The sequence below is a fragment of the Chiloscyllium plagiosum genome, unplaced genomic scaffold (genome assembly GCF_037043375.1).
Source record: "Chiloscyllium plagiosum isolate Xiang-an unplaced genomic scaffold, Cpla_swu_hap1 HiC_scaffold_15, whole genome shotgun sequence".
NCBI lineage: Eukaryota > Metazoa > Chordata > Chondrichthyes > Orectolobiformes > Hemiscylliidae > Chiloscyllium > Chiloscyllium plagiosum.
Genome location: NW_028270153.1, coordinates 69,779,879 through 69,908,330, shown reverse-complemented (window position 1 = coordinate 69,908,330; position 128,452 = coordinate 69,779,879). Strand labels below are relative to the sequence as shown.

Below are 128,452 nucleotides of genomic sequence, written 5' to 3'. Positions count from 1 at the left end.
CTCACAAACTTTATTGAGTTCTTTGAGAAGGTGACCAAACAGGTCGATTAGGGTAAAGCGGTTCTTGTGTATATAGAGATCAGTAAAGCATTTAATAAGGTTATCCATGGTAGGCTATTGCACAAAATATGGAGACATGGGATTGAGGGTGATTTAGAGTCATAGAGATGTACAGCATGGAAACAAACCCTTCGATCCAACCCGTCCATGCCGACCAGATATCCCAACCCAATCTAGTTGCACCTGCCAGCACCCGGCCCACTTCCCTCCAAACCCTCCCTATTCATAATACTCATCCAATGCCTTTTAAATGTTGCAATTGTACCAGCCTCCACCACTTCCTTTGGCAGCTCATTTCATACACATACCACCCTCTGTGTGAAAACGTTGCCCCTTACGTCTCTTTTATATATATTTCCCCTCTCACCCTAAACCTATGTCCTCTAGTTCTAGAGTCTAGTCTCTAGACTCCCCCACCCCAGGGAAAAGACTTTGTCTATTTATCCTATCCGTGCCCCTCATAATTTTGTAAACCTCCATAAGGTCACCCCTCAGCCTCTGACGCTCCAGGGAAAACAGTCCCAGCCTGTTCAGCCTCTCCCCATAGCTCAATTCCTCCAACCCTGGCAACAACCTTGGAAATCTTTTCTGAACCCTTTCAAGTTTCACAACATCTTTCTGATAGGAAGGAGACCAGAATTGCACGCAGTATTACAACAGTGGCCTAACCAGTGACCTGTACAGCCACAATATGACCTCCCAACTCCTGTACTCGATACTCTGACCAATAAAGGAAAGCATAGCAAACGCCTTCTTCACTATCCTATCTACCTGCGACTCCACTTCCAAGGAGCTATGAACCTGCACTCCAAAGTCTCTTTGTTCAACAACACTCCCCAGGACCTTATAAATCCTGCTAAGATTTGCTTTCCCAAAATGCAGCACCTCACATTTATCTGAATTCAACTCCATTTGCCACTCATCAGCCGGTCTGATCAAGATCCTGTTGTAATCTGAGGTAACCTTCTTCGCTGTCCACTACACCTCCAATTTTGCCTAGTATGGAGGGAAGGTCTTATGAGGAAAGGCTGAGGGACTTGTGGCTGTTTTCGTTAGAGAGAAGAAGACTGAAAGGTGACTTAATTGAGACTTACAAGATGATCAGAGGTTTAATTTGGGTAGACAGTGAGAGCCTTTTTCTTCAGATGGTGATGGAGAGTACATAGGTTTGAATTGACGGGTGACAGATATAGGACAGATGTCAGAGGTAGGTTCTTTACTCAGAGTAGTAAGGGCATGGAAAGCCCTGTCTGCAACATTAGTAGACTCACCACCTTTAAGGGCATTTAAATGGTCATTGGATAGACATATGGGTGATATATGGAATAGTATAGGCTAGTTGGGCTTCAGATTGGATTTGTAGGACAGTGTAACATTAATGTAATGTAATGTACAGTACATTATAGCCTGTACTGCGCTATAATGCTGTATATCGCAGGATGGTGATGGTGTCTGACATTATCTGTAATGCATGACTCTATGCGTCTGACTGAGTCAAGCTGTTGCTTAAAGACTGCACAAGACAGTTTTCCCAATTTTGGTATTAGCTCCCAGAATTGTGGCATGGAGGCACAGTGGTTAGCATTGCTGTTTCCCAGTGCCAGGGACCCAGATTACATTCCAGTGGTTAGCACTGCTGCTTCACAGTGCTAGGGACCCAGATTAGATTCCAGCCTTGGGTTCCTATGTGGACATTGCCTGTTTTTCCTGTCTCTGTATGGTATTCCTCTGGCTGCTATAGTTTCCTCCCACAGTCCAACCTTGCGCACTTTAGGTTGATTGGCCATTGGAAATTGCCCCATGGTATCCAGGGATGTGCAGGTTAGGTGGTACATATGGGTTTACGAGCCTGGGGTGAGTCTATGTGCGATGCTCTTTGGAGGATTAGTGCAGACTCAATAAGCCGAGTGGTATCTGTCTGCACTGTGGTTATTCTATGATTCTATTTTAGTAATAATGACTGTGTAGAGTCAACAGGGCTGTTTTTTGCTGTTGTCATATCTGGTGTCTAGGTTGATGCGAGGTTGTCTGTCCGGTTTAATTTCTTGCTTGTGACTTCCTAGGGATTCCTAGGGCTTGCTAGGCCATTTCCAAAGGAAGTTGAGAGCCAACCATATTGCTGGGTCTGGAGTCACATATAGGCCAGATCTGGTGAGGAAGGAAGGTTTTCATCTGTAAAGGACATTTAGTGAACTAGATGGGTTTGCTTTTTTTGCCCTAACAATGGTTTCATGGTCTCCAGTCGATTAATGATTCAAATTTCATTTTCTGCTATGGCAGGATTTGAACCTGGGTCCCCAGACTATTAGTTGGGCAGGATTAAAAATCTCATGATAATACAATGAGGCCTCTTCTTGTGATGGCCCATCAAAGTGATGTTTGCTGCTGAATACAGACCATGGTAAGAAGTTGTGCCTGAGGGAAGGCTGTTGTACTGGCTCTGATTAATCAGGAGAATATCCTGCACTTTGTGCCTGCCATGGGTGTATTTGGAAGAATTTACTGCCTGGCCATAGCAAGAACATACTGCGACTATCAATTCCCAGCATGGGATTCAAATCGAGAATTTTTAGTTTAAAAGTGGGATCTGAACCTAGATCATCACACCATTAACCTGGATTACTAGACCAGTAACCACACCATTATACCGCCACATCCCTACCCTGCTAGTAACACTAAATCTATGACCTTTGATTGCTGACCCACTTGCCAATGGAAACAGTTTCTCTCTGCTGACCAACAAAAACTCCCTTGTCTTCAATATCTGTTAAATCCTTCATTAACCTTTCCTATTCTAAAGAAAGCAATCCTAGCCTCGACAGTCTCTCCCTAAGACTAAAATCCTTCATCCCAATACATGATGTCTTCAACCTGAAGACACTAGCATTTCTTGACCGTTTTTTGTAGTCAGTCCATTTGTGCGAGACCATTGTTCACCTCATTGAAACCAGCTGTCTTTCAGGTCAATATCTTAATTGTTGATTTTTCTTTGTTCCTTTCCATAACCACTTTAAACCTGATTACATTATGATCACCAATATTCTGAAACACATTCCACGTGCCTCACTTCAAACCCTAGGACCAGACGCAACACCTTCGGATTAGAAGTAGACTAATTAAGAATGTTCTCTTGTACATATTTAGCAAAGAGCTTTGTCTTTACCTTTTAAAGTGATTTTGTTTGATAGTTTTACATTTCAGTCATTAAATTCTGCTAGTATTCCTTCACAACCATTTACCAGTTTTATTGAAGTTTGTTCATGAATTTGCAACTCCGTCTCATTACATAAAGTCTCAATCAACATTTAGCCCTAGTCCAAAATCAGTGAAACTGGTTATCTGATCAGATTACTTACGGTGTGGAAACAGGCCCTTCGGCGCAACAAGTCCACACCAACCCTCCGAAGCGCAACCCACCCAGACCCATTCCCCTACACCTAACATTACGGGCAATTTAGCATAGCCAATTCACCTAACCTGCACATTTTTGGACTGTAGGAGGAAACCGGAGCACCCGGAGGAAACCCACGCAGACACGGGGAGAATGTGCAAACTCCACACAGTCAGTCGCGTGAGGTGGGAATTGAACCTGGGTCTCTGGTGCTATGAGGCAGCAGTGCTAACCACTGTGCCACCGTGCCGCCCACAACAGTTATTTCATTGCAATTTGTATAAGCTTAATGTACACCAATTCACTGCTGTGTTTGCATATTGACATTTTGACAGTGACTGCATATCAAAAGTATTTAATAGCTTGTGCACTATAACTCCTGTCATCGGCCAGAGATGTGGTTGTATATTCAGTCGGCAGTGCAGCCCTGAGACATATGTGACTTCTCCTGAGACCTGTCTGGAGGCAAGAGTGAAATTGCGTCTACACATGTGCAAGAAATACTCCGAGTACTAAGGCACCTCGTATGTAAAATATTATGTGGTGGTTAGGGAGATCAACCCTGGTTCACTGGAGAGTGCTGGAGAGCATCCAGGAGCAACATCAGGCATACCTACAAATGAAGAGTCAATCTGGTGAAGCCACCAAACAGGACTACTTGTATGTCAAACAGCATAAACAGCTGTGTGATCCCATTACAAATGGATCAGCTACGCAGTCCTCCATATCTAGTCATGAATGGTTGTAGACAAATAAACAACTCATTGGAAGATAAGGCTCCACAAATGTCCCCATCCTCAATGAACAACGAACCAAGAAAATTTATAGCTTAGGAACAGGCCCTTCGGCCCTGCAAGCCCAAACCAATCCTAATCCACTGTCTAAACCTGTCGTTCAATTCCTAAGCACCTGTATCCTTCTGCTCTCCAACTACTCATGCATCTGTCCAGACGCATCTTAAATGTATCTACCGTGCCTGCCTCTACCACCTCTGCTGGCAACGCGTTCCAGGCACCTACCACCCTCTTTGTAAAGTACTTGCTGTGTGTATCCACCTTAAACTTTTCACCTCTCATCTTGAAAGGGTGACCTCTCATTATTGAATCCTTCACTCTGGGAAAAAGCTTGTCTCTATCCACCCTGTCTATATCCTTCATGATTTTTTAAACCTCAATCAGGTCCTCCCTCAATCTCCTTTTTTCTAATGAAAACAATCCTAACCTACTCAACCTCTCCTCATAGCCTAGCACCTTCCATATCAGGCAATATCCTCGTAAACCTTCTCTGCACCCTCTCCAAAGCGTCCACATCCTTTTGGTAATGTGGCAACCAGAACTGTACACAGTATTCTAAATGCGGCTGAACCAACATTGTGTACAATTTTAACATGACCCGCCAACTCTTATACTCAATACCCTGTCCGATGAAGGCAAGCATACCATATATCTTCTTGATCACTCTATCCACCTGTGCAGCCACCCTCAGGGTACAATGGACCTGAACTCCCAGATCTCTCTGCTTATCAACTTTCCTCAAGGCTCTTCTGTTTACTGTATAATTCATTCTAGAATTAGACTTCCCAAAATGCATCACTTCACATTTGCCTGGATTGAACTCCATCTGCCACTTCTCTGCCCAATTCTCCAGTCTATCTATATTCTCCTGTATTCTTTGACAGTCCCCTATCCTTTTTGCTACTCCATCAATCTTCGTGTCATCTGCAAACTTACTGATCAGACCAACACTGCCCTCTTCCAGATCATTTCTGTATATTACAAACAACAGTGGCCCCAGCACTGACCCCTGTGGAACACCAGCGGTTACCTTTCTCCATTTTGAGAAATTTCCTTCAACTACTACACTCTGTCTCCTGTTGCTCAACCAGTTCTTTATCCACCTAGCTAGAACATCCTGCAAACTATGTGACTTCACTTTCTCCATTATTTTACCATGGGGAACCTTATCAAACACCTTACTAAACTCCATGTATATGACAGTAAACAGCCCTTCCTTCATCTATCAACTTGGTCACTTCCTCAAAGAACTCTATTTTTGGTAAGGCATGATCTCCCGCGCACAAAAGCATGTTGCCTCTCACTGATAAGCCCATTCTTTACTAAATATAAATAGATTTTATCCCTCAGTACCTTCTCCAGAAACTGTCCCACCACTGACGTCAGGCTCACTGGTCTGTAGTTACCCAGAATATCCCTACTACCCTTCTTGTACAGGGTGACAAAATGAGCAACCCTCCAGTCCTCCAGCACTTCATCTGTATTTAAGGATGCTACAAAGATACCTGTCAGAGAACAGAGAACATAGAACATAGAAGAATACAGCGCAGTACAGGCCCTTTGGCCCTCGATGTTGCGCCGATCCAAGCCCACCTAACCTATACTAACCCACTATCCTCCATATACCTATCCAATGCCCGCTTAAATGCCCATAAAGAGGGAGAGTCCACCACTGCTACTGGCAGGGCATTCCATGAACTTACGACTCGCTGAGTGAAGAACCTACCCCTAACTTCAGTCCTATATCTACCCCCCCTTAATTTAAAGCTATGCCCCCTTGTAATACCCGACTCCATACGCGGGAAAAGGTTCACACTGTCAACCCTATCTAACCCCCTAATCATCTTGTACACCTCAATCAAGTCACCCCTAAACCTTCTTTTCTCTAATGAAAACAGCCCCAAGTGTCTCAGTCTTTCCTCATACGATCTTCCTTCCATACCAGGCAACATCCTGGTAAACCTCCTCTGCACCCGTTCCAGTGCCTCCACATCCTTCCTATAGTATGGCGACCAAAACTGCACACAATATTCCAGATGCGGCCGCACCAGAGTCTTATACAACTGCATCATGACCTCAGGACTCCGGAACTCAATTCCTCTACCAATAAAAGCCAGTACGCCATATGCCTTCCTCACCGCACTATTTACCTGGGTGGCAACTTTCAGAGATCTGTGTACATGGACACCAAGATCCCTCTGCTCATCCACACTACCAAGTATCCGACCATTAGCCCAGTACCCCATCTTTTTGTTATTCTTCCCAAAGTGAATCACCTCACACTTAGCTACATTGAATTCCATTTGCCACCTTTCTGCCCAGCTCTGCAGCTTCTCTATATCCTGCTGTAACCTGCCACATCCTTCCTCACTGTCAACAACTCCTCCAACTTTCGTATCATCCGCAAACTTGCTCACCCAACCTTCTAACCCCTCTTCCAGGTCATTTATAAAAATGACAAACAGCAATGGTCCCAAAACAGATCCTTGCGGAACACCGCTAGTGACGGCACTCCATGAAGAAACTTTGCCATCAACTACTACCCTCTATCTTCTTCCATCCAGCCAATTCCTAATCCAAACCTCCAACTCACCCTCAATGCCATATCTCCGTATTTTCTGCAGTAGCCTACCATGGGGAACCTTATCAAACGCCTTACTAAAATCCATATATACCACATCTACCGCTTTCCCCTCATCAACCTCCTTCGTCACCTTTTCAAAGAATTCAATAAGGTTTGTGAGGCACAACCTGCCCTTCACAAAACCATGCTGACTATCCTTGATCACATTATTCCTATCCAGATGTGCATAAATCCTATTCCTTACAATTCTCTCTAAGACTTTGCCCACAACAGAAGTGAGACTCACCGGCCTATAGTTACTAGGGTTATCCCTACTCCCCTTTTTGAACAAGGGAACCACATTCGCTATCCTCCAGTCTTCTGGCACTACTCCTGTAGACAAAGAGGACATAAAAATCAAGGCCAATGGCTCTGCAATCTCCTCCCTTGCTTCCCAGAGAATCCTAGGATAAATGCCATCAGGCCCAGGGGATTTATCTATTTTCACCTTTTCCAGGATTTCCAACACCTCCTCTCTACATACCTCAAAGCCATCCATTCTACTTATTTGTGACTCAGTATTCACATCGACGACAATACTGAAGAAAAGTATTCATTCAGTGTCTCCCCAATCTCTTCCGCCTCCACACGCAACTTCCCACTACTATCCTTGACTGGACCTATTCCTACCCTAGTCATTCTTTTATTCCTAACATACCTATAGAAAGCCTTAGGGTTTTCCCTAATCCTACCGACTAAGGACCTTTCATGTCCCCTCCTTGCTGCTCTAAGCTCTCTCTTCAGGTCCTTCCTGGCTACCCTATAACTCTCAATCGCCCCAATTGAACCTTCACGTCTCATCTTGAGATAGGCCGCCCTCTTCCATTTAACAAGGGATTCCAATTCCTTATTAAACCATGGCTCCCTCGCACGACCCTTTCCTCCCTGCCTGACAGGTACATAATTATCAAGGACACTCAATAGTCGCTCCTTGAACAAGCTCCACATATCATTTACACTCTTGCCTTGGAGTCTACTTTTCCAAGCCACACATCCTAAGTCATGCCTCACCGCATCATAATTTCCCTGACCCCAGCTATAACTCTTGCCCTGTAGTACACACTTATCCCTCTCCATCACGAGAGTAAAAATCACCGAATTATGGTCACTATCCCCAAAGTGCTCACCTACCTCTAATTCTAACACCTGGCCTGGTTCGTTACCCAGAACCAAATCCAGTATGGCCTCACCTCTTGTTGGCCTGTCTACATATTGTGTCAGGAAACTCTCCTGCACACATTGAACAAACACTGACCCATCTAACGAACTTGAGCTATAGCTTTCCCAATCAATATCAGGAAAGTTAAAGTCCCCCATAACAACCACCCTATTACTGTCACTCATCTCCTGAATCACCTTCCCTATCCTTTCTTCAATGATTCTAGGACTATTAGGAGGCCTGTAAAAGACTCCTAACAGGGTGACCTCACCTTTCCTATTCCTAACCTCAGCCCAAACTACCTCAGATGGCAAGTCCTCATCCATCATCCTTTCCACAGCTGTAATACTATCTTTGACAAGCAATGCCACACCTCCCCCTCTTTTACCCCCACCTCTGACCCTACTAAAACATTTAAATCCTGGAACCTGCAACAGCCAATCCTGTCCCTGTTCTAGCCATGTCTCCGTAATAGCCACAACATCGAAGTCCCAGGTACCAACCCACGCTGCAAGTTCACCTACCTTATTTCGTATACTTCTTGCATTGAAGTATACACACTTCAAGCCACTTTCCTGTTTACAGGCACCCTCCTTTGAAATTGATGCCATGTTCCTAACCTCCCTACACTCCAGGCCCTGCACCCTGAAGCTACAATCTGGGTTCCCATGCCCCTGCAGAGTTAGTTTAACCCCCCCCCCAAGAGCACTAGCAAACCTCCCCCCAAGGATACTGGTGCCCCTCAGGTTCAGGTGTAGACCATCCTGTTTATAGAGGTCCCACCGTCCCCAGAAAGAACCCCAGTTATCCAAAAACCGGAATCCCTCCCTCCTGCACCATCCCTGTAGCCACGCATTTAAGTGTTCTCTTTCCCTATTCCTCGAATCTCTATCACGTGGCACGGGTAACAAACCAGAGACAACAACTCTGTTCGTTCTAACTCTGAGCTTCCAACCTAGCTCCCTGAAAGCCTGTCTAACATCCTCGGCACTCCTCCTACCTATGTCGTTGGTGCCAATAGCTCCAGCTATTTCCTCTCTCGCCTCCCTCAGCAACCTGGGATAGATCCCATCTGATCCTGGGGATTTGTCCATCTCTAGTACATCTTCCCTACTTATGTCAACGTGATCCAGATTATTTAAACTTCTACCTCTAATCTCAACATTCATCATGTCCCTCTCCTCAGTGAACACTGATACAAAATAATCATTCAGAATCTCACCCATTCCTCTCAAGTTTAACACACAGCCTTCCTTTAGTGGATCGATCCTTTCTCTAGTTACCCACTTCTTATATAAGAATAAAAAGCCTTTGGGATTCTCCTTAATCCTGCTCGCTAAAGCTATTTCAAGACGCCTTTTAGCCCGCTTGATTCTTCGTTTAAGACTGGTCATACTCTCCCGATATTCCTCCAGGGCCTGTTCTCTTCTTACCTGCCTGGACCTTATGTACGCTTCCCTTTTCCTCTTGGCTAGTCGTATGATTTCTCCTGTCATCAACGGTTCACAGATCTTGCCCTTCCTATCCTTTGCTATCAGCTGTCCCGGAAGAAAAAATTCCACAAATATCCCCATCCTCAATGATGGGGGATCCCAGCACATCCATGCACCAATCTTCAGCCAGAAACATTGAGTGGATGATTCAACTTGGCCTCCACCAGTGGTCCCCAGCATCACAGATACCAGTATTCAGCCAATTTGATTCCATCCACGTGATTTCACTAATAGCTGATGGCACTGGATACTGCAAAGACGATGGACCATGCCAACATTCTAACAGTAGTACTGAAGACTTCAGTTCCAGAACTTGCCACTCCTCTAGCCAAGCTCTTCCAGTACAGTTACAACACTGGCATTTATCAACAATGTGAAAGATTACTCAGCTATGTCCTATACATAAAAAGCAGGAAAAATCCAACCTAGCCAGTTACTGCCCTATCTGTCTACTCTTGATCAGCAGTAAACTGATAGAAGGCATCATCAACAGAGCTGATAATGTGTTGCTGGAAAAGCGCAGCAGGTCAGGCAGCATCCAAGGAGCAGGAGAATCGACGTTTCGGGCATGAGCCCTTCTTCAGGAATGAGGAAAGTGTGTCCAGCAGGCTAAGATAAAAGGTAGGGAGGAGGGACTTGGGGGAGGGGCGTTGGAAATGCGATAGGTGGAAGGAGGTCAAGGTGAGGGTGATAGGCCGGAGTCGGGTGGGGGTGGAGAGGTCAGGAAGAAGATTGCAGGCATCATCAACAGTGCTATCAAGAGCAGTTTTTTATTCCCATGTGTATATGATATATGAGTATCACTAGATTGTGCAATAGGCAATAAATGCTCTTTGTATAGATGACAGTGGGCCTTCACTCACTTGAAGACCAGACCAGGATGATGGATTTCCTTCCCTAAAGGACATTAGTGAAGTAAATTGATTTTTACAACAGAAATTTCATGGTCATCAAGGGTTTAGCTTTTAATTACACACTTTTGATTTATTGAATTCAAATTTTATTATCTTCCATTGTGGGATTCGGACTCATGTCTCCTGGCGTTTGGGAATTACTGAGGCAATGACATTCCCCTCAACCAGGGCCTCTCCTTGCAGAGGAATAACCTGTTCACCAATAAAAACAGCCACTGGCACAAGGTACATTAGTAAGCAAGACTGAACTCAGTGATGAATGAAGGAAAATATGACCACCCCACTCCTTGGCCACTTCACTCATATGATCTTGTGATTGTTCTGTACCTATCTGACAACTCAAATGTGGGGATGTGCACCTCTGCATGCAAATACCACAAAACACCAGCGAGGGATAACATGACATTGTAACATTGTTACTTCCTGCAAATACTTTTAGAAATGATTTTTCATGGGCTGAGAAGGTGTTGGAGAGGTGCCTTAAATCGCTGCAGTCCCTGTTTGTATACACACATGCAGACACACACATGCAGACACTCTGTGCCACAAAACATGCTGTAAAATTACTTTTTTCACTGATTGAACAGCAAACATCTCCAATCTCCAATTATACTTAACACTGTGTGGGTGATGCAGTGGTAGTGTCCCTACCCCCTGAACTGGGAGGCCCAGGTTCAAGTCCCATCTGTTCCAGAGGTGTGTAATAACATCTCTGATGATTGTTTAGAAATATTGGTCAAAGAAAATCCAAAATACTGGGTGGGTTCGGCTGATATAATTTGACCCTTCTCTTCTCTTTCCTGGGAGTTTCTTTGGGGTTAATGGCTATTTAAGGTGCTAACCAGCTGCTTGTTGTTTAAAGACCTGCACAGCTGAACCCTATTGTCTCCCTATAAATGTCGATGAAGGAGAGGCTGGCCTTGTTTGGAAGGCTTCCCTTTTGTTCCTGATTCCAATGGCAGGATTAGCTCCCTCACAGTTGTCTTTGCATGAAGTGCTGGTTGTGCATGAGCATCCTGTGAGTGAGGAGCAGGCGTGGGCTCTGTGTTACCAGGGCTGCCGAGCTCTACAACAGGAGCAGCAGAATCTGGCCAGTAATTTGCTGGTGAACAGGAAACAGCCTCAATTTAGAGAAGTGAATGACTTGACCCTGGGTGATGATGGGACTGTTGTGTGTGTCTCAACCAGCACTGGTAATTCTGGTGGGTGTGTTGAGGGGAGCAAAACTACCCTGTCTATTCAGTAGATAGCTAGGTGTCTGTGTGGACCTGCCTTGCTGCTTTTTAAACTTTTTTTAAAAATATGCAACAAAGGAGTTGCAAGGTCTACTGTCTGTATGGTGAAATGTTTAGTTCCCTCTTGGGCTTGGGAGTGGCTCTTGTTAGTTAGACTAGTAACTGTTCCCCATTCTATTTCACCATTGAGAAGGTGGTACTGTCACCTTGTTGAGCTGTGTTGTCAATGTGGTGCAGATATTGTATGGTTCTGCTGGTAAGCTGTTCCAGGATTTTCATCCTGTGATGAAGGAGCAGTCTGAATTTAAGCTGCTTGACTCTGTTCTGTGCTCTGGAGCATGTAGGTGATGGTGTCCCCCATTCACCTTGCCTCTTGATAGGAGTCTGATTCTGGGGTCACATGGGTACTGTGGTCAGTGCTGCTGCCTCAGTGTCAGGGACTTCGGGTTTGATTCTACCCTCTGACTCTGTCTGTTTGGAGTTTGCATGTCCTGTGTCTGTGTGGGTTTCCTAAGTCTGGGGGTGTGCAGGTTAGGGTGGATTGGCCATGCTAAATTGTCCATAGGGTCCAGGGATGTGCAGGTTAGGGTGGATCAGACATAGGAAATGTAGGGGTAGAGGATCGATCTGGGTGGGTGTGGACTTGATGGGTGGAATGGTCTGCTTCAACATTGTGGGGATTCTGATTCTGGGTTTCAGCTATTTCAAATGATTAAACTATTGAATTGGGTCTCTGAGGAGGTAGGTTGTATGTTTTATCTCTAGTAGTCTGAATCTTTTTGAATTTCACCCTGTGTAGATGAGTGGTGTTCATCTCACTCGCTGCTATGTAATGAGAAATATTTCAGACTGCTGAGATCCTTATTGGTCTTAGATTAAAATCTAGTTTCTGTAAGTTTAACAGCATGTTATAAATGGTAATCCCGCTATTTGTGCACAAAATTCCTGTAGCAGGGTCTGGGGTCCTCCAACTATTCTACTTATGTGGACTGAAACTTCCTTCGAAGACAGCATTCATTTTAGTGCCTTTCTGCTCCTATCAATAAAGCCAAGGATCCGACGTGCATTATCAATGGCCTGTTCATCCTAATCTGTCAATGTGTGTGTGTATATGTATCCTCACATCGCTGTTCCCAAAACATTCAAAGTTGTGCATGAGTTTATACATTGTCAATTCACTCCTCTTAAAAATATGCAACACCTGGCACCTCTTGAATCTCGCCATCTGTATCTGTCTATCACTGATCTGTATGTCCCTATTTCCAAGTTCTGTCATCTGCCAGTTTGAAATATTATACATCCGAATCCATAGTGTGACCACTGTATGGTAAATGTATTGGCTACAGAAGGATTTTTTGCCATGACATCATCTTTGTTATTTTGCTAATTTTGTGTACACTTTTTCACTAACCTTGAATTTCCCATTTTGTTAGCAAGTCTTTGTAGTACATCCCTTGTCAACCCAAGCTTTCATTTTCCCTTCTATCTACCCTAGCAATTTTTTTGCATTATTTCATTCTTTGATTCACTTTCACCTGAATATCTTATATTTGGGGATTAATTGTTGGTACTTCAATCTGAGTCATCTAGACTCCATGTTTGCTTGGGCTCTCATCATAGATGCTGCCTGACTTGCTGTGATCGCCAGCGGTTTTTTTGTTTCCAATAATTTAAATACTTGTCTCTATCCAACCCTCACCCCATTACCCTGCTCTTGTTTGGAGTTTCTTCTTTTCTGTTTGGAAAATACATGATCTATTTTCCTTGCAGTCAAGTTAGACATCCTCCCATTTCCTGATAGTTAGCATTGATTGATCAATGGCCAAGGTTTTGTCTATTCCAATGTCCTTTCCTGATTCCATTTGCTTGACTAACTCTGACATCTCACTAAGGTTTATCAATATCCTTGGATCTAGAGCTTTTTGTTCCTTCAGATGAATCATTGATGAATCTGTGTCAACTTGTGGAGTCTGTACAGATCCTTGAAGAACTGCACAGGAATTGGGGACATGACTGTTGAATATGTAGTTTGATGCCTGAAGGTTTCATTAAAACAATCAAGGTGTCTGCTTTAATGTTTTGACAAAAAGTGGAGATTTAACTATAGCAGGGACCAACAAGTGTGATGGATTGTGTTGCTGTTGAATGGAGCCCATTTGGTCAGAAGATGGCTTCAATTTTCTATCTATCTAGATCCTGATAGTAGAGTACTAGATTAATTAGCAAAACAGTTGGGTGTTTTCTATCCTCAAGGTAGATAATTTGTTCTGTCAATTTTGATTTGGTTTAGCTTTGGATTTGTAAGCTCTAAGTAACACTATTACATCCTACAGGATGTAATATATCAATATTCCTTAAACTCCAGGAGACCCTGGATTACAAAAATGCTAGGTGTGCAATCCTTCACAATTATCTCTTCAGGATAATATCCCAGTGAAGCCACTTTGCTCCATTTCAACTGACTCTATCTTTCCTATAATCGGTGACCCGAAGCTGCAATAAATACTTACTCTTTACTCTCCATGTTTTTCAATGCAGGGGATTTTGTTTAGTATAATGAGTTTGCTTAATGGCCAAACTTACCCATTCCTAAATGGTTCAACCACCCAGGCTTCAATACTCTCCCCATTTCTATTTTGGATTTACCCTCAGTTGGCTATTTCTCCTGTACTCACTGCATTAAGAATTTGCTATCATTCTCTGGTCTGTAGCTCCACACATTGAAAACATTGGAGTGCTGTGCAGTATAGAACCACATCGATAATGTCACTTCAGAAGAAGGTTCCCTACAGTGTGGAAAGAGGCCATTTGGCCCAACAAGTCCATACTGACCCTCCAAAGAGTAACCCATCCAGACCCATTCCCCGAACCAATATTTATCCCGACCATTGCATCTAACCTACGTGTCCCCGAACACTAGAGCAATTTAGCACGGCCAATTCAAATTGCCTGTAGTGTTAGGTGGATTAGTCAGGGGTAAATGTAGGGGAATGGGTCTGGGTGGGTTGCTCTTCAGTGGGTCGGTGTGGACTCTGTTGGGCCGAAGGGCCTGTTTCCACACGAGGTAATCTAATCTAATTCACATGACCTGCACATCTTTGGATTGTGGGAGGAAACCGGAGCACCTGGAGGAAACCCACAGATACTGGAAGAATGTGCAAACTCCACACAGACAGTCACCCGAGGTGTGAATCTAACCTGGGACCCTGGTGCTGTGAGGCAGCAGTGCTAACCACTGAGCCACCTGATGATCTTGAGTCCTTGTTTTCTTGTCTTCCTTTCTATCCTTTAGATAGCTGCTGCTTATGTTTGGAAATTGGGGTTGTTGGATGTTGTTATTATTAGTTGACGATCACATACATGAAGTTTGAGCAAATGCTTAAGAGCATGATCAATTCCACTTTGATTTCTATATTTTTTCAATTGGATTTGAAGCTATTTGGTTAACTGACAAGTTGGTGCATAAGTTGTACATGCAAGTGTAGTTTTTATATCTTGAATGAAAATGTTTACTGGAAAGCCAGTGATAATTGGCTCAGGCAAAACTTTTTGGATTGATATTTTTAAAATAAGGGCTAATCAAATTCTAACTTTTGCAATGGAATAATTTTTAAAACGGTTAGTGATAGAATCCCTACAGTGTGGAAGCAGGCAATTCAGCCTAACAGTTCCACACTGAAAAGCATCCCACACAACACCACCCTCTACCCTATCCCTGTAACCCTGCATTTCCCATGGATAACCTATCTAACTGAAAATCCTTGGATACTATGGACAATTTGGTATGGCCAAGCCACCTAACCTGCACACCTTTTGGATTGTGGGAGGAAACCCATGGAGACACGGGGAGAACATGTAAACTCTACACAGACAATTGTCTGAGGGTAGAATTGAACCTGGGTCAATGGCATTGTGAGGCAGCAGTGTAAACCACCTATGGTGACCTATGATTGATCTATATTAAATCATAAGACCTCATGTAAAGTATGTACAATATTACATTACACTTTTTACAGGAAGGATATTAAGGCTACAGTAACAGGATATAGCAAAGGAGGTTAAATAGGCCAGGCCTGCATCCTCTGGTGTGTAGAAGAGTCAGGTGACTTATCGAAACATAAGATCCTGAGAGGACTTGGGTGGATATCAAAAGGCTGAATCCTCTCTCGGGTGAACCTTAAAGTAGGGGCCATAATTTGCAAGTAAAGGGTCGTCATTTAAAACCAGTTAAGACAAAATCTTCAAAAAAAGTTTCCTTTCGAATTCCTTTTCTCAAAGCAATGGATGCAGAACTTTTACATCTCTTTAAAGCCAATGTGGATTCTTGATTTAGCAAAGGAGGTGAAAGATTATCAGGGAGATGTACGATTGATGTTAAAACCTGATCAGCCATAATCTTAATGGCGGAACAGGCTTAATGGACGAGTTTTCCTCCTCTTTCCTTGTTCCTATTTTCCCAAGGATGCCGTCCAGTCTGAGAGAATGCAAATAGGAATAACGCCTCAACTGATTATAGCTTTTTCTACCAAAACCTGGAGATGTGATCAAAGTGCTTTAAATATGATGGGAAGTGAGGGACAGGGTAGATAGCAGTTTGTTGGTAACTGCGGCAATAGGTACAAACTTGAATCTTGGCTTTAAACAGGAGGGGAGGCAAAACTGCCTCAGATTGAGATTGTGTGAATTACTTTTAATGTTGACGCTGAGAGAGAAATTGTCATCAACATCAAGACTCAATTGGATAAGAGTTTAGGGGGGGAAAAGGAGACCAAATGCAGTATGAGAACAGTAGGTAATATCAGTAGTGTTGAGCGTGAGGTGGGTGGATAATGGTATCTATTGAAATTGAATCCTTGCTGTGTCAATTTCTCTGGAGATTTTAAGCAATGACACAGACTCTATATGGCTTGATTCTAAAAGTATCTCTTAATTTCCAGATGACCTGAGGAAGACATGCACAGAAGAGCAGGTAACTCATCCATTTGCTTTTAGAGGAGGTTGGAATGAGACTGTTAACTACAATAGATTATTGAAAGGACCAAACACTGAGCTCTTGGTGCTATGAATTTAATGATAACTGAATAGGTGCCATTCTTTGAAGGGAATGTAGGATTTTTGTTGAGATTTTAGATTAGATTCCTTAGTGTGGAAACAGGCCTTTTGGCCCAACTAGTCCACACCGACCCACTGAAGAGTAACCGACCCAGAACCATTTCCCTCCTAACACTAACGGGCAATTTAGCATGGCCAATTCGCCTGACCTGCACATCTTTGGATTATGGGAGGAAACCCACACAGACACAGGGAGAATGTGCAAAGTCCACAGACAGTCACCCGAGACTGGAATCGAACCTGGGACCCTGGTGCTGTGAGGCAACAGTACTAACCACCGAGCCATTGTGGGATTGATGTTAGAGAGCCGCTGTGGGATTGATATTAGAGATTGCATCCATTTCTAAGTGAAATGTCATGATCTTTACCGTGTAGCTAAATCTGTATCTTGGTTTATTCTGTGGTTTTTCAAAAAGATCAAATTGTCAAGTTTGCCAAAGTATCCATGAGAATGGGATCAGAGCTTTAATGCAGAAAGGTATGCTAAAGAATTTAATCCATCAAAAATTGGAAACAATGTTACTTTGAGTATTTGATTTTGATTTATTATTGTCACGTACAGTGAAAAATGTTTGTTTTGTCTGCAGTACAGGTGGATTACTGCATACAAAGTGCATTAGGATAACGGAACAGAGCGTGGGATACAATATTACAGCTGCAGGGAAGGTGCGCAAAGAGCAAGATCAATGTTTAAATTTAGTGTTTGAGAGATCCATTCAGAAGCTGTTCTTGAATCTGCTGCTGTGTGCTTAAACTTTTACGTCTTCTGGCAGCCTAGACACGTTATTGAGCAGGTCTTTTCCCTTCTACACATGCCATACCATTCGAGTCAAAGTTATCTACATCTGATATTTTAAGTGATATTCTGCCAGCCTTACCTCAGTTGACAGGTTGACAGTTCTGTTATGTACTTTCGATCACTAAGATTGATTAATCTCTGTTCTGAAGAAACAAATTAATATCCACTTGGAAAGATATGGGTTAATTATGGATAGTCAGTATGACTTTGCCAGAAGGAGGTCATGCCCAACAAATTTGAGAATTTTTTGAAAATGTGCTCAAGTGTGTGAATGAGAAGTTCAGTTGATATTTTTTTTTTGATTTTAGCAAGCTTTTGACAAGGCCTACACCTGAAACTAAGTCATCTATGGTGACCTATGATTCTTCTGTAGAAGGCACAGTGGCTCAGTGGTTAGCACCGCTGCCTCACAGCACCTAGGACCCAGCTTCAATTCCAGTCTCTGGAATGGGTTTGGGTGTGGACTTGTTGGGCCAAAGGGCCTGTTTCCATACTGTAGGGAATCTAATCTAATCTAATACACACGAAATAGTAAGAAATTTGGTGAGACTGATTAGAAACTTGGCGTATCAATAGGACAGAAAGGAGTGTGGTAAAAGGCTGTTTGAGTGACTGGAGGCTAGTGTTCAACAGTGTACCACTGAGACTCTTTATTGTTTGATATAAACACACGAGATAGAGATGAAATGGGGGTGGAGAGTGAATGTTAAGCAAGTTTGCAGATGACAAGACCAGTAGAGTGCTTAATAGTGAAGATGAAGGTTGTGGGTTACAGTAGATATGGATGGGTTGGTCAGATGGGCGGAGCAATAGCAGATGGTGTTTAACTCTGTGTAGAGACGCACTTTGGAAGAAGAATAAGATGAGGGAGTATCTAATGAATGGCAGGATACTGGGTAGCTTAGAGGAACAGAGGAATCTTGATCTAATTATTCTTAGATCCTGGAAGCCAGCAGAGAATGTGAATAGGATAATTAAGGTATAAGGTTTTCATCAGTCAGGGTATAGTCTATAAGAACCCCAAGGAGGTAATGGTGGAGTTGGACGGAGTATTGGTCAGGCCACAACTGGAGTACTGAGCAGTTTTGGTTACCTCAGTACAGGAAGGATATGATTGCACTAAAGGGGTACAGAGGAGGTTCACTAAGATGTTGCCTGAGACAGAGAAATTGAGCTATAAGGAGAGACTGGTAGGCTTAGATTGTTTCTTTACAGCCTGAGGGGGACCTGATTGAGATGTACAAGATTGAGGAGTATTGACATGGGTGAATAGAGAGCAGCTGTTCCTCTTGGTTGAGGGGTCAATCGGGAGGCATACCTTTAGGGTATGGGGCAGGAGATTGAGGGGATGAGAAGGAATTTTTTCGCGCAGCAAATAGTGGGAATCTGGAATGCACTGTCTGGGAAGGTAATGGAGGCCAGAAACCTTGTAACCTTTCTTAATAGTTATCGTGATAGTTGTGTTGGTGCAGAGTCAATGGGCTGAAGGGCCTTTTCTGAGTTTTGTGAATCTAGAATTTTTGTATCTTTGCCAGCAGAGATTGTCACAATCATCCAATTAGTCTACTGTGTTTGTGTGTGTTCCAACCTCCCAGTTTCACTATTACAGTTTCCCACTTGTAAGATTTTAATTCCATGCATATGAAACCTTCAATACAGTGTTGCTATACCCCTCCAGTGCGCAACTAGCGGGTGTCCCTTCTGTGCGTGTCACTGCCTCAGCCTTACTAGTACATCTAGAACTCTTTCTACAACAGTCAGTCCATTGATCTAAAAAACGTTTCTTTCTTTATGAAAATTTTCAAAGCAAAATATGTTTGAAATAGCCTAAACCAAGGAATGGAGAAGGGAAAGTATGGAAATTAAGCAAGTGTATTTATGGTGCTGCAAATACAATAGAACCTTGATTATCTGAACGAGACAGGCGGGGAGTATTTTGTTCAGATAATTGATTGTTCGGATAATGAGAAACTAGCAGTAACTTGATCTGGTTATCGAACATTTCTCGGTTATCTGGCAATGCACGCCATAATGCCATTTAACCGATGACTGAATGCTGAGATGCCTAATGCCATTTTTATGGACCTTGAGATCTTGGTTGGATAATCCAAAGTTCGGATAATTGATGTTTAGCTAATTGGGGTTCCACTGTATATTGGATTTCTTAATTAATTCAATTGCTTTCAGTTTAAAGCCAATCCAGTAATGTGGTTTCAGAAAAACTGTAGGGACATTTATGATGCATATTGATTTTCTGTGGGCAGATTTTATGCAATTTGTGATGTAATAGATAAAACAAAGGGGATTTTATTTGGAAGTCTGGCTTGGAGGCCTTTGAAGTGTATGGGATTAAGCACAATACAATACAGTTTAATACAACACAGGAACAGATTCTTTGGCCCACCAAATCTGTGGCGATTCTATTCCGATCTGCTACTTATTGTCCATTCACAATTTCTATCTCTCTGCCTTCTGTTCATGTCTGTCAAGACATATCTTAAATGTTTGCTAATGTGCTTGCTTCCGTCACTTCCATTGGCAGTGTGCTCCAGACACCATGACCCTCTGGGTAAAAACAATTTCCTTGCACTTCACCCCTAAACATTTCCCTCCCCTCCCCTCCCCTTACCTTGAGCTTGTGCCCTCTTGTAGTTCACCTTTCCACTCCAGGTGGTGGTGGTGGAGGGAGGGCGTGGGAGCCTCTGACTAAACGGTCCAGACCAGGCAACTTCCTGGCAAATCTTCTGTGCACCCTGTCTGAAGTATCTGCATTTTTCTGGTCGTGTGGTAACCAGAACTCCATGCAATGTTGCAAATGTGGCCTAACTACAAATTTGTACAGTTGTAACATAACTCACCAATGTTCATACTTGATGCTTCAGGCAGTGAAGGTAAGTGTATTGTATGCCGCCTTGACCACTTTATCCATCTGTGTGGCCACTTTCAGGGATGTGCAGAGTAACTCTAAATCAACAGTTTGTGTGCTAAGTATTAATTGTATCTGAACAAATCGTACTGGGTTACCACAGATGATATTTGCATTCAGGGACCACTAAAGTTTGATAGGATTAAACTGAATCCACTCTGAATGCACAATGTCAGATGTGACATGATTAGATTAGATTAGATTAGATTAGATTAGATTACTTACAGTATGGAAACAGGCCCTTCGGCCCAACAAGTCCACACCGCCCTGCCGAAGCGCAACCCACCCATACATTTACCCCTTACCTAACACTACGGGCAATTTAGCATGGCCAATTCACCTGACCTGCACATCTTTGTGACTGTGGGAGGAAACCGGAACACCCGGAGGAAAGCCACACAGACACGGGGAGAACGTGCAAACTCCACACAGTCAGTCGCCTGAGGCGGGAATTGAACCCGGGTCTCTGGCGCTGTGAGGCAGCAGTGCTAACCACTGTGCCACCGTGCCGCCCACCATCTTTGAACTGAATACTATGACGCATCATGCGTCTATTGAGGAAGTCTCAAGACTGAATAAAACATTCGAGAGATGAGCGCAAACACTGCTGGAGAAACTCGGCAGCTCTGGCAGCATCTGTTATTTTTTTTTTTAAAAAAAAGTTTGAATTCCATGATCCCATTTCAAAACCATTTGTTACTGTTTGTTTCAGATCACCAGAATCCACAGTTCTTTGTTTTAGTGAAGCTTTCAAGAGATTAACTTTGGGAAAGTGTACCCTTAAGTTTCCAGCCTCGAGTGTCCCAGGTGATAGTGTGGGCGGCATGGTGGCACAGTGGTTAGCACTGCTGCCTCAGTGCCAGAGACCCGGGTTCAATTCCCGCCTCAGGCGACTGACTATGTGGAGTTTGCACATTCTCCCCGTGTCTGCGTGGGTTTCCTCCGGGTGCTCCGGTTTCCTCCCACAGTCCAAAAATGTGCAGGTCAGGTGAATTGGCTATGCTAAATTGTCCGTAGTGTTAGGTAAGGGGTAAAATGTAGGGGTATGGGTGGGTTGTGCTTCGGCGGGTCGGTGTGGACTTGTTGGGCTGAAGGGCCTGTTTCCACACTGTAATGTAATCTAAAACCCACACAATGCTTTCGAGTAATTTTCAAGATGGCGATCACTTTCTTGATGGGCAAGAAGAATGAATTCCCATTTTCCTGGGAAACGAACCAATAAAATGGGCAGTTAGAAGGAGCTTAGCTGCTACAACCTGCTACCAGGGTGCTGGTAGAAACTATAGATTTAGGGGTGTATTGCTCCAATATTCTAGAAGAAATCCAGTGCAAGGGGAAAACAAAAAAGTTTGCCCAGGGAATGCTGCATGGGTAACCACTCTCTCTTGGACCATATTCATTCAACAAAGAATGTTCCTGAGCAAAGTTAGAGGGTTAACCTTGCTATCATAAAGGAATTTTTAGAAAGAAAAGACCTTTCCAGTGTAACAGGGGTTAGCACAAGCCACCGGTTATCAGATTGTAGCAAGCATCTTTTCTCAAGAAACAATAAATTATTGGAGATTCTCAGATATCCGATGGTATGAGGGGTCGTGATGACATGAAAAATCCACTTTTGAAGGTTTTATGGTGAAACATGTTCTACTTTTCTTTAACAAAATGATCATGGAAGGTTGATGGTATAATGTGGTCCAAAAATAATTGTTACTGTGATGAGGTTGACACAGAACATGGAAAAATTGGTTTTAGTCAAAAACTGTTTGCCTATCTTAAAATTGGACTTAAAGAAAAGAGGGTAATCTGTTAATACAGTAGGTTAAGTACATGGGGAACCAGCTTCTGGTGTGTGGAAGGAGCAATTAAATAAATTCTAGCTACAAAGAGGTGTCTTGTTTGCATTTTCACCAGTTGGCTTGGATCCATGTTGACGTGGTCCATCCATGTTGACGTGGTCCATCCATGTTGACGTCCATCCATGTTGACGTGGTCCATCCATGTTGACGTGTCGACATTAAGATTTCTCATGACAACATTCCGTTTTAAACCACTGAGATACCTGTGAACAATTCTCACAAATGATGTCAATCTCTACCAGTGACATTAGTGATGAAGTTTGCAAAATCATAATGCTCAGCCAACTGCGGCTTTAGTTCCGATGTGAAGAGTGCTTCTCATGTAGAAATGAACTGTGTAGATGAAGGCTGTCTCCTGTGGTGGGAGAAAGTGAGGACTGCAGATGTTTCCTGTGGTGTTTGAGTCATTGTTTCAATAAAGTTCAGATTGTTAAAGGAGCCACAAGAGCCTATATGAAAACAGGAGCAAGAAGCTGTTTTGAAAGATATTAATGAGTTGTTGAAATGCTGTTATGTGCCTCGGAATGAGAAATGGTCCAATCTCTTCACCGCCTTTGTTCCATGACCAACAATACAACTGTGGACAACCAAAAGAGAATGCTGGAAAATCTCAGCAGGTCTGGCAGTATCTGTAAGAGAAAAAGCTGTCGTTTCAAGTCTAACTGACCCTTTATCAAAGCTAAAAATAGGAGAAATAGGGAGGTATTTATACGAGGCTGAGAAGGTGAGTCCTGGCTCTCGAAGCAAAGGTAGCAATAAAGAGATGATAATGACAGTGCATAGAGAGATTTATAGGGGGATTAGGGGCTGTGAATGACCAAGGCTGAAGCCAGTGCTATGTGACAAATTATGGGGGGGATGGGTGAAGCAGAGGCAAAATGGAAAAGAGGGGAGAAGGATAGCAAAGGGGGAAGAGGAGAGGAAAAAAGATGAGAGTGGGGAGTGAGAGAAAGAGACAATCAAGAAATAAGAGGTACAGAACAGTGAAAAATATATACACAGGAAAAAAAAAGAAATAAAATTAGAGCAGAATGAAAAGAGGTGTCAAGATTGGATAATCATTTTGAGGTTGTTGAATCCAATGTTGAATCGCACCGGCTTCAGCCTTGGTCACTCACAGCCCCTAATCTCCCTATAATCTCTCTATGCACTGTCATTATCACCTCTATATTGCTATCTTTGCTTCTGGAGCCATGACTCACCCCCTCTCAGCCTTGTATAAATACCTCCCTATTTCTCCCCTTTTTTTTTAGCTTTGACAAAGGGTCAGTTAGACTCGAAACGTCAGCTCTTTTTTCTCCTTACAGATGCTGCCAGACCTGCTGAGATTTTCCAGCATTTTCTCTTTTGGTTTCAGATTCCAGCATCTGCAGTAATTTGCCTTAATACAACTGTGGGAATGTCTTCGTGTGGAGTTTTGAGGTGGGAGTATTTAGAGGAAACGGTGACTTGATTAAAATGTACAAGACTGTAAGGGTGGATGTTTCCTCTTGGACAACCTCAAATAGGGATCTCGTATAGAAATAAGAGATTGTTCATTTAAAACCAAATGAGGGAAATTTCTGAAAGGGTTGTGAATCTTTAGACCTTTGTTTTAATCATTCTTGGGATGTAGGTGCTGCTTGCTAGGTCAGCACTTATTGCCTAGAGGGGGCACATTGTAGGTCTGGAGTCACATAGGCTAGGCCAGGTAGGGACAGCAGCTTCTTTCCCAAAAAGGCATTAGTGAACCAGATGGGTTCTTTCTGACCATTGACAATGGTTATTAATTACAGATTTTTACTGAATTCAAATTCCATCACCTACTGTGGTTGGATTTGGACCTGGTCCCCAGAACAATCCCTAGGTCTCTGGATTAATGGTCTCGTGACAAGATCACTAGGCCTCCCAATGCTTTCCCAAAACTCCCTTTCTGAAAGGTGAAAATAGAACCTTTGAATATTTTTAAGGCAGTACTAAAGATTCTTCTCAAGAGGCTGAAAGGTTATCAGGGGTAGGTGGGAATATAGATTTGAGATTAAAGTCAGATCAGCCACATCTGTGCCTCTAGTTCAGCAGAAGTGACAGCATTTGAAACATGATATTTTGGTCACTCTCATCCAGCCCATACAGTCAATGTAACAACTGTCCTGTGTAGGTCCCATGCTGGCATTTGGGGCTGTCTTTTGTTGTGTGTTGAAGGCTTTGTCCCCTGACTGGCTCTCCTGTGATCAACTGACAATGACTTGGAGGTCTTGTTGAAATATTGGCCTTCATTACTAGAGGGATTGAATTTAAGAGCAGAGAGGTTCTGCTGCAATTGTACAAGGTGTTGGTGAGGCCGCACCTGGAGTGTTGTGTGCAGGTCTGGTCTCCTTACTTGAGGAAGAATAAACTGGTTTTGGAGGGGGTGCAGAGGAGGGTCACCAGGTTGGATTCCTGAGCCGAGGGGGTTACCCTGTGAGGAGAGATTGAGGTGCTTGGGATTGCATTCCATTCTGGTCGCCTTAAGACAGGGAAGGTGTGGAGCAGGTGCAGAAGAGGTTTACCAGGATGCTGCCTGGATTAGAGGGTATGAGCTAGAAGGACAGGTTGGAAAATTTAGGGTTGCTTTTTCTGGAGTTGCGGAGGCTGATGGGACTTGATAGAAGTCTAAAATTGAGGCCGAGTTGACGGTCAAAATGATCATTATAAGGAAGTGCTTTGTGTTGTCCCATAATAATCTATGCTGAAGCTTCAACCAGTAACTATGTTTATTAATAACTTTAAAAGTAGGAAGCATTTATCTATGTTCCAAACAAAAATAAAGTTGTTGGCAAAGCTCAGCAGGTCTGCCAGTGTCTGAAGACGAATCAAAGTTAACTTTTCAGATGTAGCGAGTCTTCCTCCGAACTGAAGGTAACTTGGAAGGTGTTGATATATACGCAGGAGATGGGGTTTTTGGTGGGGGCAGGGTGGTGGTGAGGAGTAAGCATCAGTTTGAGAATTTCCACTTTGCAGACTCTAGCTGCCTCCCCTTTACTGTGCAATCCCTCTACATGTCCATCCTCCTCCAGGATGGTCTCCAGGGCTGCCTGCTGCTTTCTGGAGCAAAGGTCACTCGCCACCACTCCTGACCCCTCACCCAGTCTGGATGGGTTCATCCTCACCCTCAACAACATCTCTTTTAACTCCTCTCACTCTCACTTCTGATCAGAGGGGTGGCCATATGCCCCTGTGATGCCTGTCTTTTTGTGCCGTATGTGACGCATTCCTCGTTCCGGTCCAATTCTGGCCACCTCCAGCTACTCTTCCCCTGATGTTTTAATCACTGCTGCTTCCCCTCCTATCCAGAATTGGAAAAGTTCACAGATTTTGCTTCTACTTTCCACCCTTCCTTCACTGGTCTATTTCTGATTCCTCCCTGCCTGCATTTGGCATCTGTTTCCATTTTTGGGATTGCCTGGTCACTAAGATCCTCTATACACCCACTGACTCTCTCAGCTACCTGGGCTATATATCCTGGTTCCTGTAAAGACTCCATTTTTATTCTCCCAGTTCCTCCATCTAAGCCTCATATGTCCTGATAAGGCCAACTTCAACAAGGGAGGCTCCAAAATGTCTACCACCTTCCTCAACCAAGGTTTCCCCAGCATCGTTGTCGACAAGGCCCTTAGCTGGGTCTGAGCTAACTTCTGCCCTCACTCCCCCTCTACCTTCCCGCAATCACAATAGGGTTCCCCTTGTCCTTACCTACCATCCCACCAGCATCTGCATCCACAAGATCAGCCACCACTGATGCCACCACCAGATACACATTCCCCTTCCCTCCTTTGTCCACCTTCTGCAGGGGCTGTTCCCTCTGGGACACCCTGGTGTACTCTTCCTTCACTCCAAACACTTGCTATGTCCTGATGTTTGATTTTGTTTCCTCAGGAGCTATGGTTGCAATTGAAGTCTTCACAATCCCTCCCTTTTTGTTCTGTGATGTTTGACAGATGATAAAAAGAAAATCAGGTTGTCGAATTTGTCTTGCCAGTAGTATTTCTAACTCACTTTATCAGGATTTAAACTGGATTGCTTTTTTGTTTGAGAAGAGATGATAATTCCTTTCCTTTTCAAGATGGTTGTCAACTTTTCTGTTGGATTTCCACTTCTTTTGAAGTGAATTCCACCTGCAATATCTCCTCCATGTCTTTATCATCTAAATATAGAGGTTTTCAGGGCAGGAGATGGCCACTCAGCCCATCAAATCTGTGCTGGTTTATTGAAAGGGTAGTCATTATGTCATTACATCATTACATCCACATCTCTGCAACCTTCCAAGTTCCTAACTCTGAAGTACTTGTCCAATTACTTTTTCTAAAAAAGAAAATCAGCTTCCATCAACTCTTCAGGCAGATCGTTCCAAATCCTAACAATCAAGTGAACAGTTTGGCAAAACTTTTAATGGGAAGACTGACAATGTTTGTCAATGACTGACTGACTGTATTATTGTTCAATTGCTCGAGGGAAGAGTTTGACCATGTCCCATGATATAGGAACAAAAACATTGTTCATTCCTGATTGTCCAGGAGGTGGTGGAGATGAGTGCCCACCTTAGACAATTGCATCCTTTGTGGTGTGGTTAGAACCACAGCGCTGTTATGGAGAAGGTTTTTGACCCATCAGTGAAGGAATGGTGATATATTTCCAAGTCAGAATAGTGTGTGGGGTTGGAGGGGGAAACTTGCAATTGGTATTCTTGTCTATCTGCTGCCGTTGTCCATCTATATTGTAGAGTTAGCAGGATTGGAAGGAGCTGGGTACTTTTGAAGGAGCTTCTGCAATTGCTACAGTACATCTTATAGATGGTGCACACCCCTTCAATTATGTTGGTGATGAAGGGTGTAAATGACTAAAGTATGATGGACTAATTCCCCCACTGTCCTGGATGTGGTACCATTCAAGCAGGCTGCTTTGTCCTGGATGGTGTCAACTTCTGGAGTGTTGTTAGAGGGGTACCCATTCAGACATATATGGAGTATTCCATCTCACTCCTGACCTATCCTGTAGATGGTGGACAGGCTTTGGGGAGTCGGGAAGTAAGATACTTGCCACATATTCTCGTCCTCTGAGCTGTTGTCTAAGTCTCTCATGGAACACCTGAGGTCAGATTTTCACCTTTTCTGTTGTCAGGAGAATAGCTGTAACTTTTTCAACCTTTCCTCATGGCAGAGGTCCCTCATTCCTGGTTAATATCCCAGTAATTCCTAAATCTTTACATCTTCCCTGAAGTAATTTTCTAGTATTGTGCACCTGGGCTTAGCCAATCATTTCTCAGGCTTTAACATGATCCAGCTTAAGCTCTACCTATAAGGATGAATGCAGTTCCTCCCTGATTCCATGTGTTTCCAGCTTAAGCTGCTTCTGTGTCATTTTATTGAATGCTTTCTGCCGGGTCAATGCTTGCTTTAATATCGTTATCAACTTTGTTACTTCTTCATCTTTGGGTACTGCAGCTCAATGAGAAGCACTGCTGCCTCAGTGTCAGGAACTCTGATTCGATTCCAGCCGTGGGTGACTGTCTATCTGTGTGGAGTTTGCACATTCTCCATGTACCCTGTGTGGGTTTCCTCAGGGTGCACTGGTTTATTCCTACAGTTCCAAAGATATACAGGTTAGGTGGATTAGCTATGGGAAAATTGCCCATATTGTCTAGGGATGTGCAGGCTAGGTGGATTAACAATGGGAATAATGTGGGGGAGGGGTCTAGATGGGATGCTCTTCAGGGGGTCAGTGTGGACTCAATGGACTGTTGCTACACTGTAGGGATTCTGATTCTATCTAATGATTGACTTTAGATTCCTCTTCTTTCTTGCCCCCCCCCCCCACCCCAAATACTGATTAAGGTGATTATCTATGATATTTCTGTAGTCTGATTTGTAAGTTTAATTTTAAAATGATTGCAATAGATTCCACAATTCTCTAAAATGCCTGTTTTAGGTTTGATGTGTTTTCCATATATTCAATGGAGGCAGGTTTATACTGCATCTAGTTTAACTCCAGCTCGAATGCACAGCACTAGGAATGGAAATGGTTCCATGTGAGCAGCAATTCACACTTCACCTTGACCATAATTAACAAAGTCCAACTGTAATTTGAAGCAATCACATTAAACTGACCAGTGTGTTATGGACCAGGCCAGACCCTATCAAATCATTTCAAGGAAGTAGCCTGGATCCTAACATTGCTAGTTGTTTTAAGCAGGTGTAGAGTGGATATTCCAGGAGGGATGCAGCTGGCCCAACCACTCTGTTTAAACAAAACAGAATCTATTTACAAGATAACTGAATGAAACGCAAACCGAACAGAATACCGAATAACTTATCCTATCTGAAAACCCAACAGATCATCCCCCACTTAATGATGCTGTTCCAAATACTTGCAACAATCCCCACAGAACACCTCTTGGCACAAAAGATAAAATCAAACACAGGGTCTTACAGGAGAGCAGTCAGTACAAGTCCAGACCTGCTGCTTTAGGTACAGCAGCATTTCCCACACTCCTGCTAAAAGCTGAGCTGGGAGAACTGGCCACTCCCCTTTCATTGTACAGGTTCTCTTGACTTAAAAGCCTCCAACCTGAGGCAGTATGTGTTAGCTATTATCAAATTGGCGGTAAAACCCTTCAACCTCCAGACTTTTCAGAGTCTGTCATTTACAACCTCCCTGGACAAAAAAGCCAAGGACAGCATAACCTTGTTAAAGGAGCAGCTTTGACCTAGTGAACCTTAATATCCACTTATCCCTTTGTAGGTGCAAACTTTGTAAACACCTTGCAAGAAGGCCTTCGTTGCTAATTAACTTTCTGTAGAGTTGACCATTGAAATTGGACTCATGAATAGCTCTTGGACAATTTTATTATTGATCAGCTGTTGAATAGTTTACACTGAGCCTGTGAATCCCAATAGGGTACAAGTTCAATGGGCTCATTTAAAAACTTGAGGTTTATCCTTGCCTAATACTAGAGTAGGTCAGGTGGAGTGGGAGGGACAGCACTCTGAAAGCTTCTGATTTCAAATCTGTTGGACTGTAACCTGATGTCGGTGGATAAGGTTGGAAGTCCCACCAGGTCCAACACCAGCACCTCCATGTAATAGTGGAATGGAAGAGCTCTGTCGAAGCCTGGTGAATGAGGGAAGAATGTGGTAACCAAATCACTTTCATTCCTGAAGAAGGGCTTATGCCCGAAACATCGATTCTCCTGTTCCCTGGATGCTGTCTGACCTGCTGCGCTTTTCCAGCAACACATTTTCAGCTCTGATCTCCAGCATCTGCAGCCCTCACTTTCTCCTCAAATCACTTTTATTAACTGATCATGCCTAACAGCCTGATTCTTATAAAATCAAACAGGCTGTTTTATTGCACATTGATGTGATAGCGTTATAGAAATCTTGACTTCATTCCATGTTTTATTAAGTTATATTAAATGCACTTCCTACTTTTAACGAGCTATGAATCAACAACATTAATGTAACTTAATTAATTTAGGTTGTGCTGAGTCTCAATCAGCTTTCAATTCTTGTTATGAAGTTACAATATTTCTCCATAGTCCAAACTGATTGGGATGCTTCTTGTTTAATTGCCTAAGGATTTAAAACCAAGCCTGTGCTTTTGTTTCAGGTTGTCAGTTCCCTTGGAGTGGTGATATACAAGGCCCTGGATTGGAGCCTGAGTGAGGATGAAGAACGTGTTCTCAGTCTCCCTTTAGAGCAGTTGATAAAGCAAATGGTGTTGAGAACAGACAATCAGCCTCCAGGCACTATCACGGCTACACTTAGGGTAACTTGCTACATGAACAGTGTTGTAGTGGATCTGTGTGGAGTTATTGCCTTCACTGAAATACTTGGGCCAAACTTTGGAGGAAGGGAAAACTTCCAAACATCTGGAATTGATGTAATGACAGCAATGCATTTTGATTTTGTCCAATTTAATCTCCTGCTCTTTGTAAAGGATGATGTCCATTTCTGTTAAGTGTCAAGTCCTTAGATCTGTGTAGTGCCAGGATCAGGAAGATTACAGCAAATGCAGCATATAATGGATGAGAAATAGTGAGTAGCTCAGGTTTTTGACTTCTCAACAGAACTTGGAAGAAGTTAGAAATGTAACAGTCGGAAGGGAGAGAGAAGAACAGAAGGGGGAAGGTCTGTGATAAGTTGGACTGCAGGAGAGACTGAATGACAACAGGTTTTATGATGCAAGACCAAAACGGTTGATGTCAGGAAAAGTAAAGATCTGAAAGATGTGGCTAGAGGAGGTGTGAATAGTAAGATTTCATGCTCTGAAATCTCTGAACTCAACTCAACCTTTTGCAGCGTTCCATTGAAAGCTCAAGGGACAGCCCTGAGTTCAACAACTTTAGATCATAGTCCCTACTTCCATAAATGGGTCATGGATAGGGTGAATAGCAAATATATTTTTCCCAGGGTACGAGTCCAAGCTAGAAGGATTAGGTTCAAGGTGAGAGGGGAAAGATTTGAAAGGGACCTAAGGGACAACCTTTTCAGAGGGTAGTGCATGTATGGAATGAGCTGCCAGAGGAAGTGGTGGAGGCTGGTACAATTACAACATTTAAAAGGCATTTAGATGGGTGTATGAATAGCAAGAGTTTAGACTGAGTTGGGCCAAATGCTGGCAAGTGTGATTAGATTAATTTAGGATATCTGGTTGGCATGCACAGGTTGGATTGAAAGGTCTGTTTCCATGCTAAACCATCTCGGACTCCCCAGGGTTCATTGAGTTGGCCTGTTGGCTTTCCAGAACTTGCTGTTTTTCAATCTCCTTCCTCCAGGTTCTTTTTACTAATTCACAATAGGCATTGGGTGATTCTGAACTAATTATAAAGTCTTTTAGTTACTGGTTAAAGGCAACAACAGCTTAAACTAGTGTGAGAAAATAACTGGCTTGATCTGGGTATTTTTATTGCGGAGTGAGGGAGACTTGCACTTCCCCCTCCTGCAGTCCAAAGGTTTCTGGGTCATACACACCCACACTGTTCAGCTGCCCAGAAAACCAAGATGGCATCGACAACTGGTCACAATAGAAACCTCTCTCTGCTCACTATTCTGCTCCTGAGGTGACATGCTCACCCTCCTCATTGCAGTAGTGTACACATCACACATAGGTTCAGAGTCATCCCTACAGTGTGGAAACAGGCCCTTTGGTCCAACCAGTCCACACTGACCCTCCAATGTATTCCCCTTCCTTATTATTCTACATTTACCCCTGATTAATGCACCGAATACTATGGGCAATTTAGCACGGCCAGTTCCCCTGACCTGCACATGGCCACTTTCAGAATGTTGTGTACAATTCTGTTCGCCCTTCTATAGGAAGGATGTTATAAAACGTGAAAGGGTTCAGAAAAGATTGACAAGGATTGTCAGGTTTGGGGTCCTTGAGTTATAAGGATAGGCTGGGGTTCTTTTCCCTGGAGTGTTGGAGGCTGAGGGGTGACCTTATCGAGGTTCATAAAATGATAAGGTGTATGGATATGGCAAGTAGCCCGAGTCTTTTGCTGAGGATGGAGTCCAAAACTAGAGAGCATAGGTTTAAGGTGAGCGGGGAAAGATTTAGAAGGGACCTGAGGGGTAACCTTTTTCAGGCAGAGGGTGGTACGTGTATGGAACAACATGGCAGAGAAAGTGATGGTGGCTGATACAATGACAACATTTTAAAAGGCTCCTGTATGGATATGTGAATAGGATGGGTATGGGCCAAATGCTGGGAAATGGGACTCTGTCAGATTGGGATGTCTGGTCGGCGTGGAGAGTAGGACTGAAGGGTCTGTTTCCATGATGTATGTCTGAGTGGCCTCAGTCTGGGTGGGAATTGCGTGAGTTCCTTGCTCTGGTAGGTTACTGTGGAGGCTGTACGCTGTTTGCTGAGGAAATCTGAGAATGCAGCAGGAGCAGTTGGAAAAGGATCCGAGTGTTCTGGTACTTCACGGATCCAGCATGTGGAGCCTTCTCCTCCACCTCAGGCAGAAGCTCGGCCCATCAGGGCAGCATGGTGGCTCAGTGGCTAGCACTGCCACCTCACAGCGCCAGGGACCTGGGTTTGATCCCCATCTTGGGCGACTGTCTGTCTGTGTGGAGTTTGCACATTTTCCCAATGTCTGCACAGATTTCTTCCCAGTGCTCTGGTTTCCTCCCACAATGCAAAGATATGCTGGCCAGGTGAATTGGCCATGCTGAATTTCCCATAATGCACCTAACACTAGTCAAGGGTAAATATAGGGTAGGGAAATGTGTCCGAGTGGGTTGCTCTTCGGAGGGTCAGTGTGGACTTGTTGGGCCAAAGGGCCTGTTTCCATACTGTAGGGAATCTAACCATCAATCAGTGCCCTAGTTCCTCCGATTTCTGTCTCCCTTTTGTACTGAAAAGCAACACCAGGCTCTTTGGCCCTGTCACAGGTTTGTGGACAGAGAAGAGTGAATATTGCATATTCCAGTCAGAGGCTCCATGAAGAATATGGAGAAAAACTCCAGGATGAAACTTGACCTGCTGGCTTTTGGGTGGGCTATTTCCCAGAGGTTCAGAGATTCTGCTCCATGAAGTGTTTGTGGTGTTTCCAGACAATGAACTCCTCAGTTGACAGTGAAACATCCAGAATTGAAATGGTCTGTTCAGTGGCTGTAACTGAGACCTACTACAGCCACTGAACAAACACCATTTCAATTCCAGATCTGTTACAGGTTTAGGTAAAGGTCATGTGAATACTGCCACCCTTGGTCGGAAGACTAATCACCAGAGGGAAACCCCCCTGTCTGACAACAGAGGGGTCTGGCTGCACCGTGTTCATAGTGCATGTCAAAACTAGCCTTTGGTCCCAACTTCCCCTTGGCATTCCAACTAAAATCCAGCAGCGAGTCACCAGTGAATGTCTGACTGAGCTCCAAACTAAGTCCAGACAGGTAAAAGTTGTGGTTTCACCTTTGTCCCCAATCTCCAAGATGGAGGAGTCCAGGCAGCAACAGCTAATTGACCGTTCACCATTACTGCAAGAGCCACAAAGCACTAAGTGAGCCCTTGTGATGGAGTCCGAACTGGTATGGAAATTGTTGAGGTGCTGGAAGTGGACCTAGGAAGAAGAGGGAGGCCTCTAACATGACACTGGGAAAGACTCATTTTTCCTGTCAGGATCAAGTGAGTCACCATCAGTCATGATCAAACAGGACACCAAGCGATGGCCCTGACTGGAGACTGGTGTTCCTGACTCAGGATGGCTCTTCATATTTGTGATGATTTTTGCAGTTGAGAGGGAAGGAAGTGACTTCATTCCAGCATGGGATTCCTGGTCACCACGTGTGATTTACAATGGGTTTTACAATGGGTTTTACAATCCTTGACCTCAGGATGGGATGGAGCACGTTTGTGTCTTCACCATGTTCACACAGACCATTCCCACCCAAGACCAAAAGCCCACACCTTTTGTCAAAGCATTAGTGTGTGGTTGGTTTCATAGAATCCCTACATTATGGAAGCAGGCCATTCAGCCCATTGAGTCCACACTGCTGCTCTGAAGAAGGTTGTGAACTAAAACTGATAAGTCTTCACACTTTGCTTATAAATGTTTGGTTATACTGGTGATAGTGAAAAAGAATGGAAATCAGTGGTTTTGGTGGAAACGTTGCTCAGTTGTGTGTAATAGTGCTTTGAAGTAAAAAAAAATAACCATTACTGCTGAAAGTGAATCTTGCCTTGCTCTGATTTCAGCTCTGTGAAAGCCAGCTCCAGGATCCTTTGATGGCTGCAGCTGAATATCGAGCTGTGTGTAAGGCTCTATTTGATGAGACTGTGAAATTACAGAGCTACTTGGACTGTATCAGAAGTGCGAAGGTGGGAAGTCAACTTTCAAAACAAATTTATCCTTTTGTGTATAACCCTGATGGATCGCCTGAGAGGCTTTCCAACAGTGTACATTCAGACAATGAACTAGAAAAGGGGTTAGCAGGGTTAGCTAAAAGTCTACTTGAAGGGGAGAGGAAGTGAGGCATTCTTGGGACGTGGGGGTTGTCACTAGCCTGGCCAGCATTTGCTGCTCTTGAGGTGGTGGTGGTGAACTGCCACCCTGAATTGCTGCACTCTGTGCCTTCAAGGGAATTCCAGGATTTTGATCCAGCAACAGGAAAGAAAAGACAATGTTTCCAAGTCAGGATGGTGAGTGGGTTGGAGGGGACTTGCAGGTGGAAGTGGTCTATGTATCTGCTGCCCTTGTCCTTCTAGATGGGAATGGTCATGTGTTTAGAAGATGCTGTCTGAGGATTTTTGGAGAATTTCTGCAGTGCAGCTTGTAGGTAGTACACACTGCTGTATCTGAGCCTCATTTTAAGAATGTACTGGTATTACTCTTTGTCAGTGCAATCCATCTCCTTTTCCTTGTAATCATGGATTCATACAGTGTGAAAGAGGGCCCATCAAGTCAATACCACCTTGATACACTGCTATCTACATGAGCCCCACTTTCTCACACTAGGCCCAAAGCCTTGAATATTGTGACATTTCAAGTGCTTATCCAAGTATTTTTTACAAGTTGAGGCTTTCTGCCTCAACTACCTTCCCAGGCAGTGCATTCCAGGCCCCCATCTCACACTGAATAAAGAAGGATTTTTTCCTCCCATCAGACTCCTGCCTTTCACCTTAAAATTATGCTTCCTTGTTATTGACTCTTTGCCTAAAGGAGTACAGTTGCTTTCTATTCAAACTGTACCTTCTGCTCATAACTTTGTGCCCCTCTGAGATTCACCATCCCACCCACTCCAGCCCCCCACCATTTCTGCTGGCAGCTCATTCCATATGCTACCACCCTTTTTTTAAAAAAAAAGTTGTTCCTTGGTATCCCTTTTATTGTCCACCCCTTCCCCTCATTTCCCCCCTCCTCCCACCTCCAACCTTAAACTGATGCCCTCTAGTCCTTGATTTTCCAACCCTGGGAGAAAGACTGAGTCCATTCACCCTCTCCATGCCTTTCGTGATCCTGTACGTCTCTAAGAGTGCCTTCCCCCACCTCTGTCTCCTACGCTCTAAAGAAAGAAGTCCTAGTTTGTCCAACCTCTTGCTATGACTCAGGCCATTGAGTCCAGGCAACATCCTTGTAAATTTCTTCTGCACTTTTTTCCAGTTTAATAACCTCCTTCCCATAACAAGGTGAGCAAAACTGAACAGAGTGCTCCAAGTGCAGCCTCACCGATGTCCTGTACCAACTGCAACATATCTTCCCAAATTCTATACTTAGTGCCCTGACTGACAAAGGCCAATGTGCCAATAGCCTCCTTCACTATCCTGTCCACCTGGGACTCCATTTTCAGAGAACTGTGCACCTGAACTCCAAGATCCCTCTGTTCCACAACACTCCTTAAGGCCCAACCATTCACTGTGAAACCCCTATCTTGATTTGACTTTCTAAAATGCAAGACCTCACACTTGTCGATATTAAACTCCATTTGTCACTTCTCAGCCCAATCCCTCAGCTGATTAAGGTCCTGCTGCAATTTCTGTTAATCTTCCTCACTGTCCACGATAACTCCTATTTAGTGTCATCAGCAAACTTACTAATCATGCCTTGTACATTCTCATCTGAAAAATGTGTTGCTGGAAAAGCACAACAGGTCAGGCAGCATCAAAGGAGCAGGAGCATCGATGCTTCGGGCATAAGCCCTTCAGGGATTCCTGAATAAGGGCTTATGCCCGAAATGTCGATTCTCCTGCTTGTTTGATGCTGCCTGACTTGCGCTTTTCCAGCAACACATTTTTCAGCTCTGATCTCCAGCATCTGCAGTCCTCACTTTCTCCCTGTACATTCTCATCCAAATCATTAATCATAGACAACAGTCAACAATGGGATCAAACAGTAATGAGCCCAGCACTGATCCCTGAGGCACTCCACTAGTCTAACCTTCCAGAGCAGCCTGCTGTGGAACCTTATCAAAGGCCTTACTGAAATCCATATAGATTACGACCACTGCCCTGCCCTAGTCAGCCTTCCTGGTCACTTCAAAGAACTTGAACAAATTTGTGAGGCATGATCTCCATGCACAAAGCCATGCCAACTACTCCTGATCAAACCCTGTCTTTCCAAATGCATGTATATTGTGTATCTCAATCTTAAGGAACCTATCTACAACAGATGTTGGGCTTACTGACCTATATTCCCAGGATTTTCTTTGCAGGCCTGAATAAGGGCACAATTATATTCAGCTTTTTGGGACCTCACCCATGGCTAACGGTGATGCAAAAATATCAGCCACTGCCCCCTCCCTTTGTTCTCTAGCCTCTTGCAGTGTTCTTGGATATATCTGGTCAGGTCAGGGGATATATAAAGTAGGATCTATTCTAATACGTCCAACACCACCTCTCCTGTGATATGGACTGTCCCCAAGATATCACTACTAACTTCTCCAAATCTTCATTTCTTTCTCCATGATAAACACAGGAAAAATACTCAGAGGATCTTGTCCATCTCCTGCAGGTGACATCCTGGTGAATCTCCTCTCCAGTGCAATCGCGTCTTTCATATAGTGCAGTGGCTGGAACTGTCCTTCCCAAACATTCCTGGTCTCCATGCAGCCATATTTCTGCCATGGTGATGAGATCATATTAAAGTTCCTCCATTTTGTGCCTTTTGGTCGTCATCTGTGAACGCTGTCTTCAGTTACGGTGCCTTAGCTTTGAGCACCTGGGGTCTGTGCACTTGCCCTTGTCGTGTCCCCTTAGTCACAGCCCATCAACGTGAGAATGACCCACTTATTCCTACTGATTTCTGTCTGTTAGCCAATCATTGATCCATGCCTTGGAATCATCACCTCACCAGTTTCCAAAACTGAATACTGATTAGTGAGGACGCCACAGTGGGCTCCTACACTACCTGCCTGGTTTTCACCCATTCCTCCTCTCCCTGTCTGCTTTCTAATCGGAGGTGTGACCGCACCCCTATTTGTGCTATCACTAATCCTCTGCCTCACAGATACACAAACTGCTGCTCAGGTTTCAAACCCCAGGGCTCTGGTTTTTGCAGTTGGTGATCCTTCCTGCAGACGTGACCTGTCCATGACTCCTGACTTAGTGCAGCACTCAGCCCTTCTACCGTCCTGTAACTCCTAAAAACAATTTCTGTTCATATTTAATTTGAATAAAAATGACCAGCATCATCAAGAGTCTTAAACCAAGTATCCAAACTTTCACTTTAAAGATTGTAAATATTGACTGATCAAACTCTCGTACTGGTGGATCGGTTATATTCCCCAGTAAGATGAGGGCATTTATGAAATCTGAAATTGGGTGGTATATCCTTTTTTAGATTACATTACAGTATGGAAACAGGCCCTTCGGCCCAACAAGTCCACACCGACCCGCCGAAGCGCAACCCACCCATACCCCTACATTTACCCCTATACCTAACACTACGGGCAATTTAGCATGGCCAATTCACCTGACCTGCACATCTTTGGACTGTGGGAGGAAACCGGAGCACCCGGAGGAAACCCACGCAGACACGGGGAGAACATGCAAACTCCACACAGTCAGTCGCCTGAGTTGGGAATTGAACCCGGGTCTCTGGTGCTGCGAGATCCTTGTTCACATCTGGACTGATAAATTCGATAGGTTCAATTCTACAATGTGCCTTGGTGGGATCCATATAAATTGCACTTGTTCAGTGATATTACCATTGCATCACACTTCTCTTCTGCTGGCTTTGGGCTTGGACACTCGCTAAGTATTTTGCATTTTTAACATCTGTGTATGCATATGCTATTTTATTCTAAATTGCTATAAAATCTTTGATTTATTACACAAATCAACATTGAACTTCCCTAGTGATTGTTCATCTATGTTGGGAAAACTTTCATTCTCCTCGTGATGTACAGAATTGTTTCTGTTTAGTGACCTTCTTTTCCAACTTCCAGCTTTGATTTTGTAAATGTTAATCATTCCTGTACACCTTATTCAGCTTTCATGAATGTTTAATGTGATTGTGGCGTTAGGCTAATTGGCAAATCCAGTGAAGATTTGTCACTTTATGCATTAATTCTAGCAGGCTCTGGAAAAGCTGTTGGATCGTGAACCATCAAAAGATACAAGCTCTGAGATTGTTGACTGGGTAAGATTTTACATTTGTACACCAACAACAACTCTCTTCCCTCCAGATTCAATATTTTGTTAACTTCTCCTTGTAGCCTATCAGGATGTTAGTTTTCCCTGGTCAGTTTGTCACAGCAGCACCAATACCTCAGTCAGATTTTATAGTTGGGGTATAAAACTGGTTACATCTTCAGTGTTGTATTTGAGGGAGTGCTGCACTGCCGCAGATGCTAACCTTTGATCCTAACTACACTAAAATTTAAACATTGCATTGTGTACTTGAGGAACAGGAATTTCTCTGCACACCCTACAATCACATGTACCTGAACTCAAAAAAAAAAAAAAATAAAATCCTCGCTGGTCATTTCACAAAGCACTGAACAGTTGTTGAGATTTTCCTCCAAGTTTGTGAATTGCAGAAGTTTGAGAATATCAGCACAGGTGTCTGTGTCTTTTTTAGTTTTAAAAACAGATTGGAAAAAATTGCTTGGCTCATTCCTTTTACCTAATGGCTGCTTTCTACTGGCTCTCAATCTGACTGAATTAATCTTGATGTCTGAGCTAGGGTCCCCTCTTTCTTCCCCATTCTGCACATTATAGTTTCCTTTTTCTTCGTCCAGTTGAACATCAGGCCAAGAATGAATACCTCTCTTGTTGCTCCCATACACATATCTTGTCAAAGAAGTCTTGGTGCACTTGTTTTCAAAACCCTTCACTCCAAATGTACAGCAGCATTGCTATATGTGAATATTAAATCTGATCACGTAGTGTTTTTGTACAGAACCTACTGATTAAAGGCTCCACAAAATCTGAGTTTTCATTAATTTCAAGCATGTTTGCTTTAAATTAAGATTTGGATCAATTACAATAACAAAACCTTAAACTGTACAATAGATGTGCTGTTGCAATGACATTGTAACTGAAAGTACAAGTGATAGATCCTCCAAGCTACAAAATTCCATGCAAGGACTGCCACAAACACTACATAGGACAAACAGGAAGAAAGTTAGCCACCAGGATACACGAACACCAGCTAACCACAAAAAGACACGACCCCCTCTCCCTCGTAGCCCTACACATGGAGGGAAAAAACCCACCATTTTGACTGGGACAACACATCTATCCTGGGACAGGCTAAGCAAAGTTGAAACTTTATTGCTGGAACAGCACAGCAGGTCAGGCAGCATCCAGGGAACAGGAGATTCGACGTTTCGGGCACAGGCCCTTCTTCAGGAATGAGCAGAGAGTGTTCAGCAGGAGAAGATAAAAGGTAGGGAGGAGGGACTTGGAGGAGGGGAGTTGGAAATGTGATAGGTGGAAAGAGGTCAAGGTGAGGGTGATAGGTCGGAGTAGGGTGGAGGCGGAGAGGTCAAGAAGAAGACTGCAGGTCAGGAAGGCGGTGCCGGGCTGGAAGGATCCGGCTGAGACAAGGTGGGGGGAGGGGGGATGAAGAAACTGGTGAAGTCCAAGTTCATCCCCTGCGGTTGGAGGGTTCCCAGTCGGAAGATAAGACGCTCCTCCTCCGACCGTCGGGTTGTTGTGGTTTGGCGGTGGATGAGTCCAATGACCTGCATATCCTCGGTGGAGTGGGAGGGGGAGTTGAAATGCTGTGCCACAGGTTGGTTGGGTTGGTTCGTCCGGGTGGCCCAGAGGTGCTCCCTGAATCGCTCCGCAAGTAGGCGGCCTGTCTCCCCAATATAGAGGAGGCCACACCGGCTGCAGCGGATGCAGTAGATCTACTGCATCCGCTGCAGCCGGTGTGGCCTCCTCTATATTGGGGAGACAGGCCGCCTACTTGCGGAGCGATTCAGGGAGCACCTCTGGGCCACCCGGACGAACCAACCCAACCAACCTGTGGCACAGCATTTCAACTCCCCCTCCCACTCCACCGAGGATATGCAGGTCATTGGACTCATCCACCGCCAAACCACAACAACCCGACGGTCGGAGGAGGAGCGTCTTATCTTCCGACTGGGAACCCTCCAACCGCAGGGGATGAACTTGGACTTCACCAGTTTCTTCATCCCCCCTCCCCCCACCTTGTCTCAGCCGGATCCTTCCAGCCCGGCACCGCCTTCCTGACCTGCAGTCTTCTTCTTGACCTCTCCGCCTCCACCCTACTCCGACCTATCACCCTCACCTTGACCTCTTTCCACCTATCACATTTCCAACTCCCCTCCTCCAAGTCCCTCCTCCCTACCTTTTATCTTCTCCTGCTGAACACTCTCTGCTCATTCCTGAAGAAGGGCCTGTGCCCGAAACGTCGAATCTCCTGTTCCCTGGATGCTGCCTGACCTGCTGTGCTGTTCCAGCAATAAAGTTTCAACTTTGATCTCCAGCATCTGCAGACCTCACTTTCTCCCACAGGCTAAGCAAAGACATGCCAGAGAATTCCTAGAGGCCTGGCACTCCAACCACAGCGCCATAAACACATAGATCTAGATGCCATCTATCAACCCCTCAGAAAATGAACAGGAAATGACATCACCACAAACCCCAGGAACCCCATCCAGGAGAAAGATATAAATAGAAAGCAGGAGACAACAGCTTCTCTTCACTTGGAGGTCGCCACTGATGATGTTACCTAGCCAGGTAATGAAACATCTGGATATCAACCTACAGCTCAGTGAGCAAACCTACACCCTAGATCCTCCAAGGTTAGGGTGAGACTGTAAATTAAACAGATTTAATACCAAAATACTTTACATCAGATAACTAGAGCATAAGTCTGGATTAATACCTTTGCTCATTTCTCTGACTCCTGTTGTTCTAATATTTATGCTTGCATTGTATTACACATTAACCCATGCAGTGAAGTTTGAGTTTTTTGTGTGTGCTCCTAATGGAATCTGTAGTGTGCACTGCTTTCCTTTTACCTCTAGAATCGCATTTGGTTCCAGTTGATGAAGGAAGTGCGAAGTGGTGTGAGGTTAAGGAATATCTGTGAGCGGCGTTACAATCCTCTTCCAATAAAGTTCCAACTGTCTCCATTTGATGAAATGCTGGATGACATTAAGTACAAGCGATATATCCTCCACAAGGTGAGCTTTTCACTAAGGGTGCAAGAGAATTGTCGAAAATAATGATCCAGCTTTTTATGATACTCAATGGAAAATAACCATTTGCATTACTAGTGCTGAAAATGATTGTCTGACTAGCAAATGGGGGTTAGATATGTTCAGATCAAATTCAATTCATTGAAAATCAGCGCATGTCATTTGTCAAATTTTCCTCACTACCATTTTTCTGCAACTTTGGTTTTCCTAGGCAGTCTATTAGTTATAGTATGGCCTCTTGTGATATAAGGGATGTTATCCAGTTGAGTAACATTGACATTTGTTATCTATACAAACTGGCTAATATTATTTCAATGTTTTCTGCTTCCAGCAATCATCTATACCCATTGTTTCCTAAGTCTGCATTCATCAGGCAAAGTGCAAGATTTATCTGAATTTTAATATATAAATGTCTACATTCTTAATTCCCTTATGGGTCATGGGTGTCACTGGCTGGCTGGCCAGTATTTATTGCCCATCCCTAGTTGCCTTTGAGAAGGAGCTAATGAGTTGGTCTAGATTCTTGAATTTATTTATGATCAAATGGCTTGGCTACTGTAACAGGATGTTAGCAGTTTCAAAATGTCTCCACTCCAGTCACTGATGTACAATAAAATACAAGCAGGATTTGGCCATAGCCCATTGAGCTGTAACATCACAGAAGGGATTGTTGTGGTCTAGTGGTAGTGTCCCTACCTCTGAGGCTGGAGGCCTAGGTTCAAGTCCCATCTGCTTCAGAGGGGAGTCATAACACCTCTGAACAGGTTAATTAGAAAATAGAACATAGCAGCACAATAAGAATGTGTTTGCAATGTGACCTATCATTGTCACGAACCAAATCTCCAAGTGTTTTAGCAGTTGACCAGAGATCCTCATGAAACAGCAGGAATCACCACAGTAACTGTCTATTATCCTTACTTTGTTTGCTATCACTCAGCTCATTTCCTAAGAGCGTCAAACTGACCGATGCAGTCAGACAGGAAATGTTCAGTATTATAGTTCTTCAGCATCGCCCTGATCTCTGGGAATTCAGACACAGGACTATGGTTTTTGGCAAGAGGTAATGAAGGGTCACTTGGACCAGGTTGAGGTGGTCTTTGCCAAGATACAGTGGTATCTTGTGGTCTGGATTGGGAACAGGTCACTTAACTTATGTTCACGTGCAACTGATTTTTTTTTAAAAAAAGTTATAATTGCGGAAGGTATTCAATTGGGCAACCCTTTTCCTTTATGCTTCATCAATTGGGATAGTCATCCATGTACACTCTACTGCATTTTCCACTTCAAATTTATAGGTCAGCTTTTTAATGGGCATTTATCTGATACATGTGCAGCCATTATCATCCATGAATGGAATTTTAAGAGCAGTTTCTGTTTTTGCCTGAACATTAATTTAAATGGATGGATTGGTGGGTCTGGCTGTAGATTTTTAAAATTGCTTTAAGCTGATCATTCCTCTCCTGTCTCTATCTTCCCCCTCTCTTTTTTTTTTTTTTTGTTTTTGCATTGCCTGTGTGAGCCTATGCTTGTAAACTGTTCCTGTACTTGAGTTACAAAGGTGATTTTTGTGATGGTAAAAATGGTGTGTAGTAGCAACTCTAAATAAAAATGCCTCCAGTTCCTTCTTTTTGACTCCGTACTCATTGCTAGTACTGCTCCAGTTGGACAATAGGATTTTCATCCCCATCCAATGTATTTGCCAGGTTTGTAAGTAGCCTGGGAGAAATTAGACTTTGGACAATGTTGTCTCTAAAATGCTCCGAACATTATTTCCACATCTGACCTCTCTTGTAGCATTCAGAAATGTTATACCGTTTCAGTTTAGTGTTGACTAAATATTCTTTGTGCTTTTAATAAAAACTGTATTTTTGTTTCAGAAGAGTGAAATAGGCCTTTTTAAAATATCTGGCTGCAAGAATCAAGACTCTCCTAAAGTCAACTTTGCCTGTTCTCATTTTCAGGTCAACAACAACGAACCCAGAACTGCAGCTGATGTCTCTGTGGATTTCAGTCTCTTGAGGTCCTTGCTGAAACCTGTAAGGATGGTTTGGCTGCATTCTGCTCTAACCACAAAACGGGTCCTGACCTCAATTGTCAGCCTCTAGTATTTGACAAGGAGGTGGATTTTGATCTGTTGCTGTGTAATGATCCAAATTTGCAGAAGAGTTGTGTAGAGGAAGTAATCCTTCTGTGCCCCCACCCCATTTGGGTAGCATTTGAACTGCATAGTGGTATCGGCCAGCTTGGAAATGCAACACCTGCATACCTGGGCAATTCCTTGTCTTGTGTTTGCATATTGAAGTTTCAGCTATTGACCATTAGGCTTCAATATGCTGTAGTTTGTTTTGAGTCAATTTGAAATGTATCTTAGTTTTAATGTTACAGACATTGACTTGCCTAGACTTTCCTTGCAAGTAATAGCACTTTCTGTGAAACAGTTGCAAAAGTGTACACCAAAACCTTTCCCAAATGGAAGATGGAGTAAAACTCCAATTGCTCAGAATCAATGGGAAATGTATTGAGGTAACCGGAGTCCAGCTGTGTGCACTGAAAGTCTGCCTGATTGCATATTCAAATTGCTGCTCTTTGTCTCCCTCATTGCTTCTAAATTTAGGCAGCTGAGAGAAAACTTAGAGACTTGCCAGTTTCCACCCCATCTCTGCATGCGATGCTGATGAGGGAGATAGAGTCAGCTGTTAAAAAGCTGCAACCAGTATCTTCAGAGCCAGGTAAGTTGTACTAAGCATGAGTGCATGGGTCTGAAACTCTTGTCTATTGCAACACTCCTTGTAAATCTTCTGGTTAAAACTGAATAAAAGAAATACTGTGGATGCTGGAAATCTAAAGCAAACACAATGCTGCAGATCTAGCAGCATCTATGGAGAGAGAAACAGTCAATGATTTTGAGTTGTGCTACAACTTTTTTAGAAAGTCACATCAGACTCCATATTAACTCTGTTTCTCTCCCTGCCAATGCTGCCAGACCTCCAGGGTTTTGCTAACATTTTGTGAAGACTTTTGCTGCTGTTTGTTTCATAGCATCAAGAGCTTTTGAAGGGATATGCTTGGGTAGTGGATTTGCGACTTGAAATGAAGCCTGCAAGCAAAAGAAATTAGCCATGGTTAGCCTTGCTTCAGGTTAGGTCTTCTCAAACAATTGACCAGGATACAAAAATAGAAGTTGCTGGAAAAGCTCAGCAGGTCTGGCAGCATCTGTGAGGGGAAAATCAGGAGTTAACGTTTCAGGTCTGAGGAAGGGTCACTGGAGCCGAAACATTAACTCCTGAGTTTTTTTCACCGGTGCTGCCAGGCCTGCTGAGCTATGCTAACAATTTCTGTTTTAGTTTGATTTACATCATCTCTGGTTCTTTAGGATTTTAATCAACCATTATATCTACTTCGGTCCATATGAAATGTTTGCTAGCAAACTGAAACTTTTTAATACTAATGGTTTTAATCACCTTGTAGTCAGACTTAATCAGAGGTTTCTATTTCCTCGTGATGGACTGAATGCTGACTAAAGCTTTGATAAGCCCACCGATTTCAAAGCTTTGGAAATGGTTCTCCACAGTACACCTTGACCCTGTTTCAGTAGAGCACACAGTCAAGAGATGGTTGTTCCAAAACTTATTACAGCATAATGCCCAAACTCTTGGTTTGTGCTGGAGTGTTATGGATTAAAGGTCAATTCTAACTAATACTATTTGAGGAGGTTCAAATAATGTGTTGTGTCCATATCTAATAAGTGTTGAGCTGGTAAGTGGCATGTAACAATCTCCAACTGAAGAGAATGTTACCACCTCCCCTTGACGTTCAGCATTCAGGGCTGAAGACGCACACCCCACCTCACCACGTTTCTCTCCACCCCAAACACACACCCCCCCCCCCCCCCCCCCCCACACCCCCCCACCAAAGAAAACCCTGAATATCCTGGAAATTACCATTGACCAATGTAACAGGACCAGCCAAACGGGAAGTATTCCATCAAGAATGTGATGGAATACTTCCCGTTTGCCTGGATAAGGGAAGCTCCATTCTCACAATCCAAGCTGCTTGGACACTCCCCATTCATCACTATCACCGTTCACCCTGTGCTATTGACATTCAGTACTGTGCCATACACAAGACAAACTGCAGCTTGTTAAAATCCTTTCAACAGTATCTTCCAAACCTGGCAGCACCTGCTGCCATAGTTGAGGGTCATTCCTGATGAAGGACTAATATTCCTCAGATGCTGCCTGACATGCTTTTCTCCAGCATCATGCTTTTGGATTCTGACTTTCTAGCATCTGTAGTCCTCACTTCCTCAGAACCCCTGAAGGAACCTTGCGATTATATCATGATGTTCCCTATTGGGCATAAATAGTATAGAGTGGATGGAGTTAGAGAAGCTGTGCAAGAGACTTGTAGAAGCAGCCATCGAGAATTATTTCAATACTCTCAAATAGAGATTAGAGTCTAGTATAGCTTAGACTGTGCCGGAGTATTTATACAATCCGCACTATTTTAAAGAAACCTCATTTCTGGACACTTGTTGACCTTGTCTTTTCCTCGCCAATCTGACTCTTGAACCCAAGCATCCATGGACATAAAACTGCACAACAACAGACTATTTCCCATGAGAAAATAAACACATGACTGTCTCTCTCCAAGCCACACTTTATCCTGAGTTGGAATGATATGGATGTCCTGTCACTGTTGCTGGGTGAAAATCTTGACATTCCCTTCCTAAAAGCAAAGCATTTAGGGTGCACCTGTAATATGGTGGAACTTCGCAATTAAAGTGGCTCACCATCCTCACCTCAAACAACTGCTGACTACCTTACATCAGATCTAATAGACTACTTGTAAAACATTATTAAATTTTAATTTTAATAAAATTTGTTTCCTTGCACAACTTCCAGCATAAAGTACAAGCAATTAAATGAGGCAACACTTGAAACTTGAGCACTGGTAATGGCTTAGGAAATACTGGAATCGTGGTTTGGCTGGTATTGAACTATACAAGTTATGCCAGCTTCATGTTTTCATGACCTTTATGGATGGTTCTTGACATCGGCTGACTGCGCACCAACTGTTGCCAAACCAGACCTCCCAAAGCATGTGAACAAACTGGATTTCTGGTGATCGGTTGGATGAAATGGTTAGAGTATGTGTTAAATACAACACTTTTTTTTTGTTTGAAACTTCTAACATGTCCCCTTTCCTCAGCAGAAGGCTTAGTGCAGGCTGGGATATCAGCATGTGAGAAACCCCAAAGCAAGCACCGAGAGAGAACACCAGAATTTGCATATTTGGAGGCTAAGGTATGATCTCGAAATGTAGTTCTGGGATCAACCACCGTGTCGGGTTGTTGCTTTGTGCTTGGGGCTTTCATGTACACATTCACTGCAAATGCTTGAATTGAAGAATTGATGGTTGAACTTGGTTGTCACTTGGTGAGATGACTGAGCAATTGTACATAACCAATGACTGTCATTCTGCTCACTTCACCTAATGGGTCAGCATTTAGACCACAGTGCATTGTAATTGAACCAATTTCTTGAACAGAAGTTAAGATTCCACACTGACCAGTGGGTGAGAACAAGGATTCAACAATATTAAGAAAGGATATACACAGAACCAAGAATTAGGAAGTATTATACCTTAGGCTTTATTCTTCAGAAAAAGATTGAATTGCACATCCGGAAGGAAGACATGGACATGTATGTTGCAATTATTTCAGTGAGTGAATTGTGCTGTTTTAAATAGATATCCTGAAATACTTTGCACAGCTTGATATGCAAGTAAAATGCAATGATAGCACTACAATTGCTGACGCCAGAACTGAAATAATATTGACTGAAGGTTGGATCCAAAATCATGTGCTATTGGCAGATACAATAGTCAGTGTCTGTATTTAAGATTCTATTTTACATTGATAGGAATGTAAATCAAAGAAGCAGCCTAGAGTTTAGGGGACCTGGGAGTGGACAGAACCAGTGAGACACTGAGACTTGAAACTGGTGATGCTTGTGTGTTTGCCTTTGTTCCAGTTGAAATCAATTTTATGTGACTATGATCGAACACGTGTTTAAGTTTGAAAATAGTGAAAAGCAAACAGAAGTTCTGCAATTCCACTTGAGTTTTGATCTGGCGGAGGGAGGATATCTTCAGTCTGGAAGAAACCAATTTATTGCAGTTCGATGGGGAATAAGTATGTTCCTGATATACCTGATGCTGTTCTGATATCCACAGTTACATAGGACTGTAGGAAGAATAGAGTAGGAGGACCATGTGAGACTATAATCTGGACCGACTAAGCTGAGGAGGACCAATCACAGGCAGATCGACGCTGCATTGCTTTTTTTATATAGAATGAAAGAGCTCACATTTCCATCAGGGCTCCTTCAGAAATGCAGGCCTGTTTTTTTTTTTCATTCTGACAGGTCCCTCTCCATACAGAGCAACGTGGGGGGAAAAGCAAATTGTGGCCCTTTTGCTGTCAGTTGTTTTGATGTTTAGAGGCTCAGTGTGACAGCCAGCCACTCTGACAACTCCTGTCAACCAGTAAATCTAGAAGGTTCAAGAAAGGACACTAGGTGGGTGGGGTAGCAGGTAAATTATTCCCGGTTGGTCGAGAGGTTTTTAATGAAGATTGGGTCCTGGGGGAGCAGGGGCATTGGATGAGGAGTTGGGAGTAGGTAGGTGATGGTTGTAGTTGAGGGTGTGGTGTAAATTGGGGGTCACTTTTTTAATAGCTACTCAGGAGTTTGAAGACTGATTTAATTGTCTAATTTTTCCTAAGTAACTAAGTCCCTAACTACAGCAGAACCCTCTGAATTCTCTGATTTTAAATAACTTTTGGAGGCTCTGTGTAGAGGGATTTCCCAGCAGAATCTTCAATTCCCAAGCAATTCCTTCAGCGATGGGATTCCACAGGATCCCCATGAACAATTGCCCTCCGATTGCCCTCTGTCTGGCTCACAGAAAATGAGATCAGTATTTTCTGTATTTGAATGTAAATTGAGTTTATAGGAATTGTAGAGAGGAAGAGTTACTTTTTTTTCCTGAGGATAAGGTTTGAGTGTACTCTTGGCAAAAGCAGTCTCTATTGTGCCATATAGACATCCAAAATCCCATGCTGGATCACACCCATGAAAGGTCATAAACAGCAGTCTGATCCACTGAAGTCGCGCACACCACCAGGATAACTATATCAGCATCGGGCATTTGCTATTGACTTTTATTCAATGCATTTTTCATAGTACATACTGATTTACATGTGAAAAATAAACCAAAGAACAGCAGATGCTGCTAATCTGAAACAAAAACAAATGGCTGGAGAAACTCAGCAGGTCTGGCAACATCTGTGGAGAGAAAACAGTTCATGTTTTGGGTCCAGTGGCCCTTCACTGTTCTGAAGAATGGATTCAAAAAGTTAACTGTTTTCTCTCCACAGCTGCTGCCAGACTTGCTGAGTTTCTCCAGCCATGTCTGCTTCTGTCTCGGTTTGTGGTTAACTCCACATCTCCAGAGTAGAGGAGGCCACTGCTGACTCGCGTATCCGAAAGGGGAAAGCTGATACTAACTCTGGTGCAGTAGTGTGGCTGACTTTTTTTTCCCCCCCCATTTTGAAGCCAATTTCCTGAAACCACCTGAAAACATTGACAGTGCAGGTAGGGAAAAATTGTTATTCATAGTCGAGCAACAGTCTTTCACAATAACGTTGACATCTTGGTGCAGCTCTAAATAGTTACCCTCCAGCTATTTTTGTTTTGCGTATACTTAGGACAAACTGAATTTTCTTCCTCTTTTAGTTTCTCTTGGCAGACCAGATTTTGTGGTTAGTTTTCTCAATGTTGATTTTGGTTTTGTCTGTTTCCAGGCAGATCTCTTGGCCTCGGAGCAGACGTGCAATGCGAATGGGCAGGAAGTGCCATTGTCAGAGACCGCCTACAGGAGACCAAGTAGGAGTAAGCTTCAGTTTTGTGTTGACAGGGTCTGGGGGAGAAGGCACGCCCAATCCCTGTTGAAGAGATTTGAAAAGATGCTACGTGAATGCACCAACCTATAGGATTCTGGGCCGGAGCGTCCAGCTGCCTGATATAGCGCATCATCCTGTCCCTCGGGGGGCCATGTCTTTCCCCCCCCCCCCACCTCCCCCAATCATGACGTTCTCGCATGGCCCTCCCTGTCATGAGCTCGAAGGGAGTGAGGCCAGTGGAGTGGCCTGGCGTGGCCTGGCGTGGCCCTTAAGCGCACCAGTATGCAGGGCAGAACGTCCACCCAGCCCTGCCCTGTTTCGGCGATCGCCGCTTTGAGGGTCCGGTTCATGCGCCCAACCATCCCGGAGCCCTGGGGATGGAACGGGACGTGAAAGCACTGTCTGATGCCTAGGAGGCGGCAGGCCAGTTTCATTGCGTGTCTGGTGAAGTGCGTGCCCTGGTCCGAGTCAATCTGGAGGGGGACCCCCCAGCGCAGGAAGATGTCGAAGGCCAGCACTCTGGCCACGGTGGCGGATGTACAGTCCCGTGTAGGGAAGGCTTCTACCCAGCGTGTGAAATGGTCAACGATCATTAGTGGGCGGCACAGTGGTTAGCACTGCTGCCTCGCAGCGCCAGAGATCCGGGTTCAATTCCCGACTCAGGCGACTGACTGTGTGGAGTTTGCACGTTCTCCCCGTGTCTGCGTGGGTTTCCTCCGGGTGCTCCGGTTTCCTCCCACAGTCCAAAGATGTGCAGGTCAGGTGAATTGGCCATGCTAAATTGCCCGTAGTGTTAGGTAAGGGGTAAATGTAGGGGTATGGGTGGGTTGCACTTCGGCGGGGCGGTGTGGACTTGTTGGGCCGAAGGGCCTGTTTCCACACTGAGTAATCTAATCTAATCACCAGGCAATACTACTTGCCACGGCTGGAGGGTAGGGGGCCTGTGAAATCAACCTGGAGGTTCTCCCAGGGCCCCTTGGGCGCCAGGGGAATGCGGAGGGGCCGCCCCGGGTTGTGCTGGGCGCAGACAACGCATCGGCGGCAGTGTTTGGCCAAGTTGCGGCCGAGGCCGGGCCACCACCAGTCGGTCTGGAGCCTAGCAAGCATTCCGTCGTGGCCCGCGTGGTCTGGCTCGTGGTGTAGTTGTATCAAGGTCGTTCTGATGGCGGTGGGGGCCACGTCCCTGCCGCCGTGCCGCCACACCCCATTGGGGTCGCGGGCTGCGCCCTGCACAACTCGGGGCGGCCAACAATCGGTAACGTTTATTGATACAGTAACACCGGCGGAGACCAACCGAGGTCCGAATCTCGGCTGTTCTGCTGTTCCCGCGCGCTGCTACACATTATATACCTTTCTTTGTCAGGATGTGAGGATTTTGAGTATGAATGGGATGATAGTTCCCCATCATCACTGGAGTAGCTGCAAATGGTGGGTTTCCTGCTGTCCCAGGAGAGTTGCAGTGTACACACAATAGGGTGCTAATTGGATTATGTAAACGGGTCCGGGTACTATCTGCTTGTCTCTCTCTGTGAGGGCTGGGGGCTAGCACCCCCCTTTGTTCCCTTGGGGTGCTGGTGTGTATTGGTCTGTCCGTACCTGTCTGGTGGATGCCTGTCCTTTGTGTCAGGATGGTTCTGTATTGATGAATATGGGTGTGTTTCAGTCAGTCTCTTGATTTGATTAGGAGATGGGTTTCCATATTAATTAGCTCCGGAGTTTCGTTCTATGAGTCATGGTTAGTGTCTGGCCTAGTGTGGATTTGATCTGTCCTCTGGCTCCCATCTCCCGGTCACGTGGGCGGACCGGCAGCTGCTGAGTTCTGTGGGTTTAAGCTGCGGCTGCCGTTTAAAACACAAAATGAATTCCTATAGTTTTACCGATGTAGGCATAATCCCGTGGCAAATGCGGGGTGGCTCTGATGCCCACTTGCAACAGTATGGAAACAGGCCCTTCGGCTCCAAAAGTCCATACTCTCCCTTTAAAGAGTAATGCATCCATACACATTCCCCTTCTCTATATTTACCCCTGACTAATGCACATTGTTATGGACAATCTAGTATGGCCAATTCACCTGACCTGCACATGTTTTTGATTGATTGTGGGAGGAAACCAGAGCATCTGGAGGAAAAACATGCCGACACGGGGAGAATATGCAAACTTGGCACAGTTGCCCGAGGTGGGAATTGAACCCAGGTCCCTGGCACTGAGGCAGCTGTGCTAACTGCTGAGCCACTATACCACCCCAAGAAATAAGGGTTCGTCTTGTATTTGAACCCAGGGCCTCTCCCATATCTTCAGTGTAGAATTCCCAAAGCAATAACCATACCCCTAGATCCATGAGCCACTAATTTAGATGGGTCAGGTTTTTGTCCAATGTGGGCAGGATGGTTTCCTGATGCAGTATGTAGACGAGCCAAAAAGGGTCAAGACCATGTTTGTATTTGGTACTGAGCAATGAACCTGGCCAGGTGTTAGATTTGGAGGGAGGTGATCACTTTGACAGTGACCACAATTCTGTTATGTTTACTTTAGTGCTGGAAAGGATAGGTACATACTGCAGGGCAAAAGTTATTACTGGGGGGGAAAGGCAATTAGGCAAGATTTGGGATGCATAGGATGAGGAAGGAAACTGCAGCGGATGGGCATGATTGAAATGTAGAGCTTATTTGAGGAACAGTTACTGTGCCTCCTTGATAAGTATGTACCTGATAGGCTGGGAGGAAGTGGTCGAGCGAGGGAGCTGTGGTTTACTAGAGAAGTTGAATCTCTTGTCAAGAGGAAGAAGGAGGCTTACATTAGATGAGATGAAAGGCTCGGTTGAGGTGCTTGCGTGTTAAAAGTTAGCCAGGAAGGACCTTAAGAGCCACAAGGGGACATGAGAAGTCGTTGGCAGATAGGATCAAGAAAAACCCTAAGGCTTTCTATAGGTGTGTCAGGAATAAAAGAATGACTAGGGCTAATCAAGCATAGTAGTGGGAAGTTTTGTGTGGAGTCAGATGAGATAGGGGAAGCGCTAAATAAACTTTTTGACGGTACTCTCACTGGGAAAAAGATTATGTTGGTGAGGAGAATACTGAGATAAAGGTGGTTAGACTAAATGGGATTGACCTCTGCAAGGAGGAGGCATTAGCAATTCTGGAAAATGTGAAAATAGGCAAATCCCCTGGGCTAGGTGGGATTTATCCCAGGATTCTCTGGGAAACCAGTGAGGAGATTGCTGAGCCTTTAGCTTTGATATTTATTCCTGTAGACAGTGACAATATAGTGCCAGAAGTTTGGAGGATAGTAAACATTGCTCCCTTGTTCAAGAAGGGGAGTAGAGACAACCCTAGTAATTATAGACCAGTGAGTCTTACTTTGGTTGTGGGTAAAGTGTTGGAAAAGGTTAGAGGATTTATAATCATCTAGAAAGGAATGTTGATTAGGGATAGGCAACACTGTTTTGTGAAGAGTAGGCCGTGCCTCGCAAACCTTGCTGAGTTCTTTGAGATGGTGACCAAACGGCTGAGGATAAAGCAGTTGATGTGGTGCATATGGATTTTAGTAAGATTCCCCACAGTAGGCTATTGCACAAAATAGAGGCATGGGATTGAGGGTGATTTAGTGGTTTGGATCAGAAATTGGCTAACTGAAAGAAGACAGAGGGTGATGGTTGATAGGAAATGTTTATCCTGGAGTTCAGTTACTAGTGGGGTACCGCAAGGATCTGTTTTGGGTCCACTGCTGTTTTTCATTTTTATAAATGACATGGATGAGGGTGTAAAAGGATTGGTTAGTATACTTCTGGGTGACCCTCAGGTCAATAAAGTTGTGGATAGTGCTGAAGGATGTTGCAGGTTAGAGTGACATAGGTAAGCTGCAGAGCTGGGCTCAGGTGGGAAATGGAGTTTAATGTGGAAAAGTAAGGTGATTCACTTTGAAAGAGCAACAAGAATGTAGAGTACTGGGATAATGGGAAGATTCTTGGTAGTGTGGGTGAGCAAAGAGATCTGTGTACATAAATTCCTGAAATTTTCCACCCAGGTTGATAGGGTTGTTAAGAAGGCATATGGTGTATTAGCTTTTATTGGTAGAGGGATTGAGTTTCGGAGCCACAAGGTCATGCTGCAGCTGTGCTGCAATCACACTTAAGAGTATTGCGTCAGTTCTGGTCACCGCATTATAAGAAGGAAGTGGAAGACTTTGGTTCAGAGGAGATTTACCAGGATGTTGTCTGGTATGGAGGGAGGGTCTAATGAGGAAAGGCTAAGGGACCTGAGGCTGCGTTTGGTAGAGCGCAGGTGGTTGAGAGGTGACTTAAGAGGCAGACAAGATGATCAGAGTATTAGATCGGATGGACCGTGAGAGCCTTTTTCCTTGGATGGTGATGGCTAGCATGAGGGGATGTAGCTTTAAAATGGGGGGTGATAGATATAGGACAGATGTTAGAGGTAGTTTCTTTACTCAGGGGTGTGAAACACACTGCCTGCAATCATAGTAGACTTGTCAACTTTAAGGGCATCTAAATGGTCATTGGATAGATATATGGATGAAAATGGAATAGTGTGGGTTAGATAGGCTTCAGGTTGGCACAGCATTGAGGGCCGTAGGGCCTGTACTGTGCTGTAACGTTCTACGTATTTCAATGTTTTTCCCACTTGCGCATCCAATATTATTCTATCTTGCTCTAACTTTGAATACATCAATTGCAATATTATGATCATTTTTTGTAAATGAAAACATCCCAGACTCTTCAACATTAAGTTCAGAATTAGTTTAGTTGTCTATTCTGCCCTCAAAGCTTGCATAAACTTCCTGTGGAATACTGGCCAGAAATAGATCAAATACATCACACTTATATATAAAACTCTGATCTGACAGTAACTGAATACAGACTCATTACTTGCCCCTGGGAATTTGCCTTTCCCCTGGATATATGTTCTTCTTTTTCATTCAGATGAGGTAATTCTACAATGTGCAAAAGACACAGATGCCCTTTTCTTGTAACTGTTATTGTACTTGTACTCCTGAGGGAGAAACAGTTGAGTGGGTGCTGGGAAAGTACAGCAGGTCAGGCAACATCGGAGGAGCAGGAGAATTGTCTCTTCGGGCATTGATTCCTGATGAAGGGCTTGTGTCTGAAACTGATTCTCCTACCCCTCGCATCTGCAGTCCTCACTTTCCCCTTGAATGAGGAACATAATGGATTGCCTATTCCATTCATATCCTTTCTGCTGTTGCAATTGTTGGGAATTTGGATATTGACCTGGGTTTAGCTGTCTGTCAGTATGTCTCAACATTTCAATTAATTGGTTGTATCTGTGACAGATGGCATTCCTGAAATGAAGACTTCTAGATTTATGAAAAGATGCTCTTCCTTATTTTGTAGGCCTGCCTCCAGAAGAGATGTCAACAAAGCCTATATCTTGGATGGATGCAACCAGCCTCACATGGGGCTCTAAGGACAAATATAAATTCCAAATTCCTACACTGATGAGCAAGGCTTTGTGCATGGGTTATGAATACGTGGAAATTGTAAGTTGCTGCCAACAGTAATATGTTTCCCAACAACTCTAAATAAATGCGTTTATTAGATTTGGAGTCTCCTCCTGGGATTGGTGAATCTCATGTTATGTATTGTCAACATCTTTAACAGAAGTGCACATTGCACCAATCGCAAACAGCAGAGGAGAGACGTGCATATATTGGGTTTCCTTTTGTTCCTGAAGCTTGTTTTAATTTGGTGCCTTAAGTATCTCCTGGGCCCTATCAATGAGCTGGCATTTGAATGATTCAAAGGGAATGTACATACAGCATAAAAGTGATCATTTTTGGTCTGTGATTAACTCTCTGGAAAGTAGCTCTGAAATAGAATGTTGAGGAAGTGATCTGATGAAAGATTTGAGCTAAAATGAGCCATTCCAACTTGGAAACATTCAAGATTATTGGAGGGTGCTCTGAATGAATGGGGAATTATGCCACCCAAAATTTTCAAGCAGCCTGGACATTTCTATGAAGCAACACCCTTAAGAGAAAGTGTAGTAAGAGGTGGTGAGGGGAGGAGTGTAGGGTGTGTAAATGGTGGGAGAAATGGGTGTAAATCTTGTATTCATAAGATGTGGATGTTGTTAGGCAACATCTATTGCCTGTCCCTAGTTGCCCTTGAAGGTGGCTAACCCTCCTCTTGGATCACTGCAGTGCATGTGGACGAGATTCCTGAATATTTGCAAGTGTATAGTAAAATAGGGCCAAGTCAGCATGGCTTCAAGAAGGGGAGGTCATGCCTGACAAATCTTAGAATTCTTTGAGGAAATAATGGGCAGTTTAGATCTAGGAGAGCCAATGGACCTGGACTTCAAGAAGTTCTTTTGACAAGGTGCCACACAGAAGGCTACTGAGTAAGGCAAGGGCCCATGCTGGTAGAGGCAAGATGCTAGCCTGGATAGAAATTTGGCTGTCTGGCAGGAAACAGAGGGTGGGGATAAAGGGTCCTTCTCAGGATGGCAGCCAGTGACAGGTGTTCCGCAAGGCTCAGTGCTGGGACTGCATATTTTCACTTCGTATACTAATGATCTAGACAAAGGAACTGAGGTCGTTCTGGCTAAGTCTGCAGGTGACACAGGGACAGGAGGCATTGAGGTGAGGAGGCTGCAGAAGGATTTGGAAAGGTTGGGACAGTGGGCAAAGAAGTGGCAGATGGAGTACAATGTGGGAAAGTGTGAGGCTATGCAATTTGGTAGGAAGAATAGAAGTATGGACTGTTTCCAAAATGGGGAGAAAATTCAGCAATGTGAAGTGCAAAGGCACATAGGAATTCTAGTCCAGGAATCTCTCGAGGTATACTTGCAGGTTGAGTCAGCAGTTAGGAAGGCAAATGCAATGTTGGCATTTATTTTGAAAGGACTTGAATATAAATGCAGGGATGTATTTCTGAGGCTCTATAAAGCTCTGGTTAGTGCACATTTTGGAGTATTGTGCGCAGTTTTGGGCCCCATCTATAAGGAAGGATGTATTAGCCCTGGGGCATGTTCAGAGCAAGTTCATGAGAATGGTCAGGAATGAAAAGCTTAATGTATGAGGAATGTTTCAGGATTCTGGCTTTCTCCTTGATGAATTTGAGAGGGATGGGATCTAATTGAAACATAATTCTGAATGGCCTGGACAGTCAATGTTGGGAAGATGTTTCCATTGGTAGGGGAGACTAAGACCTGAGGGCACAGTCTTAGAACCAAAGGGAAGACCTTTTAGAACAGATCAGGAGAAACGACTTCAGCCAGAGAGTGGTGAGTCTGTGGAATTCACTGCCACAGAAGGCTGTGGAAGCCAGGCCATTGATTATACTTATGGCAGAGACAGGTTCTTGAGGATCAAGGGTTATGGGATGAAAATGGGAGAATAGGGTTGAGAAACTTAGCTGCCACAATTGAATGGTGGAGTAGACTCGATGGGCTGAATGGCCTAATTTCTGTTCCTACATCTTACGTGCTGTAGATAGACCATTAGTGAGGGAATTCCAGGATTTTGATTTGCTAACACTGAAGGAACGGCAATATATTTTCAAATCAGGATGGAGTGGAACTTGCAGGGGGTGGGGTGTTCCCATGTATCTGCTGCCCATGTCCTTCTGGATGGAAGTACTCATGGGTTTGGAAGGTGCTGTCGAAGTGGTGCACTTCAGAGCTGCCCCATGTAGAAAACACACACTACTGCGATTGAACATTGGTGGTGGAGGGAGTTGATTGTGAATGCGGTGCCAATCAGGCAGGCAGTTTTGTTCTGGATGGTATTGAGCTGCTTGTGTTGTTAGAGTTGCACCCATCCAGGCAAGTGGGGAATATTACAACATACTCCTGAGTTGTGCCTTATAGATGGTGGATAGGCTTGAAGAGTCAGGTGGGGAATTACTTGCTGTGGTATTCCTAGCCTCTGACTTGTGGTTGTAACCACTATTTCAACGGTCCCATTTCTGCAGATTGGTAACCCCAGGATGTTTTGGTGGAGGATTCGGTAATACTAAATGATATTGAATGTCAAAGGGTGATGGTCAGGTTATCAATTATTGGAGATGATCATTGCCTGGCATTTGTGTGGCACAGATGATAGTTGCTGCTTGTCAGCCTAGGCCTGGATATTGTCCAGATCTTATTGCACTTCAACATGGACTGCTTCAGTCATAATAGTGCTGAACGTTATGTAATCAGTGAACATCCCCCACTTCTCTCTCTTTTATGATGGAGATAAGGGCATTAAGGCAGCTGATGATGGTTAGACCGAGCACACTACCCTGAGGGACACCCTCTCGGAAATGTCTGGGCGCTGAGGTGAATGACATCCACAAACCACAACCATCTTCCTTTGGACCAGGTACAACTTCAACCTGCAGACAGCTTGCCCCTGACTCTGACTCCAGTTTTGCTCAGGCTGTTTGCTGCCAACCTCAATCAATTGTGGCCTTTTTGTCAAAGACTGTTACTTTTGCGCCTCCTCTGGAAATCCGCTCTTTCGGCTACGTTTTGAACCAAGGCTGTAATGAGGTCAGGAACCGAGTGGCCCTGGCAGAACCCAAACTGGGTGTCAGTGAGCAGGTTATTGCTGCTTGACAGCACAGTTCATGACACCTTCCATCACTTTATTATTGATGGTCAAGAGTAGACTAATGGTGCTGTAATTGTCTGGGTTGGATTTGTCCTACTTTTTGTGTACACAACATACCCAAAGGTAATTTTCGTGGCAATTTTCCCCGTTTGTTGGTGGATACCAATGTTGTAATTGTCCTGGAAGAGCTTGACTAGGGGTGTGACAGGATCTGGAGCACACTCCTTCAGGATGATTGCCAGATTGTTAGTAGTGCCTGTAGCATTAGCAATATCCAGTGTCTCCAACTATTTCGTGATATCACGTGGAGTGAACCAAATTGACTAAAAACTGCTGTCTGTAATGTTGGGAACTACTGGAGAGGCAGAGATGGATCATCCACTTGATACTTTTGGCTGAAGATTGCTGTAAATGCTTCAGCTTTATCACTTATACTGTTGAATTCTTCCGTCATTGAGGATGGGGATATTTGTGGACACCCCTTCCAGTGAGTTAGTTAACTGTCCACCACCATTCGTAACTGGATCTGGCAGGGTTGCGAGATTGCTTCGCTGTGTTTATCACCTTGCTGCTTATGCTGTTTGGCATGCAAGTAGTCCTGTTTGGTAGCTTCATCAGGTTGACACTTAATTGCTAGGAATGCTTGGTGGTGCTCCTAGCATGCCCTCCTGCCCCCTCCATTGAGCCAGAGTTGATCCCCTGGCTTGATAATAATGGTTTACTGGGGGATATACCAGGCCATCATGTTGTAGATTGTGCTGGAGTACAATTCTGCTGTTGATGGCCTACAAAACCTTATAGGTGCCCAGACCTGAGTTGGTGCCTTAATTCAATAAACTAATGACCCTTGCTTTTGTGCAGACCATTTATTCTTTTGGCCGATCTCGAACCAAGAGACCCCTCTTGAGGAGTCATGTATCTAGTATCATATAATATGATACGATATATACTATATATAATAAATCCTTTTGATATTGTTGATATCCTCACTCGATCAGTTAAGTCTGTTCCATTTTGCACTGTGATAGTGCCATACAACACAATGGAGGGTATTCTCAGTGTGAAGGTGTGACTTTGTCTCCCCTGTTATAGACCAGGCAGGGCCCCCTCAAAACATTCCAAGACAGTAGCCTGGACCCATCTTTGCTAGTTGCTTTAAGCAGCTGTAAAGTGGACATTCCAGGAGAGAATCCGCTCTTAGTTTTAAACAAAACTGAATTTATTTACAAGATTACAGAATGAAACAAAAGAACAGAATAACTTAACCTCTCCAAAACTTCAACGCACTATCCCAACTTAACAATACTGTCCCAAAGATTTGCAACAATCCCTCTAAACACCCCTCAGCACAAAAGGTAAAGTCACGGATTACAGGATAGATGTCAGAGAAAGCGAGTACCAGCCTGGGCCTGCTGCTTTTTCCACACTCCTGCTAAAAACCAAACCAAGCCAGAGAAAAGCTGAGCTGGGAGAACTGACTGCTCCCCTTTCATTGTACAAGTGTTCTTTCTTGAAAAGGTGAAAGCCCTTTGCCTGCAGCAGTATCTGTTAGCTGTAATCAAATTGGTCCTAAAACCTTACAGCCCCAGACTTGTTGGAGTCTGTCACTTATGACTTCTCTGAAAATAAAAAGGCCAAGGAAAGCATAACCTTGTTAATTGAGCAGCAGCTTCACACCCCAAGGACTCTGGTCACTTGTTAATACTGTCACAGACAGATGCAGACAGACTGGTAAGGATGAGGTCAAGTATGCTTTCCCTTTTGTTCATTCCATCACCACTTGCTGCAGACTCCATCTAGCACCCATTTCCTTTAGGACCTGATCAGCTCAATCAGTCATGCTGCAGTGTCACGTTTGGTGATGATCATTGAAGTCCCCCACCTAGAGTACATTTCGTGTTCTTGCCATCCTCCGTGCTTCCTCCAAGTCGTCCTCAATATGGAAGAGTACTGACTTATCAGCTGAGGGAGGATGGTATGTGGTAATCAGGAGATTCCCTTGCCCATGAGACTTCATGGGGTCTGGTGTCAATGTTGAGGACTCCAAGGGCAACTCCTTCTTGGCTATATACCACTGCCACCACCTCTGCTAGGTCTGTTCTGCAAGTGGGACAGGGCATATCCAGGGATGGTGATAGTAATGACTTGGACATTGTCAGGCTGTTGCGTGGCTAGTCTGAGACACTGCTGTCCCATTGTTGGGGGCTCGGAAGGATTTTACAGAATCAACAGAGCTATGTTTGCCATTATTGATCCCAGTGTCTAGACTGATACCAGATGGTCTATCTGGTTTTATTCCTTCTGAGATTTTTCAGCAGTTTGAACCTGGCACAGTGGCTCAGTGGTTAGCACTGCTGCCTCCCAGCACCTGGGACCTGGGTTTGAAACGTGTATATTCTAAACCTTTGCAACAGTTTATCCGCCATATGACAAGTATTCAGAAAATGGTGTAGAGTTTTAAAAGGCAATCAAAGTCCACAAATTAAATAGATTGGAGGTGTATCTCAGCTTCTTCATATTCCATATTTAGGTCCTTATCTCAGGAAGAAATCACAGCTCCAACCATATATGATGACGTTTTACAATATGCTGAAATAAAATCTAATTTCTTCTTTGAAGTTTAATCATTTGATTTCTCTCTACTTATGTTTGGCATCCGTTGTAAGCCGATTCAGTTTCATGTCTTGTTGGTATGTAGACTGCACTAATGTACCCCTCCTGTCACTGAAACATAAAACACTCAGCAAGTTTTGTCATAAATAGGTTTGCATTTTCTTCATCTGCTTGAATTTTGTTCCCAGTGACCAATGCGTGCTAATCGCAAATTGATTCCCAGTGACAGGGATAGCTTTAATGTGTCTTGAAATTGAAAGTTTCATAAGGAATGCTAAATTTGACCAGGGTGGAATTCAAAGTACCCGTTTCCTCCCTTGTCTGCACAAGTTAGATGCTGACCTCTCAGTAAGGATGGTCGTGGGGGAAGTTCTAAAACGATTGTTCATCCATATGTTTGTAGCATCTCAGCTTCAATTTAAAGAAAGATGATAACTATGTGGCAGTAGGATAGCATTCCCATTCGAAAACCACAGCTGAGCAGTATGGACTGCTTTTTAGCCCTTTACATACTCAAATCAGGCAACATCTGTCCTCAGTTAACAGCCAACACGTGACATATTTGCCGACTTGTTTCTGGCCTGAGTGGTTGTGACTTTTATCTTCTGACCCTATACAGGAGGAATTTCATTATGCTTCATCACTTTACATCAAAGAACTTGTGTGCAGTTGTCAGATCATAACGAAAAGAGAAGTGGGAAATCGCAGGATGGTGAAAGACAAAGTGAGTATCGGTGCAATTATTCCTGCTCTCTACTATCTGGCAGAACCCAATATTTGTTGGGCTTCATCAGTCTCTATTAGAAAAAATTCAGGTGCTCAAGAATTTTGAGCAATCTAGAATATCCATGGTGCTCTTTGAGCCCATAGCTTCTGAAATGTCTAGAAGACAGTATTTGAACACAGACTCCATAGCTTCTAGAATTTTAGTAGGAGAATAGGGAAATGAGGCTCCAGTTTGACTATATTTGTACAGAATACATATTTCAATATATGACTGAACTCTTGGGAGACTTGTGTGAAAATGATCATGGTTAATAGTTTTGATTTTCCTCCTTAGTTTTTTTTCTTCCCTTTTGTTCCAATGGAGCAGACAAATGTGTCCAATTTATGGCAAACAGAACTGGAAACTTCACATTTCTGGGTGGTTTAAAGAGAATTGGATCTCTGAAAGAACGTGTCCCAATGTGTAGGCAAAAGATGGACTGAGCCACTCTTGAGTGACTTGCACATATTGCAGTGTTGAAACAGCATGATGACATTTTCCACTGATTCTTAGATGTTAAAAATCACATTGGGTCATAGTCCAACAGGTTTATTTGAAACTGCAAGCTTTCAAAGCCCCTGTTCCTTCCTCAGGCAACTGAGGAACTTCCGAAAGCTTGCGCTTTTGAATAAACCCGTTGGATTACAACCTAGTGTTGCGTGATTTTAGACTTCATCCACCGCAGTCCAACACGGACACTGCCACATCTCAGCTATTATTTAGAGAGGGTAAGTCCAGAGCTGCCTGAAACTGGCAACACAAGGTAATAAAGAAGGCATAAAGCATACTTGCCTTCATTGGTTCGGGCACGGAGTACAAAAGTTGGCAAGTCAATTTACATCTCTGTAAAACTTTAGTCAGGCCACATTTTGTGTGAAGTTCAGGTCACCACAGATGAAGAATGTGAAGGCTTTGGAGAGGGTGAAAGCAGTTTATCAGGATGTTGCCTGGATTGGAGTGTAAACTGGGGGGAGGTTCGGTTAACTTGGAATGCTTTTGCACTCGGACGGACACATGAACAGGCAGGGAATAGAAGAATATAGACCATATGCAGGCAGGTGGGATTAGTTTAGAATGGCACCCTGGCCAGCACAGACCTGTTGTGTCAAAGGGCCTGTTCCTGTGCTCTACTGTTTGATCTATTTTGTGGCATTTGCATTGAAGTGCATTTCAGCTGAGGCTTTCAATGAATGCTTATTGCCAAAGGGAGCATGTTGAGTGAGGATGGGATTACACTCCATTGCGAATCCTTACAGTTTGAATGTACTTCTGGTTTTTCTATGTGGCTTTGCAGTGTTTCTACCAGCATCCCCAGCTAGGAGTGAGGATGCCTGTACAGGGGTGGGCCTGACAATAAACCATCTTCTCCCTTTTAGTCTCTGATCAAGAAGATACACATCAATGGCCCTTGACATTTTCCACTTTTTAAATCCATTTCCAGAGGTCCCAGGCAGAAAAGACCACTAAAACCTTCAAATGACACATCCTGGTTCTACTTGTCTTGTCAATCTCAAAAATAGAGTTCCAGTACACTCATCTCCCTCATATTTTCTCTTTTGGTTCCTAGTTGTTCCCTCTGGGATTCAGTTGATATTTTTGATACTACACATTGTTGTACATTGTTAATTTTGGGAACTATGTGCTGATTTTGACAAGTCAGGTTAGCAAATGTTTGCAGTATACGAAGCCTCATGAGGTAGAGACAGTGTACTTTGTGTTGGCCAAATATTGAAACGTTCATTCTTCCTGGTCTCCATGATGCACGCCACACCTTTCAGGCAACGGGATGCATCATCAGTATCCGAGGTCATTTCCTGTTTCTTCAGAGTATCCTGTGTTTCCAGATCTGAAAGTGACTAACGATGAAAACATTTGCTTTCCAGTTCTGCTTCTCTTGCCAAATGGAGCTTTTTTTCGTCTGGGCTCTCGTTTGTCACTTCTGTAAAAAGGTAATTATATTCAAGTGTCTTTTTCAGGGTCTAGCAAGTAATCCCATTCAAGTGGAACAAGACAAAAACCATTTTAAAGATCATAGTTCTTTGATCCCATTTATCTGAATATTTTATATAATTTATTGCCAAACTTGGTTAAAAATTTATCCTTCTCCATATTGGAAAATAAGCTGCAATGTAAAACTGGGTAGTGATTGAACAGCTGATCTTTGATGAAATAATGAATTCATTGCGTACGTAGAAAGGACAGTTATTAATGTTGCAGCTCTGTGCAGGAGATATGGGTAAGGTGGATGGGGTTGGTCACTGGTGGAGTTCCATCATTAGCGATTTGTTTGGGTTAGTTATTTTCATCATCTTTGATAACTGCCTCAGTGAAAACATTGGGAGGATAATCTTGTAGCTGGCTGATGACTTGGAAAAATGTGAAATCTGTGATAATAAATTGTAAAGCAGAGATGTTTGCAGCTGGATCATTTAAGATGGCGGGTATCTTTCAATGTAAAAAGCTTGGAATTTTGGGTTGGAGTAATTGCAGGCATACATTTGCCATGAAGCACCGGTTCAAAGACGTTAGAGGGGGAAGACTTCCTGGAAATCCTATCGGAAAGATGTTGTGAAACTTGAAAGGGTTCAGAAAAGATCTACAAGGATGTTGCCAGGGTTGGAGGATTTGAGCTATAGGCAGAGGCTGAACAGGCTGGGGCTGTTTTCCCTGGAACGTTGGAGGCTGAGGGGTGACCTTCTAGAGGTTTACAAAATTGAGGGAAATGGATAGGGTAAATAGGCAAAGTCTTTTCCCTAGGGTGGGGGAGTCCAGAACTAGAGGGCATAGGTTTAGGGTGAGAGGGGAAAGATAGAAAAGGGACCTGAGGGGCAACCTTTTCACACAGAGGGTGGTACGGGTATGGAATGAGTTGCCAGAGGAAGTGGTGGAGGCTGGTACAATTGCAACATTTAAGAGGCATTTGGATGGGTATATGAATAGGAAGGGTTTTGAGGGATATGGGCTGGGTGCTGGCAGGTGGGACTAGATTGGGTTGGGATATCTGGTTGGCATGGATGGGTTGGACCGAAGGGTCTGTTTCCGTGCTGTACAGCTCTGGCTCTATGAAAGCTTCACCTCCCCTCTGTCTGGATGACTTTTATTTTCAGGGGATGGGTGGGGCTGCAAGTGGTTTGACAGCACTGACCCCCAACAGCAAGGTAAACTTATCCAGTCGAATTGATTGCTAGCTTAGAAATTAGTTCAACTCTAATTTCAGATAATGTCAAGGAACTTGATCAGTGTTCCTAGCTATAGACTGGGTTCTTTACAATGAACTGTACTCTTCCTTATCAGGTTTCAGTCCAACACTATTACCTTGGGATGCATTATTGTAGCAGCGATAAACCATCACATTAGCACAGCGAAACCTAACTTAACAATTCGGGGACATTTTTATCAGTTGTGGGGTTTTCAGGCATTTAAATATCAGGCTGTAACTCTCCAGTACTTGTGAATATAGAGAGTACAATTCCATTCTGGTTGATGTCATGGTGGTGGGTGCTCAATCAAGAGTACAGTAATTGAAGATCATCATCATTGTGTAAATTTAAATTAGAATTGTCCAATGTTCAGATCCATCTTCAGAAAGAAAAATGCATCAAGTAGGTCAGGAAGATAATGCACTCAATTGAGTTTAATTTCTGAGGTTGAGGTCTTTGTCTCAAGTTTTCTTTACCATAGAGGAGGCTTCTTGTTCATGTCAACTTTGTGGAATCATAGGCTATTGGCTGTCCTCACTACTGTGCCAATTTTACTTAACTCCGGCCTCATGACATTTATCTTTTTGTTCTGTAGCCCACCATCCAACAAGACCTGGTTGATTTACCCCAGGCCTCGGAGCTGTTTTTCTGCCAGCTGCGCATAGCCCTCAACCCTCCAATCTCCAATCTAACTCCCTTCTCTTTTGATGCTTTGTGATCAATCCACCATAACTGACTGGAATAGAGAATTCCAGACATGCACTCTCCTCTGAGTGAAGAAATTCCTCTTTCTCAGTTTTAAACGAATGTCCCCTTATTCTGTAGCTATCTCACCTTTGTTTGAGACTTTCCCACTTGTGGAAACCTTTTCCTAACACCCACCCTGTTGAGCCCCCTCAAAATCATATAGTTTTCAATAAGATCCCCACACCCCCACTCTCTCTTTTCCTAAGCTCTAACCAATAAAGGCCTAACACATTGAGCTATCACATTCTCAAGTGTTACAGTTTTTACATTTAAAAAAATGACATTTCTGCTCAGACAATGTATTAAAGGTGTGAAGTGAGTCAGTCTGTATCCCAATCTTGAGTCAGAATAGTTCTATTTCCAAAGTAGGAATTTATAAAATATTAATGAACTGAAATCTGCAGCCCATTCTAAAAGATGAAAGACTTAACAGCAATCTAGGTGTGGACTTGTTGGACCAAAATGCCCTGTTTCCACGCTGTAGGGACTCTCTGATACACTGATTATACAATTCGACAGGACTGTGGTGCCAGCAATGTGCAGGTGTGGCTGGTCCTGAAAGCACAGCTCTTTGCCCAGTATTAGTGACAGTGCCCAGTGAGTGAGAGCCCACTTCACCCACACCCATCTTTGAGCCTCACGTTTACCCCTCTCATCGTATTTATTTCACACCAACTTGCATGTGGCTGAAGGACTAATTCAGAGGTTAGTATCTTTGTGGTTCTGCTTTCTAATTTAGCTCCAAGCAACTTGTAACTCCTTTGGAGAATCTCTTTCCTTGTCCTTTCTATATCATGGTACCTACATGGGCCAGGACAATTGGATCCTTTTCCCTGCCCTCAATTCCTATCCAATCCAGAAGAGATGACCTGAACCTTGACAACACATCCTTTGGGACCCTCCAGTTTTGCTAAAGACAACAGTATCTATTTCCCAAATGATGCTATCCTCTGTTACTGCAATATACTCTTTTTCTACTCCCTGTCCCCCACTGAATGGCACTTGTACCACTGTGCTGTGGCGAGTTTGCTCATCCACCCTGCACTTTTGCTCTTTCCCACACTGGGAACAGGAACCTTGTACTTATTCAATAAGGATAATGGATGAGGTTACTCCAAAGCAGAGTTCTGGATCCCCAAACATTCCTCAACCCATAGTCTCAGCCTCTTCTACCTGACCTTGAACCAAATTTGATGTAACTAACCTAAAAGGTATACTGGTCTCCCAAGAACTCTTTCCTGCTGTATCACTGTACTCACATCTCAGACTCCAGCTCGTCCCCTCTGAGCTGAAGTTCCTTGGCCAGCCAATACTTGCTGCAGATGTGATCAGCGTCCACCAGCTCCCACATAATGCAGCTGCAACATACTGCTTGTCCAGCCATCTCTGTCATTATTAAATATTTATTAAAAGTGACTGTTGTCTTCAGCTGTAATAAGGTTTCCTTGATTTAAACAACTTGACCAAGCAGAAATGTAGAAGAAATATCCAGCTAACAAGGGCTTGTTTTCCTGTGACTCTCTGCCACTGCCAAGTAGTCATGTTTTGGAGATGCCGGTGTTGGACTGGGGTGGACAAAGTTAAAAATCTCAACACCAGGTTATAGTCCAACAGGTTTAATTGGAAGCACTAGCTTTCGGAGCATCGCTCCTTCATCAGGTGGTTGTGGAGGACACCATTGTAAGGCACAGAATTGATAGCAAAAGTTTACAGTGTGATGTAACTGAAATTATACGTTGAAAAAACCCTTGATTGTCTGTTGAATCTTTCATCTGTGTGAATACCATGATAGTTTCATATGTAAATCACAAAACTTTTGTTTTACAATTGTGTCCTCCAACCACATGATGAAGGAGCGTTGCTCCGAAAGCTTATGTGCTTCCATTAAACCTGTTGGACTATAACCTGGTGTTGTGATTTTTAACTTAGTACTGCCAAGTATAAGCCCATTGAGGCGGCTGTCCGCTACCAGTTTATAACCTTCCAGAGCCTTCCACTGTCACCCTCTTGGTGAGATTAGATTAACATTTTATTGTTGGATAAATTTAGTGACTTTGTTTTACAGGGGCTGTGGAGCCAAGAGATTCTAGATCTCCTCCTCCACTCTTTTGTATGATATGTTTTCTGAATGCAGATTATTCCCCCTTGCCCCCCGCCCATGTTCACCACCACCCTACTTAATGTACGTACGTGAGCTGAGATATTATTCAATAGAGGTTTTGTCTTTCCCAGCCCTAAAGCCTTAGTGTTAAATGACCGTAATAATTTAACACTAACACTTATCAGTTAATGGATCTGATCTATAGGCTTCAGCTTCCCTGTTTAGTAATTCTAGTAACTACTTTCTTTCTTTTCTACAGATAAATATGTTCCGAGTGCTTTATGACGGTAAGAACACAAGCATTCGTGTCATTTAGTGTTACTGGATTGATGGAAATCCATTCTGAAGGCAAGAACTAATTGTCTTCCCACCACAGTGATGGGTTTCCCACCACTCCACTGAATTGTGGCTGTAATTCTGAAAAGCAGGAATGATTTCAAACCCAAGAACTCTTCTTATTTCTAATCGACAGGAGAATTGTGAACACAGCCCAGTCCATCTCCCAGACAAATCTTCCATCGGTTGACTCCATCTGTACTACTTGCTGGGTCTTGGGAAGATTGCCAATGTCCAAGACCCCTCCCACCCCAGTTATAATCTCTGCCCACCTCTTCCATCGGGCAGAAGACACAGAACTTAAGCACACAGACCAACAGATTCAAGAACAGCTTCTTCTCTGCTGTTGTTAGACTGCTGAATGGCCTCTTCAAATTTTTAAATGTAATGGTCTCGCGCTTTATGCACCGTCTCTGCAGCCGTAACATTATACACCTTGCTCTGTTTCCTAGTGCACTTTGTGAAATGATCTGCCTGTCCTGCAAACAAAACCAAACTTCTTTTTTTCCACTGTACCTAGGTAAATATGACAATAATAGGAACATGAAAAATTGGAAAAAGCACTTGACCAGAGAGATGGTGATCTGCAGCATTTCCCAGAAATACTTGCTAAGATGGGCTAGTGAATCAAATGTTTCAGTTCTGAGCTGTTGCTGTTGTAGGGGAGGTAACTGTTGAGATTAGAATTCCAGCAAAGATCAGTCAATGTGCAGCGTAGATACCTGTGTTAAACTGTACTTTACATTCCCAAAGGTTCACCTTCCTTTCCCATTACTCACCAATCAGAGGCTGAATAGGCTGACTTTTTCTCTCTGGAGTGTTAGGAGATGGAGGTTTATAAAATCATGAGGGACATAGATAAGGTGAACAGCAAGGTCTTCCTCCAAACCTAGGGGGTATAGGTTAAGGGTGAGAGGAGAAAGATTTAAAAGGGACCTGAGGGGCAACATTTTCATGCAGAGGGTGGTGTGTGTGTATATATATGGAATGAGCTGTCAGAAAGTGGTGGAGATGGGCACAATTAGAACATTTTAAAAGTCATGTGGACAGGCACACAGGTAGGAAACGTTCAGGAGGATGTGGCCAAATGCATGCAAATGGAACTACAAGCCATTGTGCTATAACACGACACTGGTGTTCCTCTACAGCCTTGCTATGGAAAACTGCTACAGAAAATCACACTGTAGAAAGCGTTAATAGAAAGTCATTACACCCATTCAGTAGAAAGTTCACGTTATGCAAACAATGTCCACAATTCGTCAATCATGTTATAACCATTTCATGCTGAAGAAGTGCAAATTACAACAGAATGAGCTGTAGTTAGTTTAGGAAACTTGGCTGGCCTGGAAGAGTTGGGCCGAAGGGCCTGTTTGAGCTGTATGACTGTATTTCAAAATGATCTTGACCTTGTTGACTTCACCAATTACATTGATTTCCAACCTCCCATTACTCTGAAAGCTATGCTGCTGTCTAGCTGTGTATCCTTTGCTCTGTAACTCCCTACAATCCCCCACCCCACAGTAGGTTTCATCTCACGCAATTTAAACTGTCCGTAAATGCCACCCATGCAATCCCTCAGTCCTTCTGGTCTGTATTTTGGTTCCCTGACCTTTACAAAACTTCAACTATTTGTTTCAGTCCAGCCCCTCCAACTCCCTCATTCCCCTGGGGAAATACTCCTATTTCAAGGACAGTGAATGCATTTTCTGTTCATACTGTACATATGAATAAAGGATGAGCATGATTTTTTTGCTGTTTAATAAGGTTGGGACTGGTGATTGTGACCTCCAAGTCTACTTTCCCATCTTCCCACCCCAGCTCCACACTTTGCCCCCTACCCTGGCTCCCTTCTCTTTCTGCACACCCACCCCAACGTGACCAATGACCTCCATGTTGTTCAAGAATCCACCTCTGCCTTCAGATATTCAGTTATCCTGGCTCTTTTCAGCACCACCCTCTCTCATTGCAGTTCATCAAAAATTGGTGTTTGGAACAATGAGGGGTCCAGTTTGTCCAGCTTTTTCTCAGAAGAGTGTGACTGGTTGGACCGAAGGGTCTTTTTCTGTACTGTATGACCCAACCCAGGTATCACTTAAATCAGTAGTCTCTGAGCTGCTTCTGTTTATCTCTCTTTTTTTTAAATAGTTAGAACAAAACAATGCACAGAATTCCAGTTGTACTCCCTTTGATGCCCTGGGCAAGTGCAACAAACCATCTCACGTAGAACAGTATAGCACAGGCCCTTTGGCCCTCAGTGTGTTGATCATGATGCCAAATTTAATGAATCCGTTCTTCCTGCCCTTGGTCCATATCCCTCCATTCCTTGCATATTCATATGCTTATCTTTAACCCTTAAATGCCTTTCTTCTATCTCCCTCCACCACATTCCAGACTGCTACCACTGTGTACAAAAAAAACTTGTCCCTAACATCTCTTCTTTTTGAATTTCCTCCACCCCACCCCCCTCCCCTTTAAATGCATGCCCCTAGTTTTAGACATTTCTACTCTGGGAAAAGATTCTGACTGTAAAGCCTATTTATGCATCTCATAATTTTTATAGACTTTTATCAATCTCCCCTCAGCCTCTGTTCTTCCAGAGAAGGCAACACTGCTTTTTCTGGCCTCTCCTTTTAGCTCATACCCTCTAATCCATGCAGCATTCTGGCAAAACTCTTCTGCACCTTCTCCAAATCTCTCCTGTAATGTGGAGACCAGAATTAAACACAATACAGAAAGAGGAACCTCAATTATCTGAAGGACCCAGGTGGGGAGGATTTTGTTCAGTTAATCGAATGCCAGATAAAATTGTTTAGCTGAGCATCGGGAACTTGCGACCTTGCCAGACAATCTGATATTTGGATAATTGAATGCCGGATGGTTGAGGTTCCTCTATACCCTAAGTGTGGCTGAAACGAAGTCTTGTACAGCTGCAACATGACATCCTGTCTCTTGTACTCCATTCCCTGACCAATAAAGGCAAACATGGCATATGCCTTCTTTATCACCCTATCTACTTAAGTGACCGCTTTCAGGGAGCTATGGACTTGAGCCCCAAGAGCCCTTTGTGCATCAATACTGTTCACTGCCCTGCCATTAATTGTAACTTTAACATTTGATCTCTCAAAGTGCCACACCTCCCACTTATGAAGAGAGATCAGAGTTTACATTTCCGGTCCAGTGACCCTCCGAATGGACCTGCAACGTTAACTCTGATTTCTCTTCACAGATGCTGCCAGACCCTGCTGAACTTTCCCAAAAATTTGTTTTTGTTTCTATTTACTGCAAAGTCCTACAGTTTTTACTTAGCACCTTACGGTACTTGGATTAAACTCTATTTGCCATTTCTCCACCCATATCTGCAACTGATTTATATCCCACAGTATCCTTTGAAAACCTTTAACACTATCCACAATTCCACCGATCTGTGTCATCTGCAAATTTACTAACCCACCCATTTGCATTTTCAAGTGTAATTTATATGTATCACAAACAAAAGGTCCCAATATGGATCCCTGTGGAACTCCATTAGTCTTGGACCTCCTGCCAGAAAAGCACTCTTCCACCACTACTCTCTGCTTTGCACGGACAATCCAATTCTGAACTCCAGTGCAAAGTCACTGTGGATCCCATACATCTTAATTTTCTGGATGAATCTGCCAGTCATTTTATAGTTTGCCTGGGATTTGAAGTGGATTTTATTCCTCTATCTTTGCCAAGGTAACTGAAGGTAAGTGCATCTGAACCAACTCAAAGTCTCCAACTTGAATATAGTGTTGACAACTGTCTCTCCGTATCAGAGACCCCAGAAACATTGAAAGTTGAAACTTCTGAGCAGTTGACTTGTGTAGTCATTCAGTCAACATTTTGGAGAGGTCATGCTCATATCATGCTCTCTAACTGTTTAAAGAAGGTCATTTTTTTCTATCTAGACCCTGCAAGTATAACCTCATCAGATTTACTTCCATACCAAGGGACAGCATTACTTTGGTTCAGCAGCACAATAATTCAATGTATGAGCTAGTACTGTAAAATAGAGGCTTACGACATGGAGTATTTGTTGGGTCAAGGGCAGCTGTGAATGAGCTCTTATTTTGTTTTTATCTTTGTTTCCTCAGCCATCAAAACCTTAAGGTGTAGGAGCGGAAGTAGGCCATTTAGCCCATAGTCTGCTTTGTCATTCAATGAGACCATGGCTGACCTGATCATCCACAACTGTGTTCCTGCCTTTTTCCCTACAACCCTTGACTCTGTTTCTGATCAAACATTTGTCTATCTGAGGTTTTAATTACCCAGTCTCAACAGTGCTCGATGCTAAAGAATTTCACAGCTTCACTATCCTGAGAAGAAATTCCTCCTCTGTCTTAAATGTGGAACCTCATGTTCTGAGATGCTGTCTGAAGGTCCTGGACTCTCCCACAAAGGGAAAAGACCTTTCTGCATTAATCTTGTCAAGTTTCCTAAGAACCTTGTATGTCTTATTCTTCTAAACTGAGTACATGCCCAACCGACTCAACTTCTCATAACAGTCATAGAGATGTACAGCATGGAAACAGTCCCTTCAGTCCAACCCGTCCATGCTGACCATGATATCCCAATCCAGTCTAGTCCCACCTGCCAGCACCTGGCCCATATCCCTCCAATCCCTTCCTGTTCATGTACCCATCCTAATGCCTTTTAAATGTTGCAGTTGTACTAGCTCCCACCACTTCCTCTGGCAGCTCATTCTATACATGTACCACCCTCTGTGTGAAAAGGTTACCCCTGAGGTCTCTTTATATCCTTCCCCTCTCGCCCTAAACCTATGCCGTCTAGTTCTGGACTCTTTTCCCCCCCCCCCCCCCAATGCCAGAAAAAAGATTTTGTCTATTATCCTATTCATGCCCCTCATGATTTTATAGACCTCTACAAGGTCACCCCTCAGCCTCCGAAGCTCCAGGGAAAACAGCGCCAGCCTGTTCAACCTCTCCTTTATAGCTCAAATCCTCCAACTTTGGCAGCATCCTTGTAAATGTCTTCTGAACCCTTTCAAGTTCCACAGCATCTTTCCGATAGGAAGGAGACCAGAATTGCACTCCATATTCCAACAGCGGCCTAACCAATGTCCTGTACAGCCACGACATGACCTCCCAACTCCTGTACTCCGTACTCTGACCAATAAAGGAAAGCATACCAAACGCCACATTCACTGTCCTGGTAATGATCCTGTAACCTAACCCTGGAGCTGCTTGTCTTCATTGCTTGGATAGGCATGTCTCAGTCTTTGGCAAATTTCATGGAACATAAAATAGAGGCTTGGCTGAGAGCCCAGATGTCTATTTGTTAGTTGAAATTGCTGCACTCGAGGGAATGTTTGCTCGATAGATCCCTTCTGTCATGGAATGTTTGCTTAACCAAAAGGGAGGCATCAAGGGCGAAAAGATTCTGCAATTTATACTTTGGAGTCGAGATTACAGGGCCTCTCCTTATAGCTCTCATCCATAATCCAAGTAGCATTCTTGTAAACATCTTCTGCACCTTTCCAAAGCCTCCATATTCTTAATGTGGTGACCAAAATTGAATGCAGTACTCTAAATGTGGCTTTATCAAAGTCTTAAAGCTGCAACATGACATCCTAACTCTTGCACTCAATTCCCTGACCAACAAAGGCAAGCATGGCATATGCTGCCTTACCATTGTACTTGCATTGACTCTTTCAGGGAGCTATGGACTTGAACTCCAAGATTCATCTGTACATGAATACTGTACAGAATCCTGCCATTAACTTTGTTTCCTTAACATTTGATCTTCCAAAGTGCAGCATCTCCCCTACGTGGATTAATAACTGTCATTTCTCTGTCCATATCTGCAACTGATCTATATCCCTCTGTATCCTTAACTTCTACACTATCCACAATTCCTTTCTATCATCTGCAAACTTACTAACCTACCCATTTACATTTTTTGTCCAAGTCATTTATAGATATCTCCCATACAGTAGAGTTTCCAGTACAGATTCCTGTGGAATACATCAGTCATTGACCTCCAGCCTGAACAGCACAGTTATACCACTACCCTCCCCATTCTATGGGCAAGCCAATTCTGAACCCGCATGCCCAAGTCACAAATTTTAATCTTCTGAATGAGCCTTCCATGAGGGACTTTGACAAAAGCCTTACTAAAATCCATGTCGACAATATCCACTGCTCTGCTCTCATCGATCACATTCGTCACCATCTCAAAATTCAATTGCATTAGTAAGATATGACCTGCCCTGTGCTGCATGAAGCCATGGTGGCTATCTCTAATCTGGCCATGTTTTTCCAAATGCGTGTAAATCTTATCTCTAAGAATTCTCTCAACTTCCCAACTACTGATGGGAAATTCACTGGTCTCTAGTTTCCTGGATTATCCCTACTTCCTTTCTTGAGCAGAGGGAACAACATAGAACAATATAGCGCAGAACAGGACTTTTGGCCCTCGAGGTTGCGCCGACCCGTGAACTATTCTCAGCTCGTCCCCCTACACTATCCCATCATCCATGTGCTTATCTAAGGATTGTTTAAATCTCCCTAATGTGGCAGAGTTAACTACATTGGCGGGTAGGGCATTCCACACCCTACCACTGTCTGAGTAAAGAAGCTGCCTCTGACATTTGTCTTAAATCTATCACCCCTCAATTTGTAGTTCTGCCCCCTCATACAAGCTGACGTCATCATCCTAGGATGTATGTTAGTTACTTTCCAGTCCTCTGGCACCCCTCCAGTGGCTAATGAGGGTGCAAAGATCTTGGTCAAAGCCCCAGCAATCTCCCCTCTTGCCTCTGTCTATAACCTGGGGGTAGATGCTATAAGGAACTGGGGACTTAGATGCTCTTCAAGACATCCAACACCACTTTGTTCTTGGTCTCCAAGTGCCCTAGTAATCTCACTATCCTCCACATCCTTTTCCTGGGTGAATACTGATGCAAAGTACTCAGGATCTCACCCATGTCCTCTGTGTCCAAGCACAAGTTCCCTCCTTTATCCTTGAGTGGTTCTACCTTGTCCCTAATTATGCTTTTGATTTGAATGTGTAGATATAGAAATCCTTGGGCCCAAAAGAGAGAATGCTGTAAAATCTCAGCAGGTCTGGCAGCATCTGTAAGGAGAGAAAAACGCTGACATTTCAAATCTAACTGACCCTTTGTCAAAGTTTTGACAAAGGGTCAGTTAGACTTGAAACATCAGTGCTTTTCTCACCTTACAGATGCTGCCAGACCTGCTGAGATTTTCCAGCATTTTTCTCTTGGTTTCAGATTCCAGCATCTGCAGTAATTTGCTTTTACAGAAATGCTTGGGATTGTCTTCAACCCTACTTGCCAAGGACACCTCATGGCCCCTGCTTGCTCTCCTAATTCCTGCCTGCGTACTTTCCTCCTTTTCCTCACGTGTGCCCTGTCCAACTTTAGCTTCCTAAACCTGGCACATGCTGCTTTTCTCCTTTTTTTAGACTGAATTCACAACCACCCTCGTTACCCAAGGGATTCTTACCTTGCCATTAGTGTCCTTTCTCCTGACTGGAACATACGAGTTTCAAACTCTCAGCAGGTCCTTAAACAATTCCCACGTGCCAAATATGGACTTGCCTGATAATAGTTCCTGCCAATTAATGTTCCTTAGCTCCTATCTAAAATGATGTAATTTGCCCTCCCCCAGTTTCCTATCTTCCTGCAAGGCCATAGCTTATCATTATTCTGAGCTATGGAGGGAGATGAGGAAGTGGGGTTTGTTATGTCCGGGTTAACGTGAAGGGTGTTGTAAGGCTGGTGCACAGGTGTCTGCTCCATGGGAAGCAGGAAATGGCTCTTTCTTTTCAAAATGAGACACAAGCAGCATGAGTGGGCGGAGTCACAGGGTTTAGTTTTGTTTTCAGTTGTTAAAGTTGGGGGTTTTGGAGTTGAAGCTTCTAGGTGTATATCTCTCTTGTTGGAAAACACCGAGTTCTCTTAATCTAACAGTAAAGAAAATATGTTGATCCTTTACCTGGACTGGAGGAGCCTGCAAATGAGGGAAACCTGTTTTGCTGAACTGTCCTTTGCCGAGAGGGAGTTAATGGGATGATGCCACATTGGAACAATATAGTTTAATAATGTTTTAAATATTCTGGTGGAGTTAAAGTTGTGCCAAATTATTTTGTTAGTTTTACATCAGTTAAAATACAAATGTGTTTTGCCTAAAGCCTATTAGTTTGAACAACCAAATCCAGGCCATATCCTTGACCTGTTTTGAGGGGGTTTGGTCTTGTCCATTAGTGTGTTCAGCAACGTTTTTCACACCATCTCGAATTTGAACATGGTCGTCTTGGCTCAGAGGTAGGGTCACTATAACTGTACCACTAGTCCCCTTAACTGTACAGTGAAGATACTGGGAGAACAGGCATGGAATGCACGATGGTCAATGGAGGTGAGTGGAGGGGTATAGCTCAGCAGGAAAAGTATGAGGGAATGGGGTGGGTGAGTGCACTAGCATAAGTTGGCATGGGGAGGATGCGGCAGTTGTGATGGTCCAAACCTACAAGTTTTTTAGCTTACCTCTCTGACCATGGCCCAGGGCACGACTCACCCTGGTACCCAACAACTCCTGTGGCCTTTACCTTTCTGTGAGAGATGGGTCTGACTCCAGAGCACTCCATTCCCTCCAAGGGCTAAACCCGAAAGAAAATTCTCACTTCCCAGGCTTTTCTTTTTCCTGAGGTAGGTGAGTTGAGCTGGGAAATTTCCTAACTCCTCCTATCCACCTTGATGACAGGGCTGGTGCGATGTTCCTTCAAGCCTCTCATATTCACACAACATAGAACATTACAGCACAGTACAGGTCCTTTGGCCCTCTGCAATGACCTGTGGAGCCAATCTGAAGCCCATCTAACCTATGCTATTCTATTTTTGTCCATGTGTCTATCCAATGACCATTTAAATGCCTTTAAAGTTGGGAAGTCTATTACTGTTGCAGAGGCAGTGTTTCACACCCCTACTACTGAGTAAAGAAACTACCTCTGGCATCTGTCCTATATCTATCACCCCTCAATGTAATGCTATGCCCCCTCGTGCTATCCACTTCCATCTGAGGAAAAAGGCTCTCACTGTCCACTTTATCTAATCCTCTGATCTTATGTCTCAAGTCACCTCTCAACCTTCTATCGCTAATGAAAACTGTCTCAAGTCCTTCACACTTTCCTCATAAGACCTTCTGTCCACACCAGGCAACATCCTAATAAATCTCCTCTGAACCCTTTCTAAAGCTTCTACATCCTTCCTATAATACAGTGACGAGAACTGTACGCAATACTCAGTGTGGCTGCACCAGAGTATTATACAGCTGCAACATGACCTCATGGTTCTGAAACTTTAATCCCTCTACTAATAAAAGTTAACACACCGTATGCCGCCTTAACAATCCTATCTACCTGGGTGGCAACTTTCAGGATCTATGTACGTGGACACCAAGATCTCTCTGCTCATCTGCACTACCAAGAATCTTACCATGAATCCAGTACTCTGCATTTCTGTCGCTCCTTCCAAAGTGAATCACCTCTCACTCATTTTTGCGCATTCAACAGACTATTTGCCACCTCTCCACCCAGCTCTGCAGCTTATCTATGTCTCTCTGTAACCTACAACATCCTTCAGCACTATTCACAACTCTACCGACCTTATTGTCATCCACAAATTTACTAACCCATCCTTCTACGCCCTCATCCAAGTCATTTATAAAAATGACAAACAGCAGTGGACGCAAAACAGATTCTTGTGGTACACCACTAGTAACTGAACTCCAGGATGAATATTTCCCTTCCACCACCACCCTCTGTTTTCTTTCGGCTAGCCAATTTCTGATCCAAACCACTAAATCACTCTCAATCCCATGCCTCTGTATTTTGCGCAATATCCTAGTGTGGGGAGCCTTATCAAAAGCCTTACTGAAATCCATATACACTACATCAACCACTTTACCCTCATCCACCTGTTTGGTCACCTTCTCAAAGAACTCAGCGTTTGTGAGGCACGACCTACTGTTCACAAAACAACAATTTTGACCATCTGTAATCAACTTCATCCTTTCTAGATAAGTCCTCTTTCTTAAACCTTTTCCAACACTTTACCCACAACCAAAGTAAGGCTCACTGCTCTCTAATTACCAGGGTTATCTCTACTCCCCTTCTTGAACATTTGCTATCCTCCAATCTTCTGGCATTATTCCTGTGGACTATGATGACAAAGATCAAAACCAAAGGCTCTGCAATCTCCTCTCTGGCTTCCCAGAGCATCCTGTGATAAACCCCATACAGCCCAAGGAATGTATCCACTTTCACACTTTCCAGAATTGTTAGCACTATCTCTTTGTGAACGTCGATCCCATCTTGTCTAGTAGCATGTAATTTCTGTATTCTCCTTGACAAATTTCTTTTTCTCGAGTGAATACTAACAAAAAATATTCATTTAGCACTTCCCCTATCTCCTCTGACTCCATGCACAACTTCACTGTATTGTGCTTGATTGGCCCTGACCTTACTCTAGTCATTCTTTTATTCCTGATATACCAATAGAAAGGTTTACAGTTTTCCTTGATCCTATCCACCAATGACTTAAGTCCCCTCTTGGTTCCTCTTAACTCTTTCTTTAGGTCCTCCTGGCTAACTTGTAACACTCGAGCGCCCTAACGTGAGCCTTCACATCTCGCCCTAACGTAAGCCACCACCGCCTTGTCAAGAGATTCAACTTCCTTAGTAAACCATGGCTCCCTCGCTCGACCACTTCCTCCCTGCCTGACAGGTACAGACTGAGCAAGGATATGCAGTAAGCCATTCCTTGAATAAGCTCCACATTTCAATTGTGCCCATCCCCTAAAGTTTCCTTCCCCATCCTACGCATCCTCAATCTTGCCTAATCGCATCGTGATTGCCTTTCCCCCAGCTATAACTCTTACCCTGCGGTATATACCTATCCTTTTCCATCACTAAAGTGAACATAACTAAATGTGGTCATTATCACAAAGTGCTCACCTACCTCCAAATCTAACCCCTGGCCAAATCTAACCTGTAGACCTTGTCCCTTGTTGGCCTGTCTACACACTGTGCCAGGAAACCCTCTTGCACACATTGAACAATAACTTACCCATCTATAGTATTCCCAGTCAATATCTGGTAAGTTAAAGTTCCACGTAACAACCTTGTCACTCTTGCTCCTATCAAGAATCATCCTTGCTATCCTCTCCTCTACATCTCTGGAACTATTGAGATGCCTGTAGAAATTTCACAACAGGGTGACCTCCTTTCTTGTTTCTAACCTCATCCCATATTACCTCAGTAGATGAGTCCTCAAACGTCCTTTCTGCCACCGTAATACTGCCCTTGACTAACAATGCCACACCACTCCCTTTTTTTGCCATCTTCTCTGTTCTTACTGAGACATCCAAATCCTGGAACCTGCAACAACTATTCCTGTCCCTGTTTTATCCATGTCTCTGAAATGGCCACAACAAAGTCCCAGGTACCAACCCATGCTATAAGTTTCACACACCTTATTCCAGATGCTCCTGGCGTTGAAGTAGACACACTTCAAACCAACTTCTTGCTTGTGGATGCCTTCTTGCCTGATGTCACTACTCTCAATCTCCTGTATAGTGGTACTACAATTAGGTTCCCATCCCCCTGCTGTGTTAGTTTGAACTCTCCTGAATAGCATTAGCAAATTCCCCCTGCCCTGCCCCCCTCTTTTCCACCTCCCTGTCCCCACCCCCCAGGGATATTGGTACCCTTCAGGTTCAGGTGAAGACTGTCCTGTGTTTGTTGAGTTGCCACCTACCCCAATTATCCAGGAATCCAAAACCTTTCCTCCTGCACTATCCATGAATGCCAATTTGGCATCCTCTGTTAGCCCTGTCCCAAGTATCTTGCAAAGACTGGGTGAAAATAGGGAATAGGTGTTAGCTATGAACATGCACTGCCAATCATTGGGTGGGTATTTTCCAGATGTCAAGCCACGTCCTTGTGAGCACCCTCCTATGAACTGCAAGCCTCTGGTTGTGGCCACAGTGGAGGCTGGAGTCCAGGCTGAGCGCTGCCGATGTGGATGGAAAAAGGTACAACTATGGCAATCCAAGTAAGTCTTGTTCTCAACCTAAGGGGGTATTCCTTGGAAGTATAACATTGAATAGTATGCTCAATTGGATTGTCCTTTCTGACCTTCAGATTTGATATCGCAAAGATTTGGTTGATCAGCGCGCTAGTGTAGAAAAGAAACACCTTAAGTTTTTAATTGTCCTGTTAATTATGGCTCTTACTGTAAATGAAATATTAGCCAAGGAGATTTTGGTGCTTTGTCACTTTTTTATTCACAAATATTTGAATTGCAGTCCTTGCGATACTCAATCTTTTTCACAAACTGATGAGAAATGGTATGGCTATTCCTCAGGAATAAGTGGCTGCATTGCAAGGTCACAATAGACTGTTCCTTTGCACTGCAGAGTCTCCTTGTACAAAAAAGGTGATGTGTAAGGGCCAGCTGAATCATCATAGTCACCAGTTGTCGATCCCCCAAACCAATCTTGCACAATACACATGTTGGCAGCTCCACAGTGCTCCCTCCCACTGTCTGAGCAAGTAGATATCAGAGAGCATGCTCTGGATGTGGGCCAAAGAAAAGTGTCCGATTCTGCTGGCATTTGAAGGGTGGAAGAGTTGCTTTAACAAGGCCATGTAGGGTACTTCCTGAGATTTTTCTTAGCAATACATTTTGGGGAGTGGATAGAATAATTTGTCTCAAACTGACACTTTGTAAAGGTTTTGAGTCGTCTGTCCTGTCTGTTGAAGTTTAGCTGAATATCATAAACATCACCTTGCAGTGCAGTTACCTCAACCCGTATTTGTGGATTCAGGACATCTTTAGCAATTGTGTAGTAAAACATAGATCAACATGTCAATAATTATGGTCGTATGATTTCATAACTTAAGATTTTTAATTTAAAATAAACATCTTCCCTGACATCTGTGGTAAGCTTATCCCAGCATGCAGACTAATTAAATTTAATTACTAAGCTGAAGATGAGGTTTCCATAAATCTCCATTATTTCCTGTTGACTAAGCTGGTGGTAATAGCATAGCAGAATGGAAAGATACAGGACTAATAAAGTCTCAAATTGCACTCAATTTGTCATTATTTGAAAAGTGCTGCAATTTATGCATTGAAAGCTGCCAACTATCTCCGATTTTAAAATCAATGTTGCTGCCACACGTAGGTTTGAAGGTGATCTGAGTAAGGGTTGCCAAGTAACAACAAACCACAGCCAGATCACTGAAGCAGTTTTAGGTCCCTTATCAGAGGAAGGATAGACTGGCGTTAGAGGCAGTTCAGAGAAGATTCACTTGGCTGATCCTGGATATGGAAGGGACTGTTTTTTGAGGAGAGACTGAGTAGGTTTGGCCAGTACTCGTTGGAATTTAAAGGAATAAGGACAGCAGGAATGTGAAAGCAGCCCTTCTGGCTCAAGAAGGGGCACCACCACTGTATCAGAAGACTTATTTGTGTAATGACTTCATAGTGATAGGTAGGGAACGATAATGATTGAAATTAATTTTCAGTTTGAAGAAAGATGGAGTGGGTCTAAGATTTATTTTCAACAAATATGAATAAGGACAATTATGAAGGAATAGAAGCAGAGCAGGTTAAAGTGAATTGGTAAATTCTGTTAAAGGACAGATCAGTAGGGGTACAATGGCAGACATTAAGGAAATATTTCAGAATACATGGAACAGAAATACCAAAAAATAAAAATTCTAAGAGATGGACCCAGTATCCATGATTAACTAGAAAGGTTCAGGTATCAAACTAGAAGGAAAAGCATAAAATTGTGCAAAGGTAGATGGAAGGTCAGAAGAGTGGATTAAATACAAAAAACAAAGAATGACCAAAACAGGATTAGAAGCAAATATTAGTATGAGTGCTCGCCAGAAATATACCAGCAGATAGTAAGAGTTTCTATTAATATTTAATGGGTTAATAGTCACCTGGTCCTAGACAGGTTGAGTCAGGAGAAGTGATATTGGAAAATAAAGATAACCAAATGAATTGGACAGATTTTGCATCAATCTTCACTATACAGGATACAAGTAACTTCCCAGAAGTAATGACAGATCAAAATGGAAGGAAGGGAGCAACTCTGGAAGATCACAATCATTACAGAATTGGTATTGAATAGTAATTGAATTGTAAAGAGTAAATTAGATTGGGAAAATGTTAAAAGCTCTTACTAAAGACTATAACAGGGCACTTGGATATGCTCAAGGTGTTCAGGCAGAGTCAACATGGTTTTGTGAAAGGAAATCATGTTTGACCAATTGTTATGAAGTTGTAGGTGTACTGTACCTTTTGAGAGAGTGAAAGCTGACAAGGACTTAACCACAGTGTGCTGAAAAATGTTAAAATGTAACATTTGGCTGTGAAACAAATAGATGAGCTGAGTTGTTATGGTACACAACAAATTCTAATTTGACCAGTTTAAATTATGGCCCAAGTTACCAGAATCCAATCAAATTTGAATTTTACTGTTTTGATTACCTCAAACCAATGAGGCGATCTGATGCTTTGGGATGTAAAAATTGGGCATTTTGACAGTTGACCAGAACAGCAAAGAACACAGACAGCCTGTACACTCACTCTCTGAAAGGTACATGTTCATGTGAAATCTATGCAGCAGAAGAACGAAGAAAAGACCCTGAAAAATCTACAGAGGAAGACAGACAGTTGGCTGGTTTTGAAAATTTGTTTGTTTAAAACTTAATCAGGGCGTGTTTATCAGATCAGTCTAGTTTTGTAGAGTGGAAGGTAGATAAATCATTAAGACAAAGGAGGTTTATACTGTAGAAAGTGTTTTAATTTTTTTTCTTGGAGCTAAAAAATTGTTAATTTTTTTTTAGTAGAATTTGGGCAGTTCTGTCACTCCTACTTTAACAGATTGAGGTGATGTGAGTTTTTCAGCGTATCTGGTTTAGATTAGCAGAAGAGATTATCCCGTGTCGTAACACAATTTATTGCAGTTCATTGAAGATGTGGATAAAGGGGAACTGGCAGATGTACTAAGATCTTCAGAAGGCATTTGATAACATGCCACAGGGTTATTGCAGAAAGAAAAAGCCCTCAATATAAGGAACAATGTGTTGGTATGGAAAGACGTTATGAATGGTGTACCATAGGGATCAGTGTTGGGAACTTAACTGTTTACATTAAAAGACTTGGACAAAGTGAAGGCAGGAGCACAAAATTTACTGACAAGACAAAAATGTTCAGAAGAGGACTTGAGGACTAAAAAACATAAATAGGCTAAGTATTGGACAAAGATGCAACCAATATTGAAAGATGCAAAATTGTCCACTTTAGAAGGTAGAATAAATGGTGAGAGATTGCAGAGCTCTGACACAGGGATAAGAGTATGTTCTAGTCCAAAAGCCATAAAAGGTTGGTATGCAAGTAATTAGGAAAGCGAATAGAATGTTATCAATTGTGCAGAGTTACATTTGGATTATGATGTCCAGTAGTTGATCTTATTTAAGGATGCAAATGTAAAAGCAGTTCAGAGAAGCGTAACCAGACTGCTGCCCAGAGTGGGAATGTTGGAGGAGGCAGTCCTCCTATCAAGAAAGGTGGGACAAGTTTGGCTTGTATCTGTTGGAGTTAAGAGCAAGAGGTGACTTGATGGAGACCCTAGATCCTGAGGAGTCTTGACAGGGTGGGTGGTAGAATCTAGAACAAGGGTTTTAAAAATAAGGCATTGCCCATTTAAAACAAATGAGGCAAAAAGGAATTCCAAGCATTGCTAGTCTGCAAACCTTATTCCTGAAAAATGTGGAGGTAGTCCTTGATGGCTTTTTTTTTAAGGCAGAAGTAGATTTTTTTTTTGGTATGAAGCAAGGGGGTGAAAGGTTACCAGGATAAGTGAGAATGTGGTTTTGAGGTTACAAACAAGTCAGTTGTCTCATTCAACAGCAAAGCAGGCTTGATGGGTTGAATGGTCTACTCCTGTTTCTTTTTCATATAAAAGCAATAAGTACAACTACATTTTGGTCGGTAGACATTAGAGAACTGGCACAGTTACATGTGCTGCCTTTGCAAACTTACTGTCTCCACCCACAGACTGAGCCAATATCCTGTGAACATTGATTTTAGTACATTTTGTACATTTGTCATGAGTGCATGTTAAATTAGCAAAGGCACCAATAAATTTGCAGATGACACTAAAGTTGAGTGCAGAATGATGTAGATTAGAGGGACATCAATAAGCTGCAAAGCTGGGCTGAGAGGTGACAAATAGTCTACTGTGGAAAATTGAGGTGATTCTTGATAGTGTGGGTGAGCAGAGAGATCTGTGTCCATGTACATAAATCCCTGAAAGCTGTCACCCAGATTGATAGGGTTTTAAGAAGGCATACAGTGTGTTAGCTTTTATTGGGAGAGGGATTGAGCTTCGGAGCCGTGATGTCATGTTGCAGCTGTAAGAAACTCTGGTGCGGCCGCACTTGGAGGTATTGCGTACAGTTCTGGTCACTGCATTATAGGAAGAAAGTGGAAGCTTTGGGAAGGGTGCAGAGGGGATTTACCAGGATGTTGTCTGGTGTGGAGGGAAGGTCTTATGAGGAAAGGCTGAGGAACTTGAGGCTGTTTCTGTTAGAGAGTAGAAGGATAAGAAGTGCTTTAATAGAGGCATACAAGATCAGAGGATTAGATCGGGTGAACAGGGTGATCCTTTTTCCTCGGATGAGGAGACATAGCTTTAAATTGAGGGGTGATAGATATCAGACAGATGTCAGAGGTAGGTTCCTTACTGAGTAGTATGGACATGGATTGCCCTGCCTGCAACGGTAGTAGGCTCCACGTTTAAGAGCATTGAAAGGGGCATTGGATAAACACATGGACGAGAATGGAATAGTGTCGGTTAGATGGGCTTCGGATTGCTTCCACGGGTCGATGCAACATCGAGGGCCGAAGGGCCTGTACTGCACTGTAATGTTCTATTACCCCTTTCAGAAACATTGTGGGTGGCACGGTGGTTAGCACTGCTGCCTCACAGCACCCGAGACCCGGGTTCAATTTCCGCCTCAGGTGACTGACTGACTGTGTGCAGTTTGCACATTCTCCCCGTGTCTGTGTGGGTTTCCTCCGGGTGCTCTGGTTTCCTCCCACAGTCCAAAGATGTGCAGGTTAGGTGAATTGGCCATGCTAAATTGCCCGTAGTGTTAGGTAAAGAGATAAATGTATGGGTTACGCTTGGTGGGTCGGTGTGGACTTGTTGGGCCGAAGGGCCTGTTTCCACACTGTAATCTAATCTAATCTGTAATCTAATCTAATCTAATTACCCTAAACCACAGACTAGTGTTGAGTTGAGATTTGAAAAGAGCGTTCATTTTGGGCCATTCATATGGCTGCTCCAAGGACGTCTAGGGAGCAATCACTTATGTCAGGGACTCTTTCTGTAGCTGAAAATGTGTTGCTGGAAAAGCGCAGCAGGTCAGGCAGCATCCAAGGAACAAGAGAATCGATGTTTCGGGCATAAGCCCTTCAGGAATGAGGAAAGTGTGTCCAGCAGGCTAAGATAAAAGGTGGGGAGGAGGGACTTGGGGGAGGGGCTTTGGAAATGCGATAGGTGGAAGGAGGTCAAGGTGAGGGTGATAGGCCGGAGTGGGGTGGGGGTGGAGAGGTCAGGAAGATGATTACAGGTTAGGAAGGCGGTGCTGAGTTCGAGGGATTTGACTGAGACAAGGTGGGGGGAGGGGAAATGAGGAAACTGGAGAAATCCGAGTTTATCCCTTGTGGTTGGAGGGTTCCCAGGCAGAAGATGAGGCGCTCTTCCTCCAACCGTCGTGTTGCTATGGTCTGGCGATGGAGGAGTCCAAGGACCTGCATGTCCTTGGTGGAGTGGGAGGGGGAGTTAGTGTTGGGCTATGGGGTGGTTGGGTTGGTTGGTCCGGGTGTCCCAGAGGTGTTCTCTGAAACGTTCCGCAAGTAGGCGGCCTGTCTCCCCAATATAGAAGAGGCCACATCGGGTGCAGCGGATGCAATAGATGATGTGTGTGGAGGTGCAGGTGAATTTGTGGCAGATATGGAAGTGTCCCTTGGGGCCTTGGAGGGAGGTGAGGGGGGAGGTGTGGGCGCAAGTCTTGCATTTCTTGCGGTTGCAGGGGAAGGTGCCAGGAGTGGAGGTTGGGTTGGTGGGGGGTGTGGACCTGACGAGGGAGTCACTGAGGGGGTGGTCTTTTCGGAACGCTGATAGGGGAGGGGAGGGAAATATATCCTTGGTGGTGGGGTCCGTTTGGAGGTGGTGGAAATGGCGGCGGATGATACGATGTATATGGAGGTTGGTGGGGTGGTCGGTGAGGACCAGTGGGGTTCTTTCTGTACTCTCTTTCTGTAGTCCAGGTTAAGGATTTCCCAGAACTGTACATGAAAACTTAAAGGCATCCTGAGCTAGATGAAGAGTACAAATACAAGACATTTCTTTAAGAACACCAATCCGTTTCTACTTCTAGAAGATGATCACGTTGTTTTTGTCTGTCTTGTTTTTGGTTTCCTGTCCTAATTTCCACATGAAGTTCTGATGATCATTTCATTCACACTCTTCCCATTCTCTGGATTTAAAACTTTTTCCAGACAAGACATTGGCCTCAGGGACACAATGTGAACTTGAATAGAATTACCTCTGCGATGCAATTGATGTCACTGACGAGTGGCTAACCGTTTGCTTTTGTGTAGATGGAAAGTTGAGATTGAGAGCGATGAAGCAGAAAGCTTGGCTGGTCAACGTCCGAGAGCACTCAGTTGTTGAACTGAGGGAGAAAACTGATTTGAACCCAATAAATGAGGTAAGCACTAAATCTAAAATTAATTTTGGCTCAGATTGATGGAGAGGGAATTTCAAGGATAATGTCTACTGTTTTGAGAAGTGAATGAATAAGTCTCAACAGTTGAGAAGTTTGCAAGTTCTTTTGTTTTAAAAAAAAAACAAATTTGAGAAATGTGTAGGTGGAATGGAACTGGATGGAAATTGGATTAACAAATGTGTATTGTATGACATGCTTTCAAACCAGGGATTCTTTGGAGTGTGCAGGGGAGAAAATGGCAATTCAAAGAATTTCATAGAATCATAGAATTCCTACAGTACATTCGGTCCATTGAGTCTGCACTGACCCTCTGAAGAGCATCCCCGTAATGCTGCATATCCCATAGCTAATTAACACAGCCTACACATCCTTAAACACTTCAGGGTAATTTAGCATGGCCAATCCACCTAACCTATACATAGTCAGACTGTGGGAGGAAACTGACGTACCCAGAGAAAACTCCCACAGTTGTGGGAGAACACAAACTCCACCCACAGTCACACTCCCCACCAACCTCTTAACCACACCTGGCACCTTTCCCTGCAGCCACAGGAGGTGTAAAGCATGCCCTCTCACCTCCCCTCTTACCTCCGTCCAAGGGCCCATTCCAAGTCTGGTAGAGATTCCCCTGCATTTCCTCTAACCTGATTTATTGCGTACATTACTCTCTATGTAGTCTCCACTACATCAGAGACTGAGTGCAAACTTGGGGACTGGTTCAGGGAGCATCTATATGGGCCATGTGTTCCCATCAACTCCACCTTCCAGTTGCCAGTCATTTCTCCCCCTCCCCCTCCCCCTCCCCCTCCCCCTCCCCCTCCCCCTCCCCCTCCCCCTCCCCCTCCCCCTCCCCCTCCCCCTCCCCCTCCCCCTCCCCCTCCCCCTCCCCCTCCCCCCATCCTGGGCTGCCTTCACTGTCGAAATGAGGGTGCACACAAACTGGAAGAAGAACACCTTATCTTCTGTCTTAGGGGCTTACAACCATATAGCCTCAACGTAGAATTAATCAGCTTCCAAATCCCCCACCGCTCCCCACCTTATCACAGGCTCAGCCATCTCTCTCCACCCTGCCTCTTTGACCTAAGCTAACCTGTTCATCTTCCTTCCCATCTATCCATTCCATTTTTCCCACTGACCAATGACAAATCACCTCCTAGATTTAGATTAGATTACTTAGTGTGGAAACAGGCCCTTCGGCCCAACAAGTCCACACCGACCCTCCGAAGAGCAACCCACCCAGACCCATTCCCCTATATTTACCGCTTCACCTAACACTGGGAAATTTAGCATGGCCAATTCACCTAACCTGCACATTTTTTGACATTTTCCTGTGGGAGGAAACCAGAGCACCCGGAGGAAACCCACGCAGACACAGGGAGAATATGTAAACTCCACACAGTCAGTCGCCTGAGGTGGAATTGAACCTGGGTCTCTGGCGCTGTGAGGCAGCAGTGCTAACCACTGTGCCACCGTGCCGCACCTCCTATGTGCATCCAACTATCGCCATCCCATCTACCTTTCCCCTAGCCCAACCTCTTTATTTTGCTGCTCCCCCCTCCCCCAGTCCTGATGAAAGGTTCTGACCTGAAATGTCAATTCCCCTTCTCCACTGGTGCTGATTGACCTGCTGTGCTTTTTCTATCTCCATCGACTGCATCGACGCTGACTTTCCAACGTCTGCAGTCCTCACCATCTCCAAGTTGCCTGAGACTGGAATCAAACCCTGGCCCTTGGTGCTGTGCTGCAGCAGTGCTAACCACTGAGCCACCATTCCGCCCCCTGACTTTGGGCAATCCTAATGGAGAAGAGAGGCAGTCTGAATAATTAAAGTGGGAAAGCCAACTGAGAGCTGGAGCCATTCTGCTGTAACGCATGTTTCCTTATTGCAAATTCATAGTGAAGCGATTGGTGAATTAGGGACACTGTTTCTAAAGCACAAACTTTTAAAATGTGTCAGCTGTAATGCAATTACTTCACCAATACTTTAAATACTGTTTGTAAAATGCAGGGTTTCACAATAACTCAACCGTTCCATTCGAGAAGAACCACCTGTAAAAGCTCTGAGGAGAGGTTGAGTTGATTGAGCCTGTAGTCCAATGGACTACAGAAGAATGAGAGGCAACTTTCCTGAAACACACAGGATTCTTAATCGATTGGATTTAATAGATTGGATTCGGAAAGATGGCAGCCACTTGGAGACTCTGTTCCAGCAGCAGCAGTGAACCAAAGGCCGAGGGCTTTGTACTAGTTAGTCTCAGCATCAGGGTGGAAGAGCCTGCATCCAGGCCCACAGATAAGCACTTCAAAAAAAAAAGGACTGAAGTAGAATTTTGAACTTTCTGTCCGAGAAGTGAGCCCAATTGAACAGAGACCACACGAACCAGATGGGGTGAAATTGACCAGCTGTTTATTGCAAGCAATATGGCTGGAAGCAAAATTGATCTACTTGTACAGACTGTCAGTGCTGTTTCAGTCTAGTCAAAGGTTCTCGTCCCTGAGCTGAGAATTAAGCCAATTTATATAGGGGTACAGTACAATGATGCTAATTAAAAAGTGAAAATACATTGGTCTTGACGTAAGCAAGTTCTGATGATGGTGATCGCAAAGCAGTTATAGAACAGGGAACAGGCCTGTTAGCCCACGATGTTGTGCTGAGGTTTAATCCTAATGTAAAATATAATAACGTAACCTATACGCCCCTCAACTCACTGCTCTTCATGTGCCTGTTCAGCAGTTGCTTAAATATCCCTAATGATTCTGTTTCCACCACCACCGCTGGCATTGTATTCCATGCATTCACAACTCTCTGCGTAAAGAGTTATCAGAAGCGTGTTCTGAATGTAGATACAATGAAGCATCCAGCAGCATCAATCAGTTCTTAATGGGATCAGGGGATTCCAGCTCCCTTTCAGGGTCGGTGAGAATGTCTCTCTTCTTGGCAGTAAGGTGTTTCCATTGTTGCTCTCCTGTGAGCGAGGTATTCTGGTGCCTCCCCATCTGACCTGAGCTTTGTATGGCTTTGGTATCACTGGGGTACAAGAGTGCCCCTGGGGATTTGGGACGGCTGTGTTTATCGGGTCCAGGAAGCTTATTGTCAGGTTGTCTTGAGTAATGTATTCCCTGGTCTGCAAGTGACTACAGTCATGTCTGGTTTCCCTCGTCAGTCTGTTTGGTCAATGCTGAGGCATTCTGGGTATTCCTTGTATGGTTTGGACAGGCTTGATTTTGTGTTCTGTGTGGCCATGCTGTGGGTAGGCAGGGGGGCAGATCTTTTCCCCACCATTCCCTACCTTTTATATTCTGCCTTGGTTTCTTTTGTGTTTTAAGATGCTGTCAGAATGGTGACATTACATAACACTTTCCATTATATTTGTAACAAATATGTGTGCCAAGTACAGGTGATAATAAATCAGAGGACATCATCTCAGGGGGTCACACATTTAAGACCAAGGTGAGGAATTTCTTCTGTTGTGAATCTGTATGTTTTTTGTTTTACTAGAAGATTGTTAAAGCTGCGGTGTTATGTGAAGGATTGAGACAGTTTCCAATCAGTAAGGGAACTGTGGTTGTGGGGAAATGACAGGAAAATGGAGTTGAGGATGATCAGATAAGCTGTGATCTCATTAAATGGGGGAGCAGATTTGATGGACTGCTCCCATGTCTTATGGGCTTAGCCTGCATTGGTGACCAATGTGTAACAATCTCATCTAGTCAGGGCAGAATTTGCCTAGAATGGGATATGAATCCGTTGTGACCAAAGAGTCTGAGCTTGAGCTTGAGGTTGAAAGGGAAGACTAAGATGAGCTGCAGTTATAGTTGATGTATCTTTCCACAGAAATGTGTAACTTTCTTTGAAAGAGGGGAGTAAAGGAGTCATAGGGTCTGATTACAGGTTTGATCAGAGGCATGGATTCTTAAGCTGGAAGAGGCAGAGGTGAAGTGTGAATTAGTAGAGACTGATTTTGAAAAGGGGCTAGGCAAATGATAACACAATCATGGAGGGGGGAGAAAGCACAAGAAATCAGGTTGAAGTGTAACACATCAGTTTCTTCCTCTCTGGTGCTAACGTATGTGTTTTATTCCTGCTGCTTGCATCAGACTACAAGCTCTGGGATGAATAAATCTCGTCCTGTCAAAATGGCTGTCACTGCCCCCCATTCCCAACAATCAGTAGGAACAGTCCGTGCTGCATTCCATCCCATCAAAACCGCTTAATGTTCCCACCATAATTGTTTATAACTTCTTCAACCACCCCTCCCTCCCCTGCCACATCCTCTTTGGTCTCTTTCTGGTATCCATTCAGTAAACTGGCCTCGTGGGCAATACCTTTATTGAGTCTGTAGCCAGTTAAGAGTTTTGAATTATGTTCTGCCTCTGTAGCGTGGAATGATGTCAGCTTTACAGCCTTTGAGATCCCAGACTCCATCCCCTAGTACCCACCAAGGCTTTTTTGTTTTTCCTCTGTATTATGTCACAGAGACCTGATAAGCCATTGTTGTGTTCCCCACAGAGCTAATAATCTTGGAATTATGCAACTGATAGACTGGAATGTCATTCCGATAAGTGAGAGGGATTCGTCATCGGATTCATGCCTTGAGCTTGCACTTAACCAGAACATTGTCAATGGGTTTCACGGTTATCCAAAGTTTTGAAGGTGTGACCATACAGAGCTCTTGTTTATTGGTCAGCTCGACTTCAATAGCTTGGTGTTTCAGATTTTGATGGTTTTTAAATCTGTTTATTTGTGCCTTTCTGAGAATAAGGACAAAACCTGACCTTGGACTTGGAGGAGTGTAACAGTCCTCCTCTTCCACCAGGACTATGTAATTTCTGCTTCAAGCTTGTTTGGTTATAGGCATGGATTGACATATGGAAGAAGCTCTCTTTCAGAGCTTTTTAAATATTTAATATGAATTTATAGTGATTTACATATTTCTCTGGTCCCCTAAGCCAGTCTCAAAATATTTATTGTACAATTTTCATGTTTGGTGTTTGCTTTAATGGCAATCCTAACTGTGGTTATTTGCACACTTGAATGCGAGGACACTATATTGTTTCCCTAGACGTTCGTTACCTGTACTGTCCAGTATTATGAAAAATTGCACACTGTTTGTTCTATTTCACAACTTGAGGGGATGTTTATTCTATTTATAAATTTAAAAAAAAATCATTTTGTACTCCTATATTGAAAGAAAACATGTTGGCTTTTGTACAGAATAAAGTTTAATTTGTTGTATAGTGGCTGAGTATTTGATCTTCATCATTAACTAAATGGCATCTATGCTTCCTATGCTCTTTAAATTACACACTAAACAACGATTCGGTTTTGTGTACTTGTTTCCACCAGTCTCCAAGATTCTGACAATTAATGCTTTCAAGAATATATCCACTTGTCTTCTGATAGCAGCAGGTTCCAATGGAGGTAGCTATCACCCTCTGGTAAGATGGTCTAGATAGAAATCCTTAGTAGAAATTAGGAATTTGAAGTACTGTAGGAGACCATTCATGTCTATACCAGCTCCTAAAACAGCTACCCAGATAGGACTGGAAAATGGGACTATCTCCATAGCCTTATAAACTCAGCCCTTTTGAATATATAACCAGTTCTCTTTTGAAGCCTCCTGTGGAATCTGCATCCACCACTCTCCTAGGCAGCACATTCCAAACCCTAACCATGGAGTAAAGATGTTTCTCTTCATTTCAGCCCTGGCTCTCTCGGTCAGTCTTGAAATTGAGATCCTTCTTGACTCTTGAATTTTGAACCTATAACCTCTGAATCCCAATAAAGGAAGCACTTTCTCCTGTTTGCTCTGTTAAAACTCTCCTCACTGGAGAACTTTTGTGAGGTCCCCAATTCATTGGATCTGTGAAGGGCGGACCCACCTTTCCTCATAAAACAATGTCCCCCTTCCAAGTATTAGCCTGGTAAGCCTTCTTTAAACTGTTTCAAAAACATTGACACCTTCCTTAAACAAGGAAAGAATATTATGCAAAATAATACAGATGTTGTGTTTCCAGTGCCTGAAGTATAATCTTCCTTCATCTGCATTTTAATTCTGACCACAATAAATGATACCACTTTTTCTAATTGTTTGCTGTACTTTCACATTACCCTCTTGAGTCATATAGGAGGACCCCCAGATCCCAATGCATCATAAAGCCCTGTGGTCTCATTGAATAACATGCTTTTTTTTCAGGCTTCCTGCCAAAATAGACCATTTCACACTTTAGGCACTTCCTTTCCCATTCAGATCGTAACTGAGGGATAAACAAGTCAACAAAAGGATTATAGATATCCTTCTCTTCCTTGGTAAAGATTATTGATGAAGTAGCTGAAGATGGTTGCACCAAGAACACCATTCTGTGGAGAAATCCAGAGCTGGGATGACTGACGACTAGTTCAGAATTCAGCAAAAGAGGACAAAAGCATTGATCAATAGTGGGAAAATAAAAGTACGGAGGAACCTCAATTATCTGATGTTTGATTCATCGAATTTCAGGTTATCCGGACAAGATCGCAAGGCTAACAATGTTATCTGACATTCAATTAACTGAACAAAATACTACCTGCCTGTGTCCTTCAGATAAGAGGTTCCTCTAAATGTGAAGGGAACATTAAAAGCCAACTGTAAAATCTTCTATAAATATGTGAAGAAAAATGCTGAAGACCAATGCAAGTCCCTTGCAGATAAATAGGGAAAGTTATAGTGGGGAGTAAACAAATGGCAGGAGGGTTGAACGTACAATTTTTGGTTCTGTTTTCATAAGAGGACAATTTCCTAGAGAAATGTTAGGACCAAAGATCCAGTGAGAGGAATTGAAGAAATTAATATTAGTAAGAAAATTAATGGGGTATCTAACATTTTAGGTCATGTTGATATTTAAAGGTGGTGTTGGGACTTCTGTCAGTAGTAAGAAAATTATTTCTTGGGACAGGATTTACTCACATTTTGAAAAGTATGAACTTATTCACAATCAGCAGCATAGCTTTGTGCAGGAAATGTCATGGTGCTCAAACCTGATTGAGTTTTTTTTATGTAGATATTGTTATTGAAAAATTTTTTTTACAAAATTACAAAAACTGTACAAACTAGTGTATTCCACTTTAGAATATAATAACACCACTATAAGGTTAAAAAAAAACTAACTAATCTATTCTACAAACACCATAAAATAGGATATCATACGTTACTAACAATAACCAAAAGGAGAAAAGACAACAAAAGTAAATAGATAACTAAATAATACCCAAAATGGATTTATATCCAGTCATAACAAAACCCGTATTTATACAGGATTCCTCCTCCTGGGAGCCACTGAACCAGCCAGAACCGTTACCATGGCTAAGCAAAGGCCCTGGACAATATGGCTGAAATATGTGTCAATGTAGTTCAAAAAGGGCTGCCCTGTTCTATAAAATAATTCCGTTTTTTGGTGCATCATATTCGTAAGGAAGTCAAGGGGGATATATTCCATGATTATCCTGTGCCAGTTTGAAAGTCCTGGTGGGCCTTCGGATACCCAATTCACTATCCTTTCCTTGCACAAAAGGAAAGGATAGTGAATAGTTTCCTCACATATACATCCAAAGAGAGGAAATTTGGGGAGCCGTAGCCTAGAGACATTGGGTCCAATCCAATCTCCGTTCCTAAAATCTTTGTCAAGGCATTCGCTACTCTGTCCAAGTACCTGCAGATCTTATGGCATATCCACAGACAATGTGAGAGAATACCAACTTTGATTTTGCATTTAGGGCACATTGGAGATGCTCCTGCCTTGAACTTTGAAAGTCGTTCTGGTGCCTTGTGAGCCCTATGAAGTATCTTCAATTGGATAGCCTGAGTTCTGTTATAGATAGAGATCTTCCTGGCATTTTCTCAGACGTCCTCCCACATCTGAAAGGAGACTTCCATTCCCAATTCTTGACTCCAGGTTTTATATAACTGTTCCATGTCCTTCAATACCTTATTGCATAGTAAGTGGTAGAGAGTACTGACCGAGGGGACCCATCAGCCGGAGCACTCTCCTTTCCCTATCCAATTTATAAGGATTGATTATCAGTGTGGTCATCTTTTGTATAATGTCTTGTATTTGAAAATACTGAAAAATGTCCTTGCTGGGCAACCCAAACTTCTGGTGAAGCTGCTCAAAGGACATCATCACCTCCCCTTCGAACAGATCTCCCAAACAGGAGAAACCTCTGGACTCCCAGATTTTGAATATAGCATCGGTCAGCCCTGTTTGGAATCCCAATGTTCCCACTATAGGGATATAGGGGAGGTTCTTTGCTGGTTACCCTCATCCTGTCGCAATATCCTCTAGACTTTAATTGTATTTAAAGCAATTAGATTGTTACAATAATCTGTAATAACTCTCATCTTGTCCATAAATAGTAGATTGATGAAGGGACATTTTGCTTGGGAGGCCTCAATATCTAACCAGATTGATTGTGGGTCAGCTACATAAGATATTAAGGAGCTCAGTTGGTACTTCCTGAAATCTGGAAAGTCCAGTCCTCCCCTTACTCGTGGAAGCTGCAGCTTTTCTAATTTGATAACGGGCCATCTATAATTCCAAATAAAGGAGCCGAGCTAACCATAGAGCTTACACAGCGCCTGTCTCGGCAGCATCAAGGGGAGCATTCTTATAGGATACAGAAGATGAGGTAAAATATTCATCTTGACTAAGGCTATTCTACCTGGCCAAGATATTGGGAGATCTTCCCCGCATTGAAGGTCCTGCCTTATTTTCTCTAATAAGTGTGTATAATTGGCTTTATATAGCTGACCAAATGCCGGAGTCATGAAAATACCTAAGTACAGAAAACATTCCAGTGACCACCGAAAGGGAAAACAGGATCCATCTGGAAAATTGGATATAATGGCAAGGCCTCCGATTTCACAAAATTGATTTTGTAAACTGAGAACATACCAAATAGATTGACCGTTTGAATTAAGCGGGGCACAGGTGTCAAAGGATCACTTAAGAAGAGGAGGATATCATTTGCATAGAGAGTAATTTTGTGCTTGCCCGATCCAACCCTCAGAAACGTTATATTAGGATCAGTCCGTATAGCTTCAGCCAGCGGTTCAAACACTAGCAAGAATAATAATGGTGAGAGGACATCCCTGATGACAGCCTCTGCCAACACTAAAACTATCTGAACTTAAACCGTTGGTGATCACAGCTGCTTTGGGATCATTATATAATACTGAAACCCATTTAGTAAAGACCTCTCCAACGCCAAACCGTTCCAGCGTATAAACGAGATATGGCCATTCTACCCAATCGAATGCCGTCTCTGCATCAAGGGAGACGGCTAATCCCAGTATCGCTCCCTGCTGGCAGGCGTGTACCATATTTAAGATCCTTCTAATGTTATTAGTTGATCTGCGACCCTTTATAAACCCCGTCTAGTCCTCTTTTGTAATGAATGGTAAAACCCTCTCCAGTCTTAATGCTAACATTTTTGAGAGAATTTTAAAATCCACATTTAACAAGGATATGGGTCAATATGAAGAGCAGTCTTCTGGGGCCTTTCCCTTCTTAAGAATGAGAGAAATATTTGCTTCTCTCAAAGAAGGGAGGAGGCAGCCCTGACTATGTGAATAATTATACGTATTTATAAGTGGCCCGGCCAGTTTCCCCTATAAATTCTTCACAGAACTCAGCCTGGAATCCGAATGGTCCAGGCGCTTTGCCACTCTGAAGCTGTCTCACCGATTCCTGTACTTCCTGGGTTGTCAGGGGCGGCATTCAAAAATGAGACCTGCTCCGAGGTTAGGAAAGACTCCATCTTCCTCATTCTATCCTCACAGTCCTGCGACTTGTACAATTCAAAACAGAACTTTCTAAAGGCTGCATTGATCTTTTTACGATTATAAGTCAGTGTACCAGCACTCTCTCTAATAAATGTAATAGTTTGGGGAGCCTTTTTCTTTCTGGCAAGGTACGCTAGATACCTGCCAGGCTTGTCACCGTACTCGAATAGTCTCTGCTTCGCGAGTAATATCTCCCTCTTTGCTGTTTGAAGTGCGGTATTCAAGGCTGCCCTAAGGGCTGTGATCCTTTGTAGCTTAGTAATAGAGGGCCTATCAACATACACTGTCTCAGCTGCCTTCAGGTGAGCCTCGAGCAGACGCTGTTGCTCTCCCTTTTGTCTTTTCTGGGTCACAGAATATGAGATGACCAGGCCTCGCGCATATGCCTTTGTGGTCTCCCACATCGTCGAGGGGTTACTAGCCGTGCCTGAGTTGATATCCCAGAAGTTTTTTAATTCCTGCAAAAAATATTTTATGAACTTGCTATCCTTCAATAAAAAATGATCCATATGCCAATGTCGGGGACCTATCTAATCATCACTAGTCTTCACATCCGTATATACTGCGGCATGGTCAGAAATAGTTATATTACCTATTTTACAAGACAATATCGAGTTCAAAAGGGTTGAGGGAACAGAAAACATGTTGATTCTGGTATGGCACTTGTGGGGGGATGGAGACACCTCCACACATCTACCAGCCCCAACCCCCCTGTCAGCTGCCTAGATCTCAAAGATATGCCTGTAGTGCTCCTAGGTATCTTGTCCATCTCTGGGTGAATGATACAATTAAAATCTCCTCCTAGAATTGTATGGCGGACCCCGAGAGTCATCAACTTAGAGAACGCTTCCATTCCAAATTTAAAAGGGTGTGCCGGGGGAACAATAAAGATTCAAAATCCCATATTCCTCTCCATATATTAGGGCTTTACTCAATATATACCGTCCAGATTTATCTTTTATCTGGCTTACCATTTGGAAGGGAAGATTCTTCCGAATAAGAATGGCTACTCCCCTCCTTTTTGAGCTGAAAGATGAAAAGAACACCTGGCCAAACCCACCCTGTTGCAGCTTCGAGTGCTCCTTATCAGGTAGATGTGTCTGCTGTAAAAGAGCTACATCAGCCTTTTCTTTTTTAAGACTTGATAATATTTTTTTCCTTTTGATTGGCGAGTGGCTCCCCTTGACAGTCCAGGTGCACCACCTAACCGAATGGCTAGCCATGATCGTCCAGGCAATCCCAAGAGGAAGAATCCCACCCAAAAGACATTGAATAAAAACCAAAAACAATTCACATATAAAAAAACTCTTTAAAACAGTTAAATCAAAACAATTAAGAACTACTCCTAAATAAAAATAACATAAAGCATATTTGAAACGAGATTTTCCCCCTTGCTCCCAGGGGGTACTACTACCTTCCAATAACCCCGCCATAACCTCTCCCAGCTAGATCCCTGCTCTCAGCCCAGGCATTACAAAATAGAGTAAATAAATTCCAGTATTTTATAAAACAGGAGTTAAAAGTGGGCGACCCACCCACCGCCCCAGCACTATCACGTAGATATGCTTAACAAAACAACACAAGATAAAAATATATAAGATTACAAAATTACAATCCCAGCAAGAATTAAGCAACTAAATAAGAAAACAACCCACTCAGAGACATCCCCCAATAATCAAATAAACCACACGAGCTATAGATAAGAGCTCAAAGAAAGAATAAGGACGAGCCCCCCCCAAGGAAAGATGGAGCAAAGAAAGAAGGAGAAAGGAAGAGGGAAAGACAAAAGGGGGGCAAAATAAAGTTGTCCATACAGTTCAAGTCCCGCAGTCTATGTGAGAGCATCCAGGAATTCTTTTACTTTCTCTGGTGATCCAAAATTATATACAGATTCTCCATGACTGAAGCGCAGAGTTGCCAGATATTGTGTAGTATATTGAATGTTTAAGTCTCTCAGATGCTTCTTCGCCTCGTCAAGTGCCTTCCTCTTGCAGACCACAACCGGAGAGAAGTCCTAAAACAGCATTATCTTGGAGCCCTTGTAAATCATGGCCTGGGGATCCTTCCCCAGACTCTAGAGGCTTCCAGCAGCATTTACTTTTCCCTGTAGTGTTGAAGTCGAACTAGGACCGGGCGGGGCGCGACCCTGCATACTGCGACCCGGTGGGCCCACTCAACCTGTACCCAGCTCAGCTCTGACTCCATCTTCAGCAGTTGTAGGACCCATTGCTCCAGGAAATCAACAACCTGGCTTTCCTCCTCCCATTTGGGAAGGCCTAGCAACCGAATATTTTTCTGATGACCTCGATTTTCGAAGTTGTGAATATGTTCCTCTCGGGTCCAGACTCGCTGCTCCAGAGCCCGGACCTGACCCATGGATGACTCAGCACAGTCTCCAAGGCCGCGGGCTCATTGCTCTGCCCCTCCGATACGCTGCTGAGTTTTTTGATCTCTCGGTCTTGCTGCAGAAGCATTACTGAGATCGACTCCCACCTGGACCGGGCCTCCGCGATGGACGTGTTGATCTTCTCCTAGAGTTTGATGATCTCGGAGATCAGGCTTGCCTCCACAGGTAAGTCCCCCGGGGTGGCCACGGACGTCTCTGCTGCTGCGGGGTGGGTGGGGGGGGGGGGGGCCTGCCTGTTGCAAACTGCGAGAGCCTTTGTCCTTAGTCATTTTAAAAAGCACCATACTGTTAAAGTTTGATGCAAAGTGGCCAAGGGTGCTGGGCAAAAACAATTTAAAGTAATTTAGCAGGTGAGGTGAGGTAAGGTTGGGCACCCCATTTTGCCGGAGTCTTGGGCAGAGCTCTGCAGACTCAGACCTACTGGGTTTCCGCCATCTTGGATCTCCCGATTGAGTTCTTTTTAAACGTGACGAAGGTGATTGAAGGCTGGGTGGTGGATGTTGTTTATCTGGACTTTGGTGAGCCTTTTGACAATGTCCATTATGATACAAAAGGTGAATTCACATAGGATCCACGGTGAGCTGGTAAGATGGCTATTGAACTTAGTCATAGAAGACATAACATCATAGAAGGGTGCTTTTCTGTCTGGAGACCTGACTAGTGGTGTTCTGTAGGGACCCCTGTTGTTTGAAATAATAAATGATTTGGAGGGGTATGGAGGTGGTTTGATTGTAAGTTTGCGGAGAATGAGGAGGGTTGCTAGAGTATACAGCGGGATGTAAATAGGCTGGAGACTTGGGCAGAGAAAGGTCAGGTAGAATTTAACCTGGAAAAACACGAGGTGATGAATTTTGGTCGGTCTAATGCAGGAAGGAAGTGTATAGTAAATGACATAGTGGATGCATCAACATACAGAGGAATCTAGGTGTACAGGTTCACTACCCTGAAAATGGCAATATGTGGAGAAAGTGGTTCAAAAGGCATATAGCAAGCCTTCATAGTCCAGGCCATAAAATGTAAAAACGAGCAAGTCATGTTGCGGTTGCTTAGAACTCTAACTAGGCTACACTTGGAATAATTTGCACTGTTCTGGTCGCCATGCTATCAGAAGAATGTGGAGGCTTTGGAGAAGGTATAGAAATGGTTTACCCCAGGATGCTGCCTGGCTTGGAGGGTATTAGCTATGAGGAGAGATTGGGCAGGCTTGGTTTATTTCACTTGAATGTTGAAGGATAGGGGATGACCTGAAAAAAAGTTAACAAAATTATGAGACATGTGTAGGCAGAATCTTTTTCCCAGGGTAGACTTGTCAATTACTAGCGGATCTAGGTTTAAGGTAAAAGGGGGAAAGTTTAAAGGAAATATTAAAGGCGAGGATTTTACACAGAAGGTGGTAAATGCCTAGAATTTGCTGCCAAAGAAAGTGGTGGAGACAGATGGTGGAGACAATGGGTTAAGATATATGAATAGTCAAGAAAAAGAAGGAAATGGACTGTGCAGAGGAATTGGTTTCTGTTTAGAATGGTGTAACGTGTTGTCACTGGCTTGGGCCATGGGCCTGTTCCTGTGCTGTACAGTTCTCTGTCCTAAAGGCTGACATATCATCAGAGCCTGATAATCTACATCCCGGAATCCGAAAGAAAGCAGCCCTGAAAACATTGAATGTGTTGATGGTTATCTTCCAGAATTCTACGGAGTATGGAACTGTTCCTACAGATTGAAGGCTGGCACATGTGACTCCACTGTTTAAAAAGTGTGTGAGAGGGAGAGAACGAAAAGAACCAGAAGAACATATTAATTAACCTAACATCAGCTGTGAGGAAAATACGGAAGTATTCCCTAAAAGATGTGATAACAGAACACTGAGAAAGCATTAATAGGATTAAACAAAGCATGGATTTATGAAAAATAAATTAACCTTAACTAATCTGCTGGAGTTTTTTGTATTTGTAGCTTGGTGAACCAGTGAGTGTGGTCTATTTGTATTTTGGGAAGGCTTTTGATAAGGCCTCACATAAGGCTAATGACTAAACTAAAGTCACATGGGATTGGAGGTATTATACTGGCATGGCTTGACAATTGGTTGGCAGAAAGGAATCACAATGGGATGAAATGGGTTTTTTTCCTGGGTGGCAGATGCTGACTTCTTCTGTACCCACCGGGATCAGTGGTTGGACAACAGTTGTTGACAATATATTTAAATGGCACTGATGAGGAAACCAAACATTAAGTTTGTTGATGACACAAAACCGGGCAGAATTGTGAGGAGGATGCAAGCAGGCTTCAGGGTGATCTAGACAAGTCAGTGAGTGGGCAAATACATGGCAGATGCAGAATAATGTAGATAAATGTGAAGTTAAACACTTTAATGTGAAAGACAGAAAGGCAGGGTATTATTTAAATGTGATGTATTGAGAAGTGTGGATGTATAAAGGGATCTGGGTATCCAGACTACAGCAAGTAGTTAGGAGAAAGTGAGGACTGCAGATGCTGGAGATCAGAGCTGAAAAATGTGTTGCTGGAAAAACGCAGCAGGTCAGGCAGCATCCAAGGAGCAGGAGAATCGATGTTTTGGGCATAAGCCCTTCTTCAGGAATGAGGAGGGTGTGCCCAGCAGGCTAAGATAAAAGGTAGGGAGGAGGGACTTGGGGGAGGAGCGTTCAGAATGCGATAAGTGGAAGGAGGTTAAGATGAGGGTGATAGGCCGGAGAGGGGGTGGGGGCGGAGAGGTCGGGAAGAAGATTGCAGGTCAAGAAGGCGGTGCTGAGTCCGAGGGTTGGGACTGAGAAAAGGTGGGGGGAGGGGAAATGAGAAAGCTGGAGAAATCTGAGTTCATCCCTTATGGTTGGAGTGTTCCTAGGCGGAAGATGAGGCGCTCTTCCTCCAGGCGCATGTTGCCATGGTCTGGCGATGGAGGAGGCCAAGGACCTGCATGTCCTTGGCAGAGTGGGAGGGAGAGTTAAAGTGTTGGGCTACGGGGCGGTTGGGTTGGTTGGTGCGGGTTTCCTAGAGGTGTTCCCTGAAACATTCTGCAAGTAGGCGGCCTGTCTCCCCAATGTAGAGGAGGCCACATCGGGTGCAGCGGATACAGTAAATGATGTGGGTGGAAGTGCAGGTGAATTTGTGGTGGATATGGAAGGATCCCTTGGAGCCTTGGAGGGAAGTGAGGGGGGAGGTGTGGGCACAAGTTTTGCATTTCTTGCGGTTGCAGGGGAAGGTGCCAGGAGTGGAGGTTGGGTTGGTGGGGGGTGTGGACCTGACGAGGGAGTTGCGGAGGGAGTGGTCTTTCCGGAATGCTGATAGGGGAGGGGAGGGAAATATAGGGGTGGTGGGGTCTGTTTGGAGCAAGTAGTTACCTGCAAGAAGATTGGAGTTCAAAAGTAGGAATGTCTTACTGCAGTTTTACAGGGCCTTGGTGAGACCACATCCTGGAGTATTGTGTGCTGTTTTGGTCTCCCTACTTAAGCGAAGATGTACTGACTATAAAGGGAGTGCAGCAAAGGCTGAAACTAGGGATGGCAGGATTGTCTTGTGATGAGGAATTGATTTGACTGGTCTGCATTCACTAGCGTTTAGAAGAAAGAGGGGGGCAGGATAGACTTAGTGCAGGGAGGATGTTTCCCTTGTTGGTGATGTTTCCCTTGTTGGTGATGCGGTCTCAGGATATGGATTCAGTCATTTACAGAGATAACAAACATTTCTTCACTTAGAAGGTGGTCAACCTTTGGAATTCACTATGGCAAAGTGTTGTGAATGGAGGGTTATGAAGTATTGTTATGGAGCAGGCCAGATCCCCTCAAACTGACAAAGTAGCCCAGACTCTAACTTTGCTCGTTGTTTTAAGCAGGTGTATCACAGATATCCCGGGAGATGCAGCTGGTCAAACCACTTAGTTTTAAACAAACAGAATATATTTACAAGATTACTGAGTGAAACACAAACAGAAGAGAACAGAATACTGAATAACGTAACCTCTCCGAGAACCCAGCAGATCATCCCAACGTAATGATGCTGTTCCAAATATTTGCAACAATCCCCATAAACACCCTATGGCACAAAACGTAAAATCAAACACAGGGTCTTACAGGAGAGAGAGAGAGAGAGAGAGAGATGGCAGCATGGAACACCCTCTTTCATGGAACTGTTTCCTGGACCAGTAGCCTCAAACTGAACTGACTGCTTTCAGTAAACAGCCTGAGTGCTTAAACCAAAGAAACTCAAACCAGAGAGAAGCAGAGCTGGAAGAACTGGCTACTCCCCTTTCATTGCACAAGTGTTACTTTTAAAAACTTAGTCTTTTGCCTGAGGCAGTTTCTCTTAGATATAACCAAATTGGCCCTAAAACCCTTCAAGTAAATCCACCCCAGACATTTCAGAATCACTGCTTTTATGACCTCTCTGGGGGATAAGGAGACCAAGGTGAACCTAACCTTGTTAAAGGAGCAGCATGATCACAGTCTTTCAATAAAGTGATTGATAAACTTTTAGATGTTAAATGCATCAAGGACTGTGGAGAGAAAACCTGAATATGGCAGTGAGATAGGCCACAATCAGCCATGATAATATCGAATAGCAGTGCCAGCTTGAAAAGCCAAATGGCCCACTCCCAGTTTCTATGTCAATGTTAATGACGAGCACAGATGACTCCAACCAGGGGAGAGTTTTGCCCTTGATTCCATTGACTCCAGTTTTGGTCAGGCTCCTTGATGCCATACTCAGTCGAATACAGCCTTGTTGTCAAGGGCTGTCGCTCTCCCCTTCCCTCTGGAATTCAGCTCTTTTGTCCATGTTTAAACCAAGGCTGTAATGAGGTCAGGAGCTGAATGCCCCTGGCAGAACCCAAACTGAGTACTGCAGAACAGATTCTAATGGAATATTTTCAGTATATAAGGAATTTTGGAAAGTTAAAACTAAAACTTCAATGGTCTTTCCTTTTCAGATGAACTTCATCAAGCTGATTTCTCGGCTTGCAGCTTCAACAATTTGCTCAGTACTCTTTCCATGGTAATTGAAATTTTAATAAAGAAACCTCCCCTCTCCCATTTCCCAATTGCTAGCTGATTCTGTGATGTCACTTGTGGCCCCAGTAGTGAAGACTGTTACAAAATACCCTTTCACGTCATCTGCCAACTCATTACTTTCTATTACTTTCTTGACTCTTTGTGTGGAACCAAAGTGCATTTCATTCCTACTCTTTGTTTGTAAATGTTTATAGAAACTCTTATTATCTATTTTTATATTTCTGGTTGCCTTTCTTTTAACGTTTCCCTCCTTTCAATCATTCTTTGTTTCAGGCAGGACTTGTATACACTTAATGGGGTCCTGGGGAGTGTTGCTGAATAAAGAGACATTGGAGTGCAGATTGATCATTCCTTGAAAGTGGTGTCACAGGTGGACAGGGTGGTGCAGAAGGTGTTTTGTATGTTTGTCTTTATTGGTCAGTGCATTGATTATAGCAATTGGGAGGTCATGTTGTGACTATATGGGTAATTGGTTAGGCCACTTTTGAGATACTGTGTGCAATTCTGGTCTCCCTGCTATAGGAAGGATGTTGTGAAACTTGAAAGGGTTCAGGAAAGATTTACTTGGACGTTGCCAGGGTTGGAACGTTTGAGTTATAGGGATAGGCTGAACAGGCTGGGGCTATCTTCCCTGGAGCGTCGGAGGCTGAGGGGTGACCTTATAGAGGTTTATAAAATCATGAGGGACATGGATAGGATAAATAGATAAGGTCTTTTCCCTGGGATGTGATAATCTAGAAGGCATAGATGTAAGGTGAGAAGGCAAAGATTTAAAAGAGACCTAAGAGGCATCTTTTTCATGCAGAGGGTGGTGCACTCATGGAATGAGTTGCCAGAGGATGGGGTACAATTACAACCTTTAAAAGGAAGGGTTTAGAGGGATATGGGACTACATTAAACTACATTAAATTAAATTAAATCCGGTCAGGGTGAACAATTTGGACCGAAAGGTTTGTTTCCGTGCTGTACATCTCTATGACTCTATGATCTTTGTGCTATTATAAGCCTTTTCTTTAAGTTTGGTACTTCCTTTAACACGTTTTGAAAATTACCCATGGAATCTTTCTCAATCTCTCTCAAATGTGTTTATCCTCTGTGTACTCCGAAATAATTCCTTCAGTGTCTGCCAGTCTCCCTTTATTGATCGGCCCTCAGTCTAACGTGTTTGTTTCCTTTGTTGCGGTTAGCATTTCAGTGGAAAGCCATCACCTGTTCAGCTTCATCCTCAGTCTATATTTACTGACCAGCAATGTAAGTGACAGCACCATAAACTCGGGAATGAATTAAATCTCCCTACAGCGAAACCTGACGAAGACCGCGATGCTGGCCCTCTACATGAGCAATAAATTGCAGGAATGGGTCGATTTGCTGTTTGGGAGCAGCTGCTGCTGCTGTTGAACAGTTGCTGTTCATTTCCTGTGCTAGGTAGCTGCTTGTGAACCTAAGCTTTCTGGGAATAAATTATCAGTCTGATGTGACCAAGGTTTATTTTCTAATTATTCTAGCTCTTGTGAAATTGAACTAGCAGTTTAATTTGAATGCATATTGTTTTGTAGCTTGTAATTGGATTGTAGAAATCAGATAGGAGTATGTATTAACAACTCATCTATCATTGCCTTTAGTGCTGAGGTTATTCATTTCCCCACTCCTTCAGATTGATGGCAATTGGCAGCTGAAATGGTTTTGATGATCATGCTGTTCACTCTGATCGTGATTTTCTTTCTCACGGGAAAATGCCTCCTCTCCTTTATTTTCAAGATGGAGACTAAGTAGGGCTCTTGACCCCAGGCTTCCAAACAAGCCCGGGCTCTCCTGCTTTTCTTTTCCTGTTTTTGTTTCTCTTTTCTTAGTTTTTTTTACCTCAACTTGTGGAGGAGTTTGGTTGTGGAGGCAGCAGTAATGGCAGCAGCTGTGGGCCCAAAGCAGGGCTTTGGTGCCGGGTGGCTGCTGAGACACTGCACTGATTTCTTTGAGGTCGAGTGTATGGAAGTGACTTGGGGGCTCGGTGTTGGAGGAATCAGGATTCTGGCGATCTGCAGCTGGTGAGTCTGGGGCGGCAAGGCTTCTGGCAAACCGGATTGGACTCCAGTGGTTGACAGCAATAGAGTATTGTGGAGGAGTGCAGCTCAGCAATGAGGAGGGATCAAGCCTTTGTGGGCACGATAAGCCCTCAAGGGGAAGCCCAGCATGCAGCATCTACAGGTTCACGGCTAAAGGAGGACTGTAATTCTTTATTTTTCAACTTTATGCTAAGAAGGTCGGTGATGTTTAACTCTGCACCCTGGTACCATTGTACCTAAGATGGCACTAGGAATGGTGACTTTGTAAACGTTTCACTGTACTCCTGTAATTCTGTACTTGAATACAGGTGACAATAATCTTAATTCTGATTGTAAAAGGGTTAAACGTCACTCAGTTTAACAACTAAATCTCTATAAAGAGCACCACTTGCGATTCCTGTTCCTTCAACAAATCCTGCGGCCAAGAGAGTTATAGAGTCCTACATATTGGAGACAGGCCCTTTGGTTCAAACTGGTCCGTGCCGACCAAAATGTCCATCCACGCTAACCCCATTTTCCTGCACTTGGCCCATATCCTTCTAAACTTTTCCTTTCCGTGTATTTGTCCAAATGCCTTGTAAATGTTGTTACTGAAACCGCCTCAACCACTCCCACTGGCAGCTCATTCCATCGACGTACCACCATCTGTGTGAAAGATTGTCCCTCTGTTTCTCTTTTATTCTTTCCTCTCTAACCTTAAACTGATGCCCTCTGGTCTTCGATTCTCCAACCCTGGGAAAAAGACTGAGTGCGTTCACCCTATCCATGCCTGTCATGATCATAAACATCTCTATAACGGTCCCACATCAGTCTCCTATGCTCTAAAGAAACAAAGCCCTAGCTTGTCCAACCTCTCCCTATAACTCAGATCATTGAGTCCAGGCAACATCCTTGTAAATTTCGACTGCACTCTTTCCAGTTTAATAACATCCTTCCTATAGCAAGGTGACGAAACAGAACACAATACTCCAAGTATGGCCTCACCAACATATCTTCCCAACTTCTATACTCAATGCCCTGACTGATAAAGGCTTGTGTGCCAAAAGCCTTCTTCACTGCCCTGTCTACCTGTGCCTCCACGTTCAGAGAACAGTGCACCTGAACTCCAAGATCACTCTGTTCTATTACACTCCTTAAGGCCCTACCATTCACCATAAAACTCCGATCTTGATTTGACTTTCTAAAGGACAAGACTTCACGCTTATCTATATTCAGCTCCATCTGCCATTTCTCAGCCCACACACACCCAGCTGATCAAGGTCCTGCTACAATTTCTGAGAACCTTCCTCACTGTCCACGATATCTCCTATTTTAGTATCATCAGCAAACTTACTAATCATGCCTTATATATTCTCATCCAAATCACTGATATAGGTAACAAACAGTAATAGGCCCAGCACCGACCCCTGAGGCACTCCACTAGTCACAGGCCTCCAGTCCAACAAGTATCCTTCTACTATTACCCTCTGCTTCCTACCATCACGCCAACCGTGTATCCAATTTACCAGCTCTCCATGGATTCCATGTGATCTAATCTTCTAATCTTCTTAGTATAAAGTTGAAGCCTACCATATGGAACCTTATCAAAGTCCTTACTGAAATCCATATCAACTACATCTATTCCCCTGCCTTTGTCAACCTTCCTGGTCACTTCATCAAAGGACACGAACTAATGTGTGAAGCATGATCTCCCATGCACAAAGCCTTGCTGACTATTCCTAATCAAACCTTGTCTTTCCAAATCCTATCTCTCAGAATCTTCTCAAGTAACTTACTCACCACAGATGTTAAGCTTACTGATCTATAATTCCCAAGTATTTCTTTGCAGCCCTTCTTGAATAGATTTGAAATATGGGATGTCGTTTAAAGCCAAACATGTCACTTGAATTATCTGAGTGACAGCAGCAGTGAGTGGTGGAGGCTAGTTATAAATAGAGAAAACAATAACTGAATGTAGATAGGATGGTGAAGAAGGTATTTGGTATGCTTTCCTTTATTAGTCAGAATACAGAGTACAGGCGTTGGGAGATCATGTTGCGGCTGTACAGGACATTGGTTAGGCCACTCTTGGAATATTGCAATTCTGTTCTCCTTCCTATTGGAATGACATTGCAAAACTTGAAATGATTCAGAAAATATTGACAAGAATGTTGCCAGGGTTGGAAGATTTGAGTTATTGGAAGAAATCAAATAGGCTAGGGCTGTTTTCCCAGGCACATCAGAAGCTGAGGGGTGACCTTATAAAGGTTTATAAAATCATGAGGGGCATGGAGTGGGTAAATAGACAAAGTCTCTTCCCTGGGATGGGGGCGTCCAGAACCAGTAGGTTTAGGGTGAGAGGGGGAAGATTTGAAAGAGACCAAAGGGGCAACTTTTTCACGCAGAGGGTGGTACGTGTATGGAATGATGTGGTGGAGGCTGGTACAATTGCAACATTTAAAAGGCATTTGGATGGATATATGAATAGGAAGGGTTTGGAGGGATATGGGCCGGGTGCTGGCAGGTGGGACTAGATTGGGTTGGGATATCTGGTCAGCATGGACAGGTTGGAATGAAGGGTCTGTTTCCGTGCTGTACATCTTTGTGACCCTATGACTCATTGCTAAACACTCCTATTTCTAACTTTATCTCACAGCAGACTAAGAAGTTCATTCTAGGCCTGTAATGCGAGGAAGCAGTTTTAAAATAAAATGCAATTTTAGCTGGCATTCACAGCCATTTTCGTATTAGTCATATTTTAAAAGCTTTTGTGTAAAGTATTTATTAGATTAATTCTTGGGATGTCAGCAACTTTGGGAAAGCTGGCATTTATTATTGTCCCAGACTAAATGGCCTTGAGGAAGTGTTGAATATTCCACACTCACCATCAGGGTTGGTGTAAGAAATGCTGATGCCTCTTGTGTCTCAGGGCCCCTTATACTCACTTTCCTTCCACCTTTAACCCCTCCCTTCACATTGTTCAGAATTGGGAAAAGGTCAACATATGTCCAAGCCCCCTTCCCAAGGGCTTCTCTTGAGATTTTCTTCAGGGCTAGAATTCTTTTGAATTCATTTATTCAGTGATGAACTGAGACAGTGGGTATCTGAACGTGCACAGTAGTAGAATTAGAAGAATTCATAAGTATCCTCACTAATTACCAACCTTCCAATAAATGCAATCTCACAACACACGATGCAAGTACTAATTTTTGAGACACTGCTGTATTTAAGATTGGCAACTTTACTTTTCAGAATAACTGAGATTTCTCACAAAAAAAACCTATCACCCTAAACACATCATCCATAGACTGTTGACATAACAGCTAGTGTGTTTCCAGCATGTGTGCACAAAGATGGAAGACTATAACCAGGCAGTTAAGAGTCCTAGATCACAATTTCAGAGTTAAATATGACAATTGACAGTGTTCATTACAATCCATTACATACTCCTTCCCTACCCCAGTACCAGTTTTACTGGCTCCAAGAGAGCTGAGTATCCCTTTGCTGACAGGTTTAAAATTGCTCACTCTCTTGTGTAGTTGTGCTCTCCTGAAACCTGACTTTACAGCCACCCTCTCAAACTCTCTCCCATGCCCCTTCTATGCCCAATTCTGCCTAACTAACAATCTGAAATTCTCCAGCCCTAGTCCTGCCAACATGAGACTCTCTGGTCCCTCATCACTGTCACACAACCTTCTTACCATTCCTCCAATAACAGGCTGATCCTGACCCTTGCTTGCTGCAGATAGGTGCAATAGTGAGCTACTAGCAACAAACACAGCACAGAACTGACCTGTGTTTGGAAAAACACATCCTCAGATTCCATCCATTTAACTTGACTCTTTCCTCTGAATGAATATTCCTGGGCATTGTTTGGGCAAAAATGAGTCTCCTGTACGCTCTGAGTCTGGCTCCTTGACCAACAAGCATCCCTTGATCACAGTGCCGAATTATTATCACCATTTTCATCTCTGCTATTCCCATTCCAGGGCCATAAAGGGAGCGAAATGAAAGTTCACCAGACAGATCCCTAGGGGTGGTGGGATTGTCCTGGAGCAGAGGTTGAGGAGACTGAGTCTGTATTTGCTACAGTTTAGAAGAGAAAGAGATGATCTCTTTCAAGCATCTGAGATTCTTACAAAGTTAAAAATCACACAACACCAGGTTATAGTCCAACAGGTTTAATTGGAAGCACACTAGCTTTCGGAGCAACGCTCCTTCACCTGTTGGACTATAACCTGGTGTTGTGTGATTTTTAACTTTGTACACCCCAGTCCAACACCGGCATCTCCAAATCGAGATTCTTACAGGAATAGATCATCTGTCTGATGCGACCAAGGTTTATTTTCTAATTACAATACTGCTTGCTGTTGTAAAATTTAATTAACAGTTTTATATTGGATGCTTATTGCTTTGTAGCTTGTAATTGGATTGTAGAAATCAGATAGGAGTGTGTATTAACAACTCATTGATCATTGCCTGAAGCACTGAGATGATTCTTTCCACAATCCCTCAGACTGATGACAATTGGCAGGTGAAATGGTCTTGATGATGGTACTGGTCATTTTAATCGCGATTGCCTTTCTCACAGGGAAAAATGCCTCCTGCTTTCCTTTTCACTCAGGGTAAAATATCAAAAAGTTTAACAACTGTACATCTCTATAAAAAGCACCATTGTAATTCCTGCTCCTTCAATTCATGAGGCAAAGAGAGGTATGAAATAGGGGGTGTCCTTTGAAGTCAAATATATCACTTGAATTAGCTGGGTGACAGCAGCAGTGAGTGATGAGGACCAGTTATAAACTGAGAAAAATTAACTACATATTATTTGTATTCTTTCAGTTCACTACATACAACAGGCTTGACAGGATTGACGCAAAAATTGCTCTCTGCCTGCCTGGAATGCTGGAATCGATAAGTGGGGGGGCACAGATTCAGATTAGGAAGTAGGACATATAGGACTGAGATGAAAAGATAACTCTTCACTTATGAATTCTATATCCCAGAGGGCAGTGGAGGGTCAGGCTAGACTTATGTCTAAGACACAGCATATATTCAAGATTTTAGGATAACATTACAGTTATCAAGGAATTTGAGGAGAGTGCTAGAAATGAACTTGAGGTAGATGACCAGTCATGATCTAGTTGAATGGTGGAACAGGTTTGAAGGGCCAAATGGCTTACTCCTGTTCCTATTTCCTACATAGCACCATTTTAGAGGTCAGAAGTCATACGACACCAGATTAGAGTCCAACAAGTTTATTTGAAATCACAAGCTTTCAGAGTGCAGTAACAGTAGGTAAGAAGCTGTTCTTAAATCTGTTGATACACGTTTTCAAACTTTTGTATCTTCTGCCCAATGGAAAAGGTTGGAAGGGAGAACAACCAGAGTGGGAATGGTATTTGATAATGTTGGCTGCCTTCTTGAGGTAAGGATGGAAGGAAGGCTGCTTTTGATGATGAACTAGGCTGTGTTCACATCCCTCTGCAATTTCTTCCTGTCTAGGACAACACTTTTGCCATTACCAACCCATGATGGTGTGAATTGAGTTCATTGCGTTAAAAAATACAATGTGAAGAATAAATCCTCAAAGTTTGATAGTTAGTTGATTTATGCCATTCCTCAAGTAGCTTTATTTAAGTGGAATCTTGCAGTAAGCCTCCTCATTATTGTTAAGAACTTTGAGGATTGGAACTTTTGGCTTCCCATGCAGTACCCTGCAAACTCTAATAAGTAAGCTCCTTTTTCACAGGATGAAAACTGCTAAAGCAATGCTAATCAATATCTCTCACAAAGTAAACCGTAGACTGTCATCCTGCAAATGCTAAGTATATGGAAGATCAATTAAACTTGTCCTATGTTTACATTTTGTCCTTTATTCTCTTTATCCATCTTTATTTCTCTCTCATTCCTTGATTTGTTTCTAATTCCTCGAATATTTCCTATCATTTTTGTTTCTTCCTCTACCCTTAAATCATATTGATTAAGGAATTGGACTACTGATCCCATCATCTGCTAAAGTCCCAGATATCTCACTGCCCTTAGTACATCTTTACCAGTTTACTTTTCCAGATTAGATTACAGATTAGATTACAGTGTGGAAACAGGCCCTTCGGCCCAACAAGTCCACACCGACCCGCCGAAGCGAAACCCACCCATACCCCTACATTTACCCCTTACCTAACACTACGGGCAATTTAGCACGGCCAATTCACCTGACCTGCACATCTCTGTGACTGTGGGAGGAAACCGGAGCACCCGGAGGAAACTCACACAGACACGGGGAGAATGTGCAAACTCCACACAGTCAGTCGCCTGAGGCGGGAATTGAACCCGGGTCTCTGGCGCTGTGAGGCAGCAGTGCTAACCACTGTGCCACCGTGCCGGCCATACTAAATTGCCCGTAGTGTTAGGTCAGGGGTAAATGTAGAGGTATGGGTGGGTTTCGCTTCGGCGGATCGGTGTGGACTTGTTGGGCCGAAGGGCCTGTTTCCACACTGTAATCTAATCTGTAATCTAATCTGTAATCTAATCTGGAAAAGTAAACTGGTGACACCTCAGATAGTAAAGCAGTCCGAGTCCAAGTGCAGCAAGACCTGGACAACATCCAGGTTTGGACTGACAATTAATATTCTTAAGCAGTACCTTCCAAACCCATAATCACTTCCATCTTGAAGGACAAGAGCAGCAGATACACCACCACCTGCAAGTTCGCCTCCAAGTCACTCACCACCCTGACTTGGAAATATATCACCATTCCTTCTCTGTCATTGGGTGAAAATTAGAATTAGAATCCCTATAGTGTGGAAACAGGCCCTTCAGCCCAACAAGTCCACACCATCCCTCTGAAGAGTATCCCACCCAGATCCATTACCCTACATTTCCCCTGTACCTTACTGACACATCCCTGAACACTCTGGGCAATTTAACTTGGCCAATTCATCTGGCCTGCACATCTTTGGACTGTGGGAGGAAACCGGAGGAAACCCACGCAGACACGGGGAGAACGTGCAAACTCCACACAGACAGTCATCGAGGCTGGAATTGAACCCAGGACCCTGGTGCTGTGAGGCAGCAGTGCTAACCACTGAACCACCTTGCCATCCAATCCTACAATTTGCCTCCCTCAAGGCATTGTGGGTGAACCTACAGCACATAGAGCACAACGGTTAAAACATAGAGCAGTATAGCACAGGAAAAGGCGCTTTGACCCTTGATTCCATACCGAACATGATGCCAAAATAAACTGATTCCTCTTGCCTGTCCTTGGTCCATATCTCTCCATTCCTTGCATATTCATGTGCTTATCTAAATGCCCCTTAAATACCCCTATCGTATCTGCCTCCACCACCATCCCTGGCAACACATTCCAGACTCCTACCACTCTCTGTCAAAAAGAAATGACCCTTACATCTCCTTTGAACTCTCCCCCACACCTTAGATGAATCCCCTAGTGTTAGACACTTCACCTCAGGGTTAACGGTCAGAATCTTTTCCCCAATTTATGCATCCCATAATTTTATAAACTCCTATCAGGTCTCCCCTCAGCGTCAATCGCTCCAGAGAAAACAATGGAGTTTTCTAACCTCGCCTCATCGCTCATACTCTCTAATCTAGGCAGCAAACTGGTAAATCCTACTTCCTCTCCAAAGCATGCACATTCCTGCCTGTAATATGGCAACCGGAATTGAATGCAATGCTCTCAGTGTGGCCGAATCAAAGTCTTGTAAAGCTGCAAGAAGGCAGCTCACCACCACCTTCTCGAAGGCAATAGATGTTGGCTAGCCAGCGATGCCCACATCCCACAAGTGAATAAAAAAAGGTTTCACTCTTAAATTGTAGGAGAAATGCAAAGTGCCTTGCTCCAGCAGGATCTGTTCATTATTACGAAGAATAAATTGTAGGGGTTACCCTGGTCTCTCAACTGGGTTCTCATCTTTGTATCACTTCACTTGAATTCCACAACCAAATAGTTCCGGAACTGGAACTTTAAATCATGATTAGATTAGATTCCAATCTCCACAGTGTGGAAACAAGCCCTTTGGCCCAACCAGTCCACACCAACCCTCCGAAGAGTAACCCACCCAGACCCATTCCCTCTGACTAATACACCTAACACTATGGGCAATTTACCATCGCCAATTCACCTGACCAGCACATCTTTGGACTGTGGGAGGAAACCGGAGCACCCGGTGGAAACCCACGCAGACACGGGGAGAATGTGCAAACTCCACACAGACAGTCGCCCAAGGCTGGAATGAACCTGGGACCCTGGCGCTGTGCGGCAGCAGTGCTAACCACTGAGCCACCGTGCCACCCCTCAATAAACCCCTCCTTCTGACAACAATGCCATTTTCAATATGACAGTTCTCTCGAGAAAATAAAAATTCTGTTACGGTGTAACAAAAGATGCACTTACATAACTTTAGGACATCCCAAAGTACTTTATACTGTTGGAAATGCAGTAGCCAACTTATGCACAGCAAATCTTCTAAAACAGCAATGACAAAATAATTTGTCTTGGTGATTTTGTTTAATTCATTCTTGGGACTTGGGTGTTTCTGGGTAAGCCAGCATTTGTTGCTTCCAGATTAGTTAAGAATCAAGCACATTGCTCTGAGTCTGGAGTCATACATGAGCCAGACCAGGTAAGCACAGCAGATTTCCTCCCTCACTGCATGTTTATGAACTGGATGGGTTTTTATGACAATCATTAGTGGTTGCCATTGCTTAGAATTATTTCAGACTTTTGTGGTGATGAAATCAAATATCTGCCATGGCAGGATTCCAACCCGTGGCTTTGGAATATCTGGATTATGAATTCTGCGACATTACCAGTGCACCCCTAGTAACTGAGGGACAGGATATTGGTAAGGGAACTGGAGATAACGCTCTCGCATCTCTTTAGAATAGTGTCTTAGGATCTTTAGGACGGGAGTGGGCAGTGTTTATTTTATGACCGATGGTGAAAAATGTTACCTCCTGCAGTACAGCACACCTCAGAGAGATCTGTAATGCCAGGTGAGATGTTGTATTTAAGTCTCTGGAGTGGGACCTGCAGCCAAAACCAACACTAGAAGGCCAGTCTGCTCTCTGCTGAACCCTGGCTGATACCAAAGTGAAATTAAACCAATTTGATAAGCAGGGATAAGTAGGGAACTCCATGGTTGTGTGACTTAGCTCTTTTTATAAACTGATGATTTTTTTTTGTATTTGGAAACATACAGTAACTTCTCTAGGCCGCTACATCCCACTGAGATGTGCCTGGTATTATTCCTGAAATACCCTTCTCTTGCAATTTGATAGTGATCCAGGAATGAAGGCTGTGAAGTTACTGTCACATATAATCCAGTCCAAAATGATCAATAATTAATCTGTACCTGCCAGATATGGATACCCACCAGCCAGGGGCAGCAGTGTTTACCCTTCCGAATCTTAAACCTTTTTCAATTAGATCACCTCTTATCCTTCTCAACTTCAAAGGATATAAACCTGGTTTATCCAGTCTCTTATCAAAAGACTATAATATTTTGGAGCAGAATTAGGCCATTCAGCCCATCCATGTTGCTCCACTATTTGATCATGGCTGGTATGTTTCTCAACCCTGTTCTCCATCTCCCCGTAACCCTGATAAAATGTGGGAAAGGATCTGCCACTCTGCCTACCTATACTAGAACCACACAGAACATACGAAAGCAAACTTGGCCAAACTATACCAAAAACCCCCAGAATGCCTCAGCAGGAACCAAGCAGGCTGACAGGTGAAACCAGACAGCACTCGCAGACAAGGGAATACACTTCCCAAAACCCACTAACAATACCCAGTCAGCACAGCTGTCCCAAAGCCCCAGGGGTAGTCTCTCAACACAGCAATTCCAAAGCCACACGAAAGAAAGGTCAGACAGAGAGGCACCAAAGGACCCTGCTCCCAGGACAGGAACAAGGGGAGCACCATACTCACCTACCCTGCACAGAAGACTGAAATCTCCGGACCCATTGATACTGTCAGGATGTTGTATTGTATCGAGAATCAGGACATTCATCCAATACCTGTTTTCCAATTAGCATCATTGTAACTAGATTACTCCATTTCCAGATACATTGTATTTTCCCCAATTTCTCATTAGCCCTATTGTACAAGATTATATTAAACCTGGCTTCTTCCTCAGCTTGAGGAAGAGAACTCTTGATATACCTGTACAGACTGTCAGTTATGTGTCAGCCTCATCAATTTCAATTCCAGCGATATTAGATTAGATTCCCTACAGTGTGGAAACAGGCCCTTCGGCCCAACCAGTCCACACCAACCCTCCGAAGAATAACCCATTTCCCTCTGACTAATGCACCTAGCAGTACGGGCAATTTAGCATGGCCAATTCACTGACCTGCACATCTTTGGACTGTGGGAGGAAACTAGAGCACCCAAGCAGACACAGGGAGAACGTGCAAACTCCACACAGACAGTCACCCGAAGATGGAATTGAACCTGGGTCCCTGGTGCTGTGAAGCAGCAATGCTAACCACTGAGCCACCATACTGCTCCCCACCATGCTTGTAACAAACAGCTTGTCAATTTCACCTGATCTGGCTTGTGTGGTCGCTGCTTTATTTGGCTAACTTTTCCAACATAAAATAACACTACCATTCCAGGGACCAATCTAGTGATTCTTCACTGTATCACCTCCTTATGGACAGAGACCAAAATTACAGAGTATTCCGGTGTTGTCTGCCCAAAGTTTGCTTCAACTGAAGCAAGACTTCTTTATTCCTGTACTCCAATCCCCTTTCAATACCATCCATGTTCCCATTGCTTGCTGTTACCTGCATGCTGACTTTGTGTTCCTTACACCAACACATATAAGTCTTTCAGACATTTCACATCTTTAAAATCTGTTTTTCTTTTGACTGAGGTGAATAACCTCACAATTCCCCAAGCTATATTCCAACTCATTCACTAGACCTGTTGATACCTCTTTAAAGCCTCTGTCTCCTCTTCACAGATTTTGTTTCCAATTAGTTTTGCAGTATCAGCAAACTTAAATAGGTGGTTTTGTTTGTTCATCTCTGTCATTAATATGAATTGTAGTTACTGTTCATTGTAGCACTAGTCAGCCTGCCAATTTGAAAATACTCCATTCATTCTTTCTCTGCTTCCTGTCTATGAACTATTAATGGGATTTGTCCATTATGACAGGCAGTGATATAATATAATATCACTGAGCTAGTGATAGGCTAATGTTGTGTTGAAGTCGAAAAGTGTGGTGCTGGAAAAGTACAGCAGGCCAGGCAGCATCCAAAGAGCAAGAGAGTCGACATTTTGGACAAAGGTCCTTCATCAGGAATGGGAGGCGGGGGGGGGGGGGGGGGGGGGGGGGGGGGGAAGCGGGCTGAGAGATAAATAGGGGAAGGGTGGGCTTGGGGGAAAGGTAGCTTGGAAGGTGAAAGGTAGATGGAGGTGGGGTAATGGTGATAGGTCGGAGAGGAGGGTGGAACGGATAGGTGGGAAAGAAGTTGGACAGGTAGGACAGTTCAAGAAGGTGGTGCTGAATTGGAGGGTTGGATCTGGGGTAAAGTGGGGGAGGGGGAGATGAGGAAACTGGTGAAATCAATGTTGATGCTGTGTAGTTGGAGGGTCCCAAGGCAGAAGATGAGGCGTTCTTCCTCTAGGTTTCAAGTAACTGGAATTTGGTGGTGGAGGATGCCCAGAGCTTGCACCTCCTTGATGGAGTGGGAGGGAGTGTTGAGAACGTTCAGCCACTGTGTGGTGGGGTTGTTTGGTGCTTGTGTCCGAGAGATGTTCTCTGAAACGTTCTGTGAGTTGGCGTCCTGTCTCCTCAGTGTAGAGGAACCCACGTTGAGAGCAACAGACACAGTAAATGACTGGAGTTTAGATCAGTGTGGTGCTGGAAAAGCACAGCAGGTCAGGCAGCATCCGAGGAGCAGGAAAATCGATGTTTCGGGAATTGGTAGATGACTGTCTTGGGCCTCCTCCACCACCAAATCCTAGCCACCCAACCGCCTTGGGAGCCTCCAACCATATGGCATCAATGTCGACTTCACCAGTTTCTCCATCTCCCTTCCCCCCATCTCATCCCAGATCCAACCCTCCAACTTGGTGTTGCCCTCTTGAACTGTCCTCTTGGTCAATCTTCCTTCCCACCTATCTGCTCCACCCTCCACTCTGACCTATTACCATCACCCCCCCAATCTTTCGTCCTCTCAGCTACCTGCCCCCCAGCCCACCCCCCTCCCTTCTATTTATCTCTCAACCCTCTTCCCTCCCCCACATTCCTGATGAAGGGCTTATGCCCAAAACATCAATTCTCCTGCTCCTCAGATGCTGCCTGATCTGCTGTGCTTTTCCAGCACCAAAGTTTTTGACTCAGATTTCCAGCATCTGCTCACTTTCTCCTAATGCTCTGTTGAAATCCCACAATGGCAGTCGGTGACATCTGACTTAAATAAAAATCTGAACTGAAAAGTTAACCTAATGACCATGATGTAACAACTGTCAATTGTCATAAAAACACATTTGGATCATTAATGTCCTTTAGGAATCGGTGAGCAGTTCTGAATTATAGATAATTTTCATCACTGGCCTGGGATGAGGGAAATACATTGTGATGAAGATGCAGGACCATAAAACATAGGAGCAGCAATCGACCATTCAGCCCATCCAGAATGTTCTACCACTCAATGAGGTAATGGCTGATCTTATCAATTTGAACTTTCTGCCATTTCCTTATAAACCTTGATTCGCTTTTACTGACTAAAATCAGTCATTTTCAGCCTTGAATATAAACAACTCAGCCTCAACAGCCCTCTGCAGTAGAGAATTCCACAGATTTACTACACACGCAGAAGAAATTCTGGCACATCCCTGCCTTAAACAGATAACCCCTTATTCTGAGATTATGTCATCTGATCCCTGACTCTCCCACAAGGCGGTTTCCTGATGAAGGGCTTTTGCCCGAAACGTCGATTTCCCTGCTCCTCGGATGCTGCCTGAACTGCTGTGCTTTTCCAGCACCGCTCTAATCCAGAATCTGGTTTCCAGCATCTGCAGTCATTGTTTTTACCGAGTTGATTTTAACCCTACTGCGAATCCTCTTGCAAGGATGCCTGCCTTGAAGAAGTTTTCCTCCTCTCTCTAGTGCCCTGTTAGCAAAACCTCTTGACTTTTATACTTTATATAAAGGTTAACATTCCATTTGCCTTCCCTATTACCAGCTGGATGCTAACCTTTTGTGATTTTTGCACAAGAGCATCCAAATTCCCCTCAATGCTGAAGCTTTCTGCAATCTTTCTCCACTGAAATATTCAGCCTCTGTTTTCTTCCTAACAAAGTGTATAATCTCACATTTCCCCTCACTATATTCCACCTGCCTATGTCCTTCTGCAGACCCTGCATCATCCTCACTGCCTGCCTTTCCACCTATTTTTGTGTCATCCACAAACTTGACTATAGTACATTCACTTTCCTAATCCAAGCCACTGATATATATTGTAAATAAGTGGAACCTCAGTACTGAGCCCTGTGGCATTCCATTAGTTACAGTGGCCACCCTGAAAATGCTCCCCTTATCCCAGTTTCATCTTCTATTAGTTAGCCAATCCCCTAGCCAGGCTAATACCCTATCTACAAGATTGTGGACTCTCATTTTAAGTAACCGTACATGTTGTACCTTATTGAATACCTTCTTGATGAACGTAATAAATTTGTTAGGCACAATTTCTTCTTTATGAAGCCATGCTGCATTTCTATATGCTCTGCTATAGCATTCTTTATAATGGACTGTAACATTTGCCCATCAACAGATACTAACTGATCTAGTTATGATCAATAATTTGAATGAGTGGGAAAATGTTTGGCTTCTGGATTATAATATGGGCAAATGTGAACTCATTCACTTTGGCAGGAAGAATAGAAAAGCAGTGACGTATCGAAATGGAGGGAGATTGCAGAATGCAGAAGATTCTGTGTGTGCTGGTACGCAATGAATCACAGAGCTAGTAAACAGATACAGCAAGTGAGTAGGAAGGCAAATGGAATGTTATCACCTATTACACTGGAATATACAATTAGGATGGACAGGGCATTGGTAAGATCATCTGTACAGTACAATGCACAATTTTATTCTCCTACTTTAAGAAAATATATAAATGCATTGAAAAAAGAATGAGAAAGTTTACTTGACTAATTCCTGGGATTTGGTGAGGGGATGGGTTTATTTTAGGAACAAAGGTTGGACAGGTTAACTCATGGAGTTTAGGAAAATGAGAGTTGATCTTATTGAAATGTGTGAAACTGAGGAGCTTGACAGGGTGGATGCTTGGGAGAGGATGTTTCCTTTATCGGATGAACTAAGACTGAGGATCACACTTTAAAAATGAGGGATTGGCCAAATAAGAGTGAGATGAGGGGAACTCTTTCTTTTAGGTCTTCCACTTCCCTGGAAAGTGGGGGTGGTGGTGGGTGTCTTTGACATTTTTAAAGCAAAGGATTTGACATAACGGAGATTTGACATAACGGAGATTTGAACACACACTGTCAGCTACGATCTTATTGAATGAAACAGCAGGTACAACTGGGAAGAATGGACTGTTCCTGCTTCTAATTTATATCTCTGTAACTCCCACTCCCATTTCCAATAGATGCGATGTTAGGCAGTCAGGTGGCAGTTTGGGATCCTGATGTGGGAAACCCAAACTGAGCAGGGCAATTTAAACTCAGTGCTGAGTTCAAACAGATTCTGTTTCACTGGGCATTATTGTGCTGTGTGGGGATAAATAAATCTTTAGAGAGGTCACTAATTTGCTTGAAGAGTGGATAAGATCTGTGGATTATTTCAATGGCCTGCCCTTAAAAAGAATTTTTTTTAAAGGAGCTGTTTGTGTCTGTCTGAATAACAATATATTTTCAATAGCTGTTTGTTGACATAACCCTTCGTGCTATTATTATGGTATTATTAATCCTTGGCAGATTTCCACAATGTATTATTGCCAAAGTGGATATTGTAAATTCTTACTTTTGTTGATAGTTCAGAGATCACGATAGGATTAGATGAGGAGCTTTAAGTACCAATTTTTTTTGTTGTTGTGATGGATTAGTTATTTGAGATTTAAATGTATTGAATGGGATTTTCAAATGGGTGTGCACGTTTATTGTGGCAAAACTGATAATAGATATTTAGATCTTTATCCTATTTCATCTCAAAATGCTTCCTGAGGTCTACCCATATTGAGGCAATGGCCCTATTAACCCAAGCCTCAATTAATCCAGGGACCCAGGTTTGAATCCAACCACAGCAGATGCTGGAATTTGGATTCAATTAAGAGTCTGGAATTAATATGACCATGAAGCCAGTGTCAGTTGTCAGGAAAAAAAGAAGCACCTGGTTCACTAATTTTTTTTAGGGAAGGAAATGGTCATCCTTACCCAGTCTGGTCTATGTGATTTCACAGCAATGCGGTTAAGTCTAATCTGCCCTCTGGGCAATTAAGGATGGGCAATAAATGCTGGCTTAACCACATTGAATAAATGAAAAAAAAACAGTAAGTGAGTTGTCATGGAGGATGTAAGGGCAAAGGGTGGTAGCGGATGGAGACTTGAGTTGGCATTAGTGGGCATCAAGAGAAATGTGCACCTTCCTGAAATTAAAGTCATACCAACTGAAGCATCTTTTCATTAGGCAGGTGTGCGAGGCCAGGATATTTTCCACCTTGTGCTACGTCCCAGTGGTTGTAAGGGAAAAAAATTCATCTGTTTCAATAATGTCCTTTTCAGAAGGACATGTGTCATCCTTACTCAGTCTGGTGTACATGTGATTGGCTGTGAACTGTTCTCTGGAATTCCTTAGCAAGCAACAATTCAAGGGTCATTAGCAGTGGGCATCAAATGGCCAGTGATACCCATATTCCATGAATGAATGAAGAGAATGCTTATAATGCTCATATTCTCCCAGCAGAACCTCTTTCCCAGTCCTAATCATTGGTACCTACATGGACAATGTACACTGAATTGACACTCGTCCCCAACCCCCAGCCCCCAACCTCAACATTGAACAAAGAACAGCACGGAAACAGGCCCTTTGGCCCATCATGTCTGTGCTGGCCATAGTATCATTCTAAATTAATCCTATCTGCCTGTGCATGCTCGGTATCCCTCTATTCTCTGCCTGTTCCTGCTCTAAATTCCTCCTAAACATTGCTTTTGTATCTGCTTCTACCACCTCCCCTGGCAGCAGTTCCATGCCCCTACCACGCTGTGTGAAACTGTTGCCTTGTACGTCTCCTTTAAAAACTTTCCCTCTCTCACCTAAAATCTATACCCCCTTCATATTTGGCATTTCCACCCTTACAAACTATCACCCAATTCATACCTCTCAATTCTTTACACTTCTATAGGTCATCCTCAACCTCCAGTGCTCTAACAAGAACAATCCAAGTTTGATCAACCTTTCCTTATGGCTAAATGCACTCTGGCCCACCAGCACCCTAGTAAACCTCGCTCCAAAGCCTCCACATCCTTCCTATTGTGTGGCAACCAGAACTTGGTACAATACTCCAAATTATTGTGGCCTAACTAAAGTTTTGTACAGCTGCAACAAGATTTGCCAACTTTTATACTCAATTCCCCAACTGATGAAGTCAAGCATGCTGTTCACCTCCTTTAATACCATATCCACTTGCGTTGCCACTTTCAGGGAGCTAAACACTGGCACCACAAGAACTCTCACTTGTCCAGGTTAAATTCCATCTGCTATTTCTCCACCAACTTTTGAACAAGTCTATATCCTGCTTTATCCTTTGACAATCTTCCCCACTTTCCACAACTCCACTATTTTTTTCCATTGGCAAACTTACTAATCAGACTATCTACATTTTAAACCCAATCATTTCTATATTTTACAAACAGAGGTCCCAGCACAGATCGTTGTAGAACATCACCTGTCACACACATCCAGTCAGGAAAACACCCCTCCCCAATTACCTGCTCTCTCTCTCACCCCTCCCCAATTACCTCCTGACTCCCACCCCTCCCCAATTACCTGCTCTCTCCCACCCCTCCCCAATTAACTGCTCTCTCTCTCACCCCTCCCCAATTACCTCCTGACTCCCACCCCTCCCCAATTACCTGCTCTCTCTCACCCCTCCCCAATTACCTGCTCTCTCTCTCACCCCTCCCCAATTACCTCCTGACTCCCACCCCTCCCCAATTACCTGCTCTCTCCCACCCCTCCCCAATTAACTGCTCTCTCTCACCCCTCCCCAATTACCTGCTCTCTCTCTCACCCCTCCCCAATTACCTCCTGACTCCCACCCCTCCCCAATTACCTGCTCTCTCCCACCCCTCCCCAATTAACTGCTCTCTCTCTCACCCCTCCCCAATTACCTGCTCTCTCCCACCCCTCCCCAATTACCTGCTCTCTCTCACCCTCCCCAATTACCTCCTGACTCTCACCCCTCCCCAATTACCTGCTCTCTCTCTCACCCCTCCCCAATTACCTCCTGACTCCCACCCCTCCCCAATTACCTGCTCTCTCCCACCCCTCCCCAATTACCTGCTCTCTCTCTCACCCCTCCCCAATTACCTGCTCTCTCCCACCCCTCCCCAATTACCTGCTCTCTCTCACCCCTCCCCAATTACCTGCTCTCTCTCACCCCTCCCCAATTACCTCCTGACTTTCACCCCTCCCCAATTACCTGCTCTCTCTCACCCCTCCCCAATTACCTCCTGACAGTCACCCCTCCCCAATTACCAGCTCTCTCTCACCTCTCCCCAATTACCTCCTGACTTTCACCCCTCCCCAATTACCTCCTGACTCTCACCCCTCCCCAATTACCTGCTCTCTCTCTCACCCCTCCCCAATTACCTCCTGACTCCCACCCCTCCCCAATTACCTGCTCTCTCCCACCCCTCCCCAATTACCTGCTCTCTCTCACCCCTCCCCAATTACCTCCTGACTTTCACCCCTCCCCAATTACCTGCTCTCTCACCCCTCCCCAATTACCTGCTCTCTCTCACCCCTCCCCAATTACCTCCTGACTTTCACCCCTCCCCAAATACCAGCTCTCTCACCTCTCCCCAATTACCTCCTGACTTTCACCCCTCTCCAATTACCTCCTGACTTTCACCCCTCCCCAATTACCTCCTGACTCCCACCCCTCCCCAATTACCTCCTGACTCCCACCCCTCCCCAATTACCTCCTGACTCCCACCCCTCCCCAATTACCTCCTGACTCCCACCTCTCCCCAATTACCTCCTGACTCTCACCTCTCCCCAATTACCTCCTGATTTTAACCCCACTCCAATTACCTCCTGACTCCCACCCCTCCCCAATTACCTCCTGACTCTCACCTCTCCCCAATTACCTCCTGACTTTCACCCCTCCCCAATTACCTCCTGACTCTCACCTCTCCCCAATTACCTCCTGACTTTCACCCCTCCCCAATTACCTCCTGACTCCCACCCCTCCCCAATTACCTCCTGACTCTCACCCCTCCCCAATTACCTCCTGACTCTCACCCCTCCACAATTACCGCTGACTCTCACCCCTCCCCAATTACCTCCTGACTCTCACCCCTCCCCAATTACCTCCTGACACCCACCCCTCCCCAATTACCTCCTGACTCTCACCCCTCCCCAATTACCTCCTGACTCTCACCCCTCCCCAATTACCTCCTGACTCCCACCCCTCCCCAATTACCTCCTGACTCTCACCCCTCCCGAATTACCTCCTGACTCTCACCCCTCCCCAATTACCTCCTGACTCTCACCCCTCAACAATTATCTCCTGACTCCCACCCCTCCCCAATTACCTCTTGACTCTCACCCCTCCCCAATTACCTCCTGACTCCCACCCCTCCCCAATTACCTGCTCTCTCCCACCCCTCCCCAATTACCTCCTGACTCCCACCCCTCCCCAATTACCTCCTGACTCCCACCTCTCCCCAATTACCTCCTGACTCTCACCCCTCCCCAATTACCTCCTGACTCTCACCCCTCCCCAATTACCTCCTGACTCCCACCCTCCCCAATTACCTCCTGACTTTCACCCCTCCCCAATTACCTGCTCTCTCACCCCTCCCCAATTACCTCCTGACTCTCACTCCTCCCCAATTACCTCCTGACTCTCACCCCTCCCCAATTACCTCCTGACTTTCACCCCTCCCCAATTACCTCCTGACTTTCACCCCTCCCCAATTACCTCCTGACTTTCACCCCTCCCCAATTACCTCCTGACTCTCACCCCTCCCCAATTACCTCCTGACTTTCACCCCTCCCCAATTACCTCCTGACTCCCACCCCTCCCCAATTACCTCCTGACTCTCACCACTCCCCAATTACCTCCTGACTTTCAACCCTCCCCAATTACCTCCTGACTCCCACCCCTCCCCAATTACCTCCTGACTCTCACCCCTCCCCAATTACCTGCTCCCTCCCACCCCTCCCCAATTACCTGCTCTCTCCCACCCCTCCCCAATTACCTGCTCTCTCTCTCACCCCTCCCCAATTACCTGCTCTCTCTCACCCCTCCCCAATTACCTGCTCTCTCTCTCACCCCTCCCCAATTACCTGCTCTCCCTCACCCCTCCCCAATTACCTGCTCTCTCTCACCCTCCCCAATTACCTGCTCTCTCCCACCCCTCCCCAATTACCTGCTCTCTCTCACCCCTCCCCAATTACCTGCTCTCTCTCACCCCTCCCCAATTACCTCCTGACTCTCAACCCTCCCCAATTACCTCCTGACTCCCACCCCTCCCCAATTACCTCCTGACTTTCACCCCTCCCCAATCACCTCCTGACTTTCACCCCTCCCCAATTACCTCCTGACTCCCACCCCTCCCCAATTACCTCCTGACTTTCACCCCTCCCCAATTACCTGCTCTCTCTCTCACCCCTCCCCAATTACCTGCTCTCTCTCACCCCTCCCCAATTACCTGCTCTCTCTCTCACCCCTCCCCAATTACCTGCTCTCTCTCACCCTCCCCAATTACCTGCTCTCTCCCACCCCTCCCCAATTACCTGCTCTCTCTCACCCCTCCCCAATTACCTGCTCTCTCCCACCCCTCCCCAATTACCTGCTCTTTCTCACCGCTCCCCAATTACCTCCTGACTCTCACCCCTCCCCAATTACCTCCTGACTCCCACCCCTCCCCAATTACCTGCTCTCTTTCACCCCTCCCCAATTACCTCCTGACTCCCACCCCTCCCCAATTACCTCCTGACTTTCACCCCTCCCCAATTACCTCCTGACTCTCAGCCCTCCCCAATTACCTCCTGACTTTCACCCCTCCCCAATTACCTCCTGACTCCCACCCCTCCCCAATTACCTCCTGACTCTCACCCCTCCCCAATTACCTGCTCTCTCCCACCCCTCCCCAATTACCTGCTCTCTCCCACCCCTCCCCAATTACCTGCTCTCTCTCTCACCCCTCCCCAATTACCTGCTCTCTCTCACCCCTCCCCAATTACCTGCTCTCTCCCACCCCTCCCCAATTACCTGCTCTCTCTCACCCCTCCCCAATTACCTGCTCTCTCTCACCCCTCCACAATTATCTGCTGACTCCCTCACCGCCCCAATTACTTCCTGACTCCCACCCATCCCCAATTACCTCCTGACTCTCACTGCTCTCCAATTACCTCCTGACTCCCACGCCTCCACAATTACCTCCTGACTCTCACCCCTCCACAATTACCCCCTGACTCCCACCCCTCCCCAATTACCTCCTGACTCCCACCCCTCCACAATTACCTCCTGACTCCCACCCATCCCCAATTACCTCCTGACTCCCACCCCTCCACAATTACCTCCTGACTCCCACCCCTCCACAATTACCTCCTGACTCTCACCTCTCCACAATTACGTCCTGACTCCCACCCATCCCCAATTACCTCCTGACTCCCACCCCTCCCCAATTACCTCCTGACTTTCACCCCTCCCCAATTACCTGCTCTCTCTCACCCCTCCCCAATTACCTCCTGACTTTCACCCCTCCCCAATTACCAGCTCTCTCTCACCTCTCCCCAATTACCTCCTGACTTTCACCCCTCCTCAATTACCTCCTGACTCTCACCCCTCCCCAATTACCTGCTCTCTCTCTCACCCCTCCCCAATTACCTCCTGACTCCCACCCCTCCCCAATTACCTGCTCTCTCCCACCCCTCCCCAATTACCTGCTCTCTCTCACCCCTCCCCAATTACCTCCTGACTTTCACCCCTCCCCAATTACCTGCTCTCTCTCACCCCTCCCCAATTACCTGCTCTCTCTCACCCCTCCCCAATTACCTCCTGACTTTCACCCCTCCCCAAATACCAGCTCTCTCACCTCTCCACAATTACCTCCTGACTTACACCCCTCTCCAATTACCTCCTGACTTTCACCCCTCCCCAATTACCTCCTGACTCCCACCCCTCCCCAATTACCTCCTGACTCTCACCCCTCCCCAATTACCTCCTGACTTTCACCCCTCCCCAATTACCTCCTGACTCTCACCTCTCCCCAATTACCTCCTGATTTTAACCCCTCTCCAATTACCTCCTGACTCCCACCCCTCCCCAATTACCTCCTGACTCTCACCTCTCCCCAATTACCTCCTGACTTTCACCCCTCCTCAATTACCTCCTGACTCTCACCTCTCCCCAATTACCTCCTGACTTTCACCCCTCCCCAATTACCTCCTGACTCTCACCCCTCCCCAATTACCTCCTGACTCTCACCCCTCCACAATTACCGCTGACTCTCACCCCTCCCCAATTACCTCCTGACTCTCACCCCTCCCCAATTACCGCCTGACTCTCACCCCTCCCCAATTACCTCCTGACACCCACCCCTCCCCAATTACCTCCTGACTCTCACCCCTCCCCAATTACCTCCTGACTCTCACCCCTCCCCAATTACCTCCTGACTCCCACCCCTCCCCAATTACCTCCTGACTCTCACCCCTCCCCAATTACCTCCTGACTCTCACCCCTCCCCAATTACCTCCTGACTCTCACCCCTACCCAATTACCTCCTGACTCCCACCCCTCCCCAATTACCTCTTGACTCTCACCCCTCCCCAATTACCTCCTGACTCCCACCCCTCCCCAATTACCTGCTCTCTCCCACCCCTCCCCAATTACCTCCTGACTCCCACCCCTCCCCAATTACCTCCTGACTCCCACCCCTCCCCAATTACCTCCTGACTCTCACCCCTCCCCAATTACCTCCTGACTCCCACCCTCCCCAATTACCTCCTGACTTTCACCCCTCCCCAATTACCTGCTCTCTCACCCCTCCCCAATTACCTGCTCTCTCTCACCCCTCCCCAATTACCTGCTCTCTCTCACCCCTCCCCAATTACTTGCTCTCTCTCACCCTCCCCAATTACCTGCTCTCTCCCACCCCTCCCCAATTACCTGCTCTCTCTCACCCCTCCCCAATTACCTGCTCTCTCTCACCCCTCCCCAATTACCTCCTGACTCTCACCCCTCCC

General features: G+C 44.1%; 2 protein-coding genes across 2 annotated transcripts; both read left to right on the top strand.

Annotated features, from left to right (window-relative positions):
- Nucleotides 1-11,389: 11,389 nt before the first annotated feature.
- Nucleotides 11,390-50,604, top strand: LOC122540784 (protein spire homolog 2-like). The gene is made up of 11 exons (XM_087994625.1): nucleotides 11,390-11,627; nucleotides 16,607-16,638; nucleotides 29,983-30,141; nucleotides 34,078-34,200; nucleotides 38,393-38,458; nucleotides 41,322-41,480; nucleotides 43,373-43,531; nucleotides 44,110-44,224; nucleotides 46,707-46,801; nucleotides 49,363-49,444; nucleotides 50,432-50,604. The coding sequence occupies exons 1-11, from the start codon at nucleotides 11,390-11,392 to the stop codon at nucleotides 50,602-50,604; spliced, it is 1,401 nt and encodes a 466-aa protein (XP_087850751.1).
- Nucleotides 50,605-50,623: 19 nt separating this feature from the next.
- On the top strand, nucleotides 50,624-91,919 carry LOC148147681 (uncharacterized). The gene is made up of 7 exons (XM_087994624.1): nucleotides 50,624-50,716; nucleotides 61,268-61,372; nucleotides 63,298-63,363; nucleotides 67,722-67,749; nucleotides 79,784-79,913; nucleotides 86,553-86,662; nucleotides 91,191-91,919. Exons 1-6 carry the CDS (start codon nucleotides 50,624-50,626, stop codon nucleotides 86,623-86,625), a joined length of 495 nt encoding a protein of 164 aa, XP_087850750.1. The 3' UTR covers nucleotides 86,626-86,662; nucleotides 91,191-91,919.
- Nucleotides 91,920-128,452: the final 36,533 nt, after the last annotated feature.

Excerpts from the sequence above, each read along its gene's own strand:
- LOC122540784 (XM_087994625.1), top strand. The coding sequence starts at position 11,390 with ATGGCAGGATTAGCTCCCTCACAGTTGTCTTTGCATGAAGTGCTGGTT. Across the intron at positions 11,628-16,606 it reads GTGTGTCTCAACCAGCACTG|ATGACCTGAGGAAGACATGC; the intron begins GTAATTCTGGTG and ends CTTAATTTCCAG. Across the intron at positions 34,201-38,392 it reads ACTGTATCAGAAGTGCGAAG|CAGGCTCTGGAAAAGCTGTT; the intron begins GTGGGAAGTCAA and ends CATTAATTCTAG.
- LOC148147681 (XM_087994624.1), top strand. The coding sequence starts at position 50,624 with ATGGCGGTGGGGGCCACGTCCCTGCCGCCGTGCCGCCACACCCCATTG. Across the intron at positions 63,364-67,721 it reads TTTGTCACTTCTGTAAAAAG|ATAAATATGTTCCGAGTGCT; the intron begins GTAATTATATTC and ends TCTTTTCTACAG. Across the intron at positions 67,750-79,783 it reads GTTCCGAGTGCTTTATGACG|ATGTCAAGCCACGTCCTTGT; the intron begins GTAAGAACACAA and ends GGTATTTTCCAG.